Consider the following 144,179-nt stretch of genomic DNA (forward strand, 5'->3'; position numbering starts at 1 on the left):
TCATATCTCACAATTAAAGAAACAAATCGGGAATAATCTCACGATTCCAGATCTATCGGACATAAACGATTCTACACATATACCTATAACAATATTAGATGAAAGATTCACTTTGAGAAATGGAAAGACAATTCACCAAATATTAGTTCACAAAAACGACAACGAACTTGATAAAGCTTACTGGGAAGATGCTGACCAGATTGCGACAGATTATCCAGATCTCAACTGGAAAACCAAAGGGAGATGAAGAAGGCGTCGTGGTCGTCCGCCTTTAAATGGAGGGAGTATTGTAACGAATATATTTGCTCAAAGCTTCGATGTACCTGTAATAGAAGAAAAATGGAAGAGAGAAATCTAGAAGAAGCGGCCATAGAAAAGTTGAAAGAGAGAAATCTAGAAGAAGTGGCCATAGAAGAACTGAAAGAGAGAAATATCAGTAACAAATGAAACATAAACTTAATGTTGATAAATTATATAAATATAAAAGAGTCCCTGAAGATATGATAAAATTACATAAAGTTATTATTCTTTTAATTAAAAACAAAAGTTATCTTAGTGTTAATTAAAAGGGATTACAATACTATTTATATAACTTTGATCCATCATTGTAGACACTGATTAATTTTTATGAAGTTACATTTCTATTCTTTCACCTTGTCTTCTTGATTTCTTCCTTCTTCTTGCAACTTTTATATCTTCTCATCCCCTTCACCTCAATTTCTCCATATATCCATTAGAATCGTCACGGTTTCTTACCTACAAACGAGGTCATTGACAGTTGCAATTACATGAGAACACTTCAGGAGTGATCTGTTGCGATAATTTGGACCATTTGTTCATGAGATGCCGATGAATCAACTTATGAACCTGAAACAAACAACTTTTGTGCAAGAATATATAATGTGAGGGATATGTCTATCTCTCAAAAGTTAATACAAATGTCTAAAGAATACGTTATTGAATGTTACCTTAGTGTCTTTAGAGAAGAAATCGCTAATACTATAAGACTAATGGTTCCCCAATCCCTGAATGAAGTCATGGAAATAGCTAAAGTGCAGGAGTCTACGTACCAATCACTAATGAACAGTGGTCACTTATATAGCCATAAACCTCCCTTGTTGCTTAAACCACCCTACTCTAAATCAGCCTGACCGAGCCCTTCTAAATTAACCTATTCGAGCCACAAAGTAATTGCACCTTATACTCCTACTATAACCACAACATTCCCACCCGATCAAATGAAATAATTGGACCACTTGAGTATGGATGAGAAGAGAAGAAGGGGCTTATGATATACTTGCAATGAAAAATGTGATAGGACACATCAATGCAAGACCAAATTGTTTATGGTCTTGACTAGCGATCTAGAGGCTTGGAATTTAGCCATACCCAAAAACCATGAAACTGGTTCCACTGCCTATCCATCTCAACCAGCCTCAATCGATGAACCATCCATTTCTTTACATGCTTTGACAGGTTCCAAGCATTATCAAACCTTGCAGATTTCAGGCCTAGTGTGTCTTCTTTCTGTGATCATTCTCATAGACACTAGAAGTACGCACAATTTTATAAATAACCGAATTCTAAAAAATATTAACCACCCCACATAACCTACCCAAGCCCATTTTGTGAAGGTTGCTGATGGTTCCAACATACTTAGTACATGATATATGTAGTGGATCATGAATGGAGAAGTATACATTGTAGACATGAAAGTATTGGCCATGGTCGATTATGATATTATTTTGGGAATAAAGTGGCTGATCACTCTAGGCCCATCTTGTTGGGATTTTGAGGAACTAACTTTATTATTCATAAAAAATAACACTTCTACTCTTTTGTAGGGTGTCAGTCATGTTCAGATTGAAATGATGCGAGGAACACAACTATCTAAATTGCTATAAAAAAGGGAACAATGTTGCACTAGTACAAATGAGGGATTGCAGTGGTGAAGGACAATTCTTTTCATTTAATGGTAACAACTATAGGGGAATTAAACACTGAACTCTAAAGAATACCGCACGATTTTGGAGATCTATTTCTAAGACAGTAGAACTTCCTTTAGTGAGGGAACAAGATCATTAAATTCCTCTTAAGGAGGGTACTAAGCCTATCTGTCTCAAGCCTTATAGATATTCAGCCTTGCAAAAGACCGAGATTGAACAGATGGTGGATAAAATATTAGAGAAGGGAATCATTCACCACAGTCATAGCACGTTTGCGACCCTAGTTGTTTTAGTAAGAAAAAATGACTTATCGTGGAGGTTGTGTATATATTACAGAAAGTTAAATGCAGTCACAATCAAGAATAAGTTTCATATACCATCATTGAGGAGTTATTGGAAGAGTTACACGACCCTGAATTCTTTTCGAAGTTGGATTTGAGGTCTGGATACCATCAAATTCGAATGCATCCCTTTGATTGTCATAAAACAGTTTTCAGAACTCACGAAGGATTGTCACCCTCTTTTGGACTCACTAACATCCCATCTACCTTCTAGAGCCTTATGAACTCCATTCTCAAACCATTTTTAAGGAAATTTGTCCTAGTTTTTTTATGATATCTTTGGTTTATAACTCAACATTGAGAGACCATCTAGCACATATGAAACAAGTTTGGAGACATTGAGAACACACAATCTATTCTTGAACAAGGAAAAGTGAGAATTTAGTTGTGTACATATTTCATATATGGGTCACATTATAAACAAGCAAGGAGTTGTAATAGACCTAGATAAACTAAAAGCTATGGACACTTGGCCGGTTCCATAATCCATTAAGTAATTGAGGGGATTTTTGGGTCTCACAGGATATTACCGTAGGTTTATCAAGAGGTATAGAATTGTGTCTAAGTTTCTGACCAATATGTTGAAAAAGGTAATTTTCAAGTGAGATAGTGAATCTACAGAAGCCTTTCAACCGTTGAAATAGTTAATAGTGTCACCACAAGTCTTTACATTACCCGATTTTAACACGCTCTTTGTGGTGGAGACATACTCTAGTGTTCAAGGAATTGGAGTTGTACTTATGTAGAAAGGGAAACCAATTTCTTTTATCAGCAAAACAATTGGTAGCAAAAGATTTAATCCTCTACATATGAAAAATAATTGATGGCTCTCACATTTGCTTTGGAAAAGTGGAGACCTTACTTACGCTATAAACCTTTTACTGTAAAGACGAAACATGAAACGCTTAAGTACTTGTTAAAGTAAAGAGTGAAGACTCATGCACAAGAGAAATAGTTTTACAAGTTGGTAGACTATGACTTCATTGTGCAATACAAACGAGGAAAGAAAAATGTTGATGTTGATGCATTGTCTAGAAGAAATGCCGAGGTCCAATGTGCTGGAATTTTTGTATATCATTCTCCAGTTTTGAAACGCATTCAGACAACTTGGGAACATGATACTAATATATAAAAAACTCATAAGTGAGATCCGAGCTTACCTTGAGGCTCATCTTGATTTCACGTTTATTGATGACGTTCTTCAAAAAAAGGGCAAAATGGAGGTGGATATGGACCCTAAATTGAGAACCATTCTAATTACATCCATACATTCTAGCGCAACGAGAGGTCATTCGGGCATTTTGGCGACTCTTAAAAAACTCTAACAAATTTATGCATGGTTGGAATGACAAGAGAAGTTAGAGAGTTTGTTAGAATGTGTGAAATATGTCAAAAGAATAAATGGGACAACTCGACTTACAAAGGTCTCTTGCAACCGTTACCCATTTCTAATGGACTTTGGGAATCAATCTCCATGGATTTCATTGAAAGTTTACCTAAGTTTAAAGGGAAGACAATGATTTTTGTAGTCGTAGACAAATTATCGAATATGGCTCATTTTATGGGACTACAACACCCGTTCACGGCCAAATAGTGTCTAAGATCTTTATGGCCAACGTCTTCAAACTCCATGGGATTCCTGTATCCATTATCAGTGACAGGGACAAGATCTTCCTAAGTGCTTTTTGGCGAGAGTTTTTGAAGCTTCAAGGGGTGAAACAATCACTCTCAACCGCTTACCGTCCACAAACAAATGATTAAACGAATGTGGTGAACATATATTTGGACACTTACTTGCATTGTATGACGGGCCAATGTCCACACGAATGAGTCCAATGTCTTCTTTTAGCTGAGTGGTGGTATAATGTCAATTTCCATTCAAATATCTAGATGACTCCATTTGAAGCTATCTATGAGTGTAAACCATTGGTCCATGTTCCGTACATGGCAAGGGATTCAAAGATAGAAGTTATGAACCAGGCCCTGGTATTGCGAGAGGCCACACTACATTTGCTTAAGTTCCACTTGCAACGAGCTCAAAATTGAATGAAACAATCGCAAGACAAGCACATGATGGATGTTTTATTGGCCATTTGGGATTGGGCCCTAGTGAAACTACAACCTTATCGCCAATTGTTTATGCGTAAACAATGTCAAAAACTTTCACCAACGTACTTTGGTCCCTTTCGAGTCACGAAACAAGTGGGTGTACTGGCTTACCGTTTAACATTAGGGGAAGGAGATAAAATACATAATATTTTTCATATTTCCCAATTGAAATGCTACCAAGACACATCTAAAATTATTGGCAGAACCATATACCATCGACGATACGAGATGAGAGAAATATGTTGATTGATGGGAGGTGCCAACACCAGATACTAGTTTAGTGGGCTGACATGGCATTGGAGGATAGTTCATGGGAACTAGTTGATTCTCTTCAAATCCATTATCCGGAAGTTCTTTCCGATTGGGGCTTACGAAGTAAACGCTCCATTCGATGAGGACGTTGAACGTTTAAAATGGGAATATTAATACAAAGGATAACTGATCAAAGGGCTAGAAAAGCGACACGTGGATGCTGAAGATGAAACCATGAGAAATAGTTTTATGTTTTTAAAATTTGTTCATTCCGTCTTTGAACTCTTGTTTAATTACTATTTAAACACTTGTTTTTCTTTTGTGCGTAATATGGCCTAGCGCCAAATAACAATTATCTGCTAAAGGAATTTTAGGGTATATCCTAAGATATCCTTTCAGTTGGAAAGAGAATATGGAAGGAATGAGCTAGACTCAATTTCTAATTTCTCATCTCTCTCTTTGGTATAATCTTTTTTTATCTAACAACATTCTCCCCTCTCTTCTTACTGTGAATCACATCACTTTCTTCCACCAACTCTTAATTTCCACCATGACTGGAACTAACATCCTCAAATAAATCGAGTCTATCGATGTCGTCGCGCCCCTCATTGAATCTCCTATCACCTTGTTCAACATCACCAATGTCGACTTAAGAAGCTCTACCTCCGAGTCTTCGTGATGCATAAGTTGTGGATTGATCGGGATTTATCGCTAACGTTGTTTGCGTGTTCTTCATCAATTCGAAAATCTCGTAGTCATCGACCTCATCAATTATCGCGGTTTCTTCCTAGAGATAAAAAATGAAATAGAGCAATGTCACATAAATATGAATGTTCAACGGGTAACCATCTATACGGCATGTCTCATAAATGTCTAAACCTAAATGTCTAAAGAGTTTCAACAATGAATATGCGGTCAAGATGAAGACAAGATAATCTAACGGCTGAAATCATAACAATGGAATATGCGGTCAAGATGAAGACAAGATAATCCAACGACTGAAATCATAACATAACATTTATAATTAATCTATTTATTATTAATTAATGAAACATTCAGTAAATACCTAAATACCCTTACTCTTATATATAAAGGGATTAAACACATAAAAGAAGATTACTTTTGATTTAATGAAAAAACTTACTTCTTACTTCTTTCTTCTTTCTTGATTTCATCTCTTTCTCATTCATTCTTGATCTCATCTCCTCCTTAATTCAATTTTACCATCTTCATCCCCTGTTTGACATCATCCACAAGCAGCACGCTACACTAGTATCAGAGCCAACGATTTTCTGACCGTTGGAAATTCAAATTTTTTTCCACTTTCACTACAAGAAAAAGAAACAAGAACTGGTTATTCGCGTCATGGTATGAAAAAGATCGAAAATGGAGAATCAAGATTCCAAGAAAAACCCGAATCACATCAACGAATGTTTGTAGGAACACAATTCTATAATCCAAAGCTTAGAAGATTCTGTTCTACAAATCAATGAGCATTTAAGTATTCAGAAAAAGAGTTTCGATGACCTTAATGCTCGAATATATCTAAAATTCAACAATTTACAAAAGGGATTCGAGACGGCGATTGAAACATTGATACAACAGATTAACAACAATAATACTAACAACAATTAGGGCAATCCAAGAGAACATCGGAAGCATCATAACAATCCAGCATTAAACGTTAATCCAAATACAAGAGGAGCTCATACAAGTAACGTTCAAACTTATAATACAAACAATGTTCAGCCGGATAATATAAATGCAAGAATGGATCATAACCATGAAGAAGATAATTTTATATTTCCAGAATATAATAATTATTATGATCAACACAGTTTCGGACAGCCAAGACCATATCACATTCATAAAAGTCTAACAAGAATAGATTTTCCTAAATTCGACAAAAAAGATGTGGATGACTGGATATATTCAGCAGAAGAATTTTTTGCGGTTGACGACACCCCTCCAAATATTAAGGCAAGAATTGCTCGAGTACACTTCATCGACAAAGCAAAAATGTGGTATACAAACTACATATCAAGGTTAGACCCTAATATGATAGTAACATGGGATATGCTTAAAGGGGAAGTTAAAAAGAAGTTCGGTTTAACAATCTTTGATGCCTCAATGAGCGATTTAATGAACATTAAACAATCAAAAACTGTAGCACATAATGACAAATTTACAGAAATTTCCTACAAACTTTCTAGAATGCCCAATGATTATATGATGGATTGCTACTTTGGAGGACTTAGACTAGAAATTGCTAATCCAGTTAGACTACTCAATCCTACAAATATCAATGATGATATGGCAATGGCCCGAGTTCAAGAAGCAACATATACGTCTTATGCTAAACAATCACATTTGTACAACAATGGTTCTCCATTGCTCCCAAATCCGGCCAAAAGACCATTCAACAATAATTTTAATAGTTTCAATTTCAAAAGAATAGATCCTAAAGTCGCAACAGAAAAAAGGGCAAGAGGAGAATGCTATCATTGTCCAGAAAAAATTGACTTTACACACAAATGCAAGGCAATTGTTTATACATTGGAAGCTTCCGAAAATATTGAATTGCCTAATGACGAAGAAATAGAAGTTACAGATACAGAAATAGAAGACTTATCTGCAGTTTCATTGAATGCCTTGACAGGAACAAATTATTATAAAACAATGATAGTACCTGGGTATATCAAGGAAGTAGCAGTCAATATTCTTATTGATTCAGGCAGTACACATAATTTCATAAATTCTAACCTAATGCCTTTAATTAATCACCCTGTTTCAGTTACTAATCCTTTACAGGTTTAGTAGCAGATGGGTCTACATTATAGAGTACACAATTTTATTCTCAAATACCCTGTTCAATACAAGACTACCATTTTAACACGAATTTGAGAATTTTAAAAATGACTAGTTATGACTTGATTATAGGAATGGAGTGGCTTATTAAATTGTCAGATATTTCATGGAATTTCAAACAATTAACAATGTCATTTTCTTCCAATGATAAAACGTTTACGATCAATAGTCTTACATCTACTATGCCTAATGAGGGAAAACAAACGACAAGTTTCAAAAAAGAAATTAAGTTTGACAAAGCTACATCATTGACAAATTGTGTTTCACTATCTCCTCAATTTTTTTCAATTTATACTAACACAAGTTTTTAGATGCCAATAGAATAATTAAACTTACTTTTGGATGAGTTTAACTTTTTATTCCAGGATCCAACAGAGCTGTCTCCCATTAGACAACAAGCTCATCAGATTGTTCTGAAGGAGGCAGCGATCTCAATTAGCCTCAACCCCTACAGGTACCCTGCATTGTATAAAACATAAATTGAAAAACTGATTGTAGAAATGTCTAAATAAGGTATAATTAGACCTAGTAACAGTGCATTTGCAGCACGTGTCATTTTAGTTAAGAAAAAAGATATGAGTTGGAGACTTTGTATAGATTATAGGAAACTAAATAGCATGACATTTAAAAATAAGTTTCCTATACCTATTATAGAGGAATTACTTGATAAACTTCATGCTAGTTGTATATATACCAAACTGGATTTAAAAACTGGATTTCATCAAATTCGTATAAACCCAAAAGATATACATAAAACAGCATTTAAAACTCATGAAGGGTTATATGAATTTCTAGTCATGTCGTTTGGTCTAACTAATGCTCCTTCTACATTTCAATGTATCATGAATACAATATTCAAACAATATTTGCGAAAATTTGTCTTGGTATTTTTTTGATGATATACTTGTGTATAACAAAAATTGGAAGGATCACTTAACTCATATTCGATTAGTTTTCGATATTCTGAAACAACATACATTTTTTTTGAAAAAATCTAAGTGTTCTTTTGCCTAAAAAAAATAGAATACTTAGGTCATATTATCTCAGTTGATGGAGTAGAAGCAGATCCTGATAAATTGTTAGCAATGAAACATTGGCCTATTCTTACAACAATTAAAATGTTAAGAGGGTTTTTAGGACTAACAGGCAATTATAGAAGATTTATATGTAATTATGGTTTAATTGCTAGACCACTAATTAATTTGTTGAAAAAAAAATAGTTTTGTATGGTCTGAAATCTCACAAGAAGTTTTTGACAAATTAAAAACAGCAATGTATACCCCACCAGTTTTGGCATTACCTGATTTTAATGATACATTCATTGTAGAGACATATGCAAGCAATATTGATGAGGGTTGTTTTAATTCAGAAACGGAAACCTATAGCATTCATAAACAAGTCTTTTTCTCCTAATAATAAACTTCTTCTTGTATATGAGAAAAAATTACTTGCGTTAATTATGGCTGTGAAAAAATGGAAATCATATCTACAATTTAAGCCTTTTATAGTTAAAACTGATCATGAACCGTTAAAATATTTATTGGAGCAGAGAATACACACAGTTAGTCAGGAAAAATGGTTATATAAGCTTATAGGGTTTGACTTTTCTGTTACCTATAAAAAAAGGTAAAGAAAATATTGTTGCAGATGTTCTTTCAAGAGTGGAGGGTCATTGTTGGGCTCTTTCTACTATTCATTCACCTTTTTTAGATATTATTTCATCATTATGGAATACTGATCCAAATCTTAAAAATATTATTATGGATATTCAGAAAGATCCAGACACTCGCCCTTACTATTCTTATATCAACAATCATCTTAGAAGGAAAGACAAACTAGTAATAGGATTTGACACGGATCTTAGAAATATAATAATAGAAACAGTTCATACATCAACGGTGGGAGGACATTCGGGAGTAAATGTAACCACAAAGAAAATACAACTCGTCTATTTTTGGAAGGGTATGACAAAAAACATTCGGGAATATGTACGTAATTGTCAAGTTTGTCAACAAAACAAACCTGACTCACATCTCCCCAATGGATTATTACAACCCTTTCCAATTCCTAATCATGTTTGGACTGACATTTCTATGGATTTTATTGAGAGCCTTCCAAAATCACAAGGTAAAACTGCAATTTTTGTTATAGTATACAGATTGTCTAAGATGGCCCATTTTATAACAATTACACACTCGTATACAGCTTATTCAATTGATATGGTTTTTATTGATAACATATTCAAACTACATGGTATGCCAAAAAGTATTAATAGCGACATGGATAAAATTTTCTTAAGTGCTTTTTGGAAAGAATTGCTTAAATTACAGGGCATAGAACAAAAATTATCTACAGCTTATCACCCTCAAACAGACGGAAAAACAGAGATAGTCAATAAATGTGTGGAAACTTACTTTAGATGCATGATTAGCCAAAGACCGCACTTATGGAGTAAGTGGTTACCCTTAGCTGAATGGTGGTATAACACCAATTTTCACTCTGCAAGTGGCATGTCTCCATATCAGCTAGTATATAACCAGGAACCACCCGTGCATGTCCCGTATTTGGCTGGAGATGCAATTGACCCCAATCTGGATAGAACTCTACAAGTAAGGGAACACCATCTGGATACTCTTATATATAAAGGGATTAAACATGTAAAAGAAGATTACTTTTGATTTAATGAAAAAACTTACTTTTTTATTCTTTCTTGATTTCATCTCTTTCTCATTCAGTCTTTATCTCATCTCCTCCTTAATTCAATTTTACCATCTTCATCCCCTGTTTGACATCATCCACAATCAGCACGCTACACCATCTTCCTAGTGGCATGATTCCGAAGAGAGCTATTATCTACGGTTGAACGCCATGAGAGAGATGGACGAGTTGTAGAGGGAGCAGATTTAGGGTTTCGAACAAAAGTATCGAACGAGGCCACATAGACGAATAGTGGCGATTGAGTTATTATCTAGAGGGGTAAATGGGTGGAGAATAAGACCACATTCAAGGAAGTAGAATTGTCGTTGCTGCCATATGCTCGGTAATAATGTGTTCAGCAAAGTTCAAAGTTTAAGATGACGGAAGAACTCCAATTAGAATTTTGTTGAGGAGTGGGCTAAGTTGTTATTTTTTAAAATTAATAAATAAATTTAGATTTGGTTTGTTTGATGTTAAAAAAAATATAATAAATAACACGTGTCAATAACGTTAACGTTAAGTTAACGGAATTAGTGTGAGTCCTAAATATAATCAAATAATGTAAAGAAAATTCTTTAAACGACAATATATTATAAGAGTATATTTGAAAAAAAAAAAAAAAACTCATCAATTATACTCCTAAATATGGCATTTATCCCCTCATACAATCATTTCATTTTATGTTAACAATATTCCACTTCTAATATAATATCACAATATCCTAATTCAAATATATTTTGACAAATAATTATTTTGTTTTTTTTTTCTTATTTGTTTGAGCTCTTAGCTAGGGTCTCATTTGAATGAGATCTAAGTTATATTTAGATGTGAGTTCATCTACCCAAATAGTATGTTATATCTTAAAATTCAGAACATAACCATTTAAATATATTTGGTTAGGAAACTCTTGAGAAATAAAAAATATTTGTGGGATATAAACTATCAAACCCAATTATGATTTTTTTGGCTTGTTTTAGGAAATTTGGTATTTTATTTTTTTTCTGTTTTTTTTTCGAAGAATTTTGTTTGATAAATATTTTGAAAAAATTAATTTTTGGATTAATTTATCAAAATATCCTTATATTTTAATTTTCTCTCTTTTCTTTTTTAAGTTATGGATAATTTTGGTATTTAAAAATATAAAAAAAAAGTAATTAGATGGTTGAAACATCATAAAAGAATGGTTGAATTTTGAGATAAAATCTTTAAAAAAACCTAAAAATTCACGCATCAAACAAGAGCCTCTATCATTATTTTGTGGACGCCATGGGATATATATTATATTTTTGATCCTATAACCGATCAAATGAATTGTGATTTTTTTGGTAATAGAGAATGGTTAGCTCTCGATTTCTATCATTATTTTGGTGGATACTAAATAGGCTCATCCTTAACACTTTTGATAGATGTGTTTTCAAAATTTTCTATATATTCAATTTTGGGCATTATTGATCCCTTTATATATTTAGACTAAAGTGAACTACATTCTTTTCTTTGAATTGTTTTACTATAATTTTTATTCTTTTTGAAATTATAATAATTTGATTTTACCCTATAATTTAATTGTGTTTTACTCAATAAATAAATAAATATATATATATATAATAATAATATTTAATGTCAACTAAGACCACATTAATCCACATCACCAGGTATATAATTCATATCATCAATTTTTTTCTCTCCTCTCTATAACTTTCTCTTTCTTAGCTAAATTTTGTTTTCTATATATATATATATATATTATATTTCTTTACCATATATTATCTAAAAAATATCTATATTAATATTAATTTAAGATATAAACAATTTTTTTTTATAATACATCCACCTTCATAATTTTATATTTATATATATATATAAACAATTTTATTTTTTTTATAAATGCACATACACATAATTTTATATTCATTTGTTACCTTTTATATATTTATATATATATATATATATATATATATTATATTATTTTTCATCATTAATTTTATATAAATATATTTTTTCTTTTATCATATTTTTTTTTCTATATATATATATAATATTTTCTTTATGAGTATAAATAACTTTTATGTTTATATAAAAATTAACAAACTAATAATAAATATTAAATACAAAATATATATACATACACAAAATAAATAAATAAAATTAACAATCATAGGTGGTCTAGCGGTTTAAGTGTTCATATTTCATGCTAAAGATCAGTGTTCGAATCCCAAAACATGCAAATTTATATTTATAAGGTGGCGCAACTTTCAAACAAATGATACACATCTGAAAGTGTGAGAGCGGAATTAATGGTTGGTTTGACAAACATTTGAAAATCTAAGGTCTCGAGATGGAGGTCGGGTGGTGGGTGGTGGGTGGTTTGTCGAGTGTGAGGTTGGAATTAGTGGTTGGTTTGGCGAACATTTGAAAGTGTGAGGTCACGAGATGGAGGTCGGGTGGTGGGTTGTTTGTTGTTTGTTGTTTGTTGCTTGTGGGATTGGAATTAATGGTTGGTTTTACGAGCATTTGAAAGTGTGAGGTCACGAGATGGATGTTGGGGGTGGGTGGTTTATCGACTGTGAGGTCAGAATTAGTGGTTGGTATGACGAACATTTGAAAATGTGAGGTCACAAGATGAATTTTGGGTGGTGGTTAGTGGTTGGTTTGACGTTGGATATGAGGTCTATGGTCAATTGGGATTGGTTGTTGATTTGTTAAAGTGGGAGTAAAAGATGTTGACTAAGATTGTTTAAGTGGGAGTAAAAGAGGTCGGGTGGTGGGTGGTTTGTCGAGTGTGAGGTCGGAATTAGTGGTTGGTTTGACAAGTATTTGAAAGTGGAGGTCGGGTGGTGGGTGGTTTGTCGAGTGTGAGGTTGGAATTAATGGTTGGTTTGCCGAACATTTGAAAGTGTGAGGTCACGAGATGAATATCGGGTGGTGGTTAGTGGTTGGTTTAACGTTGGATAAGAGTTCTATGGTCAATTGAGATTGGTTGTTGATTTTTTATATGTCTCTATCCCTTAAGTGTGAGGTCGGAATTAGTGGTTGGTTTGGCGTACATTTGAAAGTGGAGGTCGGGTGGTGGGTGGTGGGTGATTTGTTGAGTATGAGGTTGGAATTAATGGTTGATTTGATGAGCATTTGAAAGTGTGAGGTCACGAGATGAATGTCGGATGGTGGTTAGTGGTTGGTTTGACGTTGGATAAGAGGTCTATGGTCAATTGGGATTGGTTGTTGATTTGTTGAAGTGGGAGTAAAAGAGATGTTGACTAAGATTGGTGAGTGAATTTTCAAGAGATAAAGACATATTAAAAAGTGTGAGTCATAAAATTAAGGTCAGTGGGTGATTTGTCGAGGGTTAAAGACGCATATGAAAAAGTGTGAGTTAGAGGGTCAATTGGAGGGTTAGTGGTTGAGTTTGACGAGATATAAGAGGTGTGTCATCAAAATTGAGGTCGACAAAGATTAGTGAGTGGTTTGCCAAAGGGATAAAAAATGCATATTAAAAAGTGTGAGTCACAAAATGAGTGTCAATTAAAAGGTTAAGTAAATGCTGAAAGGATAAAATATATATTAATATTAAGTTTAAGATCAAACTTAATTTTATCTAAAATATTTATAAATAAATAATATTTTATATATATTCTTATCCGTGCATTGCACGAATTAATGCTAGTATTTATGATGATGTTTAAAGTCAACAAACAATACATTAATCCACGTATATAATTATATAATTTACATCATAAGTTATTTTTCTCTCTCCTCTCTCATACCCTCTATTTCTTAATTAAATTTTATTTTTCCATCTCATATATATATATATATATAATTATCGTATATCATTTACAAAATTATCTATATTAATATTAATTCAATATATAAACAATTTTTTTTTATATAAATGAACATAACTTAATAATTTTTATATTTATTTTATTTATATATATATATATAAACAATTTTTTTTAAAAATATACCTACTTTAATAATTTTATATTTTTTTATTTATATATATAAATAAATAATTTTTTTTTTTTTATAAATGCACTTACCTTTATAATTTTTATATTTATTTTATTTATATATATATATATATAAACAATTTTGTAGTTATAAATGTAACTCCCTTCATTATTTTTGTATTTATATTATTTATTTATATATATATAAACAATTTTTTTTAGTTATGAATGTAACTAACTTTATAGATTACACATTTATTATTATTATTATTATTATTATTATTATTATATATATATATATATTTTATAAATGTATATATCTTCATAATTTTTATATTTATTATTATATATATATATATATATATATATAAACAAAAAAAATGGTTATAAATACATCTACCTTCGTATATTACATATTTGTTTTATTTATTTATATATATATACATTTATTTTTTATTATAAATGCATATACCTTATCATTTTTATATTTATATATAATATTACATATTTATTATATATATATATATATATATATATATATATATATATATATATATATATATATATATATATATATATATATATATATATATATATTTGGTTATAATTGCACTTATCTTTATAATTTTTATATTTATTTTATTTCTTATATATATAAGTAATTTTTTTTATTTTTTTTAAAAATGCACCTACCATATATATATATATATATTGAGAGAAATCATAATTTTATATTTAAAAAATTACCTATTTATATATATTTATATTCATATTTTTTATTAAATATTTTAATACTTCGATTCACTCAAATCAAATAAGCCTTATGAATACTATCTAAAAAAATTATTTATATTAAATGAGGTATACATTAAATATTAAATTTATTTATTAAAAATCACCAATTTAACATATATATTTATTAAATATTATTTATAAAATTTAAAATAAAAATTAAATGAATTTTCATTAAAAAAAAATACTTATATTAGTTGTTAATCGATGTTTGATATGTTGAAGTGAGAATAAAAAAGAGCTTGACAAAGACTTTGAAGAGTGCTTTGTTGAGAGTGATATGAAAAAATATGAGTTACAAGATTATGATCAATTGAGAGATTAAGTGGGTATTAATGAGATACAATATATGTTGACATTAAAAGTTTAGATTAAACTTAATTTTTACAAACTAAACTAATTTTAAATTAATTAAATTTAAATAATATTAATTTTATCTAAAATATTTATAGATAAATAATATTTATTTAGTTTTTTTATCGTGTAGGTTCATGCTAGTTTTATAAAATAACCTAATAGCCAATAAAGGTTCATGACTTTCATAAAAAAAAAATTAAAATACTAATTTTATTGTTATCACATTTTTTCAATAAAAAAAAGCCAAAAAATAAGTATTTTTACTTGATGAGCTTATACAAAACTCTCTTTATTGTCCACTTGTAGTCTTTATGCATTTTTTAAAAATAAAAAATAAGGTAAATTTAATAAATATAACAATTTTATTCAACTATACTTTAAAAATAACACAAAAACACATATAAATAAGAGTTGTCATAAAGTTAAAAATATAGATAAAAAAAAATAATAAAAGGATTTTGAGCCCAACAAACAAGAATTAATAGAGCAGATTTTAACAATTTCATATTGAACCTAAATCTCTAATAACAAATGGGCCTCTTAACCTCCTCAAGTTGGCTTAACAGAAAATGGGCCTTGCAAGTAATAATGGATCTAGTAAAAAAATTGATACGGTACAATAATATTTATTTTCACGAAAAATAATTTTGTTTATTTATAAAATAACTAGATTTTAGCTTAATAAAATGTGTATTACAAAATAACATTTTTAAATATAATTTTTAAGAAGAACTTACAATTTTATTATGCTAATAAAAATATATAAATAATGAATATTATAAATCAAATAGAACTAACTTTATAATATTTTCATCGAATTTAGTTATTCGATTAGTTAACTTACAAGATTATCGTGTTGAATTCTCATTTACTTTATTTGTATTGTTAGTATGTCTCTATTAGGTTTTATTCTTGTTTGTGTGTACTATTTTAACCTTTAATCTCAATCGAGTACATTTTTTTCTAGATTCATCGATAATCGAAATCATAATATACTCAATGTTAAGTTAGAACACTAATACCAAATGTGATGCTAAGAACAAAGAACATGAATTCATTGTATAATTTGTTGGACTAAATTCTATACATGGAAATAACTCAAACTTTTTGTGTACAAGATGTAATTCATTATTAATATATGACAAGCCCAAATCAACTTACAAGATACTTGTACTTATAAGATATAGTGTTGAATTCTAATTTATTTTATAATAGTTCGTCTTAGTATGTATCGTGTTCTTGTTTATGCGAACTACTTTAACATTTGATTCCAACTAGTATATTGTTTCCTAGATTCACCATTCATGGCACATTAATACCCAATACCAAGTGAGTATTCATTGTCATAAATGGTTGGATCTCAATTGTATATTAGAAAATACCTCAAACTTTTTGCATGTAATGGACATCATTACATAATATTGAGGATATTCAGAGTCATTATTATTAATATACGACAAGTTCAAGTCAACTTATTAGATCCTTACACTTATAAATTATTGGGTTGAATTCTCATCTACTTTATATGTCTTTTCGGTTTGTCTTCGTATTTGTCGTATTCTTATTTATGTGGACTATGTTAACATTTGATCACAAAGAGTACATTATTCCTAGATAACCAATGCCAACAAAAGAAACATGTATACATTGTAATAATTTGTTGTTATTGAATTGTATAATTGAAAAGATCTCAAACTTTGTTTATTCGAATACGATAAGCCGAAGTCAATTTACAAATTCCCAACACTTATAGTTATCGCGTGAGATTGTCTTCGTTTGTCGTGTTCTTATTTTTTGTTGGCCGCTTTAACCTTTTAACAGATATTGAAACCTATAAAATTTTCTAATTCCATCAAATTTCCATCTACTTAGCAGGTGAAATATTCATGATTCATTGTCAGCCATTAGGTTGTCGGTCACCCTTGATTTGTAGTATATCAATTTATGTTCTTGTAACATTTACTCGTTCGATCGATGCATATTTGTATATGTATGGAACACATCACTTCTCTTATGATTCACGTCTTAATTTTAGATTGACATTGTCAATAAGTGAAGATTTTCATAAAAAAGCCTTAACATAGTTAAACTTATTCAATTCTTGTATGTCCTCCTAAAATGTATTATCTTAGAAACATGACGTGGAGATAACAACAAAATAAATTGTTAATGAATAACAATAATAAAACAAAACAAAATAATTCAAATGTAGATCAAGACATCCAAAACAAAAAGTTCATTAATAATATATGATACGACAAAATATTAATGACTCGAAGAAACCTCACGAATTTAAGTTATTCTCGGAAGCGACAAATATTTATCCCCATTAATCAATCAATATAATACATATACTTTTAATCTATTTCTCATTGACTCTTAATCTATCTATATTTTTTCTTAATCTAAAATGAAATATTTATATCATTTGTTGACAAATAAGGGAACAAAATATATAGGTCCTTGTGGACCATGTAAGATAATTTTCTTAGTCTCTAAATCAGATTACTTTTCTCCCTTCACTTATACAATAATTTCATTTTTTTTTTTACAATATTCCACTTCTAATCTAATATCTACAATATCCTAGTTCAAATATATTTAAACAATTAATTATTTTATTTTTTTCTTATTTGTTTGAGCTCTTTGCTAGTGTCTCATTTGAATGAGATCTAAGTTATATTTAGGAGTGATTACTTCTACCCAAATGGTATGTTATATCTTAAAAATCAGAACATAACCATTTAAATATATATTTTTGGCTTGTTTTAGGAAATGGTATTTTGGTTTTTCAAGTTTTTTCTAAAACTTTGTTTGATAAATATTTTTAAAAAAATATTTATTTGGTTAAATTATCAAAATATTCTTATATTTTAATTTTCTCCTTTCGAGTTAATAAAGGATAATTTTATTATTTAAATATATAAAATGAGTGATTAGATGATTGAAAGTATGAACAAAAGAATAGTTGAATTTTGAAATAAAATCCTTAAAAAACAAAAATTCACACATCAAAATTATTTAGATGGATACACTAAAACTTTTGATAGAGTATTCTAAAAAAAAATCAATATATTCAATTTTGGGCATTATTTAACCCCTAAAAAAATTCAGCCCGAACTAGTTTCTTTTCTTTGATTTGTTTTACAATATTTTTTATTCATATCTAAATTTTAATAATTTGATTTTACCCTATAATTTATCTGTGTTTTGCTCAACAAATATTTTATAAAATTGACCCTAAAAGCCAATATAAGTTCATGTTATTCATCTTTCATCACAAAAAAAAAACTGATTATTGTGTGGTCTTTTTCATTAATAAAAAAAAAAGCCAAAAATTACTAAAATCTGTTTACTTAAGAGCTTGTTTGAGGAAGTTCATTTTTTGGTTTTACTTGTTTTTTTTTTCAAAAAAACCTTATTGGATTAAAAGTAGAAAAAAATGATTCTTATTTATTTTTTATTAAATTATTCTTTATCTTTCTAGATTTTTATTTAATAATTAATTTATATTAAAAAAAATAAGGAATAATTTTGATATTTTAAGAGATAGATAGTTTGATTAAATTGATGATGTGATAGTTATGCTTTTAGATAAAACCTAGGTTTGAAGTTTTCAAACAAGCCTAATGAATCTATACAAAAGTCTTACTGTACACTTCTTGTTTTGATTCATTAATTTAATAAATAAATAAATAAAAAGGTAAAATTAATAAATATAATATTTATATTCAACCATATTTTAATATAACACAAAAGTATATTAAATACACTAATAAAATACAGATAATTATTAGCTGTCAAAAAGTTATAAAATATGTAATATTTTTTTTAAAACCAAACAAACAAGACTTAACAGAGTAGATTTTAACAATTTCCAATTTTCCATATTTCCCGTTTACTCCCATTGGACATAATAAAGAAAGAAACGAGAAAAAAAACATAACAAAATGACACGTTTCTCGTCACGAAGCTGTATAATTGGGTCCCACTAAATCTGATCTGTCTTTCACCAAATTTTTTTTTTACTATAAATACATTTCTCATATACTATTCTTTCTCACAAAATTAAAACCTAAATCCAAGCTCCACTCATAATAACACAATGAAAATCCTAACCAAACTCAGATCTGCATTCAAGAAGTTATTTCTTTCGAAGAAATCTTCAATCCCACCACCTTCCAACTCCGTCTTCCAGACGACGCCGCCGCCACCACCACCGTCGTCGCAGCAGTTACACACTGTTTACGTAGGTAAGTCTCGCCGTAAGTATCTCCTAAATACCGAGATTATCCAACATCCAGTGTTTCAAAATCTTGTTAATAAATCTGACGGTTCTGTTCGTTGTGAGGTTGTTCTGTTTGATCATCTGTTATGGACTATGCAGAATACTGACTCTTCTGATTATGATCTCCTTGACCTAATCGACTTCTACACCTGCTAAATCAAATCAAGTTCGGGTGCAAGTGAATCTGAAAAAATAAATCTAATTTCTATTTTTAGTTTGCATTTCTGTTTAAATAATTAAGATGTTAATTAATTAATGTTTTCTAGATTTTAATGATCTATTGTAAGAGGTTGATGCATGGCTAGCTAACTATTAATGTATGAAGAAAAAGTTTAATGGAATATGATGTTTTAATTTTAACAACTAATTATGTTGATCTTATTATATAAGTAGATATGTAATCTCTTCAAAAGGTGTAAAAAAGTAAAAATAATAAATAAAAGTAGAGAGATTCAACTAGAAAATAAACTATGAATTTTAAATAAAAGAATAATAAATTAACATAAAGCATGCACAGATATTGTAGGGAGTAATCTCTAGTCAAAAAATAAACTACAAATTAATTAATCATTATATTGAGAGATTACACTTTATTTGAGACTATCCACAAAATCTAGACAAGATTTTTAATACAATTAGTTTTAATATGGAAAAAATGTTACACCAATAAATATAAATGTTGTATAGGTAGAGAAAATTATGTGACAGAAATATAATTATATGCCTATACATTATAAAAAAAAAAGGGTCACGTAGTAGAAAAAATATTAATTATTGTTTATGTTATTTGAAACAATAACCATAGTTAAAGTATATATATAAGCATTTGTCATTATTTTTAATTAAGTGTTTTGGTGATAATAATTTAACCAATGTTGTTAGTAGTTAATAAACTAGAGTTATGGGCAACCTTCTTGAGAGTTTTGGGTTCGAGTCCTTCAGGCGATAAGTTATGCGTTTGGTTAAATAAATGTTTTTGTGAGTTATATATATGTTTAACTTGCGGGAATTAGTTGCACTCAAGTAGATAAACGGAACTCAACATTCTAAAAAAAACTAGACATAGGAGCTAGAATTTAGTGAGAAAAAATACTAGTATTTCATTTTTAAAATATCAGCCAACTAATACAAAGTTTTATTATTATTTGTAAAATTTTGATAAATAATAATATTTTTGTACCGGGTTTAAGGGTTTAAGCCTACTATAATCCTAAATAGATCGGTTTACATTTTGAGACATATAAAATAAGTTAAAACTTAAATGTATAGATTTTTACATTAATATAAAAAAAAAACTACACATATTATAATAAAAAAAAATTAAAAGACTTTATATAATAAAATAGATATATTAATTTCAATTCAAGTTTATTTAAATGCAATCAAACACCTTAAATAAAATTTATGATATGGTTACTAACACATTTGGGAAAGATTTTATATTTTGGAGTAAATTGTAAAAAAAAATTAGACTTAAGAAGTAAATAGAATTTTTGCAATCAATGATAATCCGGTTAAGCTCCAAATTTGAGCATCTAGAAAAAGATTTGATGAATTTTCCTATTAATTAAGTTCATGTTAATTATGAATTATTTCATTTATGGTACATGTATACTTTATTACTATTATGTGCATATCATTGATTTATGCAATTTTAATACTTTAAAAATAAGATTAGAAAATCTTGAATATATAACTAATTATATAAATTTTACTCATGTTATATTGTTACTATTTTTCTATAAATCTTACTCTCATCAAATACTAATTTTTTTGTATGCCAATTTTTATATTTTAACATTGTTAGATCGTGAGTGACGATATTTAAATGATAAGTTTAAGAATTTTTTATATGTATAAGTTGATTTTCATTTGCTATATGATTTGTAACTATTTAGGTTAAATTATATCAAATGACAAAAGTCTTGTAAAAAATTAAATAATCTAATTTTAATTCTATATTAGAATTGTATTAAATAAAAGTGGTTCAATAGTAGTATGACTTGTAAATTTGCATTTATTTTTGTATGTCATTGTTAATAAAAAAAATTGTTTATATTTATTATATTAGTTGGTTTGATGTACTTTAACTGAAAATTTAAATGCTTGTTTGAAAGTTTTGCTTGAATATGTGAGAAAGACTATACTCTTTTAGGACATATGTAAAAATATTGTGATATCTAATATTTGCATGCCACTAATTCAAGGTATGTTTGATTTTGATTATAATCGAAATATCCCAATTAGGGGAGAATTTGATCGGTTGTAATAGCACCGAAGAAATAAGTCGCTATTGTGTAATAAATTGCTATAATAATTTTATTGAATAAGGTATTACATATAATAAAATTAACCATGTATTATCTAGTGTTTAGCGAATAACTTTTATAATTTTAAACAAATAAAAGAATAATTTAAAGCAATTAAACATACATATAACGTTAACGATTCAAATAAGTTAAATATTATAAACTTATCTGAGATCTTAATGAATAAACTTGAGTGAATAACTTAGTTGTGAATAAGATGAATTAAATTAATTAATCTTAAGTTTGATTATACATGCTATAAAATTTAGCAAATTTAAGTTTTTATTTGAATATTTCATCAAATTTTTTAAATATTGTTTATAATTTATTTATATTATTATATTGTAGTAATTTTATTTATTTATTTTTAATTATCGATATAATTCTAGTATTGTTTAAGATATTTAATTTCTGTAAGGGTTGTGACGGTGATGTCATTTAGTTCTGCTTTAATTTAAAAAAAATAAAAAATAAAAAGTATTTAATTTTTATTAAAATAAATAAAATTGATTTAAATAGAGGTACTATCATAGTAAATTAATAAAATATTTTTACTTTTATTTAATACATTATCACAACTTAATATTATATATATATATATATATATATATATATATATATATATATATATATATTAATTAGAGCAATGTTGGTAGTGATGCATGTGATTGAGTTTGGTGATAATAATAATAATAATAATAATAAAATAATAAATTTTTAATATAATTCTACTTTTTGTAATTATATTTTGTTATAATATTATTTTTTAAAATTGATAAAGTAAAAGTAAAAGTAGAAGTTATTTTATTTTTATTTTATACAAAAGATATTTTTTATAGGTAAGAAGTAAATGAGAAAATTAATTTTTGATAAATGTTTAGATCATAATAATAAAATAGATTTTCATTATTTTAAAAAGTATATATTTTATTTTACTTTAAAAAAAAGAAAATTACCAAATAAGCTCAGTCCTTTATTTAGTCATGAAAAAACCAATGCGAGGAAACGCTAAAATCACATCCCGACTTAATTTAGAGTATTTTTTTTTAAAAAATAAAATAAAAATTAAATTTATGATATTTAATTTGTTTCAAATCAATATTTATTTATTTATATGCCTATAAATAAAATATAATAAAATATGGGTAATTAGAAAAGTATACATTTGATGGGCTAACCCATGATGAAGAAAAAAAAAATATTAGAAAAAGGAAGTTTAGGGTCCAAGGTTTGTTGGACTTTACGGGCCGGGCCGGGCCGACTCTTCCCTTACCAATATAAAACAACAATCCATTAAGGTATTCAAATTATCACATGTGCTTTAAATGATATACATAAAAAGGACAAAGTTAAAAATTATTAAATTTGAATTATGTCTATAATTATGCATTATTTTATATTATTCAGTTTAAATTTCAAATTCTATAATTTAGAACACATATTTTTTCAAAAAAAATAAAACTTTCTAACAATCCTACAAACACTTAAGAGTTTTTTTTTCTCTTCAATTTATGCTTACAACTAATTAAGATGACTAAATTTTTTTTTAAAAAAAATATCTATTAAAAGTTCCAAATTCAATTTATACATAAAGAAAACTTAAATTGAAGTTTACCTTTAAAATTCAATAACCATAAATAAAACTAAAAATATATTATCTTCTACAATATATTAAAGATTTGAAATTGAGCATAATATATAATAAAATTTTGAAAAGGTTATATTTTATTATCTTTAATACTATATATTCAGTTATTTATATATTTATATTATTCTGTTGAAATTTTAAAAAAAATATTATTCTCTAATTTAAGTAATAAAAGTCTTAAATATATAAGAAAAAAAGAAAACACATAATAATTTTTTCGGGTAACAAGTGACCTACGTTATAATAAAAAATAAAAACTCTTTTATCTATTATTTTTATCCAAAATAAAACTTTTAAATATGAAAAATGTTCATACTAATGTTAGAATAACTCAAGTAAATTTGTTTTGGAAGTGTTGTAAAAATTTTCAAAAAATAGTTTTATAGAAAACTGTTTGCTCGACTTGTGTCTTGTGTCCGCTCGAGAACCATGCTTAATTATTGCACAATTTAATTAATATAGTTTTCAATGTCAACATGACCGATTGATATTAAATTATTTACTATATAAACTTTCACTCTTCTTCCAAATTGTTTCATAATTCAATTCATTTTGGGCAGAATATCATATTTGTGCTTTTTATTGGACCATTTGATATTTAAAAAAAAAATATAAACATCAAAATTTATAATTATTTTATTAAAGTTATAAAAAATAAAGTTTTATCTTTAATAATTTAAAATGTCGTTAACTTAATATATATAGTGACATTTATAAATAAATAAAATGATTCACCTACTTTATTTAAGCGAGTCAACTTAAAATATTTCTCATTTATATATTATTTCTTGTATTTATTTTAATTTTATATTAGAAATAATAAAATATACATGTTTTGAAACAATGATGAAATGCTCAGTAATTTAACTATTAATTATTTTTTTTTATTGAATTTAGAGTTTTGACTAATAATTATTTTAAATTTAGGAGTCAAATCACTATTAAATTAGTGGCACGTATTTTTTATTATTTTATTTATAAATATCACGTATATAATAAATTAATGTTATTTAAAATAAAGCTCATTTTATATAATTTTAACCATTTAAAACTTCAAATTGTGTGAGTGTTGACAGAAAAGATCCGAACTCAAATTGACCAAAATATAGAGCCCAATCAATCTAACCATATATATATATATAATGATGCTTAATTTTTAAAGTTTTCGAATTGTCGGGTCGAAAGTTATGATTAATTTAAATATATATATATGAAAGTAAATGGATACTTGGGTCAAATTGTGAGTTGATCCGCCATAAACTTAAAACGGTTAAAAATAAAATTAAAAATGTTATAGATATGGTTTGAACTTGCAACCTAACAAAAATAAATAAAACCTTTTAATCAACTATGCTAATAACACTTTGTATTTTAAATTTAACACCAAATTTAATAAACACGGGGCATTTTAACAATATAAGTTCAACTTTTTAACTAACTAATATATATATATATAATTAATGATATTTAATTTTTAAAATGTCCGAAATGTCTGGTCGAAAACTGTAGTTAATTTGGATATATATATATATGAGAGTAAATGAATACTTGAGTCGAATTGTGGGTTGACCCATCCATAAATATTTTTACGGTAATATTCGAGATACATGCTAGTTTGGCTAATAATAATATTTTTTTAGTCTTAATTCTTGATTAAGACATAATTTACAATTTAATCATCGTTCACAATATAATTAATTAAGTCCAATTAGGCATATGTACTTTTTTATTTCAATTTATACGAACTGTTAATCCAATAAAGAAAATAAAATTCAGACATTTTCGGAATTTATTTATTTAAAGCAAATTACCGCGAGACATTTTAATTTTTAATTTTAATTTTTGATCAGGATGTTCGGGGTATTTTAGTAAAAAGAAAGAATGGACGGGTAGATGAAAGAGTTTATAGAGAGGGAGGTCCACCAAGTCCGCCGGTATGACGCTCCGATGACGGATTTCCCGGAAATACCCAATAAGATCATAACAAATTATCATCCAACAGTCCACAATATTCCACGTGTCCATCCTTATTGGTCCCGCCTTTGCCGACGGCGTCAAAGCCCACCGGTTTCTTTCAACCGGTGATGAATCAAAAAGCCCAATTCCTCCGTTTATATATTCCGTCAATTTATATCGCCTCCGGTCAAGTCTCAAAGCCCTAACCTAACCGTACCCCCTTTCTCTCTCCTCTTTCTCTCTCTCTCTATCTCTACAGAAGATCATCGGAGATCTCATCAATTCGATCTATTCCATGGAAGACGACGATGAAATCCAATCGCATCCGTCTCCAGATTCCGGATCTCCGATTTCACCTCCATCCAACGGCCGGATTACTGTCACCGTCGCCGCGGCGCCGCCTCAGAAGCCTCTCACTCTAGCTTTGCCGATACAACAAGGAGGAGGAGGAGGAGGAGGAAGAACTCCCGCCGCCGCCAACGGCGGTGGACGAGAAGATTGCTGGAGCGAAGGAGGTACGAAACTGTTAATCGATGCTTGGGGAGAGAGATACTTGGAGCTTAGCAGAGGGAATCTGAAGCAGAAACATTGGAAGGAAGTTGCGGATGTTGTAAGTAGACAGGATGATTACTCTAAGACGCCGAAGACGGATATTCAGTGTAAGAATCGTATCGATACGGTGAAGAAGAAGTATAAAGCTGAGAAAGCGAAGATTAGCGCCGGCGGCGGTCCTAGTAAGTGGTTGTTTTATGATAGACTTGATTACTTGATCGGTCCTACTGCTAAGATCGGTGCATCTCCATCTTCAACTGGAGCTCTTAAGATTGTACCTGTTGGTATCCCCGTCGGTTCTCGATCGGCTAACCAATTCCAACAACAACAACAGAAGAAGCCGAAGCAGAATCTCCGTAGACGAGCGCCGGTTGATTCTGATTCATCTCATTCTGATCCAGAACCTTCACCTGATTCAACTGATAGTTTTCCTCCAGAGTCTTATGAAAGAAAAAGACCAAGGATTAAGAAGAGAGATATGAATTCTATTGTTCCACCATTGCATCATAACAACCACCATCATCAACATCATCAACAACAACAACAACAACCGGTAGCTCCTACTCCTGCTCCTCCTAATCGAGTGAAGGATAACAGCGGTGGTGGTGTGAAAGAAGAGACGAACAGGGGGAATTCAGTAAGGGAGCTGACTCGTGCGATTATCAAATTTGGGGAGGCGTTTGAACAAGCTGAGACTTCTAAGCTACAACAGGTGATGGAGATGGAGAAACAGAGGATGAAATTTACAAAGGAGCTTGAGTTACAAAGAATGCAGTTTTATATGAAAACTCAGCTTGAACTTTCTCAGATTAAACGTAGGAGAGTTGGGAACAACAACAACAACAACAACAATCATCACCATCTTAACAACAACAACATCATCAACAACAGCATGGCGAACAACAACAACAATAATAGCGAAAGCAGCAGTTAGCAGCAGCGTCAATTTTAGTAATAGATTTAAGTGGAAGGGGGAAGATGAAGAAGAGGAAGAACAGGAAGAAGATTACTCTGCAGGCTTATTACAGGTTTGAGAAATTTGTATTACTAGTAGTGAATTAAAATAATTATATTCTTACTAATTAGCCTTGTTGAAGATCTTGATGAATGTTTGATGATGATGGAGTTTCATTTGTAATTTAAATCATTGTTACTCAGCCAATTATTCTGAGATTACACTATAATTTCATCTGCAAACCCCCATCTTTCTTTCTTTCTGGGTGATTGATTGATGATGATGATGAACACCATGAATATTATTAGGGATAATCAAATCAAGCAAGCAGCTTGAAATTTGAATGTTAATGTTCTTCCTTTGCCTCATATCTCTGATTTATTAACTCCTATTTCATCAATTTTGTATTTTTTTTGGTTGGAATTATTTCAAAATCATATAATTTATTAATTTTCTATATTATTATAGAAACATTGAACTACATGAAAAGTACAGTTCATCTCGGGATGTCCTAAAAGGCTTTATACCTAGGTAGAAAAAAAAAAGCATTGGAAATGAATGAGGTGCTGTTTTCTTTTAGTAATTTATTTATTTATTATTATATATATTTAATTTAGAGAGTTAATACAAATTTTGTAGGTTCAATTCATGTTACTTTATTCTAGTGAGTTTTATTATTATACAAATAAAAATGGTTTTTATTATTTTATAATTTGAGAGTCAAGGTTGTAACCAACATAATAGTTCATATATTTAAAGTCTACTCTTTGAATGCTAAACAAATTATAAGATTTTGGTTGATGGAAAGAAAACTAACCAACATAATATATATGGATTGTTTGGCCTTCAATGTTCTATAGGTTAATGTTTTCTTAATACTTTGACAATAATAACATTTTTATTTAATAATCAAGATTTAATATAATAAACTCATATGGTCTTAGGGTGAGGCAAGCTCTAGCCCATCTTCCCTAACACTTTTTTCTTAATAATATTTTTAAAGCTTTTACAAGACTAAATTATTACACTTTTTTTTCTTTTTTTTTAAATTTAAATACAAAAGTATTACATGTTTTTAATATAAAATATTAAATAAATAAAAATATAATATTTGTTTAAGAAAACTAGGATAAGGATGGTAAATGAGTCAAGTCAGCTCGATTCAATTAAGTATTTATTAGTACGACTCGAGCGAAATTATAAATTTAAACTCGACTTGACTATTTATCTACCAACTCGTCTCGATTCGAAAAACTTTAACTAAAATTAAATTTTCAAATATTTATAAAAAAATATTTATTTTAAATTTTAATATTAAAATAAATAAAAATTACATTATTTATTATCGAACTCGAAAAAACTCGACAGAACATCGAACAAATATTATATGAGCTTGATCTCAACTCGAATATTAAACGAGTCGGTTAGAACTCCAAAGTCAAAACTCAATCGAACAGCATGGATGAAATGACAATGCAAATTATTATTGTTTTTATGAAAAAATAATATTAAACTTTAATAAAGATAAGTGAATAAATAATTAAGTCGAAAACTCTTTTATTATATTTAGACTATCATATAAAAATATAATAGTATGAGAACAAAGCTTGACCATACAATTGAGGAAACTTAATTAAGTAATCATCTACACTGAAAACATTGTTTATCATATGGCTTATGCTAATCTGAATCAAATTATTATTATTATTATTATTATTATTATTTATTTGACTCAAGCACTTCCGCCTGCTACTCTACAGGCTAAAGCCGGCATCCCATTTCCATTCAAACTAGTCCCTATTTTAAAACATAACCACAAAATGAATAATTGTTTTTATTGAAAACTTAATTCATAAAATTTATAAATAATAAAATTAAAAGATATATTTAATAATATACAAAATAAAACTCATCTATTCTTATTAAAAATGTCTTAATTGGAGTAAATAATATATGTATTAACTTATTCCATATAATAAATTATAAAATTTAAAAATTATATAAGACAAGCGGATAGATCAATGGGAAACAAACCAAACTTATATTCCGAGGCCAGCTGGCAGCTTGGTACTCCAAAGCTGATCCATTTTATTTATTTATTTATTAATTAATATTTGAATAAGAATAAAAAACAACCCTTTCACTTTGGTAATATATACAAATAGCCCTTTAAGTTGGTATAATTTCATATAATTTAAAAGTTAGTAGTAAAATTTACAATATTAATAAAAGTTCAAGAGCCTTTATTTGTACTTAATATTTCCTTCTATATACATCTTCATTTGCAGTTAAACCCGCCAAATTCATTCAGAGTCGTCTCTTTAAACTGATCAAATCGCCATGGCCGACTCGTCGTTCGAGCTCGGCCACTCATTTTCCAGCGGTCCAAGTAACCACCACCACCGCACACGCCGCCGCTACACCACCACACCAGTCACCTCCCGTAGCCACAACAACACCGCTCACTCTTTCTCAAACAGTTTCTCCATCGCCGGAACTCCTCATCGAAACCGTCACAATCCAACTCCGTCATCTCCTTTTGCAACTGACGATGATATTTCATGGCATGGAGATCTCTCTTGGCAATTTGAATCAACCGGATGGCGTAGAAATCAGAATCTCGGTGTAGCTCTTAGTCCGTGGGCTTTTACTGCAGGAACTCCTTACAACAGGACTTTCAAGCAATCGGCTAATGATTACTACCTTTCGCGTACGTTTAATAATCCTTATTATTACTCTGATGATAATTCACGATACGATCCGGTTCCTTCCGGGAGGATTGAACTTCAGAGCTATGTTGATGTTGAAGGACCGTCGCTTATGCATAAATCGAATAGATCGCCAACAATTTTGGGATTGGAAACTATTAATGAGCAAGACAGTGCAGGAAATAGCGGTCCTCTCGCTGGAAATAGAGATTCCAATTTCAGAAATCAACTTCCGAGTCGGTTTAGTAGATTAAATTCTCATGCGAGCGATAACGATGATGGATCTGAAAACAATTTTGATGATCAGTCAGATGATGATGGATTCCATGGTAGTTATCATCGTGATAATCGTCATCATCATACTGTTCTTCGTAGCCATAATCTGGAAGACTATTACAGTGACAACAATGATAGATTTTCAACCATTAGTCATCGTAATTACGAGAAAGGTCATGAAATGGATGGACGATCTTCTTATGCTGTAGAACAACATGAAGAAGAAGAATACGATGAAGAGCCTCCTCCGCAGCCAGTTGGTCTTTTCAGCTTGTTCAAGTACTCGAGTAAGTTTGATATGATTCTTGTGATGTTTGGCTGTTTGGGGGCATTCATCAATGGTGGATCACTTCCTTGGTATTCTTTTCTCTTTGGTCGATTTGTTAACAAGATAGCTAAAGAATCAGATGATGATAAAACCACAATGATGAAGGATGTCAGTACGGTATGGCTATGAACTTTTCTTACTAGGTTCTTTAAGTTTTAAAATTTCTCTTGTTTAACTGATTTTTCTTCTTTCTTTTGTTTGCTTAGATATGCATACTCATGGCTGGATTATCTGCAATAGTTATAATTGGAGCTTACTTAGGTAATCTATAAAACAAACCCTTCAATAGATTAGTTGTTCAGCTTCATTTGGGATTCATTCGCGATTTCTCAAACAGATTCAGATCCAGAAGTGTTTTCAAATGAATAAAATTCGTATTTCTAACGCGATATTGGTGCATATTGACAGAGATCAGCTGCTGGAGATTGGTGGGGGAAAGGTCAGCTCATCGGATTAGAACAAAATATTTGCAGGCCGTGTTGAGGCAAGATATTGCATTCTTCGACAAAGAAATCAGCACCGGAGACATCATGCACGGTATCTCCAGCGATGTGGCCCAAATTCAAGAAGTGATGGGGGAGAAGGTTATTACTGGAAACACCATTAAATTTAGTTTTCAAACGATTTTGTATCTGAAATGTTTCCAAATTTGCTCTTATTACTGCAGATGGCACACTTCATCCATCACATATTTACCTTCATATGTGGCTATTTGGTTGGTTTTATTAGATCATGGAAAATTTCTCTAGCTGTTTTTGCAGTCACACCATTAACTATGTTCTGTGGAATAGCATATAAAGCTGTGTATATTGGTCTAACAGGAAAAGAAGAGGTAACAAGGATTGATTAGTTTTTTCATTATAACAACTTCAACTTTTTGTTTCTATACTAACTCTTCTTCGTTTCGTTTTGTTTTCAAAAGGCTTCTTATAGGAAAGCCGGAGGCATTGCAGAACAAACCATTAGTTCGGTCAGAACCATATTCTCATTTGTAATGGAAGATGAAATGATCGCTAAGTATACAGATTTGTTGGCAAAAGGCGTCCCTTTAGGAGTGAAGATGGGGTTTTCGAAGGGTGCTGGAATGGGTGTTATTTATTTGGTCACTTACTCAACTTGGGCACTTGCTTTCTGGTATGGAGCTATCTTGGTTGCTAAAAAAGAGATTACTGGAGGTGATGCTATTGCTTGTTTTTTTGGTGTAAATGTTGGTGGAAGGTAAATAAATTGATACTTCAAAATGGGCTCAAAATAACTAACATAACAAAAGATTTCTTATGCAATTATCAATAATGTAGGGGATTGGCATTGGCTTTGTCATATTTCGCTCAGTTTTCTCAAGGAACAGTAGCTGCTGGTAGAGTTTTCGAAATCATAGAAAGAGTGCCGGAAATTGACCCTTATAGCCCTCATGGGAAGGAGTTGACGAATACACGTGGGAGAATTGAGTTTAAGGGGGTAACTTTTGCATACCCTTCTCGTCCAACCGCTATGATCCTTAACTCTTTGAGTCTAGTTATTCCTCCGTCTAAGACTCTTGCTCTTGTTGGAGCTAGTGGAGGTGGGAAATCAACTGTTTTTGCTCTAATTGAGAGATTTTATGATCCTACAATAGGTATGCAAGTTTTTCAATACATTTTTTGTTATGTTGTGAAAGTTTGTACATTAATATTTGTTATGGCTTGGTAGGATTGGTGACCTTAGATGGTCATGACATAAAGACATTACAAGTGAAATGGCTTAGAACTCAAATAGGTATGGTGGGTCAAGAACCAGTCCTATTTGCTACTACTATTCTAGAAAATGTGATGATGGGTAAGGAGAATGCGACGAAGAAGGAAGCAGTAGCAGCTTGTATTGCCTCCGATGCTCACACCTTCATTTCCGACCTTCCTTGGGGATACGACACACAGGTCAGAGAGATAATTTGAATAAATCTAAGTGGGTATTTTCAAATAATTTTGTTTCATGCATGCTATTGGTGTACTAAATTCTATCTACTCATTGAATAGGTTGGAGACAGAGGAACGTTACTCTCAGGTGGTCAAAAACAGAGGATAGCATTAGCTCGAGCCATGATAAAGGACCCAAAAATCCTTCTCTTAGACGAGCCAACAAGCGCATTAGATCCCGAATCAGAATCACTCGTTCAACGAGCCATTGACAAGATCTCATCAGGAAGAACCACGCTCGTAATCGCTCACAGGCTAGCAACTGTCCGAAATGCCAACTCAATTGTTGTCCTCAATCAAGGGTCTGTAGCCGAAATTGGTAACCATAAGACACTAATGGAGAATACCGGCTTATACTACAATCTCGTCAAGTTAGCCACAGAACCCGTATCTAAACAACCAACAACATCAAACTCAAACTCAACCCACGTGATCACTAAAGACAATAACTTCTCTGTTTATGAGAAATCTGTTCAAGAAGAATCACAGGTGGAAGAAGATGAAGTGGAGAAGGAGAAAATTCGAGAATTTAAGATGTCTGAAGTATGGAGTTTGCAGAAACCGGAGCTGGCCATACTTTTGGTTGGGTTTTCACTTGGAATGGTGGCTGGTGCTATTCTATCAATCTTCCCTTTAATCCTAGGTGAAGCTCTGAAAGTTTATTTCGATCCAGATAAAGAGAAGATGAAAAGAGAAGTAGCCCAAATGTGTTTAATACTCGTTGGACTTGGCATTGGATGCATACTCTCCATGACCGGTCAGCAAGGTTTCTGTGGATGGGCTGGAACAAACCTCACAAAGAGAGTAAGATCATTCCTATTCAAATCCATATTAAGACAAGAACCAGCCTGGTTCGATTTCGAAGAGAATTCAACCGGCATTCTTATTTCTCGCCTCTCCACCGACTCCATCTGTTTCCGTTCCGTTCTCGGCGATCGATTTTCAGTTCTCTTAATGGGTTTGAGTTCAGCTGCAGTAGGACTCGGAATCTCGTTTAGTCTAGAATGGAGATTAACTCTTTTAGCTGCAGCCCTCACTCCATTCACACTCGGTGCGAGTTATTTCAGCTTGTTAATCAACGTCGGACCTAAACTAGACAACTCATCTTACACAAAAGCTAGCAATATTGCTGCCGGCGCAGTTTCGAATATAAGAACAGTCGCGACATTCTCTACTCAATCACAAATCGTTAAAAAATTCGACGAGGCCTTGGCCGAGCCGAAGCAAACGTCGGTCAAACGTTCACAGATACTCGGGTTCGCGTTGGGATTATCTCAAGGCGCGATGTACGGATCCTACACGTTAACCTTATGGTTTGGAGCTTATCTTGTGAAAAAAAACAAGACAGATTTTGGAGATGTTTATAAGATCTTTCTTATACTCGTACTAAGTTCGTTTTCAGTCGGGCAATTAGCTGGATTGGCACCCGATACTTCGTCGGCTGTGAACGCGATTCCGGCTGTTTTGGAAGTGATGAAACGTAAGTCGTTGATTGAGGATAATAAAAGAAAGGGAATGAAGAATGACGCGATGTTGGCTAATAAGGGTGCGTTTGATATTGAATTTAAGAAGGTGACTTTTAGGTATCCTTCGAGGGCGGATATTGTTGTGTTGAGGGAGTTTAGTTTGAAGGTGAAAGGTGGGAAGAAAGTGGGTATTGTTGGTGGAAGTGGGTCTGGGAAATCGACTGTTATTTGGATGATACAGAGGTTTTATGATCCGAATGAAGGTAGGGTTTTGATGGGTGGTGTGGATTTGAGAGAGTTAAGTGTGAAGTGGGTTAGGAGACAAATAGCTTTGGTTGGTCAAGAACCAGCTTTATTTGCTGGGAGTATAAGAGAAAATATTGCATTTGGTGATTTAAATGCTAGTTGGGTTGAAATTGAAGAATCTGCTAAAGAAGCTTATATTCATAAGTTCATTTGTAGCCTTCCACAAGGATATGACACTCAAGTAAGTACCTATAAACTACTCTCAATTGAAGCCCATTTCTAAACATTTTCTTGGTTATATATAGGTTGGTCAGAGTGGAGTGCAATTGTCGGGTGGGCAAAAACAGAGGATTGCGATAGCAAGAGCCATGTTGAAGAAATCGAAGATATTATTACTAGACGAAGCTAGTAGTGCGCTAGATTTGGAATCGGAAAGACATATTCAAACTGCATTAAGCAAGGCTTCGAGGAAAGCCACAACCATTGTAGTGGCTCACCGGTTATCGACCATTAGAGATGCGGATTTGATTGCCGTGGTTAAGGAAGGTAGGGTCGTGGAGTATGGAAGCCACCAAGCTCTATTGGATTCAAATGTTAATGGTGCTTATGCGACTATGATTCGAGCCCAAACGGAGACTGATGCTTTTGCTTAAGCAGTAGATTGGTAACTTTGTGCCATCTTTGAGATTTCTATTTTTATTTATTTGAATTGTAATTCTAACTCCAATCCTTTTACAATGAGAATTGAATTATAATTTTGATTTTATGTTAAAAAAAACTTTAATTTATTTAAAAATATAATATATAACTAGCATGTAGACCATGCATTTGCACGAGAAATGATATAAAAAATAAGAAAAAAATTATAGTGAAAATTTGATAGCATTTTTAATCTCTTCTCACATATATATTCAAATTAACCACATCTCTCACTCAACAATTTGAACACTTTAAAAATTAAGCATCATTATATATATATATATATATATAATTAGTTAATTAGTTAAAAAATTGAACTTATATGTTAAAACGTCACGCGTTCATCAAATTTGGTATTAAATTTAAAAACTAAAGTCTTATTACTCTAGTTGTACTTATTTTTGTTAGATTGCAAGTTCGAAACATACCTATAACATTTTTTATTTTATTTTTAACTGTTTTAAATTTATGAGCAGGTCAGCCCATAATTGACCCAAGTATCAATTTACTCTCATATATATATTCAAATTAACCACGGCTCTCGACTCAGCAATCCAGACACTTTGAAAATTAAGTATCATTATATATATAAATTATTAATTATGTTAGGTTTAAAAATAAGGATAAAGACATTTGAGTAAATAAACATTTTATTCCATGTTTAAAATACACCTAAAAAACATATATGTTCATTCCTTACCAAATTTTCGGTGAGAAACACTTAAAATATTTTCAAATTAACGCATTTTTCACTTGAAACCGAGAGTCATACGGTCATCGCCACCTGTTAAAGAGAAATTCAAATTGGCCACGAATTTGAGCCCGATTATCCTCTCATAATCGACGCAAACAAGATTCCTGACGACACAGGCTGCGAGGCTCACCAGACGGTCGGTATATCTCTATATGTTTTTGACACTAATCTGGAAATATTAAGTTGTCTATTTTTTGACATAGTGTACTCAAATGTTTTATCCTTACAAAATATTATATATATATTTGAAAAGTCGTTCTGAAAAAGCGTTTTCTGTTGCTAAAAGTGGTGTTGGTTGAATCGAAAAGAGGGCGGTCCATAGTCGCTACAACTGCAACTTCTCTTTCAGAAAGGTGGATCAAATCTTCCGGTTGTTTCTTTATCTTCAAGGTAAAGCGAAGAAGTTCGATGGATCTCCGCCTCATGACCGAACCTAACGTCAACATCGCCGCCTTCTCCGGTAGTAACCTAATCATGTCTTTGTTTATCCACCGCCACCACCAACCATTTTTTCTAACCGCTATTTCTCCAACCCCTCTTCACCCTTTATCCCTTCCTTCTCCTTCTTCATCCACCTACTTCTTATATTCACCCCTCTCTTAAAAAACCCTTACTTTTTGATTCGTCCACCACCTGTTCGATGAAATGCTCGACTGAACGTGGTACAAATGGCATCGCTGACACCAGGAGTGTTACTTAAGCTTCTAAAGACAGTCAATTCAAATGTCAAAGTGCGTGGCGAATATCGTTCTGTTCTCCTACAAGTTATCACAATTGTCCCTGCCTTAGCTGATTCAGAGCTATGGCCTAATCAAGGCTTCTTCATAAAAGTATCTGATTCTTCTCATTCTACTTATGTCTCACTCTCCAAGGAAGACAACAATCTCATTTTAAATGACAAACTACAACTGGGTCAGTTCTTTTATGTAGACAAGATGAAATCTGGGATCCCTGTTCCTACTCTACTCGGTGTTAGACCACTTCCTGGACGACATCCTTTCGTGGGTAATCCTAAGGACTTGATGCAGATTTCCGAGCCTTGTAAGCAGTTAATTACTTCTTTGAACTACTTGCCTGAAGCTAAGGAGGATGAGAGCCATAGGAAAACTATTGTTATTAAAGAGGAGAAGGCAAGTGTTGCTTCGAGGTATATGCAAGGTGTTTTGACTTCTAGTTCTAAAGTAAGTGGATTGAATACGAATATTGATGGAAAGAGATGTGAAGATGAAAATGAGATTGTTGGAGCAGGCAACAAGAAGAAGGTGGGAACTGTTGTGAAGAGCAGATTGCAAGAACTTAAAGTTCAGGTATGTATGATTTACTTACTTCCAATTCTTTGGTTATCATGTTTGAAATGAAATTCAAACGCAATTGATTATTGAGTGCGGTTTATGGTTATGAATTACAGAAACGTACGACTAAATGCTTGCCAATTAAACAAGAGAATGTTAACTTGCATTGTTCGATATCAAATTCAAGAGATAAAGCTCGATTGCATGAGACCATGAACTGGTCTTCTCTTCCTGCCAATCTTTTGAAGCATGGGAAGGTATTAAAAAACTTACATGTCCTTTGGTGAGTATGATATCTCTTATTATTTGAAACTTTTGGACAATAGAAAATGATATGCATGTCAATTTCATTTTGAAAAACCATTTCATCTTTTTTCTCATCTGGGTGTGTGGATCTGGATGTACAATTTCGTTTGGAAACAGAGTGTAGATGAACTGCATATTCAGATTTTTGGGCTTGGTGAGGGATAAAAATATTCGATGAAGATTGCGTTATCCAAAAATTCATTGATGGTACTAAAGTTTTTCCATTTGAGGCCAATACTATAGGCCCCATTTAGAACTCTTATAATAAAAAGCAAATTTAAAATTGTGCTCAACTAAGTTTTGTTTCCAAATGTATCTGCGTTTGTATCCAGATCGAGAAAACAATAATGAAAGTGTTTTCAAATGGGACATAAATTTCTGCTAATCCAAATCACAGGATTATCTACTAATAAAATGCAAATAGTCTTCAAATCACGATGACACAACTCGTTCATGAGGCTAATGTTTTTACAAAAATTGACAGGGAATTTTGAGAATGAGAAACTTATCTTCTATGGTAGCAGCAGAAGCTCAGAAAGAAGCATCTACAGCTGCAGCTCTTGTTAAGTGCCTCGGGTATTATATCCTTTGCTCAACATAAATTTCTTTCCTCAAATAACTATTTTACATTTCCCTTATTATTGTTATCAGTTTGTTTGCCGAGCTTCGCTCTTCAGCCTCACAGGAGAATCCTCACAACTCCTTGAGTAAGTTCTTCGCCTTACATCAGCAGCTCATGGACAAACAACCACGTCAACTTGCAGTTAACTTAACAACCGGAGAAAAAGACTTGATTCCTAAAAAGAGAAACTCCGACAACAGAAAACTCGTGTTGAAGCCTTCGATGGAGCTCAGTTGTGACGATAAGAAAGAATGGGCAAATGGGAACGGTTTAAAGGATATGATTGAGTTAAAAGAGATTCTAATTATCGAAACTGAAAGTTGGTTCTTGAAATTCTTGGAAGGAGCGCTTGATTCTGGTTTTCAAATGAGTGATCTGCAAGAAAAGAAAGGGAATGTTCAACAGATGGAGCCAGATGATCATATTGCTATAACATTATCGCAGCTCAAACAAGCGAATGAATGGCTTGAGAGAATGAAAAAGAATGATGGGACGAAGGAGAGTGTTGAATCGTTGAAAAGGAAAATCTATTCGTGTTTACTGGTTCACATTGACTCCGCCGCGACTGCATTGGAGAAACGTTCTTCGAGTCGTAATTGAAAGTGTGTAAGCACCGATATTATTTATTGTTAATTAAGTTATTTGTTTTACCTTTGCTAAAGTGATTTGAATAATCTGTTGTGTACAAAATTTATGGATTTGGTTTGTGATATGAAAATGTTTGAAGATATCAATCCTTTGGAATTTTATTTTTTTGGTGGAAGTATAGTATAGTTTTGGTTGATATTGGATATAGTGTTCTTTGGATGTCAAGGTTTATGGTTATTACTAAATAATTCATAATGATAGCTGGCTTGATGTTGTTATTTATGATTATTTTAAAATAATTCATCAAAATTAAGTTTATTTTATTTTTTATATTTTTAAAATATTAAATGCTGAAATTGTTTTAGTAATTTTATTTGAATAATAAATTTAAAGTCAAATTATTCAGATCAGGGCCAAAGTGATATTGATTTTTCTAGACAATAGTTTGAAAAATGTATTTATCATTTCTATACCATTATATTTTGAAAATCTTTTTTATTATCATCCTCTAACCGTAGACATTTTTTATACCACATTTTTTTTATAAATTATATATAATATAATATAATATAAGGTAACATATTAAAAATTTATGTTATTAGAAATAAATTTAAAATTTTTATAAAATATATACAAAATAATTAAATATACTAGAAATCGTATTTAGAGTTTCAAGTTTGAGAGAAAACGAAACCATAGATTAAAAAAAAAACCATGCTTCATTAACGAGGTCATAAACCCCTTTATATAGGTCAATATTACAAATTTAGTCATTAATAAACTCATTAGTACAACTAAGCCCTTTAGCTTTTAATACATCTAATTAATTCTACATTCTTATATCCCTTCCTCAATATGAACATTTTTAAGATTCATCTTGTCTCGAAGATTATAAAATAATCCACGATTCAAAGGTGTTGTAAAAATGTCAGCCTCTCGTGATTTAGAATAGACATGTTGTGGTAAAACAAATCCTTATTTGAAGTTGTCACGAACAAGGTGACAATCAATATCCAAATGCTTCGTTCTTTCGTGAAAGACAATATTTTCGACAATATGAATTGCAACTTGATTGTCACATCTTAAAGGAATCGACAGTTGAATAAGAATATGAAAGTCTCTTAGCAAATATGTTAGCCATTTGAGTTCACAAACTGTAATAGCCATACTTCGCTATTCAGTTTCAGCGGAAGATCTAGACACAATATTTTGTTTATTTGTTTTCTAGGAAACCAAAGCATCTTTGTATCTAACACAATATCCTGTAATGGATTGTCGACTATCGGAGCAGGTTGCCCAATCGACATCTGAAAAACTCTCAAGTAGACCATTAGAAGCACAAGAGTAAAACAACCCTAGTGAAGGAGTACCCTTCAAGTATTGAACAACCTGATGTGCAGCCTCCTAATCAGAGGCGGAGCCAGGATGAAAAATTACCTGGGGCTGACTCATTTGTTCGGTTTATTCACTTAATTTGCCTAATTTTTTTTTTAAATTTAGATGGGGCGGAACCCACCCTAACCAAAAGGCGAATCTAGGTTTTTCACTAGACGGTAAGATTTTTGGTATTATACTATTACGTGTATTAATACGTGAACATATTAATCGAATTTTTCTATAAATACCCTTACTAAATAGATCTTCGGCCAACCCTTCCTAAAATAAAATAAATAAACGAAATTTTAAAAGTGATTAGAATACTCGATTTAAAAAACAAAATTATACATGTTAAAGAAAAATTAAGTTAAAAAAACGTGAAAAATTAAATTAATTAGATTTTAAATATATATAATAAAGAAACTAACATTATAAAATTAAATGGAAGGGCAGAGTTTGATCACCTGACCTCCCCTTAGTCAGATTAAATCCAAAGTCATTCGGACAAATTGTTACATGTTTAAACTTAATATACATATATTTATAACTTTACCTTCGGCTACAACCCAAGCATTTTTTTTAATTTAGGTGGAGATGGAGCCCACCCTAGCCCAAGCGTGGCTCCGCCCCTGCTCCTAATGTATTAAAAGGGTTTCTACATGTATTGGATTAGTTGTTGTACGCTAAAGCCAATATTAGGACTAGAAAAATTCTAATATATTAGTCGTTCAACCAGTCTTCTGATTTTTTCTGGTTCCGACATAGTATGACAATCTTTATCGTTAAGTTTAATACCTTTAGACATAGGAACATCTGCTGGTTTACAACCAATTAAACCTGTGTCAGCTAAAATATCGAGAACATATTTGCGTTGATTTACATATAAACCATCGCAAGTTTGTTTTAATTCAAGACCCAAGAAATATTTTACAGTTCCTAAATCTTTAATGGAAAACTTTTGATCAAGAAAAAAAATTAACATCTTGAATGATTTTCGTACTATCTTCTGCAATTAATATATCATGTAGTAAACTGTTTCTATTTTTAGTATGAAAAGACAATTGTCGTTAACAGACGGTATAAATCCATATTCAAGTAAACGATTATAAAATTGATAATTCCATTGTCTTGAGGCTTGTTTTAAACCATAAAAAGTTATAGTGAGACAACAAACTTGGTCGGTTGTTCCTTTAGTGAATCCTTCATGAGGATGCATATATACACCTTCTTCAAGATTACCATGTAGGAATGCGTTGTTTACGTCGAAATGTTATAAAACCAGTTGTTAGCTAAAATTAAAGTAAAAAATAGTCTTACCGTAACAGTTTTGGCAACGAGAGAGAAGCTTTCATGAAAATCAATTTCATTTCTTTTGGCTGTAACCCTTTGCAACCAGCCTCGCTTTGTATTTTGACACTATTCTATTCGGATTCAACTTTGTTTTGTAAACTCATCTTCAACCAATAGGTTTCTTTCCATTTGGAAGTGAGACTAAATCTCATGTATTATTATTTTTTAAAGCAGTAAGTTCTTTATTCATAGCATCTTTCAATGTTTTATTTTAAACGTTTCTTTAAATAATTGTGGTTCCTCAATAGTAGAAATATTTCCTAGAAATTCTAGATATTCATTATTTAAACAATCTGATACATATGGAAAGGTTTTTGGAGTGTATAATATGTCACTGCAATTGTTTTGTGCATTATTTGCGTTGACAATGTAATCGTTTAACCATGTGGGAGTTTTCTTCTCTCTAGTTCGTTTCTTTTGTTCGGTTTGTAAATGTGATGTGTTTTGAAATGAATTTGTATGTATTTCTGCAATTTCAATTTCAAAAATATGTAATGCATCAATGTCATTAATAATAAGATGTGAATTAGGATCTGTAGAAAAAGTTGAGTCCGAATTAGAAAAATAGTTTTATGTACTTAGAGAATTTTTTTGTCTTCTTTGGTATACTATTTTGATTGTGATATGGAAAAATATTTTCATGAAAAATAATGTCCCTTGATACAATTATTGTTTCATTTAAAACATCAAAAATTCTATATCCCTTTTGACCTGAAGAATAAACAAGAAAGATACATTTACTTCCTCTAGATTTAATTTTTTTTTGTGGTGTATTAAATTTTATATAGCAAAGACAATAAAAATTTTCAGACTAGAGTAATCTGATTTTGTCTATGTAGAAGAAAAAATAGACATTCCCAATTTATAATATTTGAAAGAGTTCTGTTTTTTATATATGTAGCTATCAAAATTGAAAAAGGCCAAAAATGTAATGTCATTTGTGTCTGTAACATTAGTTCGTGCAACTTGAAGAATATGTCGATGCTTACGTTCTACCACCCTATTTTGTTGTGGAGTATAGATGCAAAATACCATGTTTAAAAAAAAAGATTGGCATGGATGACTTAAAATTCACTATCATTGTCTATTCAGACAATTTTAATGAAAGAATTAAATTGTTTTTTATCATGCATGAAAATCGATGAATGTTTGAATAGCTACTGGTTTTTTTTAACATGTATGTCCATTTGCATCTACTAGTCATCCACTATTGTTAACATAAAAAATAATCAATGATAATTCTTTATAGGGACCCCAAATATCCAAATGAATAAGTGTAAAATATTGTGTAGTTTTATATATACTAATACTAAAAGGTAATTTTTGTAAATTAGCCAATGGACAAATATCACAATGAAAATGTTCATCTTTATTAAAATCAGAAACATGTTTAAGGGTAGTATCATAAGAATGCTCAAACCTTTTATGCATTATTTGAAAATCAACAAAAAAAACATTATGTACTTTATTATTAGTATAACATACTCGATATCTAAATTTTCTAACAAATAGAGATTTTGAGATAGATGTCCCATAACTACTATGTTTCCATTTTTAGGGTCCTGCAATAAACATTCAGAAGAGGAAAATTGACACCTAATATTGCTATATTTTGCAAGTTTCGATACAGATATCAGATTGTATGAAAAGTTAGGTACATGTAGAACATTAATTAACTTTAATTTATTAGTAAGTCTAATATTATCCATGTGTTTAACATGTTTTGTTGTTCCATTAGTTAAAAATAAAGGAATGTTTTTTTTTAATATCCGTCATTAATAATAAATTAGTACATATATGACAGCTAGCTCCACTATCAATAATCTAAATTGGTTTTTCTTTATGACTATGCACATTTAAACTATATGCACCAATATAAAAGTAGTCTTGTATAAAAGACATACCTGCAAAATATGTGTCTTCTCCTATTGTTTCTGAGAGGTAGCTATTGACAAGATCTTTTAGAGCTATCATGTTCGCATTGCTCCATTTACTCGAAGATTCCGGTTGTTCCTTATAGTTTGAGAAAGGTGTATTAACAACATTAGTAGAGTTCTTACCTGATATTAAGTCTTTTGTCCATTGAACTAGTCTGAGTATACAATTATCTTGAAACACTCATCTTGTACATGTCCGCTTGATTTGCAATATTGGCAGAACAAATCTGTTATAGGTTAGGTTTTGATAGAGTACTAATTTATATGGTTTTATAGATTTAGGGCAATGAAAGCAGGGTTCTCAAGAAAAAAAGATATTTGTCAATTGATTAACAGCCAAGAATTCAAGGAATAAGGGGGGTAAAGATACATATCAACCTTAAGTTTTTCCATGTCCATTGATAAAGAGGTTTATGGATTTTATCTTATCCAAACCCTAATGGTTAGATAAATTTCATAACTATCCACTACCCCACTACACATAACTGTCCATACAACATTACTAAGCCTATCATAAACACAATACACATAACTGCCCATACAACTATACTGAGATTGCTAAAATTACTAGTTATAATTTTAGCTATTGTAACACTATCTCCTTTGTAAAATGTTTGTCATCCACGACGAATAGTTTTGCTTTGGTTTGTTTCCATGTTGGGAACATTTCATGGAATTGAATATTCATTGTTTCAAAGTCTTCTCATATTTTGTCTTTAGGACCTGATCCTTTCCATTCAACCAAAACTTGTGCTTTTTGTTCCGAAATATAAACTCTCGTTCCTCTTCTATGTTGCCTTTCCTATCAGCTTTCTTGGCTTAGAGGATTTCCATAATGGAAATAGGGGTGCCTTAGAAACTCTTTAACTGGGATATGTGGAAGATATTGTGTATTCTTGCAACAGTTCCTAGCTCCAATTTGTAGGCCACATCTCCGATTCTTTCCAGCACTTTGAAGGGTAAAAAAAATTAGGAGACAACTTGTGGAAGGATTTTTGAACATATAAATGTTTGTAGGGGTGCAGTTTTACCAATTTTCAAACTCCCACCTCTATTATCACATATGTTCTTTTTTATCTTGCACTTGTTTCATTCGGTTTTGTGCTCTTTACAGGTGAAACTTTAATAATTGGAGTGTTGCTTCTCGTGTAGAGAGAGTTATGTCCACTTCTTTAACTCTTGAATCTCCAGCGACATATGAGTTGTGAATTGGTAGAGGATACCTATAGACATTTTCAAATGGTGAAGTTTGGATAACTGAATGGAAGTTGGTGTTATATCACCACTCAGCCAATGAAAACCAACGAACCCATTCCTTGGGGGGTCTATCTTACAACATAGGTAAGTGTCTAAACATTTGTTTACGATTTCTGTTTAGTCGTCTGTTTGAGGATGATATGTTGTGGAAAGAGATTGTTGCACCCGCTGTATCTTTAGAAATTCTCGCCAAAAGGTGCTAAGAAAAACCTTATCTCGACCATTGACTATAGATAAGGGCATCCCATGAAGTTTGAAGACGTTGCTGACAAAAGCTTCAATGACTGTTTTGGCTGAAAATGGGTGTCACAAGCTAGTGAAATGTGCCATTTTGGGCAATCTGTCTACCACCACAAAAATGACAGATTTTCCCTGTGTTTTTGAGAGATATTCTATAAAATCTATAAAAATGGATTCTCAATATCGATTTAGGATTGTTAATGGTTGTAACTTGTCTTTATATGCCATGTTGTCTAACTTATTGTTTTGACATGTCTCGCAGGTTCGAACAAACTCCCACACATCCTTAGTCAATCCTGACCAAAAGTATACTAGCTGTAATTTCTTTTGTGTGACCAGTGAGCCTGAATGCCCCCTTCCACATATATATAAAAATTCATTTAATAAATATTAGTAATATAATTAATTAAAATATATTTTAAATTATTAATAAATATTTATTATTTTAATTTATAATGTTATTATAATTATATATTTTGTATATAAAATATTATGTTATTATTATTAAATAAAAATAATAATTAGTTTATAAAATAAATAATCATATTATTTAAAAAACAAATTTAGTAAAAAAGTTAAAATAAATAAAATATTTTTTTAATAAAAATAATTTGAAATTTTGGAAAATAAAATAATTTTTAATTAACTATGTTAACTTTTAAATTAATTAGTGAGAATTAGACAACAATTAATTTAAGAGGTTCTAAGTAGATTAGTTTAATGATGGATATTTTTGAAAAAACATATTGAAGTTTTAATCCTTTTTAAAAATTATATTCTGAATAGAACTATTAATAAAGTTAATAAAAAAAGTTTTAAATCTTTTTATTGATTTTGATAGTGAGGAATTTAATTAAGAGTGGAAAAAATTACCGATATTATAAGTATATCAAAAATGTTGTACCCCAATATATCGAAAATATCGATTTTTAAGGTATATCGAAAAAATGTAAGATATGATATTGATACCGAAATTATTAGTACGGAAAATGTATGAGATTTTTAAAATTTTGGTATATCGAGATATACCAAAATATCGAAATAGTATTTATAAATTAAAATAGGAAAAAAGCTCACTTAGACGTATGTAGTTGTACAACTAGCTCACTTAGACGTATATACTAATAAAAGGTCATTTAAACGTACGTACTATCAAAAATTGGCTCATTTAGTCTCTTTTAGTAAACCATGATTAATTTTTATTGTTTAATTTATATATTTAATAATTAAATATTAATATATTTTCTCTCTCATTCCTTTTCATTTATTACTAATAAATGAACCCTCTATTTTTTTTTATCTTTTTTATTATTTCTATATGAACATTTATTATTGATTATTTTATTTTTATTATATATATATGAGCATTCATCATTAATTATTTCAACTTTATATTTTTTCTTCTTTCTTATATTCACATAGATTATTAATTATTTTAAGATTATTAATATAACAATGAAAATCCTTTCAATAATGAAAATTCTTTCAACAATAAAAATTCTTTAACACAAAAATAAATTAATTAAGAATTAAAAATTGAATAATAATACAAACTCATTCATCAAACCCAAAAGAGAATAATCAAATATTAGACAAAACAATGCACTTACTACTATAAGTCGTGAATAAAATTAAACAAAAAATTATTAATTTTATTTTTGTTTATATTAAATTAAATAAGAAAAAATTATTCAATAAAATATTACAGTAAAACATAAAATTTATAAATAAGTTGTTAAATATTTTTCAAAAATGAGAATTTAAGCAATATGAGAAATAAAAACTAATAAAAATGGAAGATAACATATAAAAGAAAAATTAATATTAAAATAATAAAAAAATTTAAGAATAAAATAAATAACCTGGTTTAATTAATGAAAAAGAAGGAGAGAGAAAATATATTAATATTTAAATAATAAATATATAAATTTAAAAATAAAAGTTAACCATGGTTAGTAAAGAGGCTAATTGAGCCAATTTTTGATAGTACATATGTTTAAATGATCTTTTATTAGTACATACGTCTAAATGAGCTAGTTGTACAAGTACATACGTCTAAGTGAGCTTTTTTCCATTAAAATATAATATATATATATATATATAATAATAATAATAATAATACTTATAAGGAAATAAAATAGATTTGATATTAATTTAATTATAAAAATAATTTTTTTTTTAAAATAATATCAAAATATATTATACTAAAATATTATTCAATCTCTATTTTATCGATATGATTGTTTTTTTTTTAATTTAATATGTTTTTTAGGTATAAAGGTATAATACCGATATCTATCGAAATTAAGGTATACCAAAATCAAGATAAGGTTAATGTATGAATTTTTTATATACCGAAATTAAGATATACCGAAATCAAGGTATACTGAAATAAAGGTAAGGTAAGATAAATGTATGAATTTTTTGTATACCGAAATTTTCGGTAAGATATAAAGTATGAATAAAACATTAAGGTATACTTGATTTAATACTTCAAATAGTAAAAGAGATTTGATAATAAAATATTTTTTAAAATTCCTTCCGAGAATTAGTTCAATGAGAGTAAATATATGATTTTGTTCTCATTTAGTAATACATAATATAAAAATATTATACAATTTCATTAGACTAGTAAATGCTTTTACATATATTTTTGAAAACCATATACCACAAAATGAATAAATTATTTGTATTTATGTATATCAATGACATGCAATTGTGATAAAGTAAAAAAAAAAAATAGGAATCTAAATCTTTGTTACAATACAACACTTCAAAAACTTAATATCAATTATGAAAAATTAAAGAAAGTCTCCCTATATATGATTTAAGGTTGCATGTGCTAGAGATAGAGTTTAAACTAGAGAATTAAGTTTGATTTTTAAAACATTGAGAAATAAGTTACATATTATTGGTTTTTAAATTATCTATACTAAGTTAATTTTTAAATATAATTAATTATTAATTAACTATTTTAATATATAACATAAATATGTCTTTTATTTTTGTTGAGTTATCGATTTTCTGGTTTATATCATAAACAGTTCCGCAACCCAATCGAACCGATAGTTTACTGATTTCATTTAACCCGTTTTTAATATATAACATAAATATGTTCCGCGATAATCTCGAGGTTCGATAATTTCAACCTCGATTTGTATATTAAAAATCTTTTTAAAATAAAACATTGTTTTAAAATATTTTAAATAATTTCTAATAACTTTTTGAAATTAATTACACTAATAAAAAAATGCACATTTACCAAGAAACATCGTCGAGATCGAAAAAAATTTCTTGGTGAGAACAAATAAGTGTTTTCGATAAAAAAATATAATTATAATCGAGAGCAGAATGAATGTTGCTCTCGTTAAAAAAAATATACTTTATAATATATATATATATATATATATAATATATATATATAATAATCTATTTAAATATTTTTTCATTAATTACTCTTTTAATTTAAAATTCAATTTCATATTCAATTCTAAAAATAATTAATATATAATAATAATTAAATTTAAAGTACTTAGAGAGAATTTTAAAATACCCTTAAAAGATTGTGGGACATAATTAATTTGGATATTTATATAACAAAAAAAATAATATTTAGATCAAATTTGCATCATAAACTCGACCTTAAAATAATGTAAAATAATGGATATGGTATAAGTTATACAAAATATATTTCATTTAATTATTATTTTTATTTAATAAAAAATATATTTATATTAAAAATTAATGAATACATACTTAATTATAAAAACTTAAAAAATATATATATGAAAAGTCATTTTCTTTTTTACTTTATTTATTTTATAATATATATATATATATATATATATATATATTTAACAATATATTTAAATAATTTTTTGTATTAATTGTCACTTTTTATATATATATATATATATTTTTATTATTAATTATTTTATAATATATATAATTATATTATATATATAACTAAATTATTATTTTAACTCTTTTTTAAAACTTTTATATATATTTTTAAAAATAGATTTTTGATTTTTATATTATTGGTACTTTAATTTTGAGTATTTATTAGTCCTACTTTTAAATTTATCTTTTATAAAAGTTTTCATTTTTGGTTATGTATTTTTTTTACTCCTATTCTTATTTTAATTTATAATTTGGTATAAAATGAGTGTATCCAACATTTATCAACATATTATTTTTCAACAAAAATAAGTCAAAAATATTTTAATATATATGAAAATCAGCAATAATTATCTTGTAATCTCCTTACCACTTACCATAATGAATGACCATGACTTTTCATTTACATTTTATTTTTATTGTGAAGGATTGTCAAATACAAGTACACTAAATCCAACATAACAACAATAAAATCATAAAAACAAAATACTTAAAAACATTTTTAACTAAATTAATTTTATTCATTGAGTTACAATTACATTAATCAACATTACACAATTTCTCACTAGTTCTAAAATCTTATTTCATTCTAACCCATTTCCTTGATAAAGATCGGAAATTCGTCTCTTAAACTTTCTAGAATTTCAGTGACCCTCTCCTCTAACAAACTTGGTACATCAACAGTGACCCTCTCCTCTAACAAACTTGGTACATCAACCTTCCTTTTCACGCCCCTATAATTTCAGATTACATGATAAAAAATAATTAGTTGTATCCATCTTGTTTTTCTAGCAAAAATGCTTACGTGTGATTATGACAATAAAAACAAATAATAATAATAATATAATCGACCTTGGGCTTTCAATCTACCTTTCAATTTCCCCGTTAATTGAAGTTGATACTTGCTGCTCCACCATAAAAGAAAACATTAATTAAGCTAGATAGATCATCATGTAATTAACTAAACCGATCACGGTTGAACTAGTTAAATTTATAACAATATTAAAATAGTAGATTCTTCTTATAACCTCTTTTCTCATGTATATATAAATAATTTGGGGCCGGCGGCCAAGGCATAGGCACCATAGGCCTAGGAGTCCTCGGTCCTTTTCTCATGGATAAGGTCTGTCAATCAACAAAATCATTCATATCAATTGAAAAAATAAGAAGAAAAACCTATAGAAAACATGCAAATTAAAACAGATTAAACGAAGACAGATCATGACTTACGAAAGGGAGTGCAGGTTGCATTTGAATCAAGTCATTCACTTGTGTTGACTCCATTGATGAAAATGCAAAAGTTAAATGATGAGAAGAGATTAACATAAAATCTGAAATAGATTTGAGATGGATGAATACCTCATACACCAAAGCTTGAAGTTCTATATAAACCATCGAAGACTTAAACTTCTTTAGAAGAATTTAAGCTAACATTGTATTTGAATCTTCGCATAACGAGAATAAGAAGATGGCTGGAGATGAGAACTGGTTCATTCCAATATTGATAGAACATAATAAATAGGAGAAGAAGTGGACAGACGACGGGCGGCGGCGGAAAAAACAAGAAAATAAAATTAGGGTTGAGCCTTTCTTTTGGGCCTTTCTTTTGGGCCTACTTGTGTTTTATTAAATAAAATATAAAATATAAATCAAAATATAAATTATAATTTTATCCAACCGATAAAGGAATGACGTAAAATTCTTTTGGGCCTACTTGTTTTTTATTAAATAAAATAGTAAATATAAATTATAATTTTATTCAACAGACAGACAGAGGAATAACGTAAAATGATAGTCAAAGATTTTTTTAATACAATTATATTCTCATATTATATGAAAATTGTAGAGTGGACATTGAATATTTTAAAGTTAAAAAGAAAATAGAAAAAACTAATTTAACTATTGTTGTATTATCCTTAAACACAATAAAGGACAAAAAAAAAAAAAAAAAAAAAAAAAAAAAAAATGGAAAACCGACAACACAACTAAACCGATAGGTTATCGTTTCATTTTATCGATTTATTGGTTAACCGGTTCTAAAGGTTCCAGTTAGCCAGTTTTTTATCAATTAAATTGTTCGATTTGTGGTTGAACTATTTTGTTAAGCAGTTTAACCGATAAAACGGTAATAATTTAATAATATATTTATATCAGTTATTTTGTAAATATTAGATATATTATAAATAATATTTAATAATATATATTAATTATTTTTAAAATTTAAATTATAATTTGTATAAAAAATTATAATTTAAAACTAGAATGTATTGCAGGTAGGGAAGGAAATAGGGCGGAGAATGCATTTACCATTATTCCTGCCCCGTTTTTATTTTGGAGAATTTTTCTAATAACATTCATACATTGTTCGGTTTCGGAGAATTCTCGCAGGGCACCGTTAATAAAATATTTTAACAAAAAAATTTATACAAAAAAATTATATAAACGGATTTTAAAAATAATATATATTGTAATATATTGAAATTTTATATTATAATAAAGAAATAAATTATAATTCTTATAAAATATAATGAATAAATAAATATATTGGTAATCAAGGTTTTGAAAACCGTTCCGGTCATCAACCCGGTTTTTTGGACGAACTTTGGTCCGACCGGTCCAACCACTGGTTGGACCGGATTTTAAATTTTAAAAAAAATAATTTAAATATATTGGTACATAAATGATATATATATATTCAATTAGACATGTGCAAAGTTAATCAAATATTTTTTAATATTAAGACGTTTTTCAAATTTAATACATTTTTTTATTAAATATTATGTTCAAAAAGACCTTCATAAACATATAAATAAAAAGAGATATCAATTTAAAAATTTATAATTGTATTAAAATAAAATATATATCTTTATTTTTATAAATTTAATTTAATAAGTAATAAAAAAAATAACTACATTTGAATCCTTCTCTTTTATTTCTATAAATCTAATTTAATAAGTAATAAAAAAAATAACTACATTAAACAAGAAAGAGAGAAAGAGAGAAAGAGAGAAAGAGAGAAAGAGAGAAAGAGAGACAGGACAAGGACAGAGTAGTAGAGTAGAGTAGTAGAGTAGTAAGAGAGAAAGAGAGAAAGAGAGAAAGAAAGAGAGAGAAAGAAAGAGAGAGAAAGAGGCATGATATAAAATGATTTTGAAGAAACCTTTCCAACCGGTAATTTCCGGTTCGCATTTCCGGTCGAACCGTCCGGTCGGACCGGATTTTGACCGGTTCGAAAGGTAGCCGTATTAAAGTATAAAATCGAACCGCCTCCTTAACCGTTTTGCGGTCGGACCGGTTGAACCGACGGTCCGACCGCGTATTTTAAAACCTGGTTGGTAATTTAATATATTTAATTATGTTTATAGTGTTCGGGGTAAAATCGGGGTGGGTCGGGACGGGGACATAAATACCATCCCCGCTCCATCCCTGTTCAGTTTTCGCAGGGTAGTTTCAAATTGTTATCCTTAACTATCAGTGTGGTCCTTAGTTTAACGTTGTGGTCCTTAGTTTAACGTTTTGTTCAACTACCAATTTCCCTCTTCTTCTCAATGTGCCATCAGTATAAGTGAAATCTGTTAGAATTTAAAGGAACATTTATATATTTAAATGGACATATATGTTCATTGATTATAATAAGTCAATATTATGTGATCTAAGGATGTTTGAGATTTGACTTAAGGACGTTATTGTTATGAATGTTAAATTGTGGATACCTTGCGGTATTTCTAGTTTAATGAGGGGCCAAATTAGAAATTAGCATAATGAGGTAGAAGAAATTACAAAAGGGAGGATGGTTGATAAAAAATAAAGACGAACTTATTTTTATCACATACTCTCTCTCTGAATCCCCATCATCGGAGAAATAAGGCTAAAGAATTTTGCCCTTTGGAAGACCATCTCAACTAATCATGTATCTAGGGTATTATAGTTTATGATTTAAGATTATTATGGAATTATTTTAATTAATTCCAATTGGTAAGCCAATCTTGTTCTTAAATTAAAAAAACTTATTCTTATATATGAATTTAGGGAGACGTGTTCTTGTCATGAATTTAGGGGAAAATAAATCATCGGTTTCATAATTTTAAAGTTTATTGTATAGAGAAACCGTAATTGGTAAATCCTAAATTCATAGATTGAAGTTTGCAATCATAAGTTTAAAGGTAACGATTTAACAAGCGTAAAAACCGTAAGTTGAAATGTATTTAAAATGTATGATGATTACTTTTTTTTAGTAAATAATATTATTTTAATTTAAATAAAGAACAATCCGTTGAATTATTTAATAAGATTAAAACCTAAATAAAATTAAAAGAGGGTTCCACTCTTTCTTATATTAATTTAAATAAATAAATAATAATATTATTTAGAAATAATATTATTATTTCTAAAATTTTATTTTCTTATAAAATAAGCAAAATAATATTATTTCTTAAAAAATCTTAAATTGAATAATATTATTTTATCCAAATATTATTTCTTAAAAAAATCCTTAAATAAAAAAATTATTTTATAATAAAATAATTATATAATATTATTTCCTAATCATCCTCAATAATAATATTATTTTCCCAAAAATAAATGATTCTCAATAATAATAATATTATTTTACCAAAAATAAAATATTTTACCCAACTTTCTTTTAATAAAAGATAATAATGAAATAAAATTATTTCATTTAAAATAGGAATTGAAATAATATTATTTCCCAAACAAAACACGTTACCTTTAACTTATGATTACCGAACTTCAATTTTCAATTTAGGGTTTACCAATTAGTGTTTCTCTGTACAACAAACTTCAAAATTAAAATTATGAAATCGATGATTTATTTCCTCTAAATTCATGAAAAGAACAAGTCTACCTAAATTCATGTATAAGAACAAGTCTTTCTAATTCAAGAACAAGCAAGTTGGTCTCTCATACTAATTGTTGAAATTAATTAAAATAATTCCATAATAATCTTAAATCATAAACTATAATACCCTAGATCTTCATTCTTGTTCCTCAAATATGAAAGACAAAAGCAGAATATATATATCTGGATTCTTAGACATGATTAATTGAGATGGTCTTCCAAAAGGGCAGAAATTCTTTAGCCTTATTTCTCCGATAATTGGGATTCAAAGAGAGAGAGAGCGTGTAATAAAAATAAGTTCGTCTTTATTTTTTATAACCATCCTTCCTTTTATAATTTCTTCTGATAATTGGGATTCAAAGAGAGAGAGAGCGTGTAATAAAAATAAGTTCGTCTTTATTTTTTATAACCATCCTTCCTTTTATAATTTTTTCTGTCTTTTGGGGACCATAACCGTCATAACTGTCTCATTACGCTAATTTATAATTTGGCTCTCATCAAATTAGAAATACCGCAAGGTATCCACAATTTAACATTCATAACAATAACATCCTTAAGTCAAATCTCAAACAGCCTTAGATCACATAATATTGACTTATTATAATCAATGACCATATATATCCATTTAAATATATAAATGTCCAACTTGTTCTTGAATTTAATGGTGCACTAGATATTTTGGATGGGATTTGCTGATTATTTTAAATTTGATTGAAAATTAAAGAATTGAGCATGTTAGTTATAGTTTAAATTATGTTTTCAGCTAATGTTGTGAATAGTAATGTCAACTTAAGTTCAGTCCTAGTCCTTAATGGCTCTAACTTTAAGGATTGGAAGGAGAACATTCAGATAGTTCTCGGTTGCATGGACATGGACCTTGCGATACAGATAGAGCAACCCACTACTCTTACGGTTATTAGCTCTCCTGAAGTGAAGGCTAAATTTGATAAATGAGAACACTCTAACTACATGAGTCTTATGATCATAAAGCGTGCAATTCCGGAGGTGTTCAGGGGACACCACCAATGCTAAAGATTACCTTGCAAAAATTGAAAAGCGCTTTGTTAAAAGCGATAAGGCTGAAACAAGCACTGTTCTTAAGAGCTTGATTTCAATGAAGTATAAGGGCAATAGTAATATAAGGGAGTACATCATAGAGATTTCTAATCTTGCATCAAAACTTAAGGCACTAAAGTTTGATTTGCATGAGGATTTACTTGTGCATCTCATTCTGATTTTTCTTCCGGTTCAATTCAACCACTTTAAGGTCAGTTTTAACTGTCAGAAAGAAATGCGGAACTTGAATGAACTAATTTCTCATTGTGTTCAAGAGGAAGAGAGATTAAAGCAAGAAATGACAGAATGTGCTCATCTGGCAAGCACCTTTAGGGATAAGGGCAAGAAAAGAAAGAATGTTGATGCTGCTCATGGTCCAAATGCAAAGAAAAAGATTAACAATGATTGTTTCTTTTGCAATAAGGCTGGACATCTAAAGAAGGATTGTACTAAATATCGTGCATGGCGCGAAAAAAAAGATACATTTCTTAATTTGGTTTGTTCTGAAGTTAATTTAGCATCAGTACCTAGAAATACTTGGTGGTTAGACTCTGGTGCTACTACTAACATTAGTATTTCAATACAGGGTTGCCTGATCTACCGAAAGCCAAGTGATGCTGAAAGACGTATCTTTGTGGGCGATGGAAAATCGGTAGAAGTTGAAGCAATTAGACACTTTAAATTGTTGCTTAGCTCTGGTTTCTATTTGGACTTAAATGATACTTTTATTGTACCTTCGTTTAAACGAAATTTGGTTTCTATTCGTTATTTGGACAAACATGGTTATTCTAGTTTGTTTGGAAATGGTCAATTTAAGTTATCTATTGGTACTTCGGATGTTGGAACCGGTTCATTAATGCATTATGAAAATCTTTATTTACTTGATACAATTGCTTTATATAATGAAATCATGAATGTGGAATCAAGAGGTACTAAACGAAAGCTAAATAATAATAATTCGGGTACATTATGGCACAAACGCTTAGGTCACATCTCTAGAAATAGAGTTGAACGTCTTGTGTTAGATGGGATTCTAAATTCCATTGATTTTACGGACTTTAATGTCTGTATTGAATGTATTAAAGGAAAACAAACCAAAGATAGAAAATTGAATGCATATAGAGCTACATAAATACTTGAGTTGATACATACGGATGTTTGTGGGTCATTTCCGACTCCGTCTTGGAATGGTCAGCGATATTTCGTATCATTCATAGACGATTTATCTAGATATGCATACATTTTTCTTATTCAAGAAAAGGCTCAAACATTTTTCTGAATGGAAATCTCCCGAGTACATTCGTATTTAGTGGAAACTAGATTTCAAATCCAATTTAGAAAAACCCTTGGATACATGCAGCTCCTCCATCAGTTCTTCTATCATTGGAATCAGAAACTTGTCTTTAATGGTGACTAAGTTCAACCTCCTAAAATCGATACACATCCTCCAAGATAAGTCTTTTTTTTTTCTTTTCTGATCAACACCACGGGAGCAACGGACGAACTATGACTCTTTCTAATTATTCCCCTATCTAGCATACCATTGATTAAGTGCTCAATTTTAGACTTCTACGGGGTCGTATAGTGGTAGGGGTGTAAGCTTTGGTGCCTTCCTTTAGTGGGATCCGATGATCATTTTCCTTTGTTGGTGGTAAGCCCTTTGGTTGCTATAATAGGGTGTTAAAATCATTGAGCATCCCTTGGAGATCTTCAGAAACCTCTTCCAAGGCCCTTGTGATAAGTGCAAAGAACTGAACTTCATGTTCTGTTTTTGCTTGTACCATGGCAACAATACTGCCCTTTCTTAATAATTTCTCCAATTGGTGATCCTGTATAAGGTTAATTTGTGTTTGAGGTATCCTTTGCAAGGTAATGGTCGTACCCTCCCTTCCAAAGGAAAGTGTAAGGTTTTCGAAATTCCAGGTTGAAGTACCTAAAGTGATTAGCCAATATATGCCCAACAACATATCATAACCTGTGAACTTTCATATATGCTTGGTAATCCTTACCTTCCATGGACCATTTTAGGTTTTTATAAGCGCTGGAACAAAACAAGGTTGAACCGTCTACCACTTTTACCGACAACACTTGGGTTGTCATGGCCTTGTGGATATTTCTTAAAATCATGATGTTAATGAAGTTGTGAGTGTTGCTTGTGTCAATAAGGATCACCACCGACAGACTCCCAATCTTGCTCCAGATCTGGAGAGTTTGGAAAATTTGGAAACCAAGGAAGGATCGCCAACAACTGCTTCTTGAACCGATTCTTGAACATCTGATAAGGCTTCTTGGTTATTAGCTGAGATCATGAACAATTTTGCTTTGCACTTGTAGTTTGGTTCCCATTTCTGATCACATTTGTAACAAATATCTTTCCTCATTTTCTCATTAAATACAGTAGGATCTAATTGTTTCATCGAGCATTGATTCACGCTGGAAGAAAATGCATGAGGAATGCCCGAAAAGGAAGTTCGATTGGTACTTGGCCCAGCTGGTTTGGGCAGTAAATGGGTGACTTTACTATACAAGTTCCCTCTACTCCACAGGGATCTATATATTAATTCTTGGGCTTTTGGCCATCGACATGGACTCTTTCAAAGCTTTGGGATTTCTGAGTTTGACAGTATCTACAATCTCCTCGTTCAGACCCGCCATGTAACATTTTATCACGTACTCCTCGGTAAGGTTAAACAATTTTTAGGAAATATTTATGAATTACTGATTGTAATACATGACTGATTCCTCATCCTATCACAGGTACATAAGTTGTCTCATGGGGTTTCATACATAGAGGGACCGAAATGCGCTAGGAGGTCCCTCTTGAACACTTCCCGAGTCAAGATTTCTAGATGACTGCGTTGCTGCAAGTAGGAACCATACCACATTCTGGCATTGCCCGTAAATTGGATAGGAGCAATGTTTGTCTTGGCTTCATCCTCCTTCCTATCAACCCAGAAAAATTGTTATGCGGATATGAGTCAGCCCTCCACTTTGGTTCCATTAAATCGAGGGAAGTCGACCTTGGTGAGCCGGGTTGGAGGAATATTCTGAATGTTTATATCGTGTGGAGGGTTCTGACGCTCATTACCCTCGTGCCCCCTAGGGCGGTTTTCTTGGTCAAGAATACAAACTTGTTTTTTAGTGGCCATCATACGAGTTTCAATAGTGTCGAACATACGATCCATTCTGGTGTTCACATCGAGAAAGGAGACAGTTAAGGTTTCGATAGAAACACGAAGGACATCTATCTCTAATTGTTGTTAGGTTTCCACCATCGTAAGATTGTCTAGCTCTAATACCAAGATGTTACAAGTTGAGTTTAATAGAGTACTGATTTATATAGTTTTATGAATTTAGGAAAACAGAAGTAGGGTTTCAAGAAGAAGAAGAGATTTATCACTTGATTAACAGTCAATATTCAAGGAAGAAGGGGGTAAAAATACATATCAACCTTAAGTTTTTCCATGTTCACTGATAAAGAGGTTTGGGGATTTTATCTTACCCAAACCCTAACGGTTACATAACTACTTACTACCCCACTACACATAATGCCCATACAACATTACTATATACAGATCTGCTGACTCACAAGTAGTCCCCATATATGTCACACAGTTTAAATTTGGGAAAAATTACACATTAAATTTGGATGTGGGATCCACGTTAATTCTAAAATGAACTAAGTTTTGAAGTGTGAGAGGGGACTACTTGTGAGACAACATCTGCTCCCAACATTACTAAACCTATCATAAACACAACACACAACACACATAACTGTCCATACAACTATACTAAGATTGCTAAAATTACTAGCTATAATTTTAGCTACTATAACAAAATCTTTGTTATATGATTTGGTCATTTTTCTATTGTTCTGTCATTTGCTTTTCCCTTTTGAATTATTTTGATTCCTTTGATGATGATCGGTAGTGTCTCTCATTAGCATAGTAAAATTTTCATTTTGCTATATCATGAGATTTTGAACTTCTCGTTGTCTTTTCAATGTTTAACAACATAGAATAAGCTTTGTTAATACTTGGTTCTGAATCTATTAGAAGAATTTGTTATCGAGCGTTGTCATAGTATTCATTTAAACCCATTAGAAATTGTGTGAGTTTGTTGCAAATATCAGATTGTATAACCATTTTTGACATTTTGCTGCAACAGTTTTCTTTTGGCTCACTCGAATTTGTTATCGAATTTGTCAAGCCTTTTTCTGTATTCCTTAAATCGTTCTCTTTGTTCGATGGAGTTGTCTCTTCTTTATCATAAGTTTCTTCACAACTCGATGAATAACCTTGCTCTAATACCATGAAATCGTATTTAGGATTTTACTTAAATTTTCGAGTTATCATTTTTCATATTTATAACTCTGGCGTCATCTAAACAACGGTTTATATACAAAACAATCAAAGCATTTGCCGCCTGGATTATGAATTTTCCGGATTAAGGGATTCTGCTCTTCTGACCGGCAAGCATGGGCTTCATCATCATCATCTCTCTCTCTAACCTTGAAGAACAACAATACTCTAAATCAGATTGACAACCGCAACTTATTACATATCCGATCCATCCATGGCGCTGCTCTTCCGTTTCTCTTCTATCCTACCTCCTCCCAACTCCGCCGCTTCTAAGCGCCGCCGCACCTCCACGTCTTTCAAATTTCCTCGTACTCTCTCTCTCTCTCTTTTCTCCATTTACTGTTTTCGTTCCTTCACAGCAAGCACGCTAAGTTGTATTCAACTAATTCAGTCATGCTTATGAATGTTTTCATTCGATTCTCCTTCTTTCGCTTACACTGTAGTGTAATTGTTTGCCGTATATATATATGCTCTTGATATAGAAATTGAAATATCGGAAATGTTAGGCTAATTCTGAGAGTTCTTAATTTTTTTTTATTTCTGTTACATGCATGATTTATTATCATATATTGTAGATAAAGAGATCGTTGAGATCTATCACATTAGCTGAAAAAACACACATGATCCGTCGCTTCCTTTCCATTTCAAACCTGATTCAACTGGAAAAGTGCAGTGAGTAGGTTTATTACTAGGTCTAGTGTTTGATTATGTTGTTTTTCTTTTCTTTCAGTTAGGTTCACTTCTCTTCCCCTTGAACTGAAAAAGTTCATCACATCACAATTTGCAAATGGTTCAACTCAAAGGTTTGGTACTTGCAAATCACTGCAACACATCCAATCTAAAAGTTTGCAGGTGACTGATTCCATTGCTTATGAGGTATGAATGATAGTGACTGTTTCTATTAAAAAGTGGAATTCTGATTTGTTAAGTTGGTGATCCACTGATCTCTCTTCTACTAATGTAGGTCAATGAACTGGGAAAATCACCATTGATGGTGCTTATTATCACTAATGTTTTGCTACTGAGCATACCATTTGATGCTTTGGCTTTGGAAACATGTGAGGCTGATAAATCTGTTTTCAGTATGCCAATACTTCTGCTTGTTGCTCTAATCGGTGCCACTGTTGGAGGTAAATTCTTCATAGTAAGAAAATTTGCTTCTAGAGAATCATATAGTAACCTCTTAACATCAAAATATTTCATTTGGGTATCATGAATAACAAGATTTACAAACTACCCCAGTTGATCTCAAGTATGATTTGTTATAGGACTGGTTGCACGGCAGAGGAAAGGGGAAATGGAAGGGCTGAACGAACAGCTGCGCCAAATTAACACTGCTTTAAGAAGGCAAGCGAAAATAGAATCATACGCCCCCAGATTGAGTTATACTCCTGTTGGTAGTACTAGTAGTAGATCAATAACAAACAGTGAAGTAATTGTTGATCCAAGGAAAGAGGAATTAATCTGCCATTTAAAAACTGGCAAAAACTTCTTGAGAAATCAAGATCCTGAGAAAGCCTTTACAGAATTTAAGACAGGTCTTCAACTTGCTCAGGATTTGAAAAAACCTACTGAGGAGAAAAAGGCTGCTAGAGGCTTAGGTTCGTTATATATCATCTTTCTCTACTATAATTTTATTTATATTCAGATAGTTTACGATTGAATGTTGCAGGAGCGTCGCTGCAAAGGCAAGGGAAGTATCGAGAAGCCATAAAGTATCATAAAATGGTTCTATCGATTTCAAAGCGTGTGGGGGAGAAATCTGGGAACATTGAAGCTTATGGAGCAATTGCTGATTGTTATACCGAGGTTGGAGAACTCGAACAAGCTGCTAAGTTTTACGACAAATATATCGCTCACATGGAATTCGATTGAATCAGGTAATTTGCTTATTGTTATTGTTGAGCATAATTGGTAAAGAAGATAATAAACTAGATAGAATAGAGTAATAAGTAATTATATATTAAGGTGACCTTGTTTGTTACAAGCCATAGATATGATTTAATTAGTTTTGGTTTATTTATAATAAATGGCTGCTGCCTCCCTAGCTAGTTAAGATGAGCAGCATCACACAGAATCATCGGATCTTTAGAAGATGATGATGATGACATGGCTTGTGATTTCCCATTGATATGGTGGTTGTGGTATGGTGCTTTAGCCATCACCCTGTATAAGATATATATAATATTAATAAAACTAAATAGCACCCTTATTTAATCTAGGCTTATTTGGGTATATAAATATATAATAAATTATTTAGTTATTTTTTAAGAAGAAATAAATTTATATTTTAATGGATGATTTATTTATTACTGGTTATTTGAAATGATTTAATAAATAAATAACTAATGATTTGAATGAAGATGGGTTATTTAAGATTATAATGGTAAGTAGAAATTGATGTTTGAATTAGTAAGTAGCTAGTAGATATGATACCTGGATTTCCTCTTATCTAAGAAACGATGAAGTGATGCCCTTCTTGCTATTGGAAGATCTGAAATTGATTGATTCATACATTTAAGGAACAGGGTATATTTATATTTGGTATGCAACACTTATGTTGTTTTGAAAATAAAGATGACATATAAGTAGGAGTAAAATTAATTACCAGAAGCAGAAACAGGTGCAGGAGGATGAGGGGTTAACTGTTGATGGGCGGCGGTGGCTATGGTGGTGAGCAGGTGGTTGGCCTTGGTCGGAGGGAAGTCAAAAACCATCACCTTTCCAGCATAGAATATAGTCATTTGAGCCATCTCCTTCTCTTCTTCTTCCTCCTTTTCCTCCATTAATAATACTTTAGGAACAATATTATCACCCTTGTTATACTTAGAATAATCTGTAAGAAAGAGATAATTAATTTAAGAGAATATATATATTGTATTAATTTGGAATATATATATATATATTGTAAGTATTTATTATACCTTTGGCTTCCAACTGGGTAGCAATTTGAGGGCTGATATCTTTCAAGGTCCTCCCTTTACCTTTGAGAAACTGGCTCAAAAGGTTGCAAGTCTGAGTATTAAAACCAGACGACATCACTACTAGCTAGCTAGGGAGATGATTTAGATAAAACACAACACACACACACACACAGACAGAATGAATGAATGAATGAATTAGAGATGATTATAAGGAGAAGATGATCGATCATGCATCATCCTCTCTTCCTCTGTTCATATATAGATGATTTGACTGACAATGGAGAGAGAAACAGAAACAGACAGACTCTGTCTGGACTCTTCTTCTTCTTTGTTATATATATATTCAACTATTATTATTATTAGGTGTAAGTTGTTGTTTAAGTATAGTATAGAAGAGTCGTACTGGGATGATGATTTCTATTTTTCTAGTTGAATATATTCAGATTCTCTAAGATAGTGATTAGTGAATTGAATAGGACGTTGTTGTTGTTGTTGTTTTAGAATAGTAAGCAAATTAAATTTAAAGTTGATTCGGGGTTTGTTTGTTAAATTAATATTAGGATGTCATTGTCAAGAGAGTAGAGGAGACATGTATTATTGATTGGGGGAGGAATTGGATACTTTGAGCACGTTTTAATTAATTGCCGTTGGGGGAATATTTTGTTTAAATTATTACTACTTCTTACTTACTTCCCCACAAAAACATCACAATAGAATTATTCGTGAATGCCATCAATAGTGGTATAGTGGCTCTAGTGGGGGGAACAAACCAACCCTACTACAATTATATATTTATATTGGAACTTACAATAAAGCTGGATGGATCGATCGATCAGAATGAGCTTTCGTTTGACTCGAATAAACTCCAGCAGCTTTTGTGTGAATCAAGATTAGACTAGACGTTAAATTTAACGGACAAACAGTCACAATACAATTGTGACTCAAAAAGACTAAATATTTAATGTTCAATTTTGACTTAAAAATGTTAAGAAGATTTGAAGTGAGGTAATGGATATGTTAACAAAATTATGAGCAGAATTTATTTATTTACGAGGGTGACTAATTAATCCCTTTAAATCAGATACTAACCATTATCTACCACTCCCCCTTGCAACAACTTCTTTGATGATAAGAAATGCCCCCCATACAACATATAAGAAGAATGGCTGTGTATTTTATTTTTTAAGGATTGGAATGATCTCTACTTCTCTAGTGGGTTGGGTAGGGTAGAGTTTTAAATCAAGCATATTTATTCTAGTATATAAATATAAAGTTAAAATCACAATTTAACCATGTTTCTGAAAGCAAGAGTTCTAAACTTTTACAATTTAAAATTTATAAATTATTTGAAAATTTTATTATTTATTTAAATAAATAAACTTATAAGTAAACATTCAATTTTACAAGTTTATAAAAGTCAACAATCTTTTTAAAAAAAAAATAAGGTAATGTTATTGAGCCGAGGTATCATTAAAACTGCCATCAAACCATGCATCAGAAGGGTGTAACTCAGTCCCAAAAGTCGAACCACAACCTGCCATTACTAAATATTTAATATATAACCAAAATTAAAATAAAATAAAATAAAATACCCTTGAAATGTTGTGCAAAAATACAACTGGTTGGAAACCACCTTCACCTCTTACAGAAGATATTTCATTATTAACAAAACAGCAAAATCAATATTGAAACCAAAACTAGATTCATCTTAACCAAGTACAAACAAACAAAAAGTTTAAAAAGAAAATCCCCCACAATCGCATGAGAAATAAAGAACAACACTGAGTTACTATAATACCTTACATAATTACTCTATAAAAAAGTGACTAGCAATACTCGTCGGGATTGTTTTTACTCCTTATAATAGGAACACCGTCAGCCCTCCAAATTACCCGTTCTTCACATATCGCAGCTACTACATCCACATACATTTCATGCTCCTGATAACAAGAATTTATCGCATATTTTCATAAACACCATACAAAGAAAGAATCAACACCCTATTTCACCGTCATACATGAAAGAAATTCAATCTTATTTCGTTTCACTTTTTTCATCTAGATTAAACACTCCCATGATCAAGTCTGTCAGCCAGCTTAAAACCAAACTCACAAACATTTGAAATCATAATCCCTTTCAATCAGCTATTCTTAATGGAATTGAACCGGAGACCCTTAAAGCAAATATGTTTTAATTTTAAGGATAGAAATATAGTATAATTGGCTTCCATACATATATGCAAAGCTATAAAATGAGTGGAGAACATTAAGAGAAAGTGATGACCTTATGAAGAACCCTAGCAGCAAGCTTATCAGCAGTATCATCAGCAAGAACAGGTACAACACTTTGAGCAAGAATTCTACCAGTATCATAATGTTCATCCACATAATGAACTGTAGGACCTGAAAATCTAAAACACACAAACCAAGACATCATCAAACCAAAATCAAGAAAGAAACAAGCTCATTAATAGACAAGTAAATACTTAACTACCTTGCTCCAGATTTAATAACTGCATTATGCACTTTCATCCCATAAAATCCTTTTCCTCCAAAAGCCGGAAGAAGTGAAGGATGGATATTTAAGATTGATCGCGGGTAAGCACGAATCAGTTCAGTTGGTATAAGTTTCAAATATCCAGCTAAAATGATAAAGTCAATCTCGTATCGCCTGTTCATTACAAGAACAAGAACATATAGATCAAAAAACCTGCTCATGTTGAAACTTCTAGACCAAAAACCTCTAACCTTAGAGTATCTACAAGATCATCTTCTGAAATACTCTCTTTCGGTTTGGGAAACAAAATGACTGGAATACCCTTATCTCTAGCATATTCTGCCCCTCCACAACCTGTAAATAGATTTGAAGTTATGCATAGTTCATTGTGACATTTATTCAAACACCTGGAAGGCAGCTACATAACCCACAAAAGAAATAAGTAGACTGAAATCTGATTAATCAATTAAACCTGGTTTATTTGTCACCAAAACAACCACATCTCCATGAACTAACCCATTAACAGTAGCCTCGTAAATTGACCGGAAGTTTGATCCCCCACCGGAGACGAAAACAGCAAGCTTTTTCCTTCTTAAACCACCGGCTGATTCATCCACATCGGAAGGGAAAACGTCTGAGCTTTGTGAAATACTACTACATTGTAAGAGTCTTTTTGACGATACGTTAATTGGAATTGTAGGATTAGAGATACTCTTGAAAGATACAATTTGTGGGGAGCGAATGAAGCTTGGAGATGATTGTGGTGGAAAATGTAGATTTTTAGGGTTTGAACAAAACCCAGAAAGATTAGTTTGAGCTATCATTGAAGAAGTAGAGAATGATTGAATCGAAGCTGAGAAACGGCGGCAATGTCTTCGTCGGCTGGGTTTTAAGAATGTTTAAAGTTTAGATTTTTAGAATTAGGCTTTTTTTTAGAAAAATGTTATAAAAAAATGACTTTTCAAGAAATAGAAAATACTATTTTTTTTTAAGGGAAAATTTGACGAAATGATTCTAAAAATAGCCTTTAAATGCGCGGGTGATTAGTACATAAATTAAATTGGGCAAATAACCATTCCAAAATATTCTGACGAAATTACCCGTCTCACGCGAAGGGTAGGAACGTCACGCAAAGGGGCAGGCTGGACTTTTCACATGCCTTCTCTTCGCGTGACAATTCTCGGTATATTTTCGATAAAAAAATTCAAGGATAATTAGCGCAATTTAATTTATGCACGGGTAATCAGCGCATTTAACCCTTATTTAGGGTCATTTCGTTAAATTTCTCTTTTTTTAGTAGTACTCAATCAAAAAATTAACTTTTTGTTTATTTTTATTAAAATAATATTTAATGAGGTTCAAAATATTACTTTTTTATTTAGCTTTAAAATATTTTTTTTAATGAATAGTTATCAATTTTAGTCTATTTAATAATAAAATAAATGACAAGTATTTTTATTTTATAATTTTTATATGCAATTATTAAAAAAAAGTTGAAGAAAGTATTTAAAAGTTTTTATAAAATTTGACTCGAGATCTTATAAATTATGTTGTGAAATTAGTTAGTTATAAGAATACATATATTTTTGAACTGTGATGTTTTTTTTATCTAACTTATAAGTAGCTCACAAATTGTTTTTAATTTAGTAAATATAACAGTATTCTTATTTGTAATTTAACTCAGATAATACAATTAGAAAATAAATTATATCTTGCCCAATATAGGTATTGAGTTGACCTAGACTTAGTTATTAAAATTATTAAAAGGTTCATCATGCCACGATTAAACACATATAAGATATTTATATGTATTTCATTATAATTAATTCTAGCTACATTTTAAATTTACAATATTTAAATATAAAAAAATGATCTCAATTAGAATATGATAGTATTTCATTTTCAATCATCATTTCTAATTAGCTAATTAGATGATTCTGCTCAACATTAATTATTGTATTCTTTTCAATATATTTATAAATTTATATTATTTTATAGATAGGGCCTGAACGAAAAATTAAAATTATGAGCTCAAGAAAAAATGTAGAGGTATTGATAAAATAAAAATACACTTGAAAATAAAATAATTGAACTACTAACAAAAATAAAAATAAAAAATACAATATTTATCTTAAAAATTCTATAACTATTAATATATCATATATTTTAAAAAAACAGTAAAAAATTAATAATAAATAATTATTTTTTCACTGTGCTTTAAGCCCAAATAGATTAGCCCACAAATGGTCTCACAATAGTTTTACCCTCCATTTTTATTAACATTCCAAAGTTTCAAATAATTCATGCGGCACTCATAAAAATGAATTTTTCTATCATTTAAAAATTTTAAATATTTTAAATATATTTAAAAACATCATTTTTTTTAAAAGACTTATATATATTAAAAATGAAAAAAATCCTTAAAAGCAAAACAAAAAAACATTACATGAAAAAAAAAAAAAAAAAAACGATACTCAATAAGTTATCGAGCTCTTAAACTCTCGAAAATAACGATTAACTTCCCGACAGATTATACTGACTTTCTTGAACGAATATAAAAAACGTCATAATAATAACATTATGAATTATACGCATCGGACGATTACGATCATTGAAAGTTAGACGATTTCTCTTCAACTAGATAGTCCATAAAAAATAATCGAAATGATAACTCAATATGTAAGTATGTCATATCAGTCGCATCAATCCAAATTTCTCAACAAGTATTCAAAGACTAGGGCATCACCCAATGAATCTCACTAATACTTCAAAAAAAAAATTAAATACTAATCATCCAAGTACAATGAAAAGATAAGTGAATTATCGATTTAACAATTTCGTAACCCATCAATATAAATTTCAAACTTCTTAATACTTATTTGATCTGGGTTCCATGTTTTAAACTTCTTTTACAAAAATAAACTTAAATAATAAAAATAATTTTGATAATTTGATTTGACTAGAAACAATCTAAATTAATAATAATCTACAAATATGAGTCATTAAAACTTGTATTGACTTGGGTATAGGAAAATCTCATATATCCTTCTCTTTCTTTCTTTCTCACTTTCTCTCTCACACAGAGAAAACACACACATTTGATACAGAGCACAACAATGAACAGGTAACACGAAAAAAGATTCTCGATTAGATATAACAGTTTGCTACTTCCTAATTCAGACTTCCCTAAATCAATCCCTAATCTCTCAAATGGATTCACCGGAGAACTTCGCCGCCGCCGTCGCCGTCGCATCATCAGCAGTAAGTTTGGAATCAGCCGAGAAGATAATACTACGGTGGGATTCAACAGCATCGGAGGAGGCGCGTGAAAGAACTATTTTCGACGGTAACCGTCACGAGATCGAACTATACCTTCAAGCTGTCGACGAGATTCAACGCTCCATGGAATCGGTTTCAATCGGTGACCATGACCAGAGTAAGGCAAGCAGCGCGATCCAGATCGCTATGGCTCGTTTAGAAGACGAGTTTCGTAGTATATTAATAGCTCATACTGCTCCTATTGAAGATGATTTTCTATCTGATCCAAATCCTTCTATTCGCTCTACCTTACGAAGCGATAGTACTTGCAGCGATTTACAAGAAGACGAAGTTCCTGAAGAAGAATCCACGTTGATTAAGGAATCTGATGAACTTCGAAGAGGAGAGAGTAGTTTGAGCTGTCAATCTACTCTTAGTATTCGTGAGATTGATTTGATACCTTCTGAAGCCATTTCCGATCTCCGTAGCATCGCTGAAAGGATGATCGCTGCAGGTTATGTCCGTGAATGTATTCAGGTTTACGGGAGTGTTCGTAAGTCAGCGGTTGATGCGAGTTTTCGTAAACTAGGGATTGAGAAACTCAGCATCGGTGATATTCAACGTTTACAGTGGGAAGAACTGGAGACGAAGATCCGAAGATGGATTAAAGCAGCCAAGGTATGCATTCGAATTCTATTTGCTAGTGAAAAGAAACTCTGTGAGCAAATCTTTGAAGGTTTAGGGTCTGCAACGGATGATGCTTGTTTCATGGAGACTGTTAAAGGACCAGCACTGCAACTCTTCAATTTCGCTGAAGCTATAAGTATCAGTCGTCGCTCGCCTGAGAAATTATTCAAGATCTTGGACTTGCACGATGCTTTATCGGATTTATTGCCAGACGTTGGGGAAGTTTTCCCATCGAAATCGTCTGAATCTATACGTATTCAGGCTGAAGAGATACAATCGCGATTGGCAGAGGCTGCAAGAGGAATTCTATCTGAATTCGAGAATGCTGTTCTTCGCGAACCATCGAGAACTCCGGTACCTGGAGGTACAATCCATCCCTTAACAAGATATGTGATGAATTACATAAGTCTGATATCTGATTACAAGCAAACCCTACTTGAATTAATCATATCGAGACCTACAACCGGGTCTAGATACTCGGGTGATCAATCAATTCCTGATATGGAAGATATCGAGGTTGAGGGTCGAACTCCATTAGCCTTACATTTGATTTGGATTATCGTGATTCTACAATTCAATCTCGAAGGGAAGTCAAGACACTACAAAGACAACTCATTAGCACATATATTCATGATGAACAATGTCCATTACATAGTTCAAAAGATAAAAGGTTCACCAGAGTTAAGGGAGATCATTGAAGACGACTTTTTGAGGAAACTAACTGGTAAATTTCGCCAAGAAGCAACTAGCTACCAAAGGGCAACATGGGTTAGGGTTTTACATTGCTTAAGAGATGAAGGGCTACATGTAAGTGGTAGTTTCTCATCTGGGGTTTCGAAAAGTGCTTTACGAGAAAGGTTCAAGACTTTCAATGCCATGTTTGAAGAAGTTCATAGAACACAAGCATCATGGTTGATTCCGGACTCACAGCTTGGTGAAGAATTGCGAATATCGATTGCAGAGAAATTGATCCCGGCTTATAGATCCTTCTTAGGAAGGTTTAGGAGTCATATAGAGAGTGGAAGGCATCCAGAGACTTATATTAAGTTCTCAACTGAAGACCTAGAAATGGCTGTTCTGGATTTCTTTGAAGGTTACACTGTTTCTCAGCATTTGAGAAGGAGATCTCAGTGATGATGATGATGAAGAAGAAGAAGAAGAAGTGGAACCACCCAGTGATCTACATTCTTTAATTATTATTATTATTTTTTTCGGTGGAGCTTTCAAGTAGGGTTTGGAATTCATGTATAACTGAGCATGAATCGGTTGCTGCTGCTGCTGCTGCTCGGAATCTGGTCATTCACACGAAAGCTTCTTCTTCTGCCCTGTAAGGTGCTTGTGTTTTAATTTTATATTTCTTATGAATTCTAGATTTTGGTTAAATCATTTGTTCATATGCATTCTTGTGTGTTGTACTCCAAATATTTATACAACTTGTTTTAATGTCAAGTAAGATGAAGAAAAGGGTTGGTTAGGGTTCGATGATGATCGATGTTGTTCGGTATTAGAAAGAACTGAGAATTAACTGCACATGGTTCTTAGTTAACCATCTTTCGCAATTTGAGTCCTGTTTCTTTTGCTGCTAAACTGACGTTTTTAGGACAATTACATACAAATCACTTGCAAAGTATAAATGCTCATAGTTTTGGGAATCTTTTCGGGTTGGTTATTGAAGAAATCAAATCTTGTTTGTTTTAAGGTTGTATTTGAAACCACCTTTCTGGGAGCATGCTGTTGTAAAATGTTGATTAATATCTTTAGTAATGATATTAAAGTGTATGTGATGACGAAGAAACTAACACATTTTTCGGGTTTCAAATGTCACCAATTCGAGTTTGTTACATAATTTGAGAAGTGTGTATGTTAATCTAAAGCTACACATTTTTAATAAGTTATCAAAAGACAATTAAAATTGAGAAATCAGATAGTATTTGTAACATGTTTACTTGTATTCATTTGTATGTACTTTCATTTTGATTTGTCGATGTTTGAATTAGACAAGATGTTTGAACTTTTATTCAAAGTAGTAACAACATATTACAACACAATAAGTGAAAAGCCAATATTAATAATAAGGAAAGAAAAATGTGTTTTAGTCACAAGAGACGCATAGATCACAACAACATTCAATGCAACCGACGCAGGCAAAGGCACCGCAAAGCTGTGTTAAGGCAATTGCAAATCTATCGTTCATCCGGGAACAAGCTTGTAATAAGCACATGCAACATATTCGGTCTAGAACCACACTACAACAATGAGCTGCAGCCTTCGTTAATTTATCTGAGGTCTCGTGCAGTCGAGTCTCTTCCATTGCTACTACATGGTTCTCTAGAGTTGCTACTAGGTTACCAAAACCAATACCTAGGCTTCGGAGCATTATCTTCCGGTTATTCGCCTCGCACGTTTTCTGTTGTAGCATATTCCCAACAAAAAAAACGTAAAAAATATAGTTGTTGACACCATATTTCATTAAGGTAGTTTATTCTCATGTTCTATTCCACTATGAATAATGTGGAGGGTCACCAAATAAAAGAAAAGACAACCCACCATTGTGACCCCTAAAACCTGTAGTGATAATCCCCTTGGACCTTGTTCGGTTTTGGGTAATTTGGATAACCAATAAGTTATTGAAAGTGAACTATTTGGGTAAAAAATCATTACTGGTATTAAATATATAATAATATTTTTAAAAAATAAATAAATAAAAAGTTTGATAGTTTGGTTAATGATTTAAACGATGAGGATGTATATGTGGATGGTGGGTTATTTGAGTATTTGAGATTAAACTCAAATAACCCAAACCGAATAATGTCTTAGTTAAAGACTCCTTCCATTTGAGCTATCTATGATGGGTATGAGACGACGATAAAAAGTATAATTAATAACAGATTAACCATCACAATACCTCTTCATATGGAATTAAATCAGATGAAGTCTTTGATTTTTCAGTTTGAACTAGGATCATGCGGGAAAATTCTGATGGAAACCCTGTTTGAATGCTCAATTGTGCAATCTGTAATTAGGTTAAATATATATAAGGAAATGGCAAGTATGAATAAACTGAGTTAATCAACACACCTGATAAACCAGACAAGTTTAAATATGCATTAATTAGTTTTTTTTTGTCTGGACAAGTATCTCATCCCGATGTTGATTTAGATGAGATAATGTTTATGGACTTTAGTCCAAACTCAAACCTAGATCTAGCTCTAGAAAGTGTTTTCAAATGAGCCCGAATATGGTTTCTCTTAGACTTTTCGTCTCACATTATTCTCTATATAATACATACCTTTTGCTCTAGCTGTTTACTCTCACATTATTCTCAATATAATACATACCTTTTGCTCTAGCTGTTTACTCTCTGATAACCATGAGTAAGCTGTTAGAATATCAATCTGCCTCCTTGCAACTACCTGCAAAAGTTACTCAAACAATTAAATGAAGAAAGAATGACAGAATATATCCCTCAGTCAACTGTGAGGGATATCAGACATATTGAAACCTACCCTGTCTAGAGGCATGTCTTTTACTTTTTGTATTTTCAAATCAACCACACACGTGCTCATATCTGGTAATGTTCCGCTAACTTTCACAGATTCTGGAAGTTTTCCGTTGTATCTACCTGATACAATTAGAGGAGACCTAGATGATAGGTCCGGAATATCATTTGGATACAACTGCAGTTATAGCAATATTTAGATATTAGTTCAGTCCATAGTAATGTTTAAGTATTCCTTCTAAAGAAACTAATAATTAACAAAGATTTATGACTGAAGATAACGACAATCAGAAAAAGATAGTAGAATTATGTCCATGTTTCCAGAAGAGACAAATGTAGACGAATCAGTATACCTCAAGTGAATCAAGGTGGTCCAAACTTTGGATTGTTATATTTGCAAGAACTATTGATGAAGCGATATATAACAGCCTTTCCAGCCGATGATTAATTGAATCTGATCAGAGAAATAGAGAAAATTATAGCTAGACTGACTGCAGGAAGATCTTCATTGACAATGAAGAATAAGATGCTTTTAAACAAGAACAGGATTATCTATAAGATCAAAATTAAAGACTGCAGTTGAAATATAACACACCTACATCAAATGCAGCATCATAAAAGCCCTTTCCTATATGTGCCAACATTTGCAGGAAATAGTGATTGCAGTACATTCCTGGAAAAGCATACACCATTGAAATTTTCAAGGATACACTCATCGACAATAAATTGTATAGTTGTAAAGAATGCTTTTAGGTAAAACTACACATAATAGATGTTAGATTAGAAGATATTAGACATGCATTGTTGAAGTATACAGGTTTCATTTTCTGTCAGATTTTTCCGTTCAGAATTCTTAACCAAATGTGGATCCTAATGGGATCACATAAGCCTATTTGGTATATTGCATTTTCATCTTGATCATGATACAAAAAAACTACATTTGTAATGTTTTCCAAAAATCACAATCATCTAGGAAACAATTTAGAACATGATTGAGAAAATAATCTGAATTTTAATTTTATATCATATAAAACAAAAAGTACACTATAATTTGGATCATGATGTAGAAAACAATCATATACCAAACAAAAAAAAGCACTTCCAATTCCACTTTGGCGATTTTCCAGATCGTGATTGTGACAAGATAGAAGTTTCCAAATAGGTTAGAAACTGAACTTAGTCCAACACAAATTAAGAGATTGATGGACAGCTTCTAGTCCGGATCCAAATTCAGAAACAAAAGTGTTTCCAAATAGGGACCACAATGATCATTATGACAAACTGGAAAACTATTTAGTAAAAGAAAATATTTTAAATAATTACCTATCCCAAAGGTACAAATTTGGGGAGAAACTGATTTGCTAGTGAGGTTACTTCTAATAGAAGTACAAATGTGTCTTTCATCTTCAACAGTCCCATCAGTGATAAGAAAAATGATGGGCAATGAATGGCTAGTTTTTCCCACCATTTCTAATGCCTGCCAATTATCATATCAAAGTTACCAATCTTGAGGCAGTTAATGTCTAAAACCAAATTCACAGCAATAGTACAGAACAAGCATCAATATGCCTACAAACATGCCTAGGATTATATAAAAAAAATAAGAGAAAGTAAGAAATTCATTGCGTTGTTTCACGGAAGACTTTAACATACCACTAAGAAACTCATATATCATTCCAAATTATGACAAAAAAATGTTGAATATTCATTAAACAAACATATTTATAAATTTTTGTATAGGTACCTGATTAAGTGGAAGCAAAATGTTTGTGCCACCATCCGCAGTAAGTTTAGCATCCATCCACTGCAAAGCACTTTCAATTGCATCTCTATTTGCAAGCACCATACATGTTGAGAATAATTTTGTCTCTCCATTAAATCCTATTATGTTAAAAGAATCTACTTCATCGAGATGCATAAGAGCTCCGCGTAAGGTATGTTTCACATTATCAAGAGCCCCCCCAATCATACTTCCACTGATATCAACAACGAAAACCACTTCCCTTGTGAAAACCTTGAGAGGTACAAAAAAAAAAGTCAGATGCAGAATCTTTAAGAAATATTAGAGAGTACCAAGAACAAACTGAATAAGTTATTAACATAAACCAAAAGATCATATCAGGCGTTACATCCTCAGAAGAAGAGCACTCACATTTTGTATCTAATAACTTATGTTTAAACTGCCAAGAATTGGAGTTTGAGTGTGTCTATGGTTGCTTGTTTGATTTCTGACCGCAGTGGTTGCTTGCATTTAAAAGGAAGATGAAGTTGAATTTCTACCTGGTGTGGCAAGGACTATTTAGGGGAGAAGAATTGAAAGAAGAAGATGGAGGGCAGGAGGGAGAGAACATCCTTGAATAACCAAAATAAGAATTGTGCAATTTAGGACCAAAACTAATTGTTTACTTTCATTAATATCGTTAGATAGTTAAAATAATGTGTTCCCCAAGTGAATCTGGTTGGGAGAATAAACTAAAAATGCTTTCCATTTGAGACCAAACACAATATATATATATATATATATATATATATATATATATATATATATATATATTTAACATGTTTTCAGATTGGAGAAATTGCAGTAAAATAAAACTTTAGACAAAGAAAACCAACCTTTGTATCATGTAAATTCCCAGGAACAAGATATAGACAAAACATGTCCCTTTGATCAATGTCGTGAGCAGATGCTGACTGAAAAAGTAATTCACCAAATATCTCACCTGAAGTAATCTGAAATGTAGTTTCCCAAAAATTAGAATATTAACAGGACGTAAATCTACTAGAACGAAATCAGAAAGAGAACAAAAATTATAATATTAAACTAGATTTTAATGGAATTTTAAAAAAAAAATCTATTAGGACTTCTCGAAAGGCAAGTCTTCACTGTCATATCCTAATTAGCATTTCCTAGTACTAGGGCTGCACATCCTATTTGATCAACAAGGTAAAAACAGCATGCATCAATAAATTAAAAACTCAACAGGCTTTGGGGGACTTACAGTGTATGAGAAACTAAGATTTCTGGTGGACCATGTTGGTACTTCTGCCTCATATAGAAATCCAAGCTTCCCAACTTCTCTCCATACTTCCTGGAAAGTGACAAAAATTGTCATGTATGATAGAATAAGGAACTTTATAAATTCATTGATCAACATACCTTGAGAGGATGACTACTAGATCTGCATACCACCTCAGCAGCAATTCCAGTGTTTACATTTAATACAATTTTCTCTCTTTTAGTGATTTTTCTCCCAACAGGTCTGACATATGCTGGAAAACTAAATGGTAAATCGAGGAAAAATTCGTTGTCCCGATATAATACTTTTTGTGACCAAGTCATTTTAACATTAATAGTGGCACCGCCATCAACCTTCAACATAAATAAAAGGAATGGGTTTTTAGTGCATGACATATTATGGACAAGATCATCTTTACAACAATAAATGACTTAAATAATAACCTTAGGTATTTTCAAAGTGTATACATATCCTTTCAGTAAGACCCCGTCTTTAGCTTTGACTATGTTTTCATCTTCCACAGTGATCAGTTCGGTGTGGAATGCTCGTTTGCTGACATCAACCTCAACACCTAGGATTGATCCCTGTAGGAAAATCCATTGCTTGATTGAGGATTATTTTTGTTTTTTTCAACTATTTAGCTGTATAATCCACTTTATGGAAGCAAAAGCTTATTCTGATGTCATGTAAAACGTCTATATCAACTAGTGGATAAGATTTTCATATTTATTCTTTTGCTGTAAAAGTGGACAGGAAATTAAACCTGTCAAAGGAATATTATTTGACATGATATACTTAGTGTTAGAGAAGGACACATGAAGATAACAAACATCAGGTGAAGAACAACTTGGTTGTCTTCTACATAATCTCAATCATCAAGAGATGCAGACAATATGCCAATGTAGTGCCTGCTTCCTAAGCGTAAGGTCGCTTATTCGACCCCTATCCCTACTTGACGCATTTCAAAAAGAGAAAAGGGATCCAGACAATCAATTAGATGAATACAATGAAACTTGAGTTCCTCTTTCTCTCTTCTTTTTAGAATGGAAGATTTGTCTCAATGCTATTACATTTATCCTACACAAAGATGAAAATAGAACATTTGAGGTTTGATAGTTCCTCAGTAAATAAAAGGATAATAACCACATGGATATGACACAATACTAATCCACAGGTATGAACAGTTATGAAGAACACAAGAGAAAGAAAATTATATATAATCCATTAGAACAGTCTTAAAAAGAAAACTAGTGGCCAATTTTATAGGCAAAAGAGAAGAAAACATAAGAAAGAACCTATAATGTCTGTCTATACAATTGCATAAACATGTTTATGATCTTCTTTCTTAGAAAAGTTATGCCCCTTATGTTGTCTCATTTTGATTTATTCCCTACAGCTTGCACAAACAAGGGACTTATCCCCTCTTCTAGCGGCAACAAGAGGTGGATATCCTCTCAGCCTCCTTGAGGTTCTGGGTTCGAGCCCGTGTAAGTTTTGTGCCTGGGATTAGTCTTAGTCGCACTCCATAGGGAAAAAAAACAAGGACTTGTTTACAAAGGGATTTTGAATATTTTTTATGAAATAATGTTATTTAATTTAATTTGATTATTGTAAAATATAAAGTTCAAAATTATATGTGATGAAAATATATTTTTAAACTTTTTTAATCATAAAATCACTTCATAATCAAAATATAGAAACAAACTACCTCCAAGTAAATCACCCTTGACTTCATATCATTTTTACTAATCTTATATACTAATAGGATATCAGTAAAACCTACTCCAGCAATATACAAATAACTAAACTGTCAATGTGCAAGCAAAATCCTGTCTATGAGTTGCCGTTTTGGTCGGTTTGCTCAATGTTTGTAAATTATATCAAAATATGTTAATATTAGGGGGCATTTGTTTAAAAAAATTAGGGCATTGTGTAGGTTTTATGAAGAATTAACTACAATAAATCAATATATTGCAAATTTTAACATCCTCCCTTAAAATCAAGGCCAGAACAAAGAAGTTAGGTAGAGTTAAATGAGATCACTAAAGTGGCCCCAAGAAGGAAAATTGGCCAATATATAGAAACAGATAATTTCTTAACACGTCATTATGGATGAAATGACAATGAACCTAACTTGTTTTATTTTTGGATTTATTTTAGAAAATTTAATGTTTGCATATGCATGAATTGTCATTAAACGTGGCTTGTCGCATAAAAACAATACAGATAATAAATTATACAGGAGAGAACAACAGAAATAAATTACAGGAAAAAGAAGCTCTAAATAAACCTTGGAAATGATGTAAAGTTTTAGTAAGAAAATTGTTTGAATTTGTCTGGAAAGTAGAACAACTTGCTAGAAAAGAGATGTAAAAATCTGGGATTTTTTAAAATAAAAGCTTCAACCTTTTCATAAAAAAATAAAGGAAGCTCCCAAGGATTACAACTTCAAGCCTTATAAGATAAATAGACAATGAAATCTCTTTTAATATAAAGAAGATAACAACAGCTTTGACTAGAAAATTGATTAAAAGAAACAAATTTTATGAGAACCATAATTCTGAAAACAGTTTAATTTTTGCTTTTGTTATACAGTTAATTTTGACTCAGTTCGTATCCACATGGCATTCATAGACTACATTGACTAGAAGCAACATGATGGGTCAGGGTTCAAGATGATCTTTTAGCTTCTTAACAAACATGAAAAATGACAGCATTTAAGCAAAATGGTCATTTTGAATCACATCTTGAAAGCTCAAGAACTACGGCAAATTGTAGATCAAGTTGAAGAGAATATATGATACCAATTTGGCTTCATTTCAGAACCAGAATAAGAAATTTAGGGTCTAATAAGGTTTTCCAGTCAGAGTTCAAAATTTCTGAAGAATATAGATGCTAATCAACAACTATTTTTCTCTAGCTGGACTTCAAATCTATTCTTTACTGGTGAAAGTAAGTCCTACCAAAGCTAATTTCCTCGGTTGAAAATCATGTCAACTCCACTAGCGAAGGGAAACTTGTGAATCCAACTACATTCCCTAATGAACTGACCTACGTTTTATGGTCATAGAAAGAAAAAAGAGCTATGTTATGAGAATAACCTGTGAAAACACCTTCAATTAGATTGAAAATGCTATTAGTTCATACCTAAAATATCCTCAGAGCTGGTTTATCTTGACTACTAATCTGGCAATAATGTAAATGATGATTCTAACTAAGATGAAGAAAATTGAATTGTCAGTAAGAATGGCCACCACCTGTTCACCCATTGGTATAGCAACGCGACATTCACAGCTTTTACTGGCCATAACACAGTGAACATGCCATGTCCCACTGACGGTGACAAAAGCTGTATCCAGATAACAGTCAACCTCCATTGAAATCGCGTGCATATGGAGCGGAATAAACGCCGGCGGTTCGCAGCGGCCGTAAACGTACGGCTGGTAGCTTGGAACGTCTGGATTATCAACTATTGCCGGTTCCGATATAACAGCGTATACCATTGGCGACTTAGGAAAGTAATCCTTTGATCTTTCCATCTCTTCCGAATTAGGTGGAACTATCGACCTCTCTTTTCCGTAGTATATACGGTAAGAGAGATTTAAACCAGCCTCAACTGATTGAGAAAAACTGTCCATCGTATCTTTTACCTAGTTTGAAGCTGTAAAACGAAATCTGAGTGACAGTGAAGAAGAATTGAGAAGCTGAAGAAGATGATGATAGAGAGAGAGATATGGAGTTTCTTCTCCAATAGAGAAATTGAACTGGATTGCCATTTTATGCTTCACCGACGGTTCCTCTTTTGAATGACAAGTTGAAAAGCCGGCCCGGAAGCTTGGACAAGATTCTTCTCCTCCCTACCTAATATCCTCTCAATCTCGTTTTATCGTATCTCAAATTTGAGTTGGTGTTATATTTTGTTCGTTTTCGACGTCTTATAATTTATTTTTTATCCTCGGTTTTTTTGTTTTCGAATAATAGTCTCAGTTTTTAGTTTGTCGTTGGTTGTTCTCGTTAATTGTCTTGGTAATTCTTTCTCGGGTATGTATAAATTCTCTTCTTAACAGCAAATGGTTAAATGGTCAGATTTTGAGTTTTTTATTCAATAAAAAGTGATTTTCATTTAGAGACTCTTTACGTGTTTTTCATTATTTTGATTATATATGTAAATCGTATGCATAACATTTTTCGGCATTATTTACTTACCCACGACCCACGGATAAAGATAAATTTTATTTTTGTTCATAATATTTTTTTTAGAGATTCTTCCGACATTGTATGATTAATTTGTTGGTTTTACTTTTTCAACTTATAATTATGAATATGAACTTTTTAATGTTTAAAATAAATAAATGAAATGTGATTGAGGAAGAAATGAATTTGTAATTAAAAAGGGAAAGAATATGTATTGAGGAAGAATAGTAATAAGGGGACACGCCAACTCTAAGCATATGTGTTTGTGTGGGTGTCTCAATTAATAATTAATGAGCATATTTCAATAATTTATAATTTAATGGTAACAACTTTTTTTTATTTAAAAATGTGATGTGTTTCATGGAAATTGGGTTCTTGAAATTAATTCAAGTTAGAATATATATATATATATATATATAATTTAATGTTTTTAATCATTTTATAAATGTAATTAAAGACCTAACTGGTCCATTTAGTCAATTTTTCAACAAGAGAATCATCTCAATTATTGACATTAGTTTTTCAAATATTCAATTCATGGGCATAATTTAAAATCAAAAACAATCATAAAAAATTAACTAAATATGTAGCTCAATTAAATTGTTTTTCACTAAAAATAAACATTGGTATTTTTATTATTATTATTTTGTACTCTTTCAATTTCTTAGATTTTATTCCATGTGAATTTTTAAAATATATTTTAAAAAATTTACACTATCTTTATCTAACCTCTAATTAGTTTTTCCATTCAATTTAACAATTAAAATATTAAAAAAATCAAAATTTATTAGGGTAAATCAAGTGTCAAGTCTTAAGAGTCGATATTTAAGATACATAATGTTTCTAACTTTCAAAATAAAAATAAATCCACTATATTTCTTTTTTTAAAATTATTTGGTATAACATCTTTATTAAAATAACTCACTTTCTTAAATTTATACTTAATTTATTCAAACAACTTCAATCTGAACCACTCCATCTATGATGAGAATTATAAATTTATTTTAAAAAATAAATATAAATAACGATGAATTATTTTACAAACAGCTAAATCTAATATTCAGATATGAAATAAATATAAAAAAAAAAACACAATAATTTTTGGGGTGAATAAATCCATTCATTATCATCATCATTAATACCACTCACCAGCCACCACATACATAATTTAATAATAAAAGAAAACAGTAGTCGCCACCTTTACTTATTAGACCAACTATGACTTTTTTTACCATTTTTGTCCCCCACTTTTTTGTCTTATTACACAATATTAATATTCACTATTATTAATTAGTCACCTTTTTAAAAAAATATTAAGGGTTTTCTAATAAATAATTAAGGTCCAAAGTATCAAATATGTTTCTTTAATAAGACATTTGACTTTTAGTTATTTAAATAATATAGTTCATACCAATTATGAAAAATATAAAAGGTATGATTATTTTTTATAAAAATAAAATACATTTTAGTTAATAATTTAAATAACTTGAACCAAACCAATCTTGAAAAGAGTGATAAAATGAGATGTTTTTTTTTTATATTTTTAATTAATGCTTGCATATGAATATTATTTGTAGTAATAATAATAATAATAATTCTTTTTAAATAAAACATATGGATATGTTTAAATGAATGTATTAATATTTTATTGGGAACGTGGGGTTGAAAAAGACATAACATAACGAATTAAGACAAATGTTGCATCCACTTTCATTGTTACTATCTTAGTTATGAATTATGATTGATGTCAAATTAACAATTTGTTTGATTTGGAAATAATAATATTTTCTCAAAATTATAAATTTTTTATTGGAAAGTGATTTACAAACACATAAAGAATATAACTATTTATTCAAAAAATATAAACTCATTGAGACACCAAATGGAGAGTAATGGTCACAAACACTTTCAGAGCTAGCTATATGTAAATTTTATTTTTTTAATATTAAAAAATAATAGATAGTATTTTAAATTTTAAATTAATAAGACAAAATAGTTTAATTAATTTAGTTGAAATTGATGAGAAATATATAGATTTTTTGACCATATATATATACCAATTACCAATGCATGATTTTATGGTATTTTTTCATATTTTACATCACTTTATGTAAACTCTATGAAGTATTATGTAAAGGAAGAAGATGGGTAGAAAATAGAAATAAATTTATTGTTGAATATCATTAAATGTATCTTCTTTATTGGTAGTTGAAATAAATTTAAAATTTATTGTTGAATCTCATTAGTATATCCTTATAATTTAGCCAATGATATATTAGGTCTTATTTAGTTCAACTAGATTCTTGTTTAGATGAAAATATTTTGAATTTTGGGTTCTCAATTTTAGTACAATATTTCCCTTCAATAAAGAGAGGTAAATAAATTTTAAAATCAAATAATTTATGAATAAAAATATCTCTGAAACCAAATATTTATCGTGAATGAAAACGATCAATACAAATAGGCCCACGTCTTCCCACATAATAATAATTATTTAATTTTATGTGGAAAAATAATAATAAGTATCCAAACAGAAGTAGTACAACAGTATAGACATTTAATATGAGTAAACATTGAATGTCATCATCCCCTGTCTCATTTTTCCATACCCCCAATCAACCTATCTCTATACTTTAGAGAATTATTATTTATTTAATAATATTCCTATAAATGCTAGATATTTTATATTTTTGTCACAATTTTTAGTTTTTTTTTTTAATTATTGAAGTTAGCATGGTACATGATAATCATCTCAATTTCAACCTAGTATTTTAATTAAGAATTGAACTCGTTATATTTAATATCTTAAGAACTATTCTTGTCACTTAAGTTAGTTTAGTGGGTTCACAAATTTTATTTTAGTTTAGAGTGTTCCTTATTTATTCTATTAAATTTTGAGATTTTTAAGATTTTTAGTTTTTATATAATTAATTGATAAAATTGGGTTAGTTAAGATTTAGTTAAAATAAAATATAAAATATTTTTTTAATTTAATAATAGTATTCTAATATTTTAATTAACAAATTAAATAATTTAATAGTTGAAATATAGGGATGTAATATATTTTTTTTATTTAAAATTTAAAACTTATTTGATTGGGGGTTATTATTTAAATAAAACTTAGTTTATATACAAAATATTGACTGGTTCATCGCCAGTCAATATTTTTTATTTGTAAAATGACTTAAAAACTCTTAATATATAATGATAAAATGAATTATTATTTTTTTAAATTTAGTGTATTTTAATATTAGTTAACTATTTAAATAGTGTAATTAATGAGATAATTAATGAAAAGATATTTGATTATGGTTAGAACAACACCTACCAAAAATTCAAAAAATATCCTATATCAGACGAGTTGATGATTATAATAAAAATAGTGTAATTATGAATTAAAAGTAGGTAAACATTAAAATTTTAGTTACTTAATTTATAATTAAAATTAAAATCAAAACATGATTAAACAATTAATTAGAATAATTATTATAATAATTAAACTTCATTACATTAAAATAAGACAAAAAAATAAATAAAATAATTTGAGATAAATATTATATTTATTTTATCTCAAATTAATTTTAAAAGGTCAAAAGAAATTAAAATAAATAATTTAGGATAAATGTTGTATTCATTTTATTCTAAATAAATTATTTATAATCCCAAGGCAAAATAAATATTATGTCTATTTAAAACATTTTGTATATTGTGTTTGAAAATAAAGTCAAAAGGATGCAAGAAAACTTAATTTCAAATAAGACCTAAGACTAAAAGAATGAGCATGATCTATTGTAGCCAAAATCCGAAGAATTTAGTGAAGCAGACCCTACAACCATTGAATGAGCGCTGGAATATCATCTAACGCCCATCATTTAACCACGTTGCCAATGCAATGGAGGAAACACGCATTCGCGAAGCAACGAAACAACTAATGCGCGCCTTAACACCGTTAGCCTAGACGCGACGGAACGCCCAGACGCAACGTAACGCTGACGAAACGCCCATGCATTAGTATTTCAGCCCGAAATGACGACGTTTCATCCTATGGTTGTCTTCTTCCTCACGACGAACAACAATGATGATCAACCGAATTTTTTGATTTTTCAAAAGTGAAAATCGACCGATACTCAACAAAATCGGCTGATTCAAAGGTTGAAATGATCACCCTAACATGGTGATCATTTCACCGACGATCATAGGCTTCATTATTGCCTAACCGATCAAGTTGGATGAAGAACAAACAAAAGCCATTAATGACATTTTGTCTGAAATTTGATCCACTTTATCAATCAACCAACCTAAGGAGATTATAAATAGCCCCATTAGGCAAACCGAAGGCAATGATCAAAATCCCAAGCCCTCAATCCACTCCATACAAAATCCGCCATTAAAATTTTCAAGATTTGCTTCAAAATTTCAAAATTTTTGTATAAGGCTCTAAGGCTCGATTCTGGGTAATCACAAAAATGCTAAAAGAGTTTAGGAGTGTTCTTTAACTCACTATAAACTTCCAATTACGTTGTAATTCAACTTATGAATTCAAATTGAAATTTTCATATTTCAGTTCGACTAATTTATATACTATTTGTTTATTTAATTTCTTGATTGGAAAACGATCCTAAGATTATTTACAAGCTTTCTATCGAAAATAATTTGAATCGACCCAAAAACCTTGTGAACACATTTCTAAGGATGTTAAGAGTATATCTAGACCAATTTTAAGTAATACCGATCATGTTTATCAAAAATTAATTTTTTAATAAAAATAAAAAATTTAGTTCTTGAATTGTTTGAAATGAACATCAAGTGTTCATGTTTTGGTTTTGTTTGATCATACGAGGTATAATGAAGTTATTGTCAAAATCCTTACACTATATTAAACCTTAAAAATAAAAATAAAAACACAAAATTTTGTCCAAAATTGTTTGAATATAATAGGACATCATCTGATCGAATGATACATAAGGACGATGTTATAAATGACCACTATGACTAGGCGAGGCTCCCCATGCCTTTGGATCAAATGATGAGGGCCTAGTCAAAATATCAACATGTACTTTAATATTCTTGACATCTAACCGAGGGTTCGACCTATGTTCACTTTCTGATCGAGAAAATCGAACCCTTCCCTACACTCGAACAAGGGATTTTTAGCATGGGCTTAATTTTCGACCGATGATTTCTAGCTCGACCAAGAAATCACCGCACCTCGACCGTCCCCACATCCGACCGAGAGATGTTATCCTCAATCAAGGACTCCCCTACACCCAATCGAGAATTTCTAGCCCCGACCGAGAGCTCCCGCACCTCAACCGAGAGCTTCCACACCTCAACCGAGAGCTCCCCGCATCTGACCGAGTGGTCTTAGCCTCGATAGAGGATCTCTCACACCCAACCGAGAGTCCAACGCCTAGGACCAAGGGATTTTATCCCGCGACCAAGGGATTGACACCCTCTATCGAGAGGACCGGTCCTAGGGTCCGTTTAGTTGAGATTTTAGTTTTAATTTTTTTTAAATTAAAATCCCAATCATTTTCTAAAAATCTAAAAAAATCAAAATAAAAATAAAATCAAAATATTTTTAGAATATTTCCGTAAAAATATTTTGATAAAGGCTTGTTTGGATTTATTTATAAATTATAATTTCTTAAACTCTTATTTTCCAGGTACCTTTCTCAATAATCATCGACATTAATCGCATGTATCAACATTTAAATATTATTCTAAAAAAAAATTGTGCATGTTTAGGACTTGAAGAATAATTGGTTAAATAAACGTAATAAAAACTAATTTTCCAAAAGTCAAGATTTTATAAGGTAGAGATCGTTTTTATTGGGTACGAAGAATATAGTGCGAAAGTCTTTTCCCGAGTAATCACCAAACACCGAACTTAAAAGAATCTTTGGTCAAATATACGTTTATATACCTATAAAAACTTTTTGTTGATTTTAAAATTAAATATTAGTTGACGACTCTTTAATCGAATAAATAATCTTTAAATTAATTATTTTAAATTAATTTAAAATACGGATCTCTTTAATCAAATTATAATTTGATTATTTTGAATATAAAAAATTATTTAAATTTAATTATAAATTTAATTATTGTTATAATTAATTTTAAAATGTCAAAACATATTTTTTTATAAATTGAAAAAAATAAACATTTTATTAAAAATAATTTAATACAAAATCGAGAATAAAATTTCTCAAACTTCGAGCTTTTTTGAGAAAGGAATTTTTGGGATTACAAAGTTATATACTTTTAAATAATATGAATTATAATTCGGTATTTCACATTAGAAAAACTAAAAAAAAAATGAATGTAGATTTTGAACTAAAAATATTGTTTTTTTTTTTAATATTTTTATTGTTGAAGTATCTAATCTTTGAATTAGATAACATAATAATATTAAACACAATTTAATTCTAAAATAAAAAATAAAATATAAATTAATTAAAAATATGTATATAATTTTATTACATTTTATTAGCTGTATTATTTGGTTCAATATTTTGAATGTAATTATAGGCATAATATTAGCTGTATTATTTGGTCAAATATTCTTGACGTAATTATATGCATAATTTAAAGAGATAGTTATGATATCATTTGTATATATATGTGAGTTGTTTCACAATGTTAACGTTGATTTTTCTTTCAACGTCTTCTTCCTCTAATTAACCCTAGCCAACTCTAAACCCCAACCATGGCATTTGAACCGACTGATGTAACCTCCTATACTGCTCGTTATGAGCCTTTCTCTCCATATTACATTCATCCTAGTGAAGGTACGAGCTTGATTATTAGCCCGATTATATGAACTGGCGATATTTACGAAGATTGGAGGCGTATGATACGTAATAATCTTCGTGCGAAGAACAAATTAGGCTTCCTTGATGGTGATATCACACCTCTAGTAGCCACTCATCATGATTTTGCTCAATGAGATACCGTTAATTCTATGCTTAATGTGTGGATCGTGAATACATTGGATGAATCGATCCGGGGTCACATTCGTTATTCAGATAAGGTTAAGGATTTGTGGGGATGATATTCATGAGCAATTTTCCATTGGGAATGGACCGCATATCTAAGAGCTTAAGTCTCAGAATGCTGAGTGTAAGCAACATGGTAAGTCTGTTTCAAATTTTTTTTCCGAATTGCATCGTTTATAGGATGATTTAGCTGCGATTGAGAAGCTGCCAAAGTGCACATGTGCGACTGCACCTGAGTATACACGGATTCAATATCATGCTATTCTCCATCAATTTTGTATGAGATTGAATGCTACTAAATTTGGTAATTTTGTCTCCTCTATTCTAATGATGGATCCATTACATGCACTTACTATTGTATATTCTAAGGTTGTTGCTGAGGAACGAAAGTAGATTGTTTCAAAAGGGAAATCTACTCCTAGGACTGAGGTTATCGATTTTTCAGCCAATATTGCACTCTCAGGACATTTTAACAAGTCTGACAATGGCTTGAATAAGTGAGTTTTTAGCCATTGTAATAAAAGAAGGCATACGAAAGATAGTTGCTTCGGAATTTATGGCTATCTGGAGTGGTATCAAGAACGTTGTGCTAAGAGTGGTTCTCGCGGTGGTCATGGTGAACAACAACCACAACCTAGTCACACATCTCAGGCTGCACCTCGCCGTAATACCATAGCTCTGGGACGGAGCCTTACTTCACATATGGCAGCTGCCTCCTTTAGTGAGGTGTCTACTAGTTCGATTGACCGTGCACATTTTTTATCTATTTTCGATGAGCATTTGTCACGATTGTTGAAAACTATGAATATCATCAATTCTTCTTCTGACAAATTATTGTGTATATCTTTTTCTAATAACTAGATTATTGGTATCGGGGCTTCAAATCATATGACAGGTAACTTATTTTTTTTTCAAACACTAGCTCAATTAATATTAGTGTTAGTTTACCTAATGGTACTGCGATCTCTATGACAAAAATTAATAGTGTTTTGCTTGATGAATTGTCTCTTGATAATGTGCTATATGTCTTGTCGATGACTTGTAATTTATTATCGGTATCTCAACTCAATGTTGCCCGCCGTTATATTATTATTTTTACTCATACACTTTGTGTTTTTCAGGATCGCACTTTGAGGAACCTAATTGGAGTGGGTGTGCTATCTAGATGAGTCTATATTTTTCATCCGATTGCGGCTCCAACAATTCAAGCTCATGCAGTTTCTAATAAAGGATTTGATGTGTTATGGAACTAGTGCTTAGGTCATCCCTCTATGAAAGTTATTTATGCATTACCTTTATTTCATAGACTTTGAATAAAGGTTGTTCTACGAACTGTCATATTTGTTCTATGAGAAAACAAACACGTGCTCCTCTTTCTGTTAGTTTTACCCGTGCTACTGCTACTTTCGATTCAGTCCATTGTGATATTTGAGGACCAAACAAGGTTTTATCAAGTTGTGGAGCTCGTTATTTTCTTAATCTTGTTGATAATTTTTCATGCACTACATGAGTATTTTTTATGCTTTGTAAAAGTGAAGTTGGTGCTTTGATTAAGCAATTTTATAAGATGGTAAAAATACAATTTGATAAACATATTCGTGTGTTTCGTTCGGATAATGGTAATGAATTTACCTCATTGGAATCATTTTTTGTCGAAAAAGGCATTTTTTTTTACAAACTTTTTGCGATGATACGGCTCAACAAAGTAGCAGAGTTGAACGTAAGCATCGTCATATTCTTAACAAAGTAGCTAAGCTTCCGCGATATATTTAGGGAGAATGTGCACTTACTGTTGCGCACCTAATCAATTTCACGCCAACACCTTTGTTGGATCTTAAGACTCCGTATGGATGTCTCTTTGGTAAACCACCACCTCATTCTTCCCTTAAGGTTTTTGGTTGTTTATGTTATTCCTTAAATTCCCCGTATATTAAAGATAATTTTGACACACGCTCACGTCGTTTTATATTTGTGGGATATCGGTTTAGTAAAAAGGGTTGGCGGTTATATGATCTTAAATCAAAATTTTTTTTGTAAGTCGTGACGTTCATCATTTGAAGATCAGGTCCCTTACTTGGATTATCTTTCGGATACGGCTAAAACTAAATGAGAAAAATATTTTAATCAACCATCATTATGGGTTAATTCAGATGATGACATAGGTATTGACTCTAGGGGGAGTTCGACTGACCCCTCTCAGTCCACAACTACTGCCTCGACCCTAGAGGAATTGGGGCGTGGCTTGCGTACCAAAACCGTTTCGACTCATCTTCGCGATCATTTGACTAATACAATGGTTCAACAAAATATAGACCCCCTATTGCTGCACCACCATCACCTTCAGGGACCTCAGGTAAGCCCGTTGACTTTGCATGTTTTGTAAATTATAATAATTTTTCTATCACTCAATAGTGTTATGTAACATCTCTTTCGGATAGAAAAGAGTCTTCCTCTTTTATGGAGGCTGTTAAATCACCACAATAGCAAACAACAATGACTGAGGAAATCTCTACTTTAGAATGTAACAGTACTTGGATTTTAACCCGATTGTCTACTGGTAAGCAAGAAATTAATAACGGTTGAGTTTATAATATTAAACGTACGTCTTCTAGAACGATGGAACATTATAAAGTACGTCTAGTGGTTCATGGTATCCAACAACGTGCTTCTATTGATTATACATAAACTTTTGCTCCAGTTGTGAAAATGGGTACGATACGCATTTTTCTTGTTGTTACTGCTATTTTTAATTGGGAACTTAATCAAATGTATGTGCATAATGCTTTTTTGCACGATGACTTGTCTGAGAAAGTGTATATACGTTCTCCCCTAAGATATTCTACTCATTCCGATATGGTTTGTCGTTTACGTAAATCTTTATATGGGTTACGTCAGGCTCCTCGCTAGTGGTTCGCTCTGTTGTCTGCATTGCTATCATATGAGTTTACTCAATCTTATGTTGATTATTCCCTATTTAGCTTTATTTGAGATGCATATTCTATCAATGTGTTGGTTTATGTGGATGATTTAATTATTTTTGGTAGTTCTTCCACGATGAGTTTTCGTTTTAAGGATTATTTGCATTCGTGTTTTTATATGAATGACTTGGGGCGTTTGAAATATTTTCTTGGTATTGAGGTGGCTCGAGGTCCCGATGAGATTTTTTTATCCCAACGCAAGTATGTGCTAGATTTATTAACTAAAGCTGGTATGCTTGGGTGTCGCCCTATTGATACACCTATGGAGCAAAATCATCGTCTTGCTTCGTCTACTACTGATGTCTTCAGTCAACCTGACCAATATCGGCGTTTGGTTGGTCGCTTTGTCTATCTTTCGATTACTCGCCTGGATTTTGAGTTATGTTGTTCACACTTTAACACAATTTTTAAGTAATCCAATGCAACACCATTGGGGGTGTTGCTTTACGAGTTCTTCGGCATCTTAAGGGTCATTTGGGTCAAGGTATTTGTTTGCGACCTACATCGTCTTTGACTCTACGAGCGTACTTAGACAGTGACTGGGCTGCATGTCCTCTCACTCGTCGCTCTTTTACTGACTATGTGGTTTTTCTTGGACATTCTCCTATTTTTGCCATACCAAAAAACAACATATTGTTTCCCGTTTCTCTGTTAAAGCTGAATATCGTGCTATGGCGGTTACTACTTGCGAACTAAAATGGCTCAAGTGTTTGCTGAAGACTTTTGACATTTTGCATACGTTCCCTATGTACTCTTTTGTGACAGTTAGTTAGCTCTCCACATCGCTAGTAACCCTGTTTTTCATGATCGTACGAAGCATATTGAGATTAACTGTCACTTTATCCGGGATGAGCTGATTTAAGAAAACATTGTCACTCAATATGTGTCTACTGGTAATCAGGTAACTAACGTTTTGACTAAGGCATTGGGACATTCGTCTTTTACTTTTCTTCATCACAAGTTGGACATTCGTGATCTCTCTACTCACACTTGAGGGGGAGTATTAACTTTATTATTTGATCGACGTATTTATAGGCATAATATTAGCTGTATTATTTGGTCAAATATTATGGACGTAATTATATCTATAATTTAGTGAAATAGTTATGACATCTTTTTATATATAATTTTTTTTTTGTATATATATGAGTTGTTTCAAAATGTAGCGGACATATATTTCAATTTCATTACATTTAAAAAAGCACACTAAAATAATTTAACTGAATAATTAAAAATAAATTATTGAGGAAAATTAACATAATCATATTAGGGTTAGTTCATAGATTTTACCTAAAAATTCAAGTATCAATCTCGACTATTTATATTAATTAAATTGTTCAATTCGTTAAGTTATTTAAGTAATATATACATTAAAAAAAAACTCAATTTTCCCCGAATCATAGTGATTTTTTTAAAAAAGAATTGAAATTTGATGAAAAAGAATGACGTCATGTAATACGAACAATGTTTGAGATATTTAGCCCATGTTAGTTGTTACATCTCCAACCACCACACATTTGACTTGACATGTTCGATTTGGAACTGGTTTGGATTGGGTTTATAATAAATACATTTTATTTGAATAATTTTTGATAAAAAACTTATAAAATATTAATAATGATAAATAATTATTAAATAGAAATTATTTTAATATTTTAATTAATAAATAATTGTTAAAAGAGTAAATGAATTAATATTTGATTATGGTTGATTTTTTAATAAACCCATCCAAACAAGGCCGTGGTTTGGTTTGGTATATTCTAACCGATCCGATGGTCCAATTCTCTCCGCCTTATAAAGGGCCGACCTTCAATTTGTGCCACATAGATTTCATTTAATAAATCACTATTTGTTCATTATCATAACTAATTCATTATTCATTCCTATTTAAAATTAATAATTTTGAAAAGAGAAGATATTTTTTCATCTCCAACTCACAAACTCATTCTCAAACTCAAAATGCAGTAAACATCACGTCAAATAGTAATTCATCTCTAACCCAAAAACCCATTTCCAAACCTAAAAAAATATTCTTAAAATATTCCTTTCTTATACTAACTTTTTAACTTTATTAATATTATCTATATATATTTATCAACTTTACATATTTAATCTCAATCTTTTCTCATTCATTTAATAATATTAAAATAAAATTAAGTATATATATCAATAATTTATAAACAACAAAATAATTCAATAATACATTTAAATAAACCAACATATTATATTAAAACAAACATTATTGATATAAAAAAATATTTGGTACACGTTTATTCTCCAAAATAATTTTAATTATTGTACTATTTATTATGTAACGATAATGATTGTTTTTTTTAATGTATTTACTATGTTTATTCATAAGGTTTAAAATTATAAATTTATAATTTATAAAATTTAAGTTATAAAATATACGTAAAAATATAAAATAAAATATAATATAAAATAAATTAGATAAAATTTTAAGTATAATACAATTTAATGATTTAATTAAATATTTAAAAAATATTATAACTTTTTATTTTAAAATTAAAAATTAAAAGACGAATAAATTGTTTCAAATAATTTATTTAAACAAGTTTAATATTTAAATTAATATAATTATATATTTCAAGGACTTAATTAACTTTTTATAAAATAATTATGCAGGGTGAATCGTATGCGTTTTTTTTTTTTTAAAAAAAAAAGAGTAAAACTCATTTTGCTGTTGGGTTTGTCGGACGGTTGGAGGGAAATATAAGTATGGGTTTGCATATTAAATTTCTTTGGAGATGCCCTTAGTCTTTGTTCGGTGATGAATTTTTTAAAAAACTAAGAGAGAGAAAAATTGAATTATGAGTTATAATTTTAAGGAAATAGTGATTATTTTTTGTAAAAAAAATTAAACAATATTGATATATATACAAATAAAATAAAAAATAATAATTTAAAATAAAATGTATTTTAGTATTTTGGATAATGAATTAAGTGATGTGATTGATAAAAGGGGTAAAATGATGTTTAATTTTGTTTATAATTTTTTAAAACACTTATACATAATCAGTTAGGTTTAAAAAGTAAAATTAACATTTAGTTAATGGGTTAATTAAAATTAAAATTAAAAATAATAATGCATTCCCTATCATTTATTTATAACTCAATTCATTAATAAAAATATTAAAGTATTCTCTACCTAAATTATTAATTTTTGTTTTATAATTATATTATTAATATATTTTTATAAAAAAAAAATCTCATCTACTCAAAATTATCTTAAATCATTATTTTTTTTAAATAAATCTAAACCATTCAAACTGGGCTTTAATTTTAGAGTAGTGATAGAGAGGGAGAATTTGAGAGAGGAAATAAGGAGGGAATGATGTATCACTACATCACATCACTGGTTGGAAAAAGAATAAAAGGTCAGGATAGGTCACATCATTTCCTTCCGCATTCTCTCCCTCAAATTTCTTCTCCCAATCATTTTTCCTCTTAATTTTATATAAAAAGCAAAATGATTATATATTTGTGATAATAGGTTTCTTTGTTAAATGCATTTTTTTTTATCTTTTCTATTATTTTATCAAAATTATTATACAAAAATTATTTTTTATATACGTAGGTATAAGCTATTAGTGTTTGGTTTAAATTATAAAAAATAATATAAATTTTATAATTTTGTATTTGAGATATGAATTATATGATATAAGAATATAATAACAATAAAAAAATGTATTCTTTTAATAAATAAAATATAAGTTAGACTTTTTTAATATTATTAATAGTATTTACTTAATTTATATTATAAATTATATATTTTTTATTTTAAAAACTTATATTTATATTAAAAATGAAAAAAATCATTTAAGCACAACCAAAAAAACATGACATAAAATAACAAATAAATAATAAAAAAAACAATACTTAAAAAGTTATAAAGCTCGTAATTCCTCGAGAAGACGATTAACTCTCTGACAGACTCTATTGGTTTTTCTGAACGAATCTCAGAAAACATCATAATAATAGTATTATGAATGATACGCATCAGACGACTATGATCATTGAAAGTTCAACGATTTCTTTCAAACCAGATAGTCCACAAAAGAAATAATTGGGATGATAACTCAAATATGTATGTTTGTCATATCAGCCGTATTAATCCAAACTTCCTAGTAACTACCTAAAGACTCGGGCATCACCCAATTAATTATAGTAATACTCCACAAAAGGCTCCAAATACTAGTCACCCCTCGACAATGCAAAAGTAGGTGAGTTGTCGATTCAACTTCTTCTTGACACATACGACTAACCATAATACAACATTTTTTCATGCACATATCATCTGTTAGAATTCCACCATTAATAACGCTCCATCAAAAGAACAAGATCTTGGATGAAATCTTTGACTCCTAAAGTTTTTCCTAATAAAAAATATATGGAATCATCTTAGCGAACAATTTGTAGCAATCACATAAAAACTATTCATATCTTGCCAACGCATAATATCTTGTTCAGACGGTGACACTTGTTTGCGTCCTACCAAAAGTAAAACTTATTATGGGACGAAGTCTCCATAATGTTTAATCTCATTCTATATCTAATTCGGCTAGCGAAACCACTAGACCGAGGATCAAACATGTCCTTAATTGTAGCATTTTTATATATAATAATGGAAGCAAGCTCATGATACGTCGTAGCTAAACTTTTGACTCTACACTAAATGTTGTCCCAAAATTTAATCGAAGAAACATCTCCCACAATGAATCTACACTACTCACGAAAACTTTTCCACATAGGATAAATTCCTCTTTAACGCTACCCGCTGGATAATTAGACATTTTGGTGAACCAACCAGATCAATCATTACCATACTTACATCTAATTATCGATTCCTAAAGACTATTTAACTCCATTGCAAATCTACTACACCATTTTGATAGAAGTGCTTTATTAAAAGAAGTATCTCGAATATCTAGACCTCCTTGATCTTTAAAACATTTAAGTTTATCCCAACTAACTATATGACACAATGATGAGTTAAAAGATCCCCATAGAAATTTACACATCATTCTCTCTATTTTCACCACCACACTCTTGGGGAGAATGAATAACAACATCATATATGTGGGCATAAATGACAATATACTTTTAATGAGAATTAACTGACCCCCTTTCGAGATTATTTTACTTTTTCATCTAAAAAATTTACATTCAATTTTAGTGATAATTGGTTCCTAATAGACCTTGGATCACAATTTAGCACCTAATGGCATACCAATATATGTTGACAGAAGATCACCAGTTCTGAACCCCAACACATTTTCCAACCTTATCCTTCTTCTATTCGAAACAGATTTTGAAAAAAATATGTCTGATTTATTAAGATTAATTCAAAGACCGAAACATGCACCGAATAACCATAAAATATCTCAAATGTGTTTAAAGTTCCTATAAGTAGCCTGAACCATGTAGAACGTGTCATCAACAAAAAGCAAATGTGATATGGTAAAATGATATCTTCTTGACACACAACTCACTACACGGATGAGTCCCGAGTTTTATACGAAATCCATCATTTTTAGAAGCTTTCATAACAATGCCGAACAAAAAAGGAGAGAGTGAATCACCCTACCTAATCCCTTTAGAGCTCTCAAAAAATCCCTGAGAACTTCCATTAACAATGACAGAAAAACTTAACCGTCGAGAGACAAAATCTAATCTAACCAATTCATTTCGCACTCATTCTCATTTTTTCCATTACATCAAATAAAAACTCTCAATTGACACGATCATAAGCTTTTACGATGTCTAACTTGACAAATACACATTTTTAACTTTTTGAATTAGCTGAGTCAATGCACTCATTAACTATTAATACAACATCATAATTTGATGACATTTGATGAATGCCATATGATTATTAGATATGACCGTCTTTAACACCTTTCGCAACATGTTGGCCAAACATTTTGCAACAATATTATGGAATGACAAAACGAGACTAATAGACCTAAAATTCTTCACATCAATAGTTCCTAGAGTTTTACGATTGAGACATATCAAAGTAGAGCTCTAACTCTTATCAAATGATGAGAATCGATAAAAATATCAATTGATTCTATAATTCCAGTTCTAAGGAAAAGACCACGTCTTCTTAAAAAAAGAAAAGTAAACCCATCGCATAATGGAGCTTTATCACTTTCACACCTCTTAAATGACCTTCTCAATCCCTTCCAACGTAAAACGAGCTTCCAACCTACCTTTTTGCGTTGTACTAATAATACCATTCAATTTAGGGTCGGATAATTATAAATTATTGTATCATTATTATTTAATATTTTAATTATTATATTTAATAACTAATAAAACATAATATAAATTTTTACATGAATTATATTTATTTAGTTTAATGTTATTAATTGATTATTATAAAATAAATATAAAACAAAATTAATAAAAAAATTAATTAACTATAAAAAAATATAATAATTAATAAAATTATATTATTTTTATGAGTAATGATAGGGAACGCGTGGAAATCCAATATTCTTTTAAACACTGAATATTCTCTCCTCTTACTAATTAATTTATAAATGAATTTTTTTCACTAATTTCTTTGATATTTATTATCTCTCATTTAACTGTTAAAATAACTCAACACTTTACACCAATCTCACATTAAATATTTTAATAATATGTTTAAATAAAACATAATGTATTGTATTTATTAATTAATTTCTTTTTTCGTTAAACCCTAATTAATATATCTCTTAGTTTAGTTAAATTATGAATTTATCTCTTTTATCTTTATATATTTTCATGACTTTTCAATTACTTTATTTATCAAATATTTTTTATTTATTCTGTATGTCCTCTTTTTTTCTTTTTATTATTATTTTTATTTATGTTGACTTATTAATATTTTTTTAGTTTTTATTATTTATAAATGTTTTTCTAATATTTATATTCTCTATTTATCGTCGTATTCTAATACTTTAATAAACATATTATTATTAACATATTAGTAGTGTTATTTTTTTTAATTGATGAGTGTAGACCACCAACACTTTGTGGTGGTCAAATATTGTGAAAGAATAACATTCATCATAATTTTGTGTTCATTATTTTGTTATTCTTGTATTATTGTATTAGATTACTGGTAATTTTATTATATCATATTATATTTTATTCAAAAAAATATTATTATAATGTTTATATAAGTTATTATTTTTTTTTGAGTTAATGTAAAATTTTATTTTTAATTTTTGAGTTGATTTTATTGGAAAGAGAGATGAGTAATAAAAAAGAAAAAAAATACAAAATATAATTTATTGACCAAAGAATAAATTAATTAATATTAGTGAAAAAAATAAAAATAATATGTAAATAGAGAAATTAAATAATAAAGAAAATAAATTAATTAGTGAGAGAGATAAACTAATTAATTCAAATTAATTAATAAGAGCACTGATAATAATATTCAGTGTTTAAGTTGTTTAATGAGAATATTATATTTTCTTGGATTTTAGCGATCAAGATTGCATTCTCTATCATTACTCTATTTTTATAAGTATAATTTTTTAATAATAAAATTATAATATCTAAATTATTATATTAGATGATATATTATATATAATAATATTAAAATTAAATTAAATAAAAAAATATATATCTTTAATATATAATAATAATAATATTAAAAATTTAGGGTTATATAAATAGTCTTGTACTTAGGAATAATTACAATTTTATATAACACTAAAATAGGCTTTGTTTGGTAGAAGGTATTGTTGGTTGGATTGATTTTATATCAATAGTAAAATAAGGTATAACTTATACCTTGAAAGGGTATAAGATAATAATACTCTATAATTGTTATAAGGTATTACAATTTTAATTTATTTTAAATATTTTTTAATCTTACTTTTTTAATATTAACATTAATTTGTTTTTTAATTTTTCATTAAAGTTTAATTATTAAGTTTTTATTATTTTTAATTTTAGTTTATATTAAAAAATTTAAATAAATTTACTTTATAAATTTTAATAATTAAAATATTAAATAATTTTAAATTTTATTTATTTAAAAAAAGGTTAATATTTATTTTATAATCAGTAGTATAAAAATAATAATATAAAAATAGTAATATTTAAAGTAATTATAATAAATTTTAAATAATATTAAAATATCAATAAGGTTAGTTAAAAATAATATTAAAAAAATAATTAACAAAAATTAAAAATTAAAAATATTATTTTATTTTTATACTTACATTTTATACTATCTATCAAACAAAATATTATAAACCTATATAATTTATAAGAAAAAACTCACTTAAATGTATGTATTTGTATAACTATCTTACTTAGATGTATGTAGTTATAAAAAGTCATTTAAATTGGTTCATTTGACATCTTTTAGTAATTATAATTAATTTTTAAATTTATATATTTATTAATTAAATATTAAGATATTTTTTCTTTCATTCTTTTACATTAATTAAACTAGGTAATTTATTTCATTATTAAAATTTTTATTATTTTTATATTAGTTTTATTTTTTTATTTCATCTCATTTTTTATCGTTTTTATTTCTCATAAATATTAAATTCTCATTTTTGAAAAAAACTTTAACAATTTATTTATGAATTTTATGTTTTACTGAAATATTTTTGTAAAAGATTTTTTTTATATTTAATTTAATATGAACAAAAATGAAGTTAATAATTTTTTATTTAATTTTTATCAATGACTTATAGTAATAGTAAGTACATTATTTTGTCTAATATTTGATTATTACATTTTTAGTGTTTGATGAATGAGTTGCTATTATTATCTAAATATTAATTTATTTATTTTTGTGTTAAAAGATTTTTATTGTTAAAAGTATAAGTTATTGTTATATTCAATTATTGGGACCAAATAATTTTAAAATAATTAATAATCAATGTTAATATAAGAAAAAACTTAAAAAAGAAGAAAAAATATAAAGTTAAAATAATTAATGACGAAGACTATATATATATATATAATTAAATTAAAATAATTAATAATAAATACTCATATAAATATGAAAAAGATAAAAATAGGGTTAATTTATTAATGAAAAAGAATGAGAGAAAAGATATATTAATATTTAATTAATAAATATATAAATAAAAAATAAAAAAAATAAAAATTAACCATGGTTTACTAAAAGTGGCTAAATAAACCAATTGTTTTATAAAACAGTATGTTTAAATGAACTTTTATTAATAGATACGTCTAAATGAGTTAGTTGTACAAATAAATTTGAATTAATATTAATATGTTTAAGTGAACTTTTTTTTATATTATATATATATATAATTATCTATATTAATATTAATTCAAATTTCGAATTTAGCATTAAATATTAATTATAAAACCTCCAACAACATCAACGTATAATAAAATAGCTTAATGAATTATCATTAATTGAATTTAACATTAATATTAATTATAAAAATCTCAAACAACATCAACCTTCAATTAAACCAATTAAACCAATTTTTTCATCTTCTTCTCCACCCAAATATTATTTTTTATAAATAATCTAAGATCGACAAAGTCCAACTACAACAACCACGTTAACAAGACACTGATATTTTCTCCCTCCGCTCTTATACTCTTCCTTCCTTTCTTAATTAATTTTATTTTCCCTTACTATATATATTATATATATAATATATTTTTTATTACTATATATATAATTTTAAAAAAAAAATTCATTATTTTTTCTTAATGATGATGTCTTTTAGCTATGTATAAGGAACTAACATTTTTTAGCTTTTCTCAAAGAAATTTTTTAAATTTAATTTGTCGGTATGCTGGATTTCTCCGCGGTTTTGATATGATCATCAATCTTGGATTGCGAGGTTTGAGGCGCATGAAGCTTGAGGAGGCCCTTCTTGTGAATTCTAAAGAGTTCTTCATAATTCAGGGGCGGAGCCATGCATGGGCTAGGGTGGGCTCCAGCCCCACTTAAATTAAAATCTTAAAATAAAACATTTTATATTTGTATTTCACATATGACTCTTAGCCCAGTTGACTATGTAACTAAACTGTGAAGATGATAATTTATTATATTTTAAAATATAATTTATCTATAAACTAATTCATAATTATATTATTTTAAATATAATTATTATTAATATATTATTTTATACTAACAATATTTATAATAATATATAAATTTTAGTTAATATATAAATAAGATTTATTTATATAAATAAAGTATAAAAAATTATATATAAAATAATGTAAATCATATAATAACATTATTTATTTTAAAATTATATTTATATAATAATTATATATTATTTTTTATTTATTTCAATATAATTAATAATACAAATTATTTATAAGGGTAAAATATAAAAATTAAAATAATAATAGTGTTTTATATTTCTTAATTTTAAACTATTTCAAAAATTTATAAAAAAATATAAATTAATATTAATAAACAAGTTAAAATAGTTACATTTGTTTGATTCAGTATTTAAATAAAGAATTTGATATCCTTGTTCAAGAACCTAACAAATCTCCTAGAATTGATATTGATGTAAGTTCTCTTAAACTTGATCTATCATTACGTATTCCGATATGAAATATCCTTTTAATCAAAGGGATGAAATTAGACGAGCTTATATCAAGATGGGGTCATATCAACCTATTAAGGATGAGTACCCGCCAACCAAATTTGGAAATCAAAATCGACGATTCCAAAATCATTGGTATAAGAAATTTACTTAGTTAGAATACTCTCCTTTGAAAGATGCTACATTTTGTTTCCCATGTTTCTTGTTTGAACATAAGCAACCCCAAAAACCTACATTTACAATAGATGGATTCAAATATTGAAAGCGAGTTAATGATGAGGATAAATGCTCTTTTGTTATGCATATAGGATGTAATATTTCACCACATAGGGCATTTGAATATCTTGATAATCTAATGAATATCCTTGTCATATTGACAAAGTACTGAATGCATAGTCTTTAGATGAATAACAAAATAACAGATTACGGCTTACAACAACTATTGAAAACACTCGGTGGCTCACTTTGCAAGCGTGTGCATTGAGAGGGCATGACAAGTCTCCATCTTCTAATAATCGTGGAAATTTTATTGAAAAAAAAACGGAGCATAAAAAGTTACATCTGAGATACAAGTTGGAGTCAGCCCCAGGTAATTTTTAATCCTAGCTCCGCCCCTACTTCATATATTTAGTAGATATGCGTAGAATTGCATAGGAGGAATTGCAAAGATGAGGAGGTATAGGAAGAAATTTTGCCTTATGCTCGTGAAAGTACTGTTCATTTGGTCCTATATATTGAAGAAGAAATTTTGTACTCTCATTGGTGAGGAAAACTAGATGGCTAGGGTTTGGAAAAAATTTTGCAGATAAAAAATTGGATATGAAAATATTTCGCATGAGAACAAGACTCTAGTATTTTGGTGCTACCTCTAAATTTTTTTATTTTGCATAATTTTTTATGTGGAGCGTTATAATTTAATGTATATTTTAAGTATATATTTTTATAACCATTATTAAAAATATTTTAGATTTGGTTTTCCATAATTTAATAATATATATTTTTTTCTTTTTTATGGGTTTAATATTGGAAAAAAGCCCGTTTAGACGTATATACTTGTGCAATTAGCTCATTTAGACGTATGTACTAATAAAATTTCATTTAAACATACTTACTATTAAAAATTGACTCATTTAGTCTATTTTAGTAAACCATGATTAATTTTTATGTTTTAATTTATATATTTATTAATTAAATATTAATATATTTTCTCTCTCATCATCTTTCATTATTAATGAATCTTTTATTTTTATCTTTTTCATAAATGTTTTTTTTATATTAATACTTATTATTGATTATTTTAATTTTATTATATGTATATATATATGGGCATTGGTTATTAATTATTTTAATTTTTATATTTTTTTCTTCCTTTTTATATATTTTTTCTTATATTAACATTAATTATTTTAAAATTATTTTAAAATTATTTGGTCTTAATAATTATACTTTTAACAATAAAAATTTTTTAACACAAAAATAAATAAATTAATATTTAGATAATAATATCAATCCATTCATCAAACACCAAAATAATAATAATCAAATATTAGACAAAACAATGTTACTTAATATTACTATAAGTTATGAATAAAAATTAAATTAAAAATTATTAATTTTATTTTTGTTCATATTAAATTAAATAATAATTTTGTTTTTAAAAAATATTATAATAAAACATAAAATTCATAAATAAGTTGTTAAAGTTTTTTCAAAAATAAGAATTTAAGATTTATGAGAAATAAAAACTGGTAAAAGAAATGTAGATGAAATAAAAAAAGAAACTAATATAAAAAAATAATAATAATGAAATAAATTATTTGGTTTAATTAATGTAAAATAAGGAGAGAGAAAATATATTAATATTTAATTAATAAATATATAAATTTAAAAATAAAAATTAACTAAGGTTACTCAAAAATGCTAAATGAGTCAATTTTTAATAGTACGTATGTTTACATGACCTTTTATTAGTACTACGTCTAAATGAACTAGTTGTACCAGTAATTTTTTTCAAAATTTAATTAAGAAAAATAGAGTAGAAAGGATGATTTGAATTTATTTGATGATGATGTGAATTTAACGTGATGTAGTTGTCTTTTAATATATAATATATATATATTTTAGTTTGACACGTCCTATTTTATTTAGAAGTAGATTATAAAACATTCCGGATAGACACTTTAATTTACTAAAAATATAGCAGTTCGACATATTAACTTCCAAAATTCAAAAAAACAAAATATTAATTCGACAATTAACTTACTAATTCTTTTATAAAAAAATTATCGGTTCCATATTTTAAATTTCTAAATTTATTTTAATTTAGAAAACATAGAAAAAAATATATTTGAATTTTAAGTTAAAAATAGTGGAATTGAAAATTACAAAAATACATTAGTTTCAATTTCATTGAAATTATAATTCAAATTTCATTTCTTAATCTTAAATGGTCTATTAATCATAAAATTATGAATTACCATCTCAATTCTAGTTTTAATTCCAATTTTATTGTTACTACCACACTTCAAGAATAAAGTGTGAGAAACAATCTAACGATAAATCTCACTAAGAAAACAAGAATGGAAGATATATAGATTAAATGCTCGATTGCTAGTAATTACATATTGATGTAAAGAAACAATTTTTTTGGGTTGTTGTAAAGATAAATTTAAATATTAGAAATGTCTTAAAACATCATTAATATTCTTAGAGAGTTCACTTAATTTTTGGACAATTACATGTGCAAGTCTGATTTGGTTTCTTAGCCCGTGGACAACCTTAATGTGTTAGTTTCCTAATGTCCAATTATCAATATTAAGGACATCCAAAATGAGGGTCCTCGTGGAGTGTTTTGAAACAATCATAGAACACTTTCGTTGCATCTATTTCAACAACTAGGTCCATCTTGAGAGTTGGATATCGTATGTAATTTTTTTAAATCGATAAAAATAACTTAACTTAGTTGATTAGTTATATCAATTGTAAGAGTGAAAAGTTTAAATTTTAAAAGTAATATATATAATGTGGCCTTAAAAGGGTTGACCCTATTTTAATACTTGCCTTACGATCAACTCTGATTCTAGCTAAAGATATGTAAAGACATGCTGTCTATATTACAAGGTAACTTTATATGGGCTTGTTCATGGAATATTATGAGATGAATTTCTTAGATCTTTGTTGGTTGGTGACTTGGTGGAGCTAGTGTTGGAAAACAACTTATTGAGTAGCTTACTATAAAAATGACTTTGATTAAGAGACTTGTCACATTTAGATTTTATACTTGATTAAGAGACATGTTAGTTATTGTGCTAACATCTCTTAAGAATTAATCGATATAAATACATACAAATTATGATAAATAGTGTGATAAACAAACACAAATTATTACACTTTCTCTTATCACATCAACAAGATACTGGATTGTTCATTTGAGTTCTTCAAATCTAGTGGTAGTAATATATATTGTTCATAAAATAATGGTTTAGGATTTCAATCCATTATGTTTGGGCCATTCAAACATTGGATTGGGTCCATTTGATCCAAATATATATATATATATATATATATATATATATATATATATATATATATATATATATATATATATATATGTGAAAAATGCTAAACTAATATTATTATTTTTAATTAATTTAATTTGTATATATTTTTATTTTATTTTAACGTAGAATACTAACCTTACCCATTAACATTAACTTTCATTTACGTTGTTCAATTTATATTAAATTACTTAAAATTCAATTTTTATAAATTGATTTTTTATATAATAACACTTGTTTACTTGAAAATATTTTATGATCGTATTAAAAAATTATATAATTCAATTACAACTATAAAAATTAATTTTAAATGAAAATGGGTAATGTAAGAAATTTGAAAGAGAGAATGATGGTGAGAATAACGTGCCACCACTACACGTCCTTGGCTGGAAAAAAGTTAAAGGGTAAGGAGAGAGAAGAGAAAGAAAATCAAATTGCTCCACGTCATTCCCTCTTGTAGTAGAAAAAAAAAATAATATATTTTGGTTACCTTAGATCTAGTTTAAAAAATTAATTAAAAATATAATTTTGATAAAGTTTGAACCCATAATTAAATAAATGTTTTAAGTTCTCATCTTGAAACTATAAGCTAAAGCACTTTATATTTAATATTACAATAAATTTAACTAATTATAACTTACCGGTTTTAATAAATGAGATGTCCTGAAGAGTGAGATATTCTAGTCCGAAAATTTGTCAGGCTTCCTCAGGACCAACCCTTATTGGTTTGGCCACTTGATTTTGTTCATAATTAGGAAGGCCCGACCTATATTGCTTTAGTTATGAAAATTTTACCCGATCATACCTCTATTCAACTATCTTTCTGGATACGCTGCATGATTAGTCATATATATATATATATATATATATATATATATATATATATATATATATATATATATATATATATATATATATATATATATATAATTTAAAAAATTAACATGATTCTTAAAATTATAAAAAATCATAAAATATCATTTAAAATTTAAATCACAGTGTTTTTAATTTGCAAAATGAGTATGGTTATAATGATGACTTAAAAAAAAATAAAATTGTTTGTATAGTCTTAATTGACATTTTATAAAACTATTAATATGAGTTGAAAATGTGTTTGAGTAATTATTTTATTTACTATGTTAACTAAACTTATATCAACTAGATCAACCTAATATATTTTTCTAAAAAATATAACCATTCTTTACACAAAATGACAAATGACTTTGTAAAAAAATTAATAATTTAAACGATAATTTGCCAAAAATTAAAATAAAATGTATTCAACCAATTATTTTGGTAAAAATATATAGATCTCAAAATTTTGTCAATTATTATTTCCTTTTATCATTTTTTATACTTTTCATATCAATTTCAATAAATAAATTTTATTTTAATGTAAAGAAATCTCAATATAATTGTCCTGGGTTGGACTTGGACTTGGACTCCATGACAATTTCTTGGAATCTTGCCTACACATGAACCAGTAAGCCTATTGAAAAAAAATAGAGCTCAGTTGACCACTATTTTATTATATTAAATAAAGATTTGATCTTAATATATTATTTTTTTTACTATATATAAACTATCAATATTACATTGTTATTTATTTTTTAATTTTAAAAAGTACACCATTCCATAATTATGGTTTTCATTTTTTTTTAAATAAAAATAAAAAACAAGATATTTAATTTATAAAATTAATATTTTGTTATAATTATAACTACTTTAAAAATTATTGAAATATATAATTTAGATTCTCTTTAGGTGAAAAATATTTTTTGATCATGTTATAAATATTTTTTGATAATATTTATTATTTTTTGTAAAAATGAATATGAAAATTTCATTATTTCAAATAGATTTGTTATTTTATAATTAATTTTAAATAAAAATAATTTAGTTTATATTTAATATTAAAACTGTGATTAAATATTTTAGTTTAAAATAGGTAGAAAGTTATAAAAATTTGTTTTATAATATAAAATATTACAGTCATATAATAATATTATTATTTTTATATATATTTTCGACAAAATTTAACTACAAACAGAAAAGCTATTAAATGTATAGTCATAATTAGCTGCTATCAAATATTGTATTTTTCGAGAAAAGCTGAAAATATTTAATGTATAGAGAAAAATAAAGAAAATGGACAAATTGGTTGTTAAAACTAGTTGGTTGTTAAATTGACTTTATATGGATATGGTGGTTGTTTAGTTTGAATTATTTGTGATTTTTAAATACTTCTTTATTATAAAATAATAATAATAATAATCAAAGTTCTAACATACAAATTCTTAAGTATAATTTAGAAGTTAGAATGTTAAACAAACATAATCTATGTATTTATGAAGCCTTCATGAATATTTTTTCACATGTACAATTCAAAGCCTAAATGAACTAAACAAATCTTTTTATATCTTCTAAGAAAATAAAATGTTAAAATGCTTAATAATATTTTTTTGGTTGCTTCATTTTATAACTTTATTATTGTAAATGATTTTGTATTGTTTATCTTATCCTCTCTTAAATTTGGCTAGGCATTGTTTACCGACTCATGTTTAGGGGTGTTTAACCAGTCGGGTTAATCAATTTCAGTTAAGTTTGGTTTACCTTTTATTTTACAAATCATTTAACTAGTCGGTATAAATATCGATTTTATCGGTTCTGATAATTCAATTTTTAAAATTAAGTATTAAATTGATTAAATAGTTTTTTCAAAATCTTTACTTGTTCCGTTCTATTATATTATTGTTATAATATATTATATTCCATAGATATATTTAAAAATGTGTTATAATATATTTTTATTGTTTTCGTTCGTAAATTAATAGTTAATTTTTATGTTTGAGAGAAATTCAAATTCACCCAATGAACTAGCGATTTGACAGCAGAGTATAGATGAATATAGTTGAATTTTATTCTCAACCGACAAAATGAGAGGTGGAATCGATAAGTTATAATAATATAATGATTATCTTAATAACTTTGTTTATTATAATAATATACAAAATATTATATTTGTGTTTATAATTGTATGATTAAGTATTTTTAATATATTATAGATTAACTCAATTGTAAGGAAGAATTAATAATAATGGATCATACATCATACTCTTCTAAAAATGTAAAGAACAAACGAAAATAAGTTAGGGTGGTATTGGTTTCGGATGAGGATGAAACGTTTAATAATCTAGGAGAATTTTGAAACTTATATTAACAAAGACGATGTATTTCAAATGGAGAGGTGTTTGCATTTAAAAATTATATACAAATTATAATTTAAAATTTAAAAATAACTAATATATATTATTAAATATGATTTACAATATATTTAATTTTTACAAAAATGACTAATATAAATGATAAAATATAAATATATAGTTAAATTATTATCGGCTAAATCGGTAGAAAAATAGATCAACCGAAAACTAAACCGTTTAACCGATAAAAAATTAGTTAACTGGAACCGCTAGAACTGATTATGATGAAATGAAACAAAAAAATTATTGGTTAGATTATCAATTTTCTAATTTTTTGCACAGCTCTACTTTTGTTCACTGAAATAAAAGTAAATTTTAAAAATTAGAGATGGATAAAATTTCTGGGAGTAGACTTAGAAAAAATAAAGAAAAATTTGTAGATAAACAAGTGAGACTAACGTGAGTTTTGTCTTTTTTAAGAATTAAAAAAACAAGGAATTAATTAAATAAAAAAAATAGATTGTTATGTCACAATTATATGGTAAAAAACAAAATAAAATTAATTTTTTCTGTCCTTATATTAGACAACATATGTAGTTGTACCGGATTTCTCACTTGAATAAGTCCCATTTTTAATATTTAATAGGATTATTAATTATATATTATATTATTAGTATTACTGTTTTTCATTTTATTTCATTTTTAATATATTATTTTCGTATTATAATATATTAATTATTTATATCTTATTTAATATTATTAAAATTTTAAAAATTAAAAAAATATTTACTAATTTAAGGTCACAAAATTTAAATGAATTTTAAATGAATTCAATTTTTAATTACATGTTATATTGTTTAATATTTTAATTTTTGTTTACTTTATTTGTATGATCTGTAAATATATTTATCTTCAAAATAAAATGAGAATTAAATAAAATAATTAGATAAAATAATTTGTTCATAGAACTAAATATACAATCCTTCTGATGTCTTGAATGTGTCTACCCATCATTATTAAATATAAATTAATGATAATATTAAGATGAGAATATTCAAAATCATAATATAAAAATATGACCTTATTTATTTTATTCAATAGAATAATCCAGCTCTTATAAAATATTTGATTTTTAATAATATTATTTAATTATACATAGCGTCCATGAAAAGTTAAGACTAGTATTTATCACCATTTTATATTTCTTTCTATCTTCTCATTATTTATTATTTATTTTAGATTTATTTGTTTTTATTAAATTCTATTGAAAATACCTATCAATCAATTGTGTTGAAAATTTCCATGTACTTTCTTTTGGTTATAGACTAGACCAATGTTGTATGAGAATTATATACTACTTAAGGGACCAAGGTCCACAATATTCAATTATACTTTTAGTTAATATTAAAAAAAGATAATATTTTTTTCTCTGAAAATTTAAAACTAAAATAAAAATAAAAAGTCATGTTCTTCTTGTCTCATGATTTTTTTTTTAATATCGGAGTGTGCATCGTTTTACTTTTCACCACTCAAATTTAAATTGATGTTGCGTTTTATTTATTTTGGTATCTTATTTAGTCAGATCAGATTTTTCATCTCGTATATATTTTTCAACCGTTGTCGTTTGCTATTTATAACATCTTATTGTTTGGTAATCATTTTTCGAGTTATGTATATTCTATTTTTAGCAATAAATGAGATAAATTAAGTTGTTTTTTTTTATTATTTTTCCAAAAAAAAGTCACTAAAATAAAATTTTCAACTTTTTACACGTATCCTAATAGTTTTAACGACGACAATTAGGCTTTTATCGAAAAAAATTTCCCTAGTTAAAAGCCATTTTTTAAATAGCTAGTGCCTCTCATTATTTCTAAGGGTTTATCATTTTTTTTACTATATATGTAGATGTTTAATTATCTATTGACAAAACATTTTTTCGGTGTTGCTGCTCAGAATATTCGGTAGAGATTCTTTCAATACCATTTGATTAATCAATTTGTTTGACTTGTTTTATTTCATCTCTTATCGTTACGAATTTTTGGAGTCACATTGAAAAGATTATTATATTATTCTATTTATTTTTTATTTTAATTATTACAAATATGTTATATTTTTTTAACATTTAAACTTTTATTTAATTATTTTTGATTTTGTTCACATTTTTTACCATTTAATTTTCTATATGTAATTCCTTATTTAAATTAATAATTTATAAAAAAAAAAATTACATTTATCAAATTGTATATACTAATAAAATCTAAAAATAATAAATTATTTAAAAAATAAAACAAAATCAAATTTCTCAATTGAGAAAAAAACAATACTTAAATCATTTTTTTTAATAAAGTTTTTTATTTGTTCAAAAATTCTAAATAATTTGTATATTTTTATTAATTATATTATTAATTAAAGTACTAAAATATCTTTTTATTTTTTATGTAATATGTTTTTATTTTTTCAATATTTTGCTTTACACTTAAGTCTATTTTTTTTTTATATATAATTAATAAGAAACTTTTTTTTTCTTATTTCCAATTTTTTTAATTCTTACATCAAGTTTTTAAATTTATTATTAGAACTTAATTTGTTTCATATTTAATTATTTTTTTGCTTTCTAAGTTCTAGTTCGGGTTTGGATTATATAAAAAACTAAAACCTACCAATATAATCTATAATCACTCTCACTCTATCCATTATATTAATTAATTTATTAGTAAAAAAATTATAATATTTTTAATTTTTAATTTTAATTTTTATTTTATTAATATATATTATTATATTTTAAGTTACCTTTTTTTATAAAAAAATCCTTCTACCTTCAAAAACCACTCATCACTATTTTATTTTTAAATAATCAAGTTATGATCCTAACAAAGCCTAACTATCAAGGTGGTTCGAGAATATCTATTTTTTATGGACAGTGGGAGAGGAGCATATTAGGTGATCAAATATTTTTGTTCAATAATATCTTAATTTTCAATACATGTTAAAATGTTTAATTAATCTCATTATTGTTTTATATAAATATAAAGTATTTTTTTAGAAAATACTGTAATAATATTTATAAAATTATTTCAAAAGTTCACTTCAAACACACTTAAACCATTATTTTTAAACTCGTTAGTGAGGATCAATCTGTCTTTATCCCGGGAGGTTAATTTCACTTATAAGACTTTTATTGATTAAATTATGCCATAAGTCACTTGTCAGCTTAAATAATTATATAATCTACATCATTAATTTCTTCCTTATCTGATTATTCCTTAATATTTTTTTTCTTGTTGATTGTATTTAACTTCCCAAATATGTTATTAGATCTTTGATTCTTCCATTTTATTTTTTTGTTTTTCTTCTTCTTGGATTTTCAGGTTTTTATGCTATTTTCCAATTGATTTTGCACATTTAGTGATAGCTTGTTGAAAAGTATTGCAAAAAACACACATGTCTGACAACTGTAAACTTTTCTTTCAGTCAACTATTGTCATGTTCTTTGAAAATTTACTTCCATGATGTACTTCAATGTTTATTTTAGAAAATGTAAGTTGTTCTCCTTATTATGTAATTGGGTCCATGTATAATGGTTTCCCCAATAAAATTGGAAAGTGACTTAGAGTTTCTGCATTGTAGATGTGTGCTGAGATGTTTCAAAGCTTAAACCATATTTGGGCTGTTTTTGTTGTTGTTTGTTTAGCAGGTTCAATTCTCCTGACCATCTCTCCAGCGTTATACAATTGGATCCAATATAAGTATGCCCATGTTTCATAATATCATCCAAGTTTGATCCATTCTTGAATTACAGAAAATAAAGATCATGTATATTTGCAGAAACCTTCTCTATTCCATTATGTTCTCATTGTTTCATTAAGACTTCCTTGGTGACTGAAAATAATACTTTATTCTTCCCTATGTAGTTTCCAACCACTATATTGTCTCATTCTTTAACACATTTTTCCTCCACTTCAGTTGGTAGTTTAGATTCAAAAGGAAAATTGAGTATCTCCACTTTTGTTTTAACATTGCCTAAGTAGATTTTTTCTTTATAAGCATGATCCTCTGCTTTCTTTCCTGCATTATTTCTCCATACTTCTCTCCAACTGAAATTGCTCCTGATAGTATATTAGTCTTAGATTTAGGGGACTTCATCAACTCCCTCATTATTTCAACTAACCAGCTTACTATCTTTTCATACTCTTCTTTCTTTAGTAAATTCCAGTTCTTAAGATAATGTACATTTAATTGGACGGTTGTTTGTTGCATTTTTTCTTTGTTGAGCACACAATCTCTTATTTCTTTGCGTGCATTAGAAGCTTTGTGATTTGATTTTTCAGTCCAAAGAGATTTGCTCTTTCATTGTAACCAATACTTCAAATTCCTTCTTTCTTTTCCTGCTAGATTTTCTTCAGAATTTTTATTAGCAATTAGTTCTTTACCTTTGTTGCATTCCTGTTTTTCCTTGATAATTTCTTCAGCAATCCTATCAATTTCTTTTGCAACCGCCTTTCTTAAACCTTCCATCACACATTATTTGACTTTCTTATCTTTATTGTTTTTATTTCTTTCCATTTTAATGAAGAACATAAAACAACAATAAAATATAACAATTATAGAACAGTGTACACTAGAAACTAAGGATGGCAATTTGAAACTGTCATGCGAAAACCGAACTGTCCCGTTTGAAAGTGTTTTCCCCGAAACCGAACGGGAATGAGGCGGGGATGGTATTTGTGTCCCCTCCCGACCCGCCCCGATCTCACCTCGATTCTGACCCGAACACTATAAACATAATTAAATATATATTAAATCACCAATAAATTTATTTATTTATTATATTTTATAAGAGTCGTAAGTTTATTTTTTTTATAATAATATAAAACTTTAATATATTATAATATATATATTATATTAAAAAATTTGTTTATATATATTTTTTATTTTTTTGAAAATTATTTTATTAACGGTGCCCCGCAGGGATTCCTAGAAATCAAACGAGGATAGTATTAAAAAAAATCTCCGAAATAAAAACGAGGTAGGGATGGTAAATGCATTCCCCGCCCCTAATCGCCCTATTTCCATCCCTACCAGAAACCCTAGCTATTACAGAACATGGTAAAGTAGAAACCCTAATCTTCCAACCAAGTTTTGCAGATGAATAACCTAACTATTAGAGTTACCGTGTCGTTTATGCCGATTGTGCTGAAAGCGACCCTAAGCGACTAGAAACCACGACCATTATCGTGCCGATTGTGTCGATTGTGCCGATTGTTCTGTTCATGCCGATCGTGTCGTTTATGCCAATCGTGTCGTTCGTGTCGAATGTATTTTGTGATGAGAGAATTTACTCCCAGAATTTTCGCCTAAAATCGCCAAAAATCGTATGAAATCTTTATCTCACTTCCTTTAAATGGGACCACGGAGTAAGTGAAATTCAAAACTCATAAACCCTATAATTATTTGGACTTTCTATATATGCCTTATAACTTCTAAATTTAAAAGACATTCTTATTTCCGACATTATATGTATAATCATTAGCTCCTTGATAAATTTTTATAATTCTTGTAAATTTATATCTCACCGAATTTTATTATGATTTTTTTAATGATATTTTACTGGTATATATATATATATATATATATATATATATATATATATATATTTATAATAAAATAAATATATAATTATATAGGAAAAATTATTAAGTATAAAATTTTTATTTTATTTTTTAAAATAGTTCATTTATATTAAAAAAATAATAAAAAAATTGTTTGATGAGAAAATAAAACAAAATAAAAATTCACAAAAATAAAAGTAAGAAAAAAATACAAACACATTACCTAACATATTATTAAGCTCGTATATCCTCGAGAAAAATAATTAACTCCATAACCGACTCTAACAATATTTATCGGAACAGATCTTAGAAACGTAATAATAATATCATTATGAATAATACGTATCGGACGATTATGATTATTGAAAGTTTGACGAATTCATTCCAACCATATAGTCCACAGAAAATAATCGGGATGATTACCAAAGTATGTATGATTGTCAAATCAGCATTTCAATCCAATTTTTTTAACAACCACCCAAATAATTAGACATCCTATAATGAATCTCAATTATACTAAAACAAAACCCCAGATACGGGGCACCTCCGACAATACAAAAGTAGGCGAGTCGCCGATTCCATCTTTTATAACACATTTAACAACGACTTACCATAACACAATTTTTATCATGCGCATGTCATTTGTACAAATTTTATTGAGAATAACACTCAATCCAAAGAACAAAATATTTGAAATAATCTTTGACTCTTAAAATTCTCTCAATAGAAATATGGAATCATAACAAACAAATTGTAATAATGCATAATATTGAAATTATTCATTACTTAACGCATAATATCTTGTTTAGACGAGACATTTGTTTACGTCCTATCATAATAAAAAAACTCTATTATGGAAATAATTCTCTATAATGTATAATTTCTTTCTATATCTAATTAGACATATCGAAATCACTAGTCCGTTAATTAAACATTTATTTAATTATGACATTCCTACTCATAGCGATGAAACTTCAAAATACATTGTAGTGAGACTATTTACACTACACCAAGTATCGTCCTAAAAAGTGATCGATGATCCATCATCGCAATCAATCTATACTATTTGTGAAAACTCTTCCATATAAATATTTTTTTATAGCCCACTGAATGGTTAGACATTTTAGTGAATTAACCGGATAAATTTTGACTATACTTACATCTAATTATGAATGCCCAAAAACCAACCAAATATATTTTTATAATATTTTATTTATTAATTGAAATAAAAGTCTAACATTAATAAAACTTTATTATAAATAAATGTATAAATATATAATTATAAAAGAATATAATAAAAATATAGTGTTTCATAATAAAGTAAACATATAATTATAAAAGACAAGGTATTAAGTATACAATTTTAAAAATAAATTAAGAGAAAATTGTAGTTTATTTTCTAAATAAAATAAAACTTAAATATTAATATTAATTACAAACTAAAATAATAAAAATTGGTTGAATTGATAAACTGTGATAAAAGTTTTATGTTTATTTCAAAAATATTTTATTATTCATATTTGAAAAAAACAATTTTAAATAGTACTAAAAGGAAAAATAAAAGTCCACATTCTTAAAGAAGAAAATTATTTGAAAGAGAGAGGAGTTTATGATTTTTAAATTATTTATTAGGATTAATTAATTGTTGACCCCACTATCATTATAAGTGAATCAGTTATTTTTAATTTCATTTGTCTTCATGCCACATGAATATCATTTTATTTCGTGACTTACAATTAAGAATTATAATATAAATATAATAGTTTTAAATTTGAAATAAATAATTTTTAATAAATTAATATTCATATAAAATACTAGGAACTTGCATGAGAGAAATTCACAGTGAATTGAATTGAGATATCAGTCGGTCTTCAACTCTTCAACTTTGAAAAGGTGGTCAATATTATGAATTTTTAATTAAACATTTTTTTATTTTTTTATGGAAAGTGGAGAGTTGTTAACAAGGAGTTGCAAGTTAAGTTCGATGAAATTGCCACACAATGTGAACTAATTCCTTCTGCCTTGTTTGATACTTTTTTAAGTAAATTATATTATTTGTCCATAAAATTAATTTATATATTATGCATACAAATTCAATAACATAATGACTTAAGATGTTCTAAATAAGAATCGATCCGCAAATTTAGTCTCTTAGACACCAACTTTTGTAGCTTGAACTACTCTAGTGAATCATCTAGCCAATATATGTATTAAAAACTCGTTAAGGCATTTTAAGCGACAAAAATCACAAATAAAATATCAAATGTCAAATGTTCAATTCACACTAAAAACATGTTAACTTGAAGTAGGATCGTATAACTTACTAAATTAAAAAAATATATGTACAAAATTTTACTTTTATATTTAACAATCACTTCTCACAAAAACTTCAAAACAAACAAGGACTTGACTTGACCTTCCATATACAAAACAAAAAAAATGAAAAAGAAATTTGAAAGCAAGTGTTTACCCACCAACTACATAAATATAAAATTCTTTTAAGTCTGAATTAATTTATTGTTTGAGAAATGATGGTTTCATTTCAATCATATACAATACAAATAGAGTAATATTATTAATGTGGGCCTTCACAAATTAACATATCAATATTTCTGCACTATAAATAAAGAAACCAATCTTGTATTGATATTCACACCTTAATTACCATATATCTAACTAATTCACACCTTAATTACCATGGAATCCCTTCACTGGATTGCTTGTCTCTTTACGGCGGTGCTCCTCCTCATCTCCACCCAACTCCGTCGCCGGAAAACCCTTGCATTGCCGCCTGGTCCTAAACCCTGGCCCATAATCGGAAACCTTAACCTAATTGGCACCCTTCCCCACCGATCCATCCACGAACTCACACTTAAGTATGGACCGATTATGCAGCTAAGGTTCGGTTCTTTCCCTGTCGTGGTTGGCTCCTCCGTCGAGATGGCTAAGGTTTTCTTAAAGACCATGGATGTTACGTTTGTTGGTCGCCCAAACTTGGCTGCCGGAAAGTACACCACTTACAACTACTCCGACATCACGTGGTCTCCTTACGGGCCATACTGGAGGCAGGCCCGTAAGATGTGCCTCATGGAGCTCTTTAGCACAAAACGGTTGGACTCGTTCGAGTTTATCCGAGTCGAGGAATTGAACTCGCTGCTTAAAAACATGTTTAATTCGGCTGGAACTTCTATTTCGCTAAAAGATCATTTGACGACTTTGAGTCTTAATATCATTAGTAGAATGGTTCTTGGAAAGAGGTAACATATTTAACTCAAATTTAATTATAAATTGATTTTGTTTATGTAACTGCAGTTTATTTATTAAAATGACACCGATTTAAAATTTAAATTTTAAGCTTGTAAGAACCATTATTGAAATTCATAATTAGACAAATCCATGCCAGTAAAAACAGAGCAATTTGGGAACAACATTGGCCCTACTTGTCTCTTATTTACTTTTTTGTTTTATTTTGAATAGAACTTAATTTCTATATCTTTTTTCTGAATTTGGAAACAATTATTTTTTATCATTTGGAATTGTATATATTCATAGTTCGAATATGAAAATACATTTCTAAATGGGTATCACTGCAACTTAATTAGGCTTAGTTAAGTTTGAGTTATTTTAGTTTAATTTTGAAAACTACTATTAAATCATATATTTTCTCATTTTTTAAATTATTTAATTAAATTTAATGATTTTTTAAAACCAAAATAATCTTAATTTTTTTTTTTTAAATTTAAACAGAATTCATGGACAGATGTTAACAACCATTATACATTTCTTATTTTAATAAACATTCAATCATTTTCTCTGTTTTAAACAATTCAAACAAGTTGAACAATCCCATAGAACTTTAACTAATGGATTTACATAACCAAACTATCTAACAAATAGCATGATATTGTTAGCCTAGTGGGTAAGAATATTAATATTAACCAGGTAAACACCATCAATAATTAATAAGTTCTAAGGATTTTAAATTTGATTTTCGTTTTGTATTTAATAATAAGTGGTAAATTTACATTTATAGATACCTAGATCAGAACGAGAATTCAGTGGTATCGCCTGAAGAATTCATGAAGATGTTAGATGAATTGTTCTTGCTAAACGGAGTGTTCACAATTGGCGATTCAATTCCTTGGTTGGCCTTCTTGGACTTGGAGGGATATGTGAAGAGGATGAAAATCTTGGCGAAAAAGTTTGACAAATTCCTTGAGTACGTTCTTGACGAGCACATCACGAGGAGGTCTATCGATCATGAAAAATTTGTGGCCAAAGATATGGTGGATGTGTTGCTACAACTAGCCGATGACCCGAATCTCGAGGTCAAGCTCGAAAGACACGGTGTCAAGGCTTTTACTCAGGTACACACTTTTATATACCCGCAAATTAACATACTCACCTTTGATGTATTTTTTTAATTAAGAAGTATTAATATTAATGTGTAATTGAATTGAATATTTCAGGATCTCTTAGCGGGTGGAACCGAGAGTTCAGCAGTGACAGTTGAATGGGCAATGTCAGAGATGTTGAAGAAACCAGAGACCTTTAAGAAGGCACAAGAGGAGTTGGATCGCGTCATTGGCTCCAACCGATGGGTCCAAGAGAAGGATATGCCAAATCTCCCTTACATCGAGGCTATAGCAAAAGAAACGATGCGGATGCACCCAGTGGCTCCGATGCTCGTGCCTAGGGAGTCAAGGGAGGATTGCAAGGTGGCAGGCTACGACATTCCTCGAGGAACTCGAGTCCTAGTGAGCGTGTGGAGCATTGGGCGAGATCCAACACTATGGGATGAACCAAACCAGTTTAACCCAGATAGGTTCATTGGGAAGGCAATCGACGTGAAAGGACACGATTTTGAGCTTCTTCCGTTCGGGTCTGGTAGAAGAATGTGCCCCGGCTATAGTTTAGGGCTAAAGGTGATCCAGACTAGCCTGGCTAACCTCTTGCATGGGTATAAGTGGAGTTTGCCTAATGGGATGAGCCCAGAGGACTTGGATATGGACGAGATTTTTGGCCTTTCCACTCCAAAGAAAATCCCGTTGGTGACTGTGGTTGAGCCTAGGCTTCCACACAATTTATACAAATAATTAATAATATCATATTAATTAATTAAATGCACCTTGTAAGACCTATATATATATAGGTTATAAATAAATTCTATTATATGAGTTTGATGGATTGTTTATCCCAATAGTTTGATGGATTTTTTTTAAAAAAATCATTAAAAATAAATTAATTTTTTTTGATTATTTATCTAACACAAAATGATAAATAATATTTTTTATATTGAAAATATAGTTTTAGCTCATTAATAATAAAAAAAAGGTCTAATGTTATTTGTGAATTTTATAAAAAAAAACTAATATTTAAAATTTTTTATTAGTTATATACAAAAACATGCATACACAAAATTAGGAGTGTAAACGAGTCGAGTCGAGTATCATACTACTCGAACTCGATAGAGTATCAAAATTTATATTCGAACTTAGCTCGATTACGATTCAAGCTACTCGAGCTCGAACTCAAAAAATCAAAAATTAAATTTTATTAATTAAAATAATATTTTATAACTAACTAATATCTCAAACATAATATAATATATATTTCATAAACTACACATATATAATCACAATATTATTTAAAAATAAGAAATATAAATATTATCACATAATTTAAAGATAATCATTTAATCACAAATATTTTATTTAAAATTATAAATAAAATTAAATATTTAAAAAATATTCATCACAAGTATTACAAGTTTGACAATATAATGCACTAGTCTATATTGATTGTTTAATTTTACAAAATTCAAAATATAAATTAATGAAAGCAATGAACAAGATGCTCCGTTAATAGTAGAATCCAAAACATAGATGCTTCAAGTCTTTGGATTGAAAAAGAATATAAAAGATTGACGAAGGAGAAGAAAGAGAGGTGTTTGACCGTTTGAAAATTAAATGAGGAGAGAGAGAGGTTTGACCATTTGAAAATGGAATGAGAAGAGAGAGTTTGACTGTTTGAGAATGAAAGGAGGAAAACACGAGAATGAAAGAAGAATATAGAGATAAATTTGACTATTTGGAAATGGAAGGGGAATAAAGATTAAAGGTTTGAGAATGAAAGTTGTGGACTTTTTTTGTTTATATATTTAATATAATATAATATATAAATATATATAACGAGCTACTCGCGAACTACTCGAAAAACAAATATAAAGCTCTATCTTGAACTCAATTTTATGATCGAACTACTCGAACTTAACTCGAGCTCGGTCAAACTGAGTTCAAGCTAAGCTTTGACCGAGCTACTCACGAACAATTTGACTCGTTTACACCGCTACATAAAATTATAAATAAAACACATCAATCATAAGTGGTGTGATGGTTAAAGTTGTCATCTTTCACACTCGAGACAAGAGTTCGACTCCTTACAAATGAAAATTTAAGTAAATTATATTTGTGGATAAGAGGCACACACTCAAGACAAGAGTTCGAATCCTTACAAATATAAATTTGACGCGGTATAAGAGGCTGGTAACATTAGATTGTGAGATCGATTGAGGTGATGGTTGATTTGCCGAGGGATAAGAGACCGATAATATTTGTTTGCTAAGGATAAAAGACTTGTGAAAGTGGGATTGAGATTTATGGTTGGTTTTCCGAGGGATAAGCAAAGGATCATGAGGTCACGACATTAGAAGTCGATTGAGATTGGTGGTTGGTTTACTGAGTGATAAGAGATGCCGATAATATTAGTTTTCTAAAAGGATAAGAGACTTGTGAAACAATGAAAGTGTGAGTTGGTTTGTCGAGGAATAAGAGGTCGGTAATAAAGGATCGTGAGATCACGAGATTAGAGGTCTATTAAGATTGGTTGTTGAATTGCCGATACATAAGAGACCGATAACATTGTGATTGAAATGTGGTTTACTGATGGATAAGAGGTCGATTGAGATTTTGTGGTTGGTTTCCTAAGAGGGATAAGAGGTCAACAACATTGGTTTGCTAAGAATAAGAGACTTGTAAAATCGTGTTATTGAGATGTGGTTATCGAGAGATAAGAGACGTGTGAAAGTGTGATTGAGTTTGTTGGTTGGACTGCCGACACTGGTGAAAAAGGGGTCAAAACCGAGAGTTTTTACTCTCGGTTTTGACCCTATAACTTTCGGTATAGACACATTACCGAAGGTTTTGGTAACTCTCGCCATCCCTCGGTATTGACTCTTTCGTTAAAAACAATTGGGCATTTACCGAGAGATATCGTAGAGTTTTCGGTTTAGATACCCTAGAGTAAAACCGAAAGGTAATTGAAGAACTTTCGGTTTTTCCACAAAGAGGAAAACCGAGAGTTTTACAAAAACCTCTCGGTTTTACACCTTATGGAAGAACCGAAAGTCTTCTATTAACTTTCGGTTTTTCTTCAAATGGAAAAACCGAGAGTTATTAGAAAACTTTCGGTTTTTCCACAAAGAGGAAAACCGAAATTTTCATATAACTCTCGGTTTTTTCCATTTGAAGAAAAACTGAAAGTTTTTCAATTACCTTTCAGTTTTTCTTCAAATGGAAAAACCGAGAGTTATATGAAAACTTTCGGTTTTTCTCTTTGTGGAAAAACCGAAAGTTTTCTAATAACTCTCGGTTTTCTTCAAATGGAAAAACTGAAAGTTTTACATAACTCTCGGTTTTTCTATTTGAAGAAAAACGAGAGATTTCAATATTACTTTCGGTTTTTTTCCCGTAAAATTTTAAAAATGTGCTGATTATTTTGCTCACAACCAAAACCTCACAACCAAAACCTGTTCAGCCAAACCAATATATCAATAATAAAAGAAATGACACATACATTAAACGATCACATTAAATGATCATTATCATTACAAAATTCGCAACCAAACTAATAATCCGAATAATCTGTTATAAATTCAAATTGACACAATTACTAATGAAAACATGTTTTGAATCGAAACAACCTTAGCTTGTGGGAGGAGGAGGTGGTTGTTGCCTCATAAACAATTCAATTTTCTCCATTCTTGCGTTCATCTCTAACTTCTCTCTCTCCATTCTCGCATTTGTTTCTTCTTTTGCCGCTTGCATTTCTTGAATTGTGCGCATTCTTTGTTCGTCCCTATTCTCCAGTTCCTCCAACTTGAGCTTCATTATTTGATTCTCTTCTAACAATCGCTCATTCTTTTGTTGTGAACTGTTTCCACTTCGACGATCCTCACGAAAGTGTGTGGGCCGGACGCCTGATCCCATTCCGAACACTACCCCGTGTTTTTGTTGTCCGAACACCCTCTCTGTCAATTCAAAATAAGATATTCCAGGTTCGTTACTAACAACCTCCTCCATCTCAACATGCACAATTGAAATAAAGTATCATTTCTATAATAAAAAACTAGACATATTCAATTCACTTACAATTTTCTCTTGCACGTGTTCGTCCGGGACGGGTGTTGGGTTTTCTTTTGTCGGTTTTGGGGTACGGGTCCTCTTAAATACTTCAATGACAGACGGTGCCCGTCCCATTTCTATCGCCTGTTGAAATAAATGATTTATATAATTAATAACAATCTTTAGATTAAGTTATTACAAATAATGTACTTACCAACTTTTCTTCAATTTGTGCAAACGGTCTACTTCCCGTACGATGTGGGAATTTCAGCTTCTTCCTGTTAATAATATTTGTACGACTGTTTTTCTGTATTTTAAATAAAAAATGAAGTTAGATTAATTAATATCAACTTTTATATGAATTATGAAACCGCACCTTAAATTTTTCCGTGAAGAAATGGTTGCGGCACACAAACTCCCAATCATCTCGATCGTAGTCTGGTGGAGGATTAGCCAGTACCGCCGCCTCGTCTCCTTTGTGGACGCAGATATATGCCTTGTTCAAATCTGACCGCCATCTATCCCATATCTGATTGGCGTGTCCCAATCCGGTCTTTCGAAAAGACTCAATATCACCATTAGTAGCTTCGAACGGATCCTTAAAAAATAACATCCAAATGTTAAAAATAATTATTTAATGACGTAATGTATAATCAAGTAATAAGTATTACCTTGATAGCAGTCCAAATTGAATCCAATTGGTCTGCACTTAATGCCTTACACTTTAAAAGACGGTGTGAGACGGCTGCGGGGTCCCGGATAATCGACCCCACATGTCTAGACCACCGTGTTCTTCCCACGTCTGTACCGCCTGGCCTCCCATCCTTCTCTCTAAACGTAAGAGGAATCCTTGTCCCCGCTACCCTCTTAGACAACACAATATTCTTGTGCTTCCCCCGTCTCTTGCGGGCAGAAGATTCTTCAAAATTATCAAAATCATAATTAGATATGTGAATCAATTGAAACAATAACTAATTTGTAAACGAGTTACCTGTCGATGATGGGTCGGGAGTGGAACCGTGCTCCTCCTCCTCATCCTCCTCGATAGGCTCCTCGAGACCCTCGTCTTCAGCCACATCGTCATCCACCATATCAGCAAACGTGCTCTCTATAAACTCTTCGAGCTCCGTAGCCTCAACATCCTCGTCTATGGGGGGAGCAGTAGCTATCAGGACCACAACAATAGGTGGTTGGTCTTTAGAAGATGATCCTCGGATCCTTAAGGTCTCTGATTGGGCAAGTGGGTTTTGGTAGCTTTTATCCAATTTCTTGGGTGTTTTCCTTATACTCTTCCAAGTTGTTTTAGGACCTTCAGACATTCTTAATGCACACCATTAATAAAAATGAGTTAATAATTGAAATAAAGTAGTAATAAGAATGAATATAAAGTAAAAAACATAAATCTACCTAATTAATTAATCTGAAGTATATGTTTGTAAACCGCGGTTTTATTTTTGTCACAATCTTCCAACCGAGTCGGGCTGACATATCAGGGGCGTAGAATACTTGTTTCGCTTGACTCGCCAATATATACGGGTCTTGACTTTGGGTTTCAAAATTCGGTTTACATTTACACTTACGAAGCCATATTTATCCACTTTCACTCCTAGTTCCCCCGAGTGTGTATCAAACCACTTACACTTGAATAAAACAACTCGTTTGTGAGAAAAATATTGTACTTCAATTATATCCGTTAAAACTCCGTAGTATGACATAGTTTTAGACCCGTTGTATCCCTCAACAACCACCCCACTATTTTGAGTGATCAAACCTTCGTCGTGCTTTTCTGTACAGAATTTGTATCCATTTACTTTACACCAAACGTACATAGACGAGTACATACTTGGACCTTCTCCTAAGATCTTGAGGTCTCTTGATATGTCGTTAAATTCTGCTAAATGGGCGACCTATATATGTATCCGAAATGAAGTTGTTAAAATGAATAAAAAGAGTTAGGATATATGGTTTATAATTTACTCACTCGATGCTTGAAATAGGCGGCAAACGTTTCTCCACTGGACTCGTTGTTATTGCAATACTGCATATAATCTCTGCAAATAGATCGAATATTAAATAGCACACTCTTTAATGCTAATTAGTAACAGCAACATAGAATCTTATATGTAAAAAGGTTTTGTTTCGGGACAATTTTTCAAAATGTAAGAATGAACTGTCACTCGATCGATACAATCCAAGTTGTATATTTTTCCGTTAGATAGGTCTTCCAACGATGCAAATATTGAAATGCCCGAGATTTCAGGTTGTGCATTTTCTTGCTCTTCTTCCTCCATATACCTGGCACATAAACTAATGCTCTCATTAACAAGATAGCTCTCGCTTATAGAGGCTTCGGGGTGGTTATTATTCCGCAAATATCTTTTCATTGTACCCATGTAATGTTCAAACGGATACATCCATTGATACTGAACATGTCCTCCAAGCAAAGCCTCAAATGACAAGTGAACCGGGAGAAATTATTTCAAATTTGCAAAGTGTCAATGTAATATCTGTGTACAATTGTTCGAGGTCCTCTTGAATCAACTCTTTGAAGCACAACAACCGAAAGAAACGAGACAAATTTACTAACGCATCATACACATTATCTGGAAGTAATCTACGAGTTGCTAAAGGAATAAGATATTCCAATAAAATGTGACAATCATGACTCTTTAATCTCGAAATCTTTTTCTCTTTCAAATTTACACAACCGTCGATATTTGAGCAAAAACCATCAGGCAACTTGAGATCTTTCAAGAAGTTACAAAGACGTTTTTTATTTTCGGATGTCAAAGTGAAAAGCGCTTCTGGATAATGAACAACTCTTTCATCATTTATAGGATGTAACCATGATTTTATGCCTAAGAGTTGTAAGTCTTTACGGGCTTTAGGACCATCCTTAGTCTTCTCTTTCACATTCATTATTGTTCCCAACACGTTATCACAAATATTTTTCTCAATATGCATCACATCCAAATTATGTCTCAATAATAGTGATTTCCAATAAGGCAAACGGAAGAAAATGCTAAGTTTGTTCCAATTGTCTCCCCGCGTTTCATGATATATCTTGGTTCTCTTGCTCAGATCCGTATTAAGAATTATGTCTTCTAAGTCTCGTGTTTGCTTGTAACTTTCTTGCCCCGTTAACAATCTAGGGGATCTCTATAATCAGTTCAACCATCAAACTACTCTTTATCCCTTCTGTATTTGTGCTTCGGTGGAAGGAAGCGTCTATGACCCAAGTAACATTGTTTGGAATCATGAACCAATCGAAGAGATACTGTGTCGTTGTTACAACAAGGACAGACAAATTTACCTTTCGTACTCCAGCCTGATAAATTCGCGTAGGCGGGAAAGTCGTTAATGGTCCACAACAACGCCGCTCGCATGTAAAGTATTGCGAGGTGTGTGCATCAAACATTTTCACACCAGTTTGCCACAGTTCATGCAACTCTTCGATCAATGGCTGGAGAAATATGTCAATTGCATCTCCCGGACTCTTTGGACCCGGAATTAACATAGATAAAATGAAATTGCTAGAATCCATGCAAGTCGTGGGTGACACATTATAAGAAACGAGAATAACCGGCCAAACACTGTATGATTTTTTCCCATTTACAAATGGTTGAAACCCATCGCTTGATAAACTCGGTCTTACGTTTCGAGATTCCGATGCAAAATCTTTATAATTTTCATCAAACGTTTTCCAAGTTAAGGAATCAGCGGGATGTCTCAACGTATCACTATCAACTCTTTCTTCTTTATGCCATCTCATCATTGAAGCCGTTTTTGAGGACATGTATAATCTTTGCAGTCTTGGTATTAAAGGGAAATATCTCAACACCTTTTTGGAATGAATTTCCCATTTTGCTTCTCTCGAACTGTACCACTTGTTTGGTCGACTTTCCATCTTGAAAGACCGCAAACTCTGCAAGAATCTTCATTTTTGTCGTCCTTCCAAAATAGCATACAGTTGTTCTTACATGCGTCTATCTTGTCATATTTAAGCCCGATATCAGTAATGAATTTTTTACTTTCGTAGTATGAGTTTGGCAATTGAGCGTCAATCGGTAATATGTAGTCTTTAAGCAGACGCAGCAACATATCGAACGAAAAATTTGTCCATTGACATACATTTTTTATGTGAAGTAGTTTCAATAGTGCCGATGATTTCGTTATTCGAGCACCTTCATACAATGGCCGTTTGCAATCATCAAGAAATTTATAAAATCTATGCGCATCTTCGACTGGTTCATCGTTGCTCGGAACATCATTAACGTTGGGGAACATATCGTTTATAAATTCGTGCATATAACGTTCTTCATTGACCTCTTCATTAACTGTATTATTCATCTCCGGTCTCGCATCGTTGAATTCCTGTACGGCATCCTCCGACTGATCATCGTCATCATCATCATCATCATCTAAGTCATCGGCATCTTCATTGACATCGTCATTAACCACTTGAGTAGCACGTCTCTTTTCTCCATGAAAATACCAATACTCATAATGAACATTTATTCCATAAATGATGAGGTGAGTCTTCACTTCGTCTATTTCCATAAACGGCGTGTTCAAACATTTCACATATGGACATTTCACAGTTTGTCGGGATGTATTCCTAACAGCATACTCGAGGAATTTGTCAACACCTTCCTCGTAATCTGGATGATCTCGACGTAAGATCATCCAGCTTTTATCGGGTACTTCCATATTTCTAATAAAATGGAAAACAACCTGCATTAGACTAATCCAATCTAATAAATCTAATTAAGTCTAATTTACTTAATTAGACTTTCATTTATCTTATAATAAATCTAACCTAAAATCAAATCTAATCCAACAATATTTCAATCATACCTAAAATCCAATCTAATCAAAACAATGCAATTCTCACCTAAAATATAATTCATTCATACATAATTAATACCTAACTTAAAATCAAATCTAATTCAACATTATTTCAATCATACACAATTCATACCTAAAATCCAATGTAATCAAAACAATGCAATTCTCACCTAAAATCTAATCATTCATACATAATTAATACCTAACTTAAAATCAAATCTAATTCAACACTATTTCAATCATACACAATTCATACCTAAAATTCAATCTAATCAAAACAATGCAATTCTCACCTAAAATATAATTCATTCATACATAATTAATACTTAACTTAAAATTAAATCTAATTCAACTTTATTTCAATCATACACAATTCATACATAAAATCCAATCTAATCAAAACAATGCAATTCTCACCTAAAATATAATTCATTCATACATAATTAATACCTAACTTAAAATCAAATCTAATTCAACATTATTTCAATCATACACAATTCATACCTAAAATCCAATGTAATCAAAATAATGCAATTCTCACCTAAAATCTAATCATTCATACATAATTAATACCTAACTTAAAATCAAATCTAATTCAACACTATTTCAATCAAACACAATTCATACCTAAAATTCATTCTAATCAAAACAATGCAATTCTCACCTAAAATATAATTCATTCATACATAATTAATACCTAACTTAAAATCAAATCTAATTCAACTTTATTTCAATCATACACAATTCATACCTAAAATCCAATCTAATCAAAACAATGCAATTCTCACCTAAAATATAATTCATTCATACATAATTAATACCTAACTTAAAATCAAATCTAATTCAACATTATTCCAATCATACACAATTCATACCTAAAATCCAATCTAATCAAAACAATGCAATTCTCACCTAAAATCTAATTCATTTATACAAAATTCATACCTAACTTTAAATCAAATCTAATCCAACACTATTTCAATCATACACAATTCAATTTATACCTAAAATCCAATCTAATCCAAACAATTCAATTCTAATTCATTCATTCATTCAATTCAATTCATTCTAATATTATTAAAAACATTTAAAACTTACCTTATTTAGCAGTTGTGCCGGCGACGACGGTGGAGGAGGCGGCTGAAGACGGAGGAAGCTCGACGATCTTCAATATACGGTGGATAAAACCTGATAACAATAAATATAATCAAACTCAATATAAAACATATTATACATAAATGTAACTCAATATAACCAAAAACAAACTACAATCAAACCAACATTAAACCAATCTAACCTAAATCAAACCAAAATCTAACCTCAATCAAACCAGCATCAAACCAACATTAAACCAATTTAACCTAAATCAAACCTCAATCAAACCAAAATCAAAGCAACATCAAACCAATCTAACCTAACTCAAACCTCAATCAAACCAAAATCAAACCAACATCAAACCAATCTACCCTATATCAAACCAAAATCAAACCTCAATCAAACCAAAATCAAACCAACATCAAACCAATCCAACCTAAATTAAACCAACATCAAACCAATCTAACCTAAATCAAACCAAAATCAAACTTCAATTAAACCAAAATCAAACCAATCTAAACTAAATCAAACAAAAATCAAACCATAATCCTAAATTAAACAAAATCTAACATAAATCAACCTAAACTCAACAATTCCAAAACAAATCTAACAAATCAATTATTCAAACAGATTCAATCATACCAATTGATTCAATCAGATTCAATAATAACATTAATAATTCCTAAATCTAACAAATCCTAAAAACTAACCCTAAAATCTAACATATATAACACTAATATATATAAATAAACCTGAAATCCAAGAACTGACCTTCAATCGTCGGCGGAGGCACGACTGAGGCGCGGCGGCAGATCTTCAACCGGATCCGCGGCACATCTTCAACCGTTGGCGGCTTCAAGAGGGCGGCGTTGTCTTCTTCAGCCGGAGGGTGTCGGATGCGGGAGGCGGCGAGTCTTGTAGGTGGCGCTGGCGAAGAGAAGCGGCGGGAGAGAGATAGAGAAGAAAAAAACGGGGAAGAGAGAAAGAAGGTTTTTTTTTAATTAAATAGGTGATTTCCGAGAGTTATATGAAAACTCTCGGTTTTTATTTGATTAATTCCGAGAGTTTTTATATAACTCTCGGAATTTATTTTGGTAATAAAAACCGAGAGTTATATGAAAACTCTCGGAATTAATCAAATAAAAACCGAGAGTTTTCATATAACTCTCGGTTTTGATTATTTTTAAAACATTTATACAATTAAATTTAAATATACAAAACCGAGAGGTTTTGGTATATCTATCGGTTTTTGTGCATATTTCAAAAATTTATGTATTTTACTTTCGGTTTTAGAATATGACAAATTGTTAAATTAATTAGTTTCTCACTTTCAAAAAACGTTGAACAACATTAATTTAACATATTTCATATCCTTAAAACATTTCCCAATCCATATGATCAAACATTACACAAATACATAGGATAATCCTACATAAACATTCATATACACTTCTTTATATGATCAAACACATTCTTGAACATTTTAACATTAAACACAATCTAAAATTTTCAAATAAAACACACACTTGATGATATTAGTTAGGAGTCTAGATTATAACAAAAAAAAACAATTAATTTAACAATTTGTGAAATATTAATTCCGAGAGTTAATAGTAAAACTTTCGGGTTTTATGGGTATTTCCGAAAGTTTTACGCTAAACTCTCGGAATTACCATTCCACAAATTGTTAAATTAATTGGTTTTAATCATCTAATGACTTTGAACAGTATTAATTAAACACATTTAATAACCTTAACACATTACATAAGCCATATGATAAAACTTTACACATTCATGTCATCATCAAACACAAACATATAAATACACTTCTTTATATAATCAAACACAATCATAAACATTTTAACATTAAACACAATCTTAATTTTTATAAAAAACACACACATGATTAGATATTTTAAGAATCTAGATTGGAAAGTAGAAAACCAATTAATTTTCCAATTTATGATTTGGTAACACCGAAAGTTAATAACATAACTTTCGGTTTTGATGGGTTTCACCGAAAGTTTTGAATAAACCTCTCGGTCCTGACCTTAAACAGAATGTTTTTGGGAAGGGTCAAAACCGAAGGTTTTCAAATAAACATTCGGTTTTTACCCTTCCCCATACTTAGAAAATTTCAAATTTTTTAACCAAGGGTCAAAACCGAAGGTTTATTTGAAAACCTTCGGTTTTACCCTTCCCCATACTTAGAAAATTTTCAGATTTTTTTAACCAAGGGTCAAAACCGAAGGTTTTCAAATAAACCTTCGGTTTTTACCCTTCCCCATACTTAGAAAATTTTCAGAATTTTTTAACCAAGGGTCAAAACTGAAGGTTTTCACAAATAAACCTTCGGTTTTTACCCTTCCCTATACTTAGAAAATTTTCAGATTTTTTTAACCAAGGGTCAAAACCGAAGGTTTTCAAATAAACCTTCGGTTTTTACCCTTCCCCATACTTAGAAAATTTTCAGATTTTTTTAACCAAGGGTCAAAACCGAAGGTTTATTTGAAAACCTTCGGTTTTTACCCTTCCCCGTACTTAGAAAATTTTCAGATTTTTTTAACCAAGGGTCAAAACCGAAGGTTTTCAAATAAACCTCCGGTTTTTACCCTTCCCCATACTTACAAAATTTTCATATTTTTTTAACCAAGGGTCAAAACCGAAGGTTTTCAAATAAATCTTCGGTTTTTACCCTTTCCCATACTTAGAAAATTTTCAGATTTTTTTAATCAAGGGTCAAAACCGAAGGTTGTCAAATAAACCTTCGGTTTTTACCCTTCCCCATACTTAGAAAATTTTCAGATTTTTTTAACCAAGGGTCAAAACCGAAGGTTTTCAAATAAACCTTCGGTTTTTACCCTTCCCCATACTTAGAAAATTTTTAGATTTTTTTAACCAATGGTCAAAACCGAAGGTTTATTTGAAAACCTTCGGTTTTGGCCATGCTGTTTTTTTTTTAAAAAAAGTGAAAAGCAAACAAAAATAAAATAATTCATGAACAACATATTAAAACCAAACCAAAGATAATAATAATAATTCATAATTATTAAAACAAAACACATAAAAATGTCATCGTTCGTACGGAAAACAAAACACATAATTAATCAAACAATATAATCTAGAAATTATTATATGGGGGGAGGAGGGGGTGGTTGATTCAGTCGACTCCTCAACAATACAAGTTCCTGTTCGAGATTCTCTAATCTCTGGGCCATTTCAGCCCTGTCCGCTTTAATTTCACTCAGCAATCGGCCTCTTTCCGCATCCCTCAATTGGATTTGCTCCATTTCCAGCGTCATCTGTCTCACCTCTTCCTCACGTGCCACAATTTCTGTTTGTGCTAGCAAATTCTGGTAACACCGAGACAGTTTCTCCGGTGTACGCCGAAGACTATTCCATGAATCACCCATCCTAAATGCATTTCAGATATATGTATATATATATATATATTAATCAAACAAAATAACCGTAACCTAAATCTAATATAACTTCAATCAAACAAAATAACAAATCTAACAAAATCATATATATTTAACAAACTAACCTAAATCTAATCTAAACAATAATGTATAGACAAATCTAAATCAATGAAACAAACAAATAATTTAAACTAGCCTAAATCTAGATAATATATATAAACTACATTATAAGAAATCTAAATCTAATAATAAACAAAAAAAATGAAACAAAGCTGAACGCGAGAAGAGAAGAAGAGAAGCGGCGGTGGAGGAGGCGGCTGCGGCGCGGAAGAGAGAGAAAGGAGAGAGTGGAATGAAAAAGAGAAGGGTTAGGGTTTGTATTTATAGAGGTAGATACCGAAGGTTTATTAAAAACCCTTCGGAAATAACCATTACCAAAATTAGAATTATTTTTAATTGAGTCAAAACCGAAGGTTTTTTGGAAAACCTTCGCAAAAGAGAATTTCAAAAAAGGTAAAACCGAAGGTTCTTTGAATAACCTTCGCAATTAACCCACATCCAACACTTAGAATTATTTTTGGTTTTTTGGGAATGTAAAAACCGAAAGTTCTACAAAGAACTTTCGGTAATAATTAGTAAAACCGAAGGTTTTACACCGCTCTCAGAATCTATTTTTAATACCGAAAGATTTATTCCTCTCGGGAGTATTTAGGAGAGTTTTATAAAACCTTCGAAAAAAAACGTCGGTAAAGGTCGATTTTTTACTAGTGCGAGGAATAATAGGTAATCAAGTGTGATTAAGATTTGTGATTGGTTTATCGAGGGATAAGAGGCTAATTGGAAAACAACAAATATTGGTGGTTAATGATATGATGAGATTGTTGGTTTATCAAAAATGAAATTAAAAGATGTTGGTACTGTTGAGATAGTTGGGTGCAAAAATGAGGTTACGAGATTAGTAATATGAGATGTCTATTATATAAGAAATGATACTTTTGGTTGACCGAGAAATAAGGGTAAAATCAGTGAACTAATTAGAAAAAATTAAATGAATGTCTCCTTATCAAATTTGTTATCGTGTTTCTATTTTCTTATAAACTAGTAGGATACCCTACGTTGTACGGGAAGAATATAAACGAAGTTTTTATAGACTATTTAATTTAGTAAAAGAGAATATATTTATATGAAGAAAAAATGTAATATATATATATATATTAGAGGAAAAAATAGAAAAAAGAAATTAATTATTAGTAATTGTTTCATAATATAAATAAATTGTATGTATCTACCCACTATCCTCTTTATTATTCGATAAACTGATTTTGTTGAACAATTGTTTTTGACTAATTGCATTTCTTGTCTTAATTATCAAAAAGGGAAAATCAAATGATTCATGTTAAAAATATTTTTGATCAATTACTAGTTTTGATAATTTTAGGATAAAACTAGCAAAAAAGGGAAAAAATGCTAAAAATATATACAACACTAGCTTTGATAATTTATTCTAAAAAAATCAAAGAAAGAGAAATTGTTATATCAAAATAGCTAATTAACGTAGGATAATTAGTCAATGGTTGTAACTTAAATAATCAAAAAATAAGAAATTGTTAAATAAAAGTATTAACTATAAATGTATAAATAAAGAACTAAATTGTGTTAAATTAATTCTTTGTAGATCGAAGAAAACCGGAAAAGAAAAGTTGTCCGGTAGTTGATCAAATCCAGCATTTGATCAAACTTCGGTTTTATAAAAGAAGCACTTCCAGTTTTATCTCCAAGTTGGTATTATACAAGATCGGTTATATATTAGAACCATCCGATATTTCATACTTCGGTATTTTACAGAGACGCATCCGATATTTTATATGAAATCGGTATTTTGTAAGTTCAGTTTTTACAAGCACGTATCCGGTAGTTTGTAAGTTCGGTTTTATATAAGCACGTATTCGGTATTTTACAAAGGCGCGTCCGGTATTTTATCTTTGATTTTATATTGGAGCGCTTCCGGTAGTTTGTACCTTCGGTATTTTATAAAGGCGCGTTCGATATTTTATATTCGGTTTTATATTGAGACGTATCCGATATTATATGAAATTGGTATTTTATACTAGGACGCGTCCGATATTTTGTAAGGTTCCGGTTTTATATCAAGTCGGTATTTTATCAAGAGGCGCATCCAATAGTTTATCCAAATCAGTTTTTGGATAAACGTCTCCGGTTATTTATCAATTCGGCTTTATACTAAGCATCTCTGGTATTTTACCACTTCGGTCCTACATAAGGCGCTTCCAATAATTTCCAAGTTCAGAATTTTGACTAAGCGCTTTCCTATACCACCTGATCAACCTTAGTTCCTGAATAAGTATTCGTTATGAGAAGACTGACACAACAGTAGAATTAGACATATAAAAGACTATTATGAACCATGACAAGTCAAACCTTCCGAGTTGTACGTTCCTCGTACATCGTAATCCCATTAATAAAAATTTTGCTTACTATCATCCAAGTACAAACAAGATCAAAGAAGATCCTCCCTGATGTACTATTCTGGATCTTCCTCCCTGATGTACTATTTTGGATCTCAGTCAATCAAATAGGACAAGCGTACTCTGAATCAAATGTGTCTGTTATATGTCTGTTGCAGTTTGCATACTTATGAAGAACATAGAGGACAATTTGCCACATTAGTTCTTTACACAAGTTTTTAAAACGATTAACTAATTTCACAAGAAAAACACCGATTGTTCTCACTACACTCTCAATCCCTCAAAGTCCTAAAAACTTTCAAGTGTGCTAGAGTATTAAAATTGTATTATATTTTGCCTATTCTGTGTGAGTATTCAATGTTGTAAGTTGACATAATTTGTTTCTATTCAACAAAGTGTTTGTGTGTTAGGAGTTCGGAAACATGCAGTGTCTAAGTACTGGTTGTCCGACTAGGTTTATACAGGTGTTGTATTCAAACCAAATCTTCTAGTGAATATCCTTATCAAGGTTGAGAAGAAGGATTGAGGTAAGAGTTTTTGCTCTGAACATCCATAAAATCTTTTGTTTCATGTGTTCCTTTCTTTCAATCTCATTCACCTACTACTTCAAGTCTAAACAACACATTTTCTTATTTGAACTCCGTTCAAGAGTTTGTAACGACTTGCAAAGAATAGAAACGAATATTAACTTCTAACACAATTAATATGAAATGAAGTGTATAAGCGTTCAACATAGTAGACCCCGTCTCTATTGTTATATTTGATCCTAACAAAATATTTATAAATAAATTATATATATATATATATATAAATAAATAAATATGTAATATTATATATATATATATATTATATTATGAAACAAACTTTTATAAACCAAATATTTTTATATACATATAAACATGACATAAATTTGCAAATATTTTCTTATTCATTTTTATAATTTTAATTTTTTTAATGTAAATTTAGTGGTGTTATTTTTTTTAATTAATAGTTATATAAATTATATATTTACTATTTAATTAATAGTAAAGACAATTAATTCTACTATCTGTTTAATTTAAACCATGGTTCTGAAAACCGTTTCGGTCATCAACCCAATTTTTTGGGCATACTTTGGTCCGACCCGACCGACTGAACCTTTGGTTGGACCGACTTTTAATTTAATTTTAATTTTAAATATATTAGTACAATTTATATAATCATTAGGCATATAAAAAATAATTAAATAAATACTAATTATATTCATAACTCTACATCATAAAATTATCTTTTATCAAAGTTACCTCATAATCAAATGTCATATGGCTTGTTCACTAAGAAAACGGACATAAGTATTGATATGACTTTAATAATATGTAATAAAGGGGCACAATGTAATAGTATTGATATGACTTTAATAATATGTAATAAAGGGGCACAATGTAATAGTATTATAGGCCGATTATATTAAATGAGAATAATGAAAACTCCAGAACTACCTACCAACTTCTATTATCTCTCTAATTCTATTATCTCTCTAATGGAATTCCTAAACATTTCTAGGAACACCTTACCTCAGTTACCTACCTGCAATCATCAAACGAATCCAATACTTTAATTAAGCTAACTAGCATTTAGCAGCCGTGCACTTGCACGAGTAATAATATAAAAATCGTGAAAAAAATTACGGATAACATTTTTAATTTTATTTTTAACCATTTTAAGTTTATGAATGGGTCAACCCACAATCCGACCCAAGTATATATTTACTCAACATCATTATATATATATATATATATATATATTAGTTAAAAAGTTGAACTTCTATTAATATTAAAACGTCCCGCGTTTATCAAATTTGGTGTTGAATTTAAAATATAAAGTCTTTGTAGCCTAGTTGGTTAAAGAGTTGTACTTGTTTTTGTTAGGTTGCAAGTTCGAAACATACCTCTAGCATTTTTAATTTTATTTTTAACCGTTTTAAATTTAAAAACGGGTCAACCCACAATCCGACCCAAGTATCCAAATTAACCACAGCTCTCGACCCGGTAATCCGGACACTTTAAAAATTAAGCATCATTATATATATATAGATTAGTTAGCTAAAAAGTTGAACTTATATTAATATTAAAACGTCATGCGTTTATCAAATTTGGTGTTGAATTTAAAATATAAAGTCTTTGTAGCCTAGTTGGTTAAAGAGTTGTACTTGTTTTGTTAAGTTGCAAGTTCGAAATATACATCTAACATTTTTAATTTTATTTTTAACCGTTTTAAATTTAAAAACGGGTCAACCCACAATCCGACCCAAGTATCCAAATTAACCACAGTTCTCGACCCGACAATCCGGACACTTTAAAAATTAAGCATCATTATATATATAGATTCCAAGCATTTTTAGCAGCCATAGAAGCAACATCTTCGACCCCTTTTCCACTCTCTGACATCTTCGAGGTTTCCCTTTCTCCAGTTCACAAATCAATAATGTTGCAGTATTCGTCTCCAAGACCTCTGCTCGTTCGCCAATGCAAGGATCAGCTTGAGGAGACACCGAAGGCGCACATATTCAAGGTCGATCTGCCTGGCCTGAGAAGATTCAACATCCTTAACTTGTAGCTTAGAGCCCATGTCTAGAGAAAAAAAAACTTTCGACCGGAAATATCCGGTTTGATTTTCCGGTTGAACCGGAAATATCCAGTTTAATTTTCCGGTTGAACCGTCTGATCGGACTGGATTTTGACCGATTCAAAAGGTAACCGCATTGAAGTCAAAATTCGGACGGTCCAATCAACCGTTTCAACCGTTTCGTGGTCGGACTGATTGGACTACGAATTTTAAACTATTAAAAACAAAATAAAAAATTTATATGAAAAACAATGGTAAATCTTTTTCACAATTCAGATGTAATTGTAATAAATCCGAAATAATTAAATTAACTAACTTATTAACAATTCTATCAAAAAAGCACAAACAATGCAGCTTCTGACTCATCACCAACCTCAATCTCTAATTTATATTTAAAATAAATAAAATAAAATTAATGAAAAAAATAGATATAATCAAATATATGAATATAGTTGGTTAATGAACAAATAGACAAAATATAAACATTTAACACATTGGAGTCGGATTTTTTGTAACTTTAACACATGAGTTGCAAAAAAAAAATCGCTTTCGAGCGTTACTTTTCTGTGACAATCATCACAAGAGTAGTAAAACCAACCATTGTAGTTGCATACATTGTTGATTGTCGCTTCAAGGGTACGTATACACTCCTGTTAACCAATAAACCAGTAAGATAATTATAATAATATTGAAATACCAATTTTACCAACCTTGTTGTCCTCATTTGACAATAGATTGTATAATTCCTCAATTGTATATCGATCTTTCATCATCTCATCATGTAAAGACGTCGAACTTTCAACAATATCATCCAATAAGCATACTTGAGATGGATGGACAACAAATCTACAATTAGTTGAGTAAAGCAAAAAAAATAATAGCCATTAAAACAACAAATATTTAAACAAAGAGTATTGTTTAAAGAAATAAAATATCAACCTTTCTCGCATAGTCACCACTTCTGGAATCATTACATTTTGAAAAACTTGTGTGACCGTTGTTGAAGAAAGGACATAATGACCTATTGAAAGCATAAAAAATGATTAACACAAACAAATTAAGACATAAGCATATTTTTTTATAATTCTTACCTTGGTATAACTTGACAAGTAAGCCGGTCACAACTACTATGATAGGATCTTGGTTGTTAGATCCCTCAACAAATTTAAATTTGTCGGCTATGTTTTCTCCTAAAATTAGATTGATATCTTCTTCACTATAAGATAACATATACAAAAGGTAAAAATTAAAATATTTAATAGAGTAAAAAAACAAAAGAACTCATTTAACTTATAGATTTATAAATGACCAATCTATCAAATTGAAGGATCAAATTACGTCTCGCAACTGTGTTATATCCATTTTTATTAAAACTTAAAAGTCTTAGAGCCCAAACTGATAAGACGAGCAATAACAATGATAACATATAAAAACAAAATGTGAGTTAAAAAAATGAATGAAAGACAATAGTTAATCAAAACACTATCTATTAGTTGTGAGCAATTGTCACTTCTAGAAACAACCTCTTTGTAATCATAGAAATCAAATTTATATATCAAAATATTTAGAATCTCAGAAACAGACTTCATGATTGTCTCGTAGCTAAACAAAATTTTCAAAAGGTTTGGAACATGTTTGTATTGTACATTTGACTTAACAACCGAAAATTTTAAAATATGTACATGTTACCCTCCTTTAATAAGTTTTGATGCCTTGAAACAAATTGACAATCGATGCTCACGTGAATCACCGCACCCTACAAATTGCATATTAGTTATTAATAATAAGATACACATTATATTAACATACATTACTATATAACACAAGACTAAACACACTTACATAATTGTCTATTAATAAAAAATCAATACTTAGTAGTTCATAATTTTTGTAGTATTTATTGCATCTCATATGTAAATACCTCTTGCAAATAAATACTTGTAGTAGTTGCCATCTATAGTCAAATCTAAAATTCCAATGAATGCATGTTTGTCCATTTTTGGATGTCTGTTTGTCCATTTTTCTGATATTTTATATGAATTATATGAATTGACATTATATTATAATAGTGAGTGTAAATGTAAACATACAAAATATTATACATCATAACTTAAAATAAAATTACTTTAAAAATATTTATATTTAAATATAGATTGAATAATAATAAAACTATTATTAATATAATATTAATATATTAAATATAAGAATAAAGATAAGTATTATAAAATAATGGGAATGACAAATAAATTAATTAAATATTATAATAATATTTAAAAAAGGTTACTTATTTCTTTTTTTTTTAATCGAACTTATAAAATCATTACTTCTACTTTGATTAAAAAGAAAAGAAGGTCGATAAATGATAACTTCAAATAAAATAACTTTAAAAGTATTTATATTTAAATTTAAATATAGATTGAATAATAATAAAAAAATTATTAATATAATATAAATATATTAAATATAATAAAATAATATAAATAATAAATTAATTAATTAAACGTTATAATAAGTAATAATAATATTACAAAACATATTTGAAAAATAAAAAAAATTCTTATGCTCAGAATACAGAGATTACTTTGATTCAAAAGAAGGTTAATGAAATATAGGATAAACGTAACAAATATTATACAGGATAACTCAAATAATGTAATTTTAAAAATATTTATATCTAAATATAAATAAAGATTAAATAATAATAAAAAATTATTAATATAATATAAATATATTAAATATTAAATATTATAATCAAGAAAAATATTATAAAATAATGGCTCAAATTTAATTTAATTATTCCATATTTAATAATATTTATTAAAATTTTTTTTTCTGAAATGGTGATAAAATTTATTCGTTATTTAATAATGATATATTAAATATTTATTAAAATTATATATTTTTTTAAACGGATAAAATATCATCCTTAATTATATAAATTATTAATGAACCCTTAATCAATAATATAAATACTTTTTTGAATAAAATAAATTAATATGTTATATTTATTATTATTATTATTATATATATATATATATATATATATATATATATATTAAATATGTGATTCTTGTTTAACAAATGAACTGAACAATGAGAAGTTATACAATATTAAAAGTTTTTATTGCTCAAATTTAATTAAAATATTTCTTATTAAAATATTGTTAGAATTAACCTATCTTTATTTTCTCTCTCATTGTTCATAATATTTCGTTTATGAAAACGTTCAATGAGTGCTCTTATCATAGCAAGAGCTTTATCTAATTGTTGTGGCCGACCGATAGTAACCACACATTCGCATTCAACAAAAGTAGGTAACAAAGCTCGTAATTTTTTTAGCCGAATGCACTGTTTACGCAAAGCCCTTGCCTTATTGTCAAAATAATCTTAAATTTTTTGTGTTTATGTATTTATAAAAAACATGATAATACTACATAAACAACCGTTAAAGAACTATTAGAGAAGTCCACTTATTTTATAAACATATCAACATTTAACCCACAAAAAATTTGTATAAACATATATTATAAATCAAAGGAAAAAAATATACACATTCCCAAAAAATAAAGATTTAACAAATATTAACCCCATAAAAGAGAAAAGAAAAATATATTATTAAATTATGGAAAAAAAGATTTAAAATGTTAAAATGGTTTTAACAATAGTTTCAAAAAAAATTGTAAATACATATATGGTCATTATAAACCAAAGGAAAAAAATGTATACATTCCAAAAAAAAAATAAAGATTTAACAAATATTAACCACATAAAAGAGAAAAAAAAAACATTATTAAATTATGAAAACGATATCTAAAATATTAAAATGTTTTTAACAATGGTTACAAGAATATACACTTAAAATAGACATTAAATTGTATCGTTGCACATAAAAAGTTATGCAAAATAAAATTTTAGAGGTAGCCACCAAAATGTTAGAGTCTTGTTCTCATGCGAAATATCTTCATATCCTATATTTTTATCTGCAATTTTTGTTTCAAACCCTAGCCATCCATTGTTCCTCACCAATGAGGGCACACAATTTCCTCTTCAATAGGACCAGACGAACAGTTCCTTTGACACATAAGGTAAAATTTCTTCTTATACCTCCTAAACTTTGCAATTTCTCCTATGTAATTCTACACATTCCTACTAAATATATGAAAAACTCCTTAGAAATCACATGAAGGGCCTCCACAAGTTTGATGATCATATTGAAACCGTGAAGAAATCCAGCATATTGACACATTAAATTTAAGAAAAAAATTTTAAGAGCTAAAAATGTTAGCTCCTTATACATAACTAAAAGACATGATCACTAAGAAAAAATAATGGAAATAATTTATAGCGGAAAAACAAAATTAATTAAGAAATGAAGAATATGAGAGAGAGGAGAAAATACCAGTGTCGTGTTGACGGTGTGGTTGTTGCAGTTGAACTTTGTTCATCTAAGATTAATTATAGGAAAAAAAAATATTTGGATGGAGAAGAAAATGAAAAGTTTGGTTTAATTGGTTTAATTGCATATAGTTATAGTTTACGTTGATGTTAATGCTGTTGGAAGTTTTTATAATTAATATTAATGTTAAATTCAATTAATGAGAATTCATTATGTTATTTTATTATCATTCAATTAATGAGAAATTTAAATTAATATTAATATATATATATATGAGAGAGGAGAGATGACGTGGATTATATTTGATGATGAAGTGGATTAATATGGTGATGGATGACTTTAAACGTTATTATATATAACAAAAACAACGTTGAATTAGAGGAGTAAGACGATTATTAGATTGTCCCAATTATTGAAGCCCCTCATATTCATACCATAAATATCATCGATGAAAAAGATGATGAAGACGATAAAAACGATAATGATGATGGCGACGATAATAATGTAAGTATTGTTTATTTCAACTTTGTAAATATGAATTTTATTTATCCTTGTAATGGAGGGACATTGTGCTAGTATTATTTAATATTTTAATTTTTGTTTACTTGTTTATTTGTATAATCGGTAAATATATTTATCTTATAAAATAAAATGAGAATTAAATCAAATATAAAATAATTTATAGGTTTATATACTAGTCTTATAAATATGGTATATAAAATAATTTGTTTATAGAACTCATTATACAATGCAGCTTATGATAGAGATAGGATCCTCTGCTCAGATGGTTCTTTGTTCCCTTCACATAGTGTGAGGGAAAAAAAAATTATTTTAATTTTTTTACTGTTTTGTTACTTTTGTGAGAGGAAACAAAAAAACATCCAGAACAGACAATTCTGCAGATTCTGAAGTGTTATCCATTGTTAAATATAAATGAGAGATAGTATATACAATGAAAATTCAAAATTATAATATAAAAATATTACCTTATTTATTTTATTCTATAGAATACTTCACCTCTTATAAAATATTTGATTTTTTTAAATAATATTATTTAATTATACATAACGCTCATGATAAGAAAAGACTAGTATCTCTCACCATTTATATTTCTTCTATCTTCTATTTTTTCTCTTCTATCTTTCACTTATTTCAATCAATCAATTATGTAAAATTTCCCATATACTTCTTTTGGTTATAGACTACACCAATGTTGTATTGTATGAGAATTATATATTACTAGGTAAGATAATGTGTTGCACAGTTATAATTATAAAATAAAGATAAATAAAAAATAAATTTTATAAAATTATTTTATTCATAAATAATTATAAAAAAATAATTTAAAATACTTTAAAATATTAAGTATACTTTAAAATTTATCTTTATTTATGATTCACATTTTAAAAAAATAATTAGAATGTTAACATAATTTTCAAAATCATAATATACTTATATTTAAGACTTTTTAATGTGAATCAGTAATTGATGTCTTAACCCGACTTTTAACATTTGAGCTAACATAATTAGTTTAGTTGAGTAATTTTTTTTTTAAGAATAAAATAACATATTTTTAAATATAAAAATAATCATTATTCTTCAAATATTCGAACTTTTGATATATATATATATATATATATATATATAATATGATTAAAGATAAAAAAAATATATAAATTAATTATAAGAGATAAGACAATCTACATAATGATTAAGAGTAAATTTAGGAGACAAAATCAATATGATGAATGACTTGTATCAAAGCTCTAATTTTATGGCATGTTACAGAAGTCAAAAATGTATCATAGACTATCCTAGGTATAGAATCATATGTATAGTTCGAAACTCATTTATTTTCTCATAAATAAATATATATTATTATATATTTGTTATTTTTGTGTATCTCTATACATTTATTCTCATGAAAGTGTAAAATTTATATTCTCTAAACATGTCTTCATTTTTATGTTCATTACTTAACTTTTTTTTAAAATTCACAGATAAAAATATAAACAAAATATTATTTATATATAAAAGTTTATGAAGAGAACTAATATTATTTAAATTTAATTAATTTTGAATTGGTTTAAATTTTACAAAAATTAGTTTTAATTAAAATTTAATGTTAATATATATATTTTTAAATTTATCAAATATCTAAAAATATAAAATTCCATTTATATAAGTTTGAAATTTATTTTTTTAAATATTAAGTTTTGGATAATTTTACCAATTAAATTATATAAAATTCTACTTTGATATGATATTACTCAGTGTTGATTTACTTATTTTATTTTACACATGTTGAGTTTATTTGCGTTTTTTATAATTATATCAATTTTGACTATTTAGTAAAAATTGACATTTAACAACAAAAAATATTAATAAATAAGTAAATAAAATTAATATAATTAATTAATTATTAAATATATAATTAGACTGGGTAACTCGAGCATCAACTCCTGGAACTCCTTCACATACTCTTTGATGGTCCCTTTGTGCACAAGTTGACTTAACCTTTTTGTAGCCTCGTACTCGGCATTCTCTGGAAAATTTGGCGTTTGAACTCAGTTTTGAAGTCTTCCCATGTTTCCATCATAAGGTCCCTCGTTCAATATCTCTTTCTCGCCTCCTCCACCACAACAGTGACATCTCTTGTAGGAAGAAATGTGTCATCTCCAACTTATCATGAATAATAAATAAGTCTCAATTTTTCTTTATCATTTTAAAACTTAACATGATTAGTTAAATATATTTTCAAACATATATAATTTTTAAATATTTTTTTATTATTTATATTAAGTTGTTTTTGTTTTTTTTAATTCTTTTTAAGATTTTTTATTTTATTTTATTTATTTAATAATATATTAATATATATATATATATATATAATTATTAATTTTATATTAAATAATAACATTAATTATTAATTTTATTTAATAAATTTTTTTTTATAGTATAATACTTTAGTAAAATTAAACAAGACAACTATAAATTAAAATAACAATTTTTTATTAAAAATTTAAAATATATCAAAATATATTTTTTTAATTTTATTATTTAATAATATATATTACATTATATATATATATATAAATAATTAATAATTTTAAAATATAAATATTAAAAGATAAAAAAAAATAAGTTAAATATATTTGAAAAAAAATAATATAAATAATTTTTAATTTTAAAAATATTAATATGGAATCATAACGAACAAATTGTAATAATGTATAATATTGAAATTATTCATTTATTTTGTCAACGCATAATATCTTGTGTAGACGAGACATTTGCTTACGTCCTAACATAATAAAAAAAACTCTATTATGGGAATAATTCTCTATAATGTATAATTTCTTTCTATATCTAATTAGACATATCAAAATCACTAGTCCGTGAATTAAACATTTATTTAATTATAACATTCCTACTCATAGCAATGAAACTTCAAAATACATCGTAGTGACTATTTACACTACACCAAGTACCGTCCTAAAAAGTGATCGATGATTCATCGTCGCGATTAATCTAGACTATTTGTGAAAACTCTTTCACATAAATATTTTTTTATAGCTCACTGAATGGTTAGACATTTTGGTGAATTAATCGGATAAATTTTGACTATACTTACATCTAATTATCAATTATCAATGCCCAAAAACCAACCAAATATATTTTTTTAATATTTTATTTATTAATTGAAATAAAAGTAACATTAATAAAACTTTATTATAAATAAATGTATAAATATATAATTATAAAAGAATATAATAAAAATATAGTGTTTTATAATAAATTAAACATATATAAAAGACAAGGTATTAAGTATACAATTTTAAAAATAAATTAAGAGAAAATTGTAGTTTATTTTCTAAATAAAATAAAACTTAAATATTAATATTAATTACAAACTAAAATAATAAAAATTGGTTGAATTGATAAACTGTGATAAAGTTTTATGTTTTTTTCAAAAATATTTAATTATTCATATTTGAAAAAAATAATTTTAAATAATACTAAAAGGACAAAAATAAAGTCCACATTCTTAAAGAAGAAAATTATTTGAAAGAGAGAGGAGAGGAGTTTATGATTTTTAAATTATTTATTAGGATTAATTAATTGTTGACCCCACTATATCATTATAAGTGGATCAGTTATTTTAGATTTCATTTGTCTTAATGCCACATGAATATCATTTTATTTCGTGACTTACAATTAAGAATTATAATATAAATATAATAGATTAATTAGTTTTAAATTTGAAATAAACTAATTTTTAATAAACTAATATTCATATAAAAGACTAGGAACTTGCATGAGAGAAATTCATAGTGAATTGAATGAGATATTAGTCGGTCTTCACTCTTCAACTTTGAAAAGTTGGTCAATATTATGAATTTTTAATTAAACATTTTTTATTTTTTTATTTATGGAAAGTGGAGATCAAGTTGTTAACAAGGAGTTGCAAGTTAAGTTCCATGAAATTGCCTCACAATGTGAACTAATTCCTTCTGACTTGTTTGATACTTTTTTTAAGTAAATTATATTATTTGTCCATAAAATTAATTTATATATTATGCATACAAATTCAATAACATAATGACTTAAGATGTTCTAAATAAGAATTGATCCGCAAATTTAGTCTCTTAGACACCAACTTTTGTAGCTTGAACTACTCTAGTGAATCATCTAGCCAATATATGTATTAAAAATTCGTTAAGACAGTTTAAGTGACAAAAATTACAAATAAAATATCAAATGTTCAATTCATACTAAAAATATGTTAACTTTGAAGTGGAATCGTACTAACTTATTAAATTAAAAAATACATATACAAAATTTTACTTTTATATTTATCAATCACTTCTCCCAAAAACTTCAAAACAAACAAGGACTTGACTTGACCTTCCATTTACAAAAAAAAGAAATGAAAAAGAAATTTGAAAGCAAGTGTTTACCCACCAACTACATAAATATAAAATTCTTTTAAGTCTAAATTAATTTATTGTTTGAGAAATGATGGTTTCATTTCAATCATATACAATACAAATAGAGTAATATTATTAATGTGGGCCTTCATAAATTAACATATCAATATTTCTCCTCTATAAATAAAGAAACCAATCTTGTATTGATATTCACACCTTAATTACCATATATCTAACTAATTCACACCTTAATTACCATGGAATCCCTTCACTGGATTGCTTGTCTCTTTACGGCGGTGCTCCTCCTCATCTCCACCCAACTCCGTCGCCGGAAAACCCTTGCATTGCCGCCTGGTCCTAAACCCTGGCCCATAATCGGAAACC

The 144,179-nt window shown here is 29.2% G+C and overlaps 11 protein-coding genes and 1 long non-coding RNA gene across 12 annotated transcripts in view; 8 read left to right on the forward strand and 4 right to left on the reverse strand.

Annotated features, from left to right (window-relative positions):
* The first annotated feature begins 19,417 nt into the window (after positions 1-19,417).
* Positions 19,418-19,756, forward strand: LOC124929975 (auxin-responsive protein SAUR76-like). Its single transcript, XM_047470351.1, has one exon. The coding sequence runs from the start codon at positions 19,418-19,420 to the stop codon at positions 19,754-19,756; it is 339 nt and encodes a 112-aa protein (XP_047326307.1).
* Positions 19,757-25,445: 5,689 nt separating this feature from the next.
* Positions 25,446-27,225, forward strand: LOC124932372 (trihelix transcription factor ASIL2-like). The gene has a single exon (XM_047472991.1). The coding sequence runs from the start codon at positions 25,809-25,811 to the stop codon at positions 26,997-26,999; it is 1,191 nt and encodes a 396-aa protein (XP_047328947.1). The 5' UTR covers positions 25,446-25,808; the 3' UTR covers positions 27,000-27,225.
* A 2,135-nt stretch (positions 27,226-29,360) lies between these two features.
* Positions 29,361-34,784, forward strand: LOC124929976 (ABC transporter B family member 19-like). The gene is made up of 9 exons (XM_047470352.1): positions 29,361-30,449; positions 30,539-30,593; positions 30,741-30,916; positions 31,000-31,164; positions 31,255-31,550; positions 31,631-31,947; positions 32,022-32,245; positions 32,345-34,237; positions 34,302-34,784. The coding sequence occupies exons 1-9, from the start codon at positions 29,361-29,363 to the stop codon at positions 34,647-34,649; spliced, it is 4,563 nt and encodes a 1,520-aa protein (XP_047326308.1). The 3' UTR covers positions 34,650-34,784.
* Positions 34,785-35,663: 879 nt separating this feature from the next.
* Positions 35,664-38,403, forward strand: LOC124931642. The gene is made up of 4 exons (XM_047472156.1): positions 35,664-36,756; positions 36,858-36,998; positions 37,532-37,623; positions 37,699-38,403. Exons 1-4 carry the CDS (start codon positions 36,118-36,120, stop codon positions 38,267-38,269), a joined length of 1,443 nt encoding a protein of 480 aa, XP_047328112.1. The 5' UTR covers positions 35,664-36,117; the 3' UTR covers positions 38,270-38,403.
* A 10,777-nt stretch (positions 38,404-49,180) lies between these two features.
* Positions 49,181-49,790, reverse strand: LOC124928731. Its single transcript, XR_007098587.1, has 3 exons — positions 49,678-49,790; positions 49,347-49,443; positions 49,181-49,223 (listed from the first exon to the last, which is right to left on the reverse strand). It is a non-coding gene; the product is annotated as an uncharacterized LOC124928731 (long non-coding RNA).
* Positions 49,791-58,699: 8,909 nt separating this feature from the next.
* LOC124931348 (protein FLUORESCENT IN BLUE LIGHT, chloroplastic-like) lies at positions 58,700-61,344 on the forward strand. The gene is made up of 6 exons (XM_047471793.1): positions 58,700-58,901; positions 59,324-59,469; positions 59,558-59,723; positions 59,862-60,194; positions 60,266-60,473; positions 61,205-61,344. The coding sequence occupies exons 1-5, from the start codon at positions 58,808-58,810 to the stop codon at positions 60,466-60,468; spliced, it is 942 nt and encodes a 313-aa protein (XP_047327749.1). The 5' UTR covers positions 58,700-58,807; the 3' UTR covers positions 60,469-60,473; positions 61,205-61,344.
* On the reverse strand, positions 60,576-61,837 carry LOC124931349 (protein TIFY 10a-like). Its single transcript, XM_047471794.1, has 4 exons — positions 61,518-61,837; positions 61,202-61,429; positions 61,030-61,087; positions 60,576-60,759 (listed from the first exon to the last, which is right to left on the reverse strand). Exons 1-4 carry the CDS (start codon positions 61,630-61,632, stop codon positions 60,642-60,644), a joined length of 519 nt encoding a protein of 172 aa, XP_047327750.1. The 5' UTR covers positions 61,633-61,837; the 3' UTR covers positions 60,576-60,641.
* Positions 61,838-63,200: 1,363 nt separating this feature from the next.
* On the reverse strand, positions 63,201-64,910 carry LOC124931961 (phosphoribosylglycinamide formyltransferase, chloroplastic-like). Its single transcript, XM_047472553.1, has 5 exons — positions 64,486-64,910; positions 64,265-64,367; positions 64,011-64,187; positions 63,801-63,927; positions 63,201-63,457 (listed from the first exon to the last, which is right to left on the reverse strand). Exons 1-5 carry the CDS (start codon positions 64,835-64,837, stop codon positions 63,344-63,346), a joined length of 873 nt encoding a protein of 290 aa, XP_047328509.1. The 5' UTR covers positions 64,838-64,910; the 3' UTR covers positions 63,201-63,343.
* Positions 64,911-67,068: 2,158 nt separating this feature from the next.
* Positions 67,069-69,441, forward strand: LOC124929403 (exocyst complex component EXO70A1-like). Its single transcript, XM_047469754.1, has one exon. The coding sequence runs from the start codon at positions 67,224-67,226 to the stop codon at positions 69,090-69,092; it is 1,869 nt and encodes a 622-aa protein (XP_047325710.1). The 5' UTR covers positions 67,069-67,223; the 3' UTR covers positions 69,093-69,441.
* A 517-nt stretch (positions 69,442-69,958) lies between these two features.
* Positions 69,959-78,360, reverse strand: LOC124930078. Its single transcript, XM_047470444.1, has 13 exons — positions 77,735-78,360; positions 74,921-75,061; positions 74,618-74,830; positions 74,460-74,549; positions 74,074-74,190; positions 73,202-73,471; positions 72,781-72,934; positions 72,053-72,130; positions 71,811-71,911; positions 71,465-71,635; positions 71,297-71,371; positions 70,864-70,971; positions 69,959-70,365 (listed from the first exon to the last, which is right to left on the reverse strand). Exons 1-13 carry the CDS (start codon positions 78,113-78,115, stop codon positions 70,051-70,053), a joined length of 2,214 nt encoding a protein of 737 aa, XP_047326400.1. The 5' UTR covers positions 78,116-78,360; the 3' UTR covers positions 69,959-70,050.
* A 35,899-nt stretch (positions 78,361-114,259) lies between these two features.
* LOC124930895 (trimethyltridecatetraene synthase-like) lies at positions 114,260-116,767 on the forward strand. The gene is made up of 3 exons (XM_047471264.1): positions 114,260-114,868; positions 115,645-115,978; positions 116,081-116,767. Exons 1-3 carry the CDS (start codon positions 114,309-114,311, stop codon positions 116,705-116,707), a joined length of 1,521 nt encoding a protein of 506 aa, XP_047327220.1. The 5' UTR covers positions 114,260-114,308; the 3' UTR covers positions 116,708-116,767.
* A 27,235-nt stretch (positions 116,768-144,002) lies between these two features.
* The window catches only part of LOC124930938 (trimethyltridecatetraene synthase-like), a 2,276-nt gene continuing 2,099 nt past the window's right edge, over positions 144,003-144,179 (forward strand). Inside the window, exon 1 of the mRNA XM_047471313.1 lies at positions 144,003-144,179. This exon is cut by the window's right edge and continues 433 nt beyond it. Within this exon, the coding sequence (XP_047327269.1) occupies positions 144,053-144,179 (127 nt within the window). The 5' untranslated portion in view covers positions 144,003-144,052.

This window comes from Impatiens glandulifera, chromosome 3 (assembly GCF_907164915.1).
Source record: "Impatiens glandulifera chromosome 3, dImpGla2.1, whole genome shotgun sequence".
NCBI classification, from domain to species: Eukaryota; Viridiplantae; Streptophyta; class Magnoliopsida; order Ericales; family Balsaminaceae; genus Impatiens; species Impatiens glandulifera.

What these genes read in the sequence shown, in the direction of transcription:
- LOC124930895 (XM_047471264.1), top strand. Translation starts at nt 114,309, where the DNA reads ATGGAATCCCTTCACTGGATTGCTTGTCTCTTTACGGCGGTGCTCCTC. An exon ending in AGAATGGTTCTTGGAAAGAG is followed by an intron (nt 114,869 to 115,644) that starts GTAACATATTTA and finishes TTACATTTATAG; the next exon opens with ATACCTAGATCAGAACGAGA. An exon ending in GTGTCAAGGCTTTTACTCAG is followed by an intron (nt 115,979 to 116,080) that starts GTACACACTTTT and finishes TGAATATTTCAG; the next exon opens with GATCTCTTAGCGGGTGGAAC.
- LOC124932372 (XM_047472991.1), top strand. Translation starts at nt 25,809, where the DNA reads ATGGAAGACGACGATGAAATCCAATCGCATCCGTCTCCAGATTCCGGA.
- LOC124931349 (XM_047471794.1), bottom strand. Translation starts at nt 61,632, where the DNA reads ATGTCGTCTGGTTTTAATACTCAGACTTGCAACCTTTTGAGCCAGTTT. An exon ending in TGCACCTGTTTCTGCTTCTG is followed by an intron (nt 61,088 to 61,201) that starts GTAATTAATTTT and finishes AATCAATTTCAG; the next exon opens with ATCTTCCAATAGCAAGAAGG. An exon ending in TTAGATAAGAGGAAATCCAG is followed by an intron (nt 60,760 to 61,029) that starts GTATCATATCTA and finishes TATCTTATACAG; the next exon opens with GGTGATGGCTAAAGCACCAT.
- LOC124931642 (XM_047472156.1), top strand. Translation starts at nt 36,118, where the DNA reads ATGGCATCGCTGACACCAGGAGTGTTACTTAAGCTTCTAAAGACAGTC. An exon ending in TGCAAGAACTTAAAGTTCAG is followed by an intron (nt 36,757 to 36,857) that starts GTATGTATGATT and finishes TATGAATTACAG; the next exon opens with AAACGTACGACTAAATGCTT. An exon ending in ATCTTTTGAAGCATGGGAAG is followed by an intron (nt 36,999 to 37,531) that starts GTATTAAAAAAC and finishes AAAAATTGACAG; the next exon opens with GGAATTTTGAGAATGAGAAA.
- LOC124929976 (XM_047470352.1), top strand. Translation starts at nt 29,361, where the DNA reads ATGGCCGACTCGTCGTTCGAGCTCGGCCACTCATTTTCCAGCGGTCCA. An exon ending in TATAATTGGAGCTTACTTAG is followed by an intron (nt 30,594 to 30,740) that starts GTAATCTATAAA and finishes GCATATTGACAG; the next exon opens with AGATCAGCTGCTGGAGATTG. An exon ending in ATTTTATGATCCTACAATAG is followed by an intron (nt 31,948 to 32,021) that starts GTATGCAAGTTT and finishes ATGGCTTGGTAG; the next exon opens with GATTGGTGACCTTAGATGGT.
- LOC124931961 (XM_047472553.1), bottom strand. Translation starts at nt 64,837, where the DNA reads ATGATAGCTCAAACTAATCTTTCTGGGTTTTGTTCAAACCCTAAAAAT. An exon ending in GATCTTGTAGATACTCTAAG is followed by an intron (nt 64,188 to 64,264) that starts GTTAGAGGTTTT and finishes TGTAATGAACAG; the next exon opens with GCGATACGAGATTGACTTTA. An exon ending in CTGCTAGGGTTCTTCATAAG is followed by an intron (nt 63,458 to 63,800) that starts GTCATCACTTTC and finishes TCTTGTTATCAG; the next exon opens with GAGCATGAAATGTATGTGGA.
- LOC124929403 (XM_047469754.1), top strand. Translation starts at nt 67,224, where the DNA reads ATGGATTCACCGGAGAACTTCGCCGCCGCCGTCGCCGTCGCATCATCA.
- LOC124929975 (XM_047470351.1), top strand. Translation starts at nt 19,418, where the DNA reads ATGAAAATCCTAACCAAACTCAGATCTGCATTCAAGAAGTTATTTCTT.
- LOC124930078 (XM_047470444.1), bottom strand. Translation starts at nt 78,115, where the DNA reads ATGGACAGTTTTTCTCAATCAGTTGAGGCTGGTTTAAATCTCTCTTAC. An exon ending in AATTTGTACCTTTGGGATAG is followed by an intron (nt 72,131 to 72,780) that starts GTAATTATTTAA and finishes ATGCTTTTCCAG; the next exon opens with GAATGTACTGCAATCACTAT. An exon ending in ATTTAATTCCATATGAAGAG is followed by an intron (nt 70,366 to 70,863) that starts GTATTGTGATGG and finishes ATGCTACAACAG; the next exon opens with AAAACGTGCGAGGCGAATAA.
- LOC124931348 (XM_047471793.1), top strand. Translation starts at nt 58,808, where the DNA reads ATGGCGCTGCTCTTCCGTTTCTCTTCTATCCTACCTCCTCCCAACTCC. An exon ending in CTGATTCCATTGCTTATGAG is followed by an intron (nt 59,470 to 59,557) that starts GTATGAATGATA and finishes CTACTAATGTAG; the next exon opens with GTCAATGAACTGGGAAAATC. An exon ending in AAAGGCTGCTAGAGGCTTAG is followed by an intron (nt 60,195 to 60,265) that starts GTTCGTTATATA and finishes TGAATGTTGCAG; the next exon opens with GAGCGTCGCTGCAAAGGCAA.